The sequence below is a fragment of the Idiotropiscis lumnitzeri genome, chromosome 13, assembly GCF_059441095.1.
Source record: "Idiotropiscis lumnitzeri isolate Australia: NSW breed Sydney's pygmy pipehorse chromosome 13, RoL_Ilum_1.0, whole genome shotgun sequence".
Taxonomy (NCBI): domain Eukaryota; kingdom Metazoa; phylum Chordata; class Actinopteri; order Syngnathiformes; family Syngnathidae; genus Idiotropiscis; species Idiotropiscis lumnitzeri.
This window is the reverse complement of record NC_142403.1, coordinates 11,727,288-11,868,082: the sequence shown is the minus strand read 5'-3', so window position 1 is coordinate 11,868,082 and position 140,795 is coordinate 11,727,288. Positions and strand designations below refer to the sequence as shown.

General features: G+C 41.9%; 11 protein-coding genes across 19 annotated transcripts in view; 6 read left to right on the top strand and 5 right to left on the bottom strand.

Moving 5' to 3' along the window:
- matk (megakaryocyte-associated tyrosine kinase) overlaps nt 1-636 on the bottom strand; it is a 6,610-nt gene extending 5,974 nt beyond the window's left edge. For both annotated transcript variants that reach the window (XM_088312317.1, XM_088312318.1), the window contains exons 1-2: nt 498-636; nt 381-425 (exon numbers count right to left, since the gene is read on the bottom strand). In XM_088312317.1, coding sequence (XP_088168443.1) covers nt 381-389 — 9 coding nt within the window. In that variant the 5' untranslated portion in view covers nt 390-425; nt 498-636. The remainder of the gene's footprint in view (nt 1-380; nt 426-497) is intronic.
- A 61-nt stretch (nt 637-697) lies between these two features.
- On the bottom strand, nt 698-14,577 carry zfr2 (zinc finger RNA binding protein 2). Of its 2 annotated transcripts, none has more exons than XM_088312315.1 (19): nt 14,440-14,577; nt 13,395-13,650; nt 12,565-12,682; nt 11,708-11,935; nt 10,569-10,900; nt 9,680-9,868; nt 9,251-9,488; nt 8,790-8,950; nt 8,581-8,700; nt 8,369-8,505; nt 8,163-8,289; nt 7,857-8,053; nt 7,478-7,646; nt 6,490-6,664; nt 3,538-3,626; nt 3,355-3,450; nt 2,730-2,841; nt 1,916-2,013; nt 698-1,835 (listed from the first exon to the last, which is right to left on the bottom strand). In XM_088312315.1, exons 1-19 carry the CDS (start codon nt 14,490-14,492, stop codon nt 1,656-1,658), a joined length of 3,075 nt encoding a protein of 1,024 aa, XP_088168441.1. In that variant the 5' UTR covers nt 14,493-14,577; the 3' UTR covers nt 698-1,655. The 2 variants fall into 2 exon arrangements, with proteins under 2 accessions (XP_088168441.1, XP_088168442.1); XM_088312316.1 differs by having other exon boundaries at nt 12,565-12,679.
- A 652-nt stretch (nt 14,578-15,229) lies between these two features.
- Nucleotides 15,230-23,707, top strand: atcaya (ATCAY kinesin light chain interacting caytaxin a). Of its 2 annotated transcripts, XM_088312319.1 has the most exons (13): nt 15,230-15,842; nt 16,940-17,039; nt 19,523-19,581; nt 19,660-19,908; nt 20,521-20,694; nt 20,781-20,883; nt 20,960-21,091; nt 21,940-22,026; nt 22,243-22,341; nt 22,497-22,532; nt 22,611-22,670; nt 22,743-22,803; nt 23,148-23,707. In XM_088312319.1, exons 2-12 carry the CDS (start codon nt 16,963-16,965, stop codon nt 22,774-22,776), a joined length of 1,110 nt encoding a protein of 369 aa, XP_088168445.1. In that variant the 5' UTR covers nt 15,230-15,842; nt 16,940-16,962; the 3' UTR covers nt 22,777-22,803; nt 23,148-23,707. The 2 variants fall into 2 exon arrangements, with proteins under 2 accessions (XP_088168445.1, XP_088168446.1); XM_088312320.1 differs by lacking the exons at nt 15,230-15,842; nt 16,940-17,039 and adding an exon at nt 18,288-18,490.
- Nucleotides 23,708-25,854: 2,147 nt separating this feature from the next.
- Nucleotides 25,855-29,948, top strand: mibp (muscle-specific beta 1 integrin binding protein). The gene is made up of 8 exons (XM_088312968.1): nt 25,855-26,042; nt 27,289-27,379; nt 28,001-28,049; nt 28,217-28,391; nt 29,098-29,169; nt 29,259-29,365; nt 29,495-29,580; nt 29,713-29,948. Exons 1-7 carry the CDS (start codon nt 26,017-26,019, stop codon nt 29,578-29,580), a joined length of 606 nt encoding a protein of 201 aa, XP_088169094.1. The 5' UTR covers nt 25,855-26,016; the 3' UTR covers nt 29,713-29,948.
- A 3,447-nt stretch (nt 29,949-33,395) lies between these two features.
- loxl5a (lysyl oxidase-like 5a) lies at nt 33,396-38,333 on the top strand. The gene is made up of 7 exons (XM_088313147.1): nt 33,396-34,214; nt 35,157-35,265; nt 36,137-36,274; nt 37,505-37,661; nt 37,747-37,842; nt 37,909-38,024; nt 38,128-38,333. Exons 1-7 carry the CDS (start codon nt 33,449-33,451, stop codon nt 38,132-38,134), a joined length of 1,389 nt encoding a protein of 462 aa, XP_088169273.1. The 5' UTR covers nt 33,396-33,448; the 3' UTR covers nt 38,135-38,333.
- A 3,057-nt stretch (nt 38,334-41,390) lies between these two features.
- mydgf (myeloid-derived growth factor) lies at nt 41,391-49,545 on the top strand. Its single transcript, XM_088313031.1, has 6 exons — nt 41,391-41,649; nt 42,918-42,968; nt 43,277-43,338; nt 44,009-44,090; nt 47,405-47,480; nt 48,994-49,545. The coding sequence occupies exons 1-6, from the start codon at nt 41,494-41,496 to the stop codon at nt 49,071-49,073; spliced, it is 507 nt and encodes a 168-aa protein (XP_088169157.1). The 5' UTR covers nt 41,391-41,493; the 3' UTR covers nt 49,074-49,545.
- Nucleotides 47,013-63,876, bottom strand: LOC148324363 (uncharacterized). Of its 3 annotated transcripts, XM_088313029.1 has the most exons (5): nt 62,288-63,876; nt 56,006-56,856; nt 54,735-54,812; nt 50,001-50,140; nt 47,013-47,239 (listed from the first exon to the last, which is right to left on the bottom strand). In XM_088313029.1, exons 1-2 carry the CDS (start codon nt 63,341-63,343, stop codon nt 56,029-56,031), a joined length of 1,884 nt encoding a protein of 627 aa, XP_088169155.1. In that variant the 5' UTR covers nt 63,344-63,876; the 3' UTR covers nt 47,013-47,239; nt 50,001-50,140; nt 54,735-54,812; nt 56,006-56,028. The 3 variants fall into 3 exon arrangements, with proteins under 3 accessions (XP_088169155.1, XP_088169156.1, XP_088169154.1); XM_088313030.1 differs by lacking the exon at nt 47,013-47,239 and having other exon boundaries at nt 49,567-50,140; nt 54,735-54,823; XM_088313028.1 differs by lacking the exon at nt 47,013-47,239 and having other exon boundaries at nt 49,567-50,140.
- Nucleotides 63,877-77,977: 14,101 nt separating this feature from the next.
- tnfaip8l1 (tumor necrosis factor, alpha-induced protein 8-like 1) lies at nt 77,978-93,745 on the bottom strand. The gene is made up of 3 exons (XM_088314023.1): nt 93,182-93,745; nt 80,134-80,406; nt 77,978-78,481 (listed from the first exon to the last, which is right to left on the bottom strand). Exons 2-3 carry the CDS (start codon nt 80,403-80,405, stop codon nt 78,193-78,195), a joined length of 561 nt encoding a protein of 186 aa, XP_088170149.1. The 5' UTR covers nt 80,406; nt 93,182-93,745; the 3' UTR covers nt 77,978-78,192.
- Nucleotides 93,746-94,810: 1,065 nt separating this feature from the next.
- Nucleotides 94,811-99,450, top strand: cope (COPI coat complex subunit epsilon). Its single transcript, XM_088314159.1, has 10 exons — nt 94,811-94,980; nt 95,151-95,213; nt 95,304-95,404; nt 95,666-95,818; nt 96,081-96,134; nt 96,407-96,488; nt 96,606-96,761; nt 97,433-97,501; nt 98,190-98,264; nt 98,664-99,450. Exons 1-10 carry the CDS (start codon nt 94,879-94,881, stop codon nt 98,715-98,717), a joined length of 909 nt encoding a protein of 302 aa, XP_088170285.1. The 5' UTR covers nt 94,811-94,878; the 3' UTR covers nt 98,718-99,450.
- A 135-nt stretch (nt 99,451-99,585) lies between these two features.
- Nucleotides 99,586-128,079, top strand: cers1 (ceramide synthase 1). Its single transcript, XM_088313008.1, has 7 exons — nt 99,586-100,611; nt 118,645-118,804; nt 121,311-121,491; nt 121,567-121,728; nt 122,786-122,921; nt 123,298-123,458; nt 124,908-128,079. Exons 1-7 carry the CDS (start codon nt 100,378-100,380, stop codon nt 124,948-124,950), a joined length of 1,077 nt encoding a protein of 358 aa, XP_088169134.1. The 5' UTR covers nt 99,586-100,377; the 3' UTR covers nt 124,951-128,079.
- On the bottom strand, nt 128,068-135,638 carry ncln (nicalin). 4 transcript variants are annotated; one of them, XM_088313004.1, is made up of 15 exons: nt 135,353-135,638; nt 134,405-134,595; nt 133,425-133,569; nt 133,196-133,290; nt 133,038-133,118; nt 132,855-132,958; nt 131,980-132,068; nt 131,765-131,904; nt 131,422-131,648; nt 130,457-130,544; nt 130,343-130,381; nt 130,032-130,195; nt 129,539-129,592; nt 129,360-129,438; nt 128,068-129,290 (listed from the first exon to the last, which is right to left on the bottom strand). In XM_088313004.1, exons 1-15 carry the CDS (start codon nt 135,525-135,527, stop codon nt 129,228-129,230), a joined length of 1,734 nt encoding a protein of 577 aa, XP_088169130.1. In that variant the 5' UTR covers nt 135,528-135,638; the 3' UTR covers nt 128,068-129,227. The 4 variants fall into 4 exon arrangements, with proteins under 4 accessions (XP_088169130.1, XP_088169131.1, XP_088169132.1 ...); XM_088313005.1 differs by having other exon boundaries at nt 130,032-130,192; XM_088313006.1 differs by having other exon boundaries at nt 131,470-131,648.
- Nucleotides 135,639-140,795: the final 5,157 nt, after the last annotated feature.

The window sequence follows — 140,795 nt, the reverse complement described above, 5'->3', positions numbered from 1 at the left end:
TTACAGAGGCTAGTCGCACCATTAGGCGGATCTCGTGAATAAAGGGAGACACTTATTTGAGATGGTTCTCATGACGCACTTTTACTGGAAAACTTTAAGATTTTTAATTGGTCTCATGAAAGACTTTTGACACAGCTATTGTTTTGAATTACATTTCACAGGTGTAACTAATGAAATGTATTCAGTGCAAAGAAAAGAAATTTCAATTTTAAAAAAGCCGTTTAATTAAGCGTAGTTAGGTGGTCACACTAAATATGCAATTAAGTAGGCAACTCTCTGGTGTGAAAATTACAGGAGCTACAAATATTAATTTTTGAAATATATCGACAATTATGCCACGTTGTTTTGTCTATCGCAATTCAAAACAAAGACACACCTACCTTAGCCATGAGCAGTTCATAAAGTTTCAAAGTTGTGTTGAACACCTGGCAAACAAGAAAATCAATTAGCAGTAAGAGTTGGAGGGCTTTTTGAGGCTTTTATGTCCTAAATGTTACCTGATGCGGACAGACGGCTAGCTCAGGAATCAAATGTTTTGCAGCACTTCATCTCATTCTGTGGTGACATTTTCCATCACAAGTGAGGAGAGGAGAGGAGATGCCGACCAAAGATGCATTCCGGTGTCTGTCACAGCACTTCCTCAATTTCAATTTCTTTAAATATGCGTCTCCTGACATATGACGCAATCAGTCACATGGAGGTTCTGTTCCACAATTTCTTTTTTTTATTTACAGGGTTGTAAAACCAATAACAACACAAACAACGTGGCTAAAATTACACTCAAAAGAAAGAAAAAAGGGACAATAAAAAAACGACAACAGTAACTCCATTTCAACAAAAGTGACATAGTTTAAAAATGAAAACTGTTGCGACTAGCAACTTTGAACAAAATCACTCCTACGGGACTTTGAAACAAAACTATTGCGCAATCACCTCTTGACGCAGGATGTCATGTTTTCTTCTCCCGTATTCAGTGTAGTGCAGCCCGCACCATCATGCAGGCACAAAATCTCAGAACTGCAAAGTCATTACGCTGGCGATTTCAGTCATCTTTTCTGATAACTTAAAACTATTCCTGTTTACACACAATCACTTGCTCTGCAGACCACTGACAGTGCAACAAAGGAAACCTCAAAGACACTTTTGCTCTTCGGATGGACGTGAGCGTGTATTTCGGGTGATTTGAAGGTGGCCCCACCTGACCTTCTGTTGTTTCACAGAATAATAGTTTCCAGGAAGAGTTAGTCGTACTTTTTGAATTTATTATTATTATACTGGCATATTTTCACCAACCTGATTATGACCCCTTAAACATTTCATTTTCATGTTCATCCAACCTTTGTCAAGTGAGATTATTGGTTTAAAGAAAAAAGTTGACAGCTGTGGTGTGTCTATTGTGATTGATGATTGAAGGAATTCATAAAATGAAATGGAATGATGCAATCAGCCGCTTAAAATCTTTTTACTGTTTACACACTTCTAACATCTCTATACATATGTAAGTAATGATTATAAGGTGAAAAGGAGTTGCACTTCTTACACAGTTTTTCTTTTTCAAGAAGTCACCCTTTTCGACTCAATTCAGTTCTGTTTAGTTTTTTTTAAACGGTGACATTCAATCGGATCGTAAACTAGCAAGCTGCCCTTTGTGGATGTCAAGCACTCACGACTTCATCCTTCTTTTCCTTTTTGACTTCGCCTTCGCCCTCGCCCTCGCTCGTGTCGCTGAAATCCCGTTGGCGTTTGCGGATGCGAGCGCCGGCCTTAGTCACGGGTATGGCGTCCATGGCAAGGACCTGGTGGATCTGACGGAAGGCAAGCAGCCGTAGCGCGTGCTGGAATAAAACAAACGAGGTCATCACATTTGCTTGTCAACGATAAGCGTGCTGAAGGGACAAAAATGTTCCTAGTTTACTTGTGCGCTGGCGGTTACGTCCTCCCTGTCTTGAGACTTCATGCTCTGCAGTGCGTCTGTCGGCTGTTTCTCGCAGGGGTCCAACAACCCCGACCCACCTGAGAAAATGGGAGGAATCATCATGAGACATCTGAGCCAGGTGTCAACTTTGGACAACCAAAACTCATCAACACACATGATTAGTTGTACAGTGAACCGCTTTTCATCACAAACGATATGTAACAGACCAAGTCATTAGAAATCTGCGACTGACATTATTTCTGTGAGAAGCTGATGTATAAGCTCTGCAAAAAAAAAAAAAAAAAAAATTGCCCCCTCCTTTTTGCACTTGTATGTGTATTTACTTGGCACTTGTACCTGTATTTAGTAATATTAAAAGTTTCGACTGAAAGGTTGGATTTAATCTTTAATCAACTTAATATTTTGTTGCCATTTTGAAAAGTTGAAAAAAAATGTTACGATATTCGCTGATATGAAATACTTACATTGTGATAAATTTGTCAGCTCTTATCACCGAGTCTAATTTTCGAATTTAAAAGTCAACAGTTGAACCCGTATCATTTTGTACTAAAACTTGGGGGATGTTCAGTTTTAGTGTGCATGTTTGTTCATTTATTTCAAATTTGTTTGTCTTTTATTTTTAACTTAAATTCTGTATTGAAGGGGTGACTCTTCGGCCTTTTGTCAGAAACAAAAAATGACATGTCATTGGTTTGGAAAAAAAAGTGGTTTCTCATATCCAAAGTAAAGACCCATGACCAATCTCTTAAAAAAAATAAACTATCAACCGTTGTATAGCGCGGGAACACTGTACCTGGTAGCAGCATTCCTGTGGCCATACACTCCAGCACCCTGCGCAAGGCTTCTCCTGGGCTTAGCGGGCCCGTCGCACTGCTGATGACCTTCTCCACCAACAGCTCCAATGCCTAGGGTGACAGAATTTCAACTCCATTGGTAACAAAATAACAAAATTGGCTCTGGACTGAACCCAGTGAGGCACACTTGCCAGCCAGCGACGTGTAATCAATTCCAGAGCTGGGCACTTGACCCTTTTTTGCCGGTGAGTCCCCCGCTCTCCGGCCGCGATCTGAATAGGGTTCCGGCCTCGAACCTCCGGCCTTATTCATAAAAATTGGCGGCCCATTTCGCGACTAAGTTCATTACACGCACGAGGGCCGGACTAAAATCTACCTCCGGAACCTTTTTTTAAAATTTGTCACACCCCACCCCTAAAAACGTGACAATTTTGAACAATATAAAACGGGCATGTTGAAAATAACGCAAACTCGTAGAGAACTGCTTACAAACTGCAGGAATATTAAAAGAGGAGGATTCATTTTAAGTAATTAGCTCAGTATTGGACCGACTGACTTTCACTGGACTGTGTTCATTTTGTTCCAGTTAGATCAAGAAAATGGAAAACTAAAGCACCCACTTACCCAGCTTGGAATCTTTCCCCAGACGGGCACTCGCTGGCATAAATCTCTTAAGACTCGAATGATGATGACACAGGACTGCAGTCCATTGGCACGAGCCTTTAGAGGAAGCATGTATGATGAGAACAGAGACAGATGATGAATGTGAGTCAAAATGGCCCTCAAGATGCATGCAAAACTTTTTACCTGAAACCATTTGGCATGACGGAGAGCGGCTAAGTGTTCCAAACACGTTTTCTTATTCAGAAGATCGGCAGGGTCATCCTCAGCGACATCTGACGGAGAAAACGAACACGCTCAATGATCAGCGCCTTAAATTAAGACGTTTCCTCGATAAAGGTGTCGTGGAATCGTTTATCACGCATGACTAGATTTCCACTCGGCTCCTTTAAAATGTGCTTGCTTGCTTCATTTACTTGGTGGGGGAGGAGAAACAGAGGGAGTGTCAGAAAGTACGGACATTTCAGAGAAGCAGCTACCCTGTCTTTTGCATAATTTTCGAGGATAAAACAAAAATGAACAAAAAAAAGGTACATTCATAGAATAAAAAAATATGGAAAACTTCAAAGGACCAATGTGAAGGATTTAGTGGCATCTCGTAATGAAAATGCAGCGCATCACATATTCATAGACCTTCCTAATATTTGCAATGCCTTCTTTAGCTACAGGAGAGGGTCAAAATATTAGACGACGCTCAGCAGTTCAACACAACTACAGCTCTCTCTTTTATACTGGATGATGTCATTTGATGAGATTAGACACTATCACCTCAGAAATGTGGCCCTAATTATAGAGAAAAAAATCATTTTCCTCTGCAGGTAGTTCTGAACACTTCAACTAACCCCGCCCCCCTCCTCCCATAGAGCCCATAATATCATGACACTGGTCCTTTAAATGAAACTTGTGCACAATTCAAATTGTTTTCAGCCAAGTACGGCACATTCTGAAAGAGTCGAGCAAGCAGCAGATGCCTGGACTACAATCGATTGCATCACAGACATTTTCAAAGGACTTCTTATTTTGGGTTCCCTTGATTTTTTTTTGGGGGGGGAGTAATTTTCATCCGCTGCTTTACACAGGAAGCCTCAGCCAAACTCTTTCTGCCTCTGATGAAACATGAAACAATTGAAATGTGCACTTTATCATCTTCAAAACTTCAAAAGTGTGTTTGCAGACGGTAGTGTCTCCCCAGACAATCTTAAAACAAAGAAGGCACAGCGTCTGATGTCATGAGCAATTGGTGTCATTTTTTGTTAGGGGAAGAATCTCAGTGATGCTTTTTTTTTTGTTCTTCCAGTGCCTTCATTGCTTTTCATAAAGGAAGCTTCTTTCGCAAGGAAGCTTCCGTCCATTCATGACTTTTATGCAATATAAAAGTAAAATATCGGGGAACTCAATGAACATAACGTGAACACAAGTAGGATTAGTCAAGCACATTACACACTGCAGTTATTTAAACCAAAAAAAAAACAAAAACAAAAAAAACATGCTGAGTGTTTGTGATTTTTTGGGGGGGGAATAAATGTTGATGACAAATTTAAGGCACTTTAAAACGTGATTCCAAAAATGTGGTTGGCTGTGATGTAGCAACTTTTCATGCATTGGGTTTCTCACATGCTAAAAAAAATTATTTTTAAAAATTAATAGAATTTTGAAAAAGCCAGTCCTCGTGAAGTCTACCTCATCGTTGCACTTAGTAAGTAATAAACACCAAAATTTATTGAATATGGGCTGCTTGGTTTCATTTGATTCCCCATTCTTTGTGGTATGCGTGTGGCCTTCAGATGAGACATGATCATCGGATGACGGCAGCCGTAGAAAACATCACTACCGTGCTTTCCTCAAAGAAAAACGTGCAATGAAATGTTGAGGGCTTGGGAGTGTTTGCACCACAATGACTGTGGCAGTCACTCCAACAAAGGCCGAGAGGTCCTTCACTCACATACAAATGTCGTGAATGATTGAATACAGATAATTTGTGAGGGAGACACTCAAACTCCTCATGGCTGCGAATGCAACATTACGATAGCTGTGAGGAAAATGATTGCGCTGAAGAAGTCACTTCAAAGCACGCGGCATGGCTGACTTGTAATAAAGCAACAAAACTAAAAAAAAAGACGGCTAAAAATATGGACAGAAGTATTTGGACACGGTCAGGCGGTTTTAGAACACCAGATTAATATGGATTTGGTTGCCACTTTAGAGAGCTTTGATCAAATTTTGGAAAGTGTGTGAGGTTATTTTTGTCCATTTCTGAGGCCAGATCTCTGCTCTGATAGAGGAGAGGTCAGGGCTCGCAAGTTGTTTGAAAACAAACTCACAATGTAGTCCGAAAGTTGCGGAACAAGTCTGTGTCATTTGTCAAACTCTGGCATCTATCAGTTTTGTTGCTATACAAGCGATGGAACCCATTTCCACAGTTTCAGCAGGACAAATATTGAAGCCGCGACTCCATCTGCCATTGCAATGCACAGACGGCTTGCACGCAGCTGCGGTCATAAAGCACCCGTCGCACAATATTTGTCCTGATTAGCCAGACAGCACTTTTGACTTTCAGTGCATCACATTTTCTGACATTCTCTTAACAATCACCACTTGTGAGTTGATGGTGAACTATCAAATTCAGAAGTGTGGCCCAATACTTTAGTCCATATGACGGTAAATTCTCTTTTGTATTTCCTGCCCCCCACCCCCAACTGTGTGCATTTTCAGAACAGTGATCTTTAATCTGGTCTGTTTCTTGATCTCGTTTCATGGGAGTGTATGTGGGTGCTTAGATAACACAAATGTGGCACAGAAAGGTCGGAGAGCCCGGCTTTTGATTCTCATGTTAAGGAAATCAAATAAAAGATTTGGGGGGGGGGGGGGTACTTAGTGTGGCTGTAAGAAAAAGGAGAGATGGAAATATTGGGACAAATTAAGATGAGAATTAGCCCCTATTTCAGGGGGGGTTCACTAGTTAAAACAAAGCTTGATTGCAAATCAGTCCAAACCAGCAAAAATTTGGGCAACTAATGGGTGCAAATTATCAAGCCGTTGGTGGGTGGGTGGTTGGAAGGGGGGGTGGGGTGCTGTGAGTGTATTGGATACAGCGCCAACATGTGCTTCTCTGCTACTGAAAGCTTTGGCTTCTCTAACCTTTCTCAGCCGCTTTTCCTCCTGCCTGCTTGTCCTTCTCAGCGGCAGGGTCGTCCCTCATGAGCGGCGAGGTGAGAGAAATGGTCACCTGCATTATGGGCTCCTTGCTCGATAATATGACGACGCTGGCCTCCTCTGGGTGAGCCTGCACCTCATACTGATCTTCAGAAAATGTCTGCCGGTTAAAAGGACACTTGGAATTACTCACTACAGAGGAGGTGGGGTACAAGTGTGGGGGCAATGAGCCTTACAAGGCAAGGGCACAGGGCAATTCTTTTTCATTTTTTTTTTTTTTTAAGGCTACTGCAAATACACTTCAATGCAGTACAGTTCTCTTGACAATATATTTACAAAAATAATATTTAGGAGCGGAACATGAAAAGTTGATGAACCCCATATCTCACTCTGTAGGATTCAGGTGTCATAACCAGGCAGTGCATCTAAAGATCAGTGGATTAAACATTGCATATACAGCAGGAGGGGCAAGCTTATTTCAACATATCGTCGCCTTCCGACATTAAGGCAGAAATTGGCTCTCTCTCTTAAGCCCAGAGTGCTTATTTACTTCAATTGTTAAGTCATTCACGAACTGCCCAGTTAAAATGGATCGTAGACTTCTATAGCCGTCAATGGCAGTGAATGAAACATTAAATGCTTCCAGTGGACTAAACACCACTCTGGGATATGAGAGAAAGCCATTTTGAAAGAAGCAGGAAAGATAATCAAAACCTTCAGAACTCCTGCAATGTAAAAATTATTGTGATGACCCAGCTGCACCTGTAAAAGACGTTATATTCATTTTGAAATTCTATGGTATGTGACATCAGAGTTAAGTGAAAACTAAAAAAAAATTGTCACCCTGCAAAATCCTGGGGAACAAAAAAAATGGTTTTCTGATTTTTGTCAGAACTGACGTACATACGCGCAAACCTTTTGTCACGGAAAATATAAACACATAGTGATTGATGCATGGGTGAAATTTTCTTACCGCCAATTCCTTGGGCAACTGCTTAGCAATGTTCTGGAGTAAGGAGATGGTGGGTTTTTTAGAAGTGAGCAGGATGAGTTGAACATTAGTGTCGCCCCGAAGTAGCAGGCCTTTGGCTAAGATGCCCACCCGCATCACACCTCTTAACAGCCGGGTTGCACTCGTAGTACTATCAAGAGAAGGACATGGAAAACAGCTCAACAGATTAGCTGTCATAAGGATTTCTACCATTTTGTATACTTTTGTTTTGGTTGGGGACATTCCAAATCGCAAACAATTTACTTTTTGCCACCACTGCAGGAACGGAACTCTGTCATAAACTGAGAACGTTTATCAACGCCATCGGCGTGTGTACCTAAAACTGTGACCAAATTCCTACCTTTTAGGTTCCCCACTCTCAGCAGCAGCAGTAGCGAGGTTCTTCTCAAACTGATTTTCTGATACCATCTTCAGGGCTCGCTCAGAGTGGGAGACGATCCTCTGAACAGCCTGCAGCTCATCCTCCCCGGGGTAAATTGTGGCGTGTTTGGCCATCACAAGGCGGTCGTCGGGTGAGTCTGGCCGACGCACACACGACTTACACAAAAGGGCAAAAGCACACTGATCATTGATTGAACACAAGGGAGAAAAAGTCACAGGGCAGACATGGTGAAATGAAAGAAACTTCAGCAGTAGCCAAACTCACCAGCAGAGGGGGCACAGGCAAACCCGGGCGGCTCATGAGAGGAGGTGGCGCCATCCTGCGTCTCTGCTCCCCCCAATATAATTGCTCATCCTCCATTCTTCTCCAGTACATGCCCTCCTCATATCGCCTGCACAAGCGGGGAGTAATGTGAGTGGAGAAAAACTTTCATACTTTTCTCTCTCTCTGTTTCTAAGAACCATCCTGACCTCCTTTCCATGTGCCAGCGCTCCTCATCATCTTGCTGTCTCATTATCATGGTCTTCTGCTTCAGCTTGCTTTCCTGCAGCTTTCTGGCTCGGTTACTATGTTTGATCTCCACCGGGAGCTCCGGGTTCACTTTCCTCTGCGGGGAAAGAGCAATAGGAGCATAAAAGACATGCAAGGAAGTGAGTGGAAAACGCAGTTAGAATGTATCTACCTTATACTGCAGTCTGTGCCTTCTTCCCTTCAGGTGCATGTCTTTAGCGTTTGGGTCATTGAAGCTGCACTCACATAACTTACAGTGGAAGCGAATTACTTTGCCTTCACCGTTACGCACCTGAAAACATACCGCTGGTCATTTACTGCACAAAATAAATAGCAACCGTTTACATGCAAAGATGAGGTTGTTGGTTTTTTTTTGCCCACCTTCTCCACGTAGTCATGCCCAACTGGCTGGATATCCCCCTGGCCCACAACCTTGTTACAATCCTCCTCTGGCACTTCTGGCATGGTTTTCTCTACGTTCACTGCTACTGCCACAGGGGACGCTGCTGTCACTGCTACGGGAGTGCTGGCTGGCTTACTGGCTGTAAAACAGGTGAGAGAATAAGAAATGAAGCTTGTAATAACGCCCTTGATATTGACCAGTTTTAAAGTATTATTAGTATAGGCAGTGGCTTAACATTTATGTTGTGTTGGTTTTCTGGAACAGAAGGAAGGCACTGAGGCCAATATATCTAAAGTACATCTAATGTCAAGACTGAAACTAATGAAACTCAAATGTACAATTTTGTACATTGCTTGAAGTTGCTACGATGCAATTTCACCACACGAGTAACGGAAAAGAACAACATTGAATCATACTGACAAATGTCTTCACAACTTACAAATGAAAGCTGTTTTGGACGGAACTAGTTTCTTGACTGTTGTGACTGTTTTTGGCGCCGTGTTCACAGCTGGTTTGGGTGCAGCAGTAATAGCTGAAGTGATTGCGACTGAGGCCACATCTGTGGTGGAGGTGAGGTTTTTGGCAGCCACTGATGTGGTGACGACTGGCGCAGAGTTCACCAACACTGGCTCTGTCGAGGGGATAGGCTTGCCCAGCTTGGTGTGAAGTTTTACCACCTTTACAAAGACAAAAGTAGAGGATATTTACTCAAGGCGCAGATTAGCGTAGAGTGTCTGCCTCAAGGATATAGTCGCACAGATGGGAAAACCCGTGAATAAAACATAATGGTGAAGCGTGCTGACTGACTTTTTGCTAATCTAAATGAGCAACAAATATCCAAACGAAGAATTTGCGTAGCAGCGCTAACCTTCTGGTGTTTGGAGCCACGGATGTGCGCAGCGTAGGCATCCACTCCAGTACAAGACACGTCACACAACTCGCATCGTAAGTGAGTCTGGATTCCCCTGGGTACATTGCACGCCCCCGTCTGAGCGCCAGTCTTCAGAGCAGCTTCTTTTTTCTTATGTTTCTGGCCCTCTAGGTGCTCCCGGTATGTCTGATTCAAGAAGATCAGGTGGTCAAAAAAAAAGCACAAGACCGACAACTTAAATAAAAAAAATGCACAGTGAATACTCCAATCGTGGAGTGGGATACGTTGCAATCCAGACCGACCCACAATAGGTGAAATTTTCCCATAGAACATTCTAAAAAGTTTCACCACACCCACACATTTTAAATTATTAAAATACATTTTTTAAACACAGTTTTAACTTATTCGAACAAACAAAAAAAACATTTATGAGCATAAAATGTACAGAAACTAGTACTATACATATTGTATTTGTGTGTTAGTTATGTGCCTTTAAAAGACTGGCCTAGTGTGGGTCATGAGAAATCAAGGAGGAAAAGATGCTTGGCCATTTGCCTTCAATTCTGGCGAGTGTGTGTGTGCGTGAGCGTGAGCTGTGGCCAACAGCAGCTCGAGCGTGATTGTGTTCATTGTGTTTTTTGTTCACCCGCCGTTAAAGGAGCTCAAAAGCGCATTGACGAGTGTGGCTCTCCTTGCCCACATGCAAGGGCATTACGGACTTCTGCAATATAGTGCGCCGTTCGCTGAGAAGTAGCTACGTTCCAAAGAAAAATATGCGATGTGAGCAGTGATAAAATAGGGGAATATGCATAGGATGTTAAGAGAAACTCCCTGAACAATTAAAATACACTAAAATGAAGAAAGATGCGACATTTGAGCATCTCACCTGAGGACCCGCACAGCTTATTTTGCAAATGTCACAGTAATGAAGCTGGGGCTGCTTCACAGGCCCTCTGGGCTTCTGAAGTTTATTATGAAGAAATGCAGGCTTTTTGTAGGTGCTCCCCAGCGAGCTCGTCACCACGTTGCTGCCGGCATTGCTCCAGGAAGCATTTGTCAGTTGCTTAGGCGGCTGCGCTTTTTGTGGCTGATGGGTTGGGGGCGGCGGCTGCGACTGCAGCAGCTGCGGCTGGGACAAAGTCTGCGGGGCTGACTGGTAGTAGGTGGCGGCGGATGTGCTGGTGTAGCCAGTTGAATCATAGTTAGAGTAGCTGAGGCCTGAGAGGAAGCAAAAAGCACAATAATTAATTTCAACGGCCACAAGATGAACTTTCACTTCAACAGAAGCTTAAACCTAGCCAGGAGTAAGTCGGACAAAAAAAAAATGCTGCAGTGAACTGCCAATCACATTCACCTCTGAATTTAGCTGACTCGTACAAGACATGACCTCATTATTCCGCTCCACATACCAAATACAGAAGCAATTTTTGATACAGCTCTTGTATTATATATTTTTAGATCGTAAAGGAGTCGCTCGTGTCACTACTGCCACTATAACGGTATTTAACTCCAGTTTAGTTAATTTTTTTTTATATTGATTAATTGTACATACAAATAAAAAACTGAAAAGTTGTGTATACCAGGAATGGGCATAATACATTTATAAATGTAGAAATAAATGTAACTTAACAGAATATAAGACAAGTGAGGGGACTTTGCCTTCCGTTTAAACCTCTTCTTTTTTTTTTTTTTATGAAGATTAACCAAAAATTATCATTCAAATCTGATGCTATGTGCAGCCCACATTAAATGGGCAAAGCAAAAAAAAATTAATAATTAAAATAAAAAAACACACATTTTTCAAGGTGCGTTATTGAACGAGCGTTGCAGAAATTGTGTTCAGGACACCTAAATTCATAAGAATGAATTATGAATATTGTAACATTTCTCATTTTTATGATAGATTAAAAAAAAAAAAAAACTAAAATAATAGGATATCTTTACATTTTTTTATTGCCAATTAAAATGCAAAGAATGAGAAAAACACAGATGTGCAAACTTGTTAGTCTCATTGTTGTCTCTTACCTGAGTAGGAGGGGGCTGAAGCGGTCGAACTGAACGTGGAGCCGAGGGTGTAGGATGAAATTGATGTCTGTGGTTGCGGTGTACTGCTGGACACCGGGTAGATGTTGTAGCTGGTGGACACCGAGTTGCTCGGCGTCAGAGGCTTCAGCGTTGTTACCTGCCTCTGGGGAGGAGGCGGATGGCTGTACACAGTGGTGGGGGCTGGAGTGTAAGCGCTCTTCACTCCAACTGAAAGAGCAAAGTGGGAAGTGAGAAGGGCGATGGGACATAGGATACGGGCGACGAATCTTTCGGGACTTCCTGTCTTTTAATTGGTAGCATGAACAGTACACCGTGTATCATGTGACATAAAAATGCAAGTCGAGTGATGTGAATTCACAGTGACCTTCTCAGCAACAAGATAAGCAAAATATTTTAAACATTTCAGTTTGATGTAGCGCAGTCGTACACCACTGTAAACTACAACCACAATTATGAGCATATTGTTACATAGCGCTCTGATAGCATCTGTCAAAATCAATCATTATTGCCCACTGTGTTGAACTAATTCAAGTTAAAGTGAAGCCCTTTTTATCTCGGGGGTTATATGTTCCTCACCCACCAGCAATTGGTGAAATCCATGATATAGAGCCAATAATATAAAAACAGAATAAGGTCTAAACATCTCACACCTTGAAACACATTTAAAAGTATTAAAAGACACTTAATTTGAAACAAGCATATCTCACGATGTGTTATACACGGTGTATACAAGCGCTGTAGGAGGCGGGGCCTGATGAGATGGGTGAAAGGTTGCTGTGTTATTATGAAGGTTTGAAAAATCTAAATGAGCTTCTTCAAGTGTAGAAATGTCTCACCGGTCTGGTAGTAATTGTCAGTGGTGTTCCTCTGGGCTGAAGCGATACTTGTCTGGTAGTACTGTTTGTTGTTGTAGGTGGTCACAACAGCAGGACGGGCATAGTTGTAGCTGTCCTGTTATAAATAGCATGCTGTCAGTGCAACACATTAAAGCAAATGATGTACTTTAAGTTTTCTATGGTCGAATTCATGTACAATGTGTTCCAAAGAAATTGACATCTTTTGAATCTTATTTGAGTAACATGCAAATGAAATTAAATCCATGTCACACTTCACAAATGATCATTATGTGCAGGCCTGTGACAGGGCATGGCTTCTTTTTCAATTTGTTTGTGCCATGTCCAGATTTGGTTCCAGCTCACCTGTGACACTAACGAGAATATGCACAATTCAAAATGGCTGGATCGACGTCCAAATTTACATTGCAGTTGGTGTGTTTATTTATTGATCTCTTGTTTGGCTGTGTTTTTTCAATACTAGTGAATGTAATTCTTCAACCAGGTGGGAGCGAAGCGTAACATTAAACATAGACCTATTTGGGACACATTAGTTAAAATTTGAAGTAATTTGAGGGAGAATTGGGTATGTTATTAGACCTCGAAATTAGGCAAAATGTTTTAGAACACCCTCACAGAATTTGTTTTAGAACCAAGTGACTTCAGAAAGCTACTGGCTTCATAAATATCTGTAAATTAATCACCTTAAACAACTTCATACCAAGACTAAAGACTAAAGGGAAATTTTGGAAAGTATGAGATTTTTATTTGCATGTGATGCAAAGGAAAGCCACAAAGCAATGCATGAAACGGCACTGATGAAATGAGCTCACCGTGTCTGGGTACACCTGATAAGTTTGAGGTGTGGTGGTGGGATGTGGAGCTGCGGGGGGGTCCGGTGGCCTGTATGAGTAGTCCGGAGGGGGCTGGTGGCTCTGATAGCTAGCGTAAGTAGCACTAACAACAGGCTGGGCTGCCTGGACTGTGGCCGGAGAGTAAGAGGCGGTCACGGCATGTGGCACTGTGGGAGCCTGCTGGATGCTGTAGGTGGCCGTCGAGGGATGCGAGTAAACCGGGGGTGGCTGGGTACTGAGAGAAACAGATGGGTCAGAACATTTGGCACGAGCAACCTGAACATTTCGCCACACTTTTTATAGTCATTAATTCTCCACCCATCATTTTTCTAGAGTGCTTGTCCTCATTATGTTTGTGGGTCTGAATGCCCATCCCAAGAAGGACAGTGAGAGGACTTGGACATAAAGTGCCCATTTTAAAGGGGAGGTCAATTTATAATGAACCGATTGCATTTCAACAGCTATTCGTGTTCAGTTGGCTTGAATTAAAAAAACGAAAGGATTTTAAACCATAACAAGCACAGCAATCAGGGAAGAGCTCAGAACGAATCATGCAAAGCTCATCATCCATTGTTGGGACATTACATGACCGACTGAGCCGCACTGACCTCATGTTAATTACTTTTCATCAGAACGTACGTGGACAAACACAAATAACTTAAATCCACAGCAGTCGTATTGTATGGTAGTGTTCGACTCTCAGGTGAAACAGATCACATCCGGACCAATTTAGCCGCTAACCAACGTATTTTCCGTCAACCAGAGGCTTTATCAGCTTCAACATGCTGTTCTTCACATACAGTTTTTTCAATGCGAGATTTAATCAAGTCAGCATGCGACTGGGTGATTACAGGCACGCAGTATAAACTCGGCTAGCTAACGCAGTTTAGCTTAGGCGCCGAAGGTAGCTTGTGTCAACAGAGCGGCGTTCGTGGAAACTCCCACAAACAACTCGCACCACGACGACGACCTGTTATAATGACTCAAAAGTTAGGCTCGCGCGACCGTACGTCATTTGAATTACCTGTACTGGGGACCGGTGGCATGCGTGAAGCCAAAATAATTGCTTGCAGCCATCTTGACTTCTCCGGTACAGTACAGTGGTGCCAGTCGTCAGAGAGTCACTGGAAGGCATAAGGCAAGATAGTTCACCCCCTCCAACAGCAGCTAATCGTAACACCAAAACAATTTCTTTTTTAATATCGTATTTGATAAAAGTATTCCACATTTTGTTTTATTTACGTCATACACCTACTAGATCCACGCAACAATATAAACTAAAAATAATTATATCTGAAATATTTTCAGCGTAAGTCATAGATCTTGTGCCACCGTTTACTATTTAGGTTGCGAATGTAAAAAAAAAGTGTTAACGGTGGTCTCTAATGTCCCCTGAAAATGAGTAGTCAGCTCTGAAGTATTAATCGGGAGTGTTTTTAAGAGAACTCTATTGCTTCTAATCTTGTAAATAATTACTCTCAAATCAGACAAACAAACGAAAAACAAAGTTAGTAGGCTTTGGTTATTTGCTTATGTTGGCTGGCGGCCAATCCACAGTGTTTCTGGTCTCTTTCGCCCCCAAGTCAATTTTAAAAGGCTCCCGCTCACCCCCGTCCCTAATGAGAATAAATACGACAGGAATGGATGGATGGACAGAGGGATCTGCAGACGTCAACTGCGTTTGAACTGGAGCTGATCTGATTGGCTGAGAGCATTTGAAGTCAGGATCTTGAATAATGAATGTGTGCAGAGGGGATGTGAGAGTTGGAGTGGTGGGTGTGAAAGAGACATGGGAGGGAGGGGAGAAAGGGATGCTGTTGCCGGGGAACACTGGCGACATCGAGAATCACTGACAACACCAGCAGGATTATTTTAGAGATCAGTGCTTCATTTCTCCAAGTTGCTGCAGGATTAAAACATCTTCTGATATGGAAAAATATAGTTATAGTCAATAAAAGCAGGGTTAGGAAAAAGGTAAGAGGAGAGAGGAGAAATGACTAGATCATAACGCCACAGTAGATGCACTCTGACTGAAGAAATTCGATGCGGACATCAGGGCAAAGAGGCAGCCTGTCGTTTCGCTCTTCACAGCCAGACGTTTTCTCCAACAAAAGTGGACAGAAACGAGGGAAAGGAAACGAGGAGGGTGGGGGGTTCCAGCACAGAGGTGCCCCCTGTCTTCAGGCACCTGCTGCTGGCTAGCGACTGACTGACATTGAGGACACTGTTTGTGTGTCTGTGCACGAGTATGTGCATGTGAATTAGGGGAAAAGGAGGCATGTGCATTTGTGTCAGTTTGGAGGATCAACACAAATTTTTGCTCCTGTGAGTGAGGAGAAGAAAGGCCATACTGTGTCTACATAAACGCACACACGGACGGACAGAGAGACGATCTGAAGAATTTGAAGGAGATCTCCATCATCTCATGTGAGTATCGCTGTTGACATCATGCCAGATGCTGAGCTGACCTCATATGAGATTTGGGTCACCCTAGAAACGCAACGTTGTTAATGATTCGATTGGAGTTTCGGATTTTACTCCAATCCATATTATGTCATGCTTGTCAAAAACAGGCCAATAGTGTGGCTCGTCGTCTTTGGTTTTCAGAAATGTGAGCCTTCTTGCTCACACTGCAGATTCTCCCCCTGCCCTGGCTGCAAATCAGCACAGTAAAATAAATGCCTCTGCATCTTTCTCTTTGGCTATTTATGTCATGCATCCCCTTTGCACCTTGCAGACTTCTTCAGGTCTCGTTAATCTTGACTGTATTAATAACAACATGTATTTTTTGCCAATATTCTTACCTAATATGGTCTTGAGAGGCTTTTCATGTCAGTGTTTTGTTTTTTGTTGTCGTTTTAGATTGCAGCCTTGTGAGGAGTTTATAATATTTTGGTTACCTTATTTGGTGATGAAGCTTACACTATTACTGTGATAGATTGAGCATACCTTATGTTGTGTATCCAGCTATAAAATACAACATATATCTTAATCTTGACCCCCAAATCCAGCAACAAAAATACATCTTTCTTTTCCAGTTTAATGGGACACATTCATCCGTTTTCTATAGCGCTTGTCCTCATTAGGTTTGCGAGTGAGCGTTAGCGTAGCCTATGTCAGCTGACTTTGTGCGAGAGACAGGCTACACCCTGGACTGGTCGCTAATCAGTCAGAGACAAAAATTTCAAATTGCAGTGTGGAAGAAATATATCTGCATGTCATACTTAATAATGGCTTCTTGATTTTCACCCAGGAGAAAAAAAAAATACAATATCTGACTTGACCCAGAAAATGGGCTTGATCACATGCTTCTCACATGTGCTCCAGTGGGCAGGGGTAGAGAACAATGTGACCCAAAGTGCTTTCAACCCCTAAATGTCACCATCAGGAGTAAATTGAATCCAGCCACAAAAGCAAACTGTTTCTTTTTCCGTTTCCATATAACATGTCTTCGATGGAACTAATTGCTCACAGTTTTGCTCCACAGGCTGTTTTTCCTAACATGCGTCGCTTCTTCTTTTTAGGCCCCTGCTCACCTTGCTGAGTGATGGGCACCACAGAAGCGACTTTAAGAATGGAGAACATGGAAGTGAAAGACGAGTGGCAGGACGAAGACTTCCCCCGGTGAGATTCATCATATTGCTACTTTGCAGTGGTCGGAATCCGCTCCCTCCTTCTGTGTGACTTCATTTGCGTGTGGACGTGCATGTTGTATTCCTGTGCTGTTTGTCACTGGAAGGCTGTTTTGGCAATAAGTCAGAGTTTGAGTGCTTAGAAACAATAACATTGTGAGCATCTTTGTTACTATGTTTAAGACCATACAACACACCCTCAATGGCTTTTTCATTGGTTACACCAGCAAAAAAAATACAAATAAAAAATCGCTTTGCAATCCAGATATTTTCCATTTATGTCATAAAATTTAAAGATAAAGAAAACAGCAAAAGATCTGTAAATGTTCAAAGTTCACCGACATCATCCATGGCTTGACATCATTTCTTCTTTCCGGCGCTGGGCACTTGACCCTTTTTTGCCAGTCAATCCCCCGCCCTTCTGCCGCGATCTGGGTAGCCTTAGGGCCTCGACCCTCCGACCTTATTCATAAAATTGTCGCCCTCATCCACGTTTCACCCCGACCACTCCATTGTAAATGTCAAGGGGAAAATGTTAACCCTTTAATAGACGAGACGGGGCACACGCTGAGAATAAAGATACAATTGATTAAAAACTTGCCAGTTGCTCTAAGAAGCGTCTACTTCCTTCTTATAGGCAAAGTCAAGTACATGTGTTATGTACATGAACAGGCACTCATCCTCTGCCTCAGGCAGCTGGCGCCCCCCCAACCTCAGACGTCTTGTTTTGTCTCACAGCATTTCAGTGCGAGAGGAACACGGTCCGCTTTCTTATCATGGCAATAAATCACATGAAGTTAGAATAACAGAATACATTTTAAAAGCACAACAGTATTGTCAACAATGATGATGATAATTATTCAGGATCATTTTTGTGGATTGTTTACAAGAAATGCCCTTGGACAAATACTCAATCATCGGCTTCACAATTCATTTTTCAAAATATGCAGCAAAATCGGCACCAGATAAATAGGTGTATGTAAAAATAATACAGAATAATGACGTGTCATCCTAATCTTTACATTTTTGATGCAGCTCTTAATCGTGCAAATATATCATTATATTAAAAAATGTAAGGTCATGATGCAAAGCTCGGTGGGCTGTAAACGAGCGCTGCTCCTCCTCCTCCTCCTCCTCCTGCCTCCTCCTTCTCCTCCCTCTCAAGCAGAGAGCAGGTGCGATTCTCTTTGTGAATGGTCTGGGGATGGTCATGTGATGCAGCAGCAGTCACCGATCCAAAACACAACATCGCCATTGCTGAAGTGGTGTCACGTTTTAGTGGCGGAGAGAAAGAGAAGGCGGAATAAGCTGCCGCAGATGCGCTATTAAAGTGGCCTCCGAGAGATGAGCCGTGCAAAACTAATTAAGGGATGAATAGGAATACTGAACAAGATAAAGGCACGTGTAGCCCAAAAATACTGATTTGACCTCACTTTTTGTAAGGTAAGCATTGCTTCATATTCCTGTTGATAATTGAAATGTAGCTAGACCGGAACAAAAGGGATTTTCTTAGTTTTGAAAAAAAAAAAACCTCATTCTCTGTTCTAGTGCAATGTTATCCTCTAGTATGTATATATATATATATATATATATATATATATATATATATTAAAAAAAGGAGTGCTCGTTTTACAAAAGGGGAGGGAGAGACCCAGGTTGTTTATCAGTGGCTCAGAGGGGGGTGCTCGCCATTCTCCGGCAGAAGGGACTTGGAGAAGTGCTGAGACCACCTCAGCTGATAAAACACGCTGCACCACTTGCACTTTGCGTTTGGCTTCATATTTAGCATTGTGGACAAATGATGAAACAGTCCAACTGGTTCTGCGTATTCACAGCGCGCACACACACACACAGGAACAAAGCATTTTGGGCTGTAGCACATGTTTCATTCCCCTCACCCACATTTTCTGTCCTCCCTTTTCCTGCTCCAGCATGTTCCCCGGCAGCCTTGTAATCTTCATCCGTCCCCGGAGACAAGTTAATTATCATCGTCTTCTTCGCGCTCCCATTTTCATTGTTAAAATGGATTAGGTGCAAAAAAAAATGTTTTAAGTGGTGCAGTTGACATCATACTAATTGGAATAATGTAATATAATTTTGTGGAAGGTGACGCTCTTATGCAGTGGACAGCATGCCCATGTGGTATGCACTAGGGCTGAGTATCGCTTTAAATTTCCGAAATGGATTCGATTCGGGCTGATTCGATTCCATTTTCGATTGACTGATTGATTTTCGATTCAATCAAGGCTTTCACGCAGTACCAATTTGACTTTGTGGGTGTGTACAAAGCCTCAGAGTCAGCTGCGTCTTTTCGCAATATGGCTGAATTCCTTTCATTGATTTTTTTTATGAATATTTTGAAATCCACAAAACCCTGAAGCCGCGAAAAGTGAAGCGTGAATGGCGAGTGAATACTGTATACTTAATGTTACCGCACTCATCAAATACATGAATGCTCTGTATTTTGTCACTCAGACTTTTACCCGAGTACGGAGACATGGACTCCACGTGTGGCCTCACAGACAACAGAACCTGTAAGACGAGTCTTTGACGACCTCTTGATTGCTCATTTTTGGGAAGCGGTTGCGTCATGCCCCCTCTTCACTTCATAGCTCCTCCCACCTCCCTGAACGTGAGCCCACCTGGGGGATGCGCAGGCGTGTCATCCTCGCACCGCGCACGCCGTACGTTGGTTGCCCCGGAGATGAATCTGTCACTGGATAAAAGTGAGGGATCGCTGCTGTCCGACGACTTTCTGGACACACCCGACGACCTGGACATCAACGTGGATGACATTGACACGCCAGATGAGACGGACTCGCTGGAGTTCATCACCAACGGCAACGACCTGGAGTGGGAAGGTAGGAGGACCACTTGATGACTGTCTTGGAAATTATTGTTTCTGGGGTCGTCTGGCTCACAGTCTGGACGTCATGGGTGAATTCATTCGTGTGAATACATTTTGTTCTAAAAAATGTGTTAATGGGATTGTTGCGGATGATAAATGAAATATTCATCGGGAACTTCTAGAATGTTCAGATAAGTCCCGATAAGTTTAAAGGTCATAACCGACACGGAGCACTTCAAGCACCAATACTTTTGAGCATTTAAAAACTTTATAATGACGAAATTGTTAGTTAGTCATTTATCAGTCATTAGTGCCCAAAAAGATGGACAGCAATTTTGTTTAAAAAAGGAGTGAACTGATAAAAATTTGTTGTTGAATGTGATGCAGTGGAAAATCTGGATGCACCAAACATTTGTGCTGGTCCACACTAGAAAAAAAAGTTGGGCGCACCAGCGCAACGGATGCAGAAAAGTCTTAATTTGTGGAAAACCTTGGATTTAGTTTGTAAAGGCAAAACTTTGACATAGTTTCTCGACTAGATCTGTATGCAGATGTTCTTTATATAGTTTCCTCTTTGGGTGAAGCATTCTATTCATACGCACTACACCTGACTGCGTCATTCCAGATGACACTCCGGTGGCCTCGGCCAAAGCAGGTCCAGCTGGTGCCACGGCAGACTCGGACGAGGACGGAAACGCCAACAACGGGCGCCTGTGGAGGACGGTGATCATTGGAGAACAGGAGCATAGAATTGACATGCAGATCATCCGACCGTACCAGAGAGTCATCTCGCATGGAGGTTTGTGATCTGTGTCCTGTCAACCATCAGCTTCAAAATATTTTTGTTGCAAAATGAACACAATAAAATCCAAAGCTTCTTCTCAGGTTATTTTGGAGAGGGCCTGAATGCCATCATTGTATTCTCGGCATGCTACCTGCCTGACAGCAGCATCCCCGAATACCACTACATCATGGAAAACCTTTTCCTGTGAGTCCAAACTAAAAATTAAAAAAAATATTATGTTCTAATAGTCACAACTAAACATAGCAAGCTGCTCTTCCAGGTACGTAGTGAGCAGTCTGGAAATGCTCGTAGCTGAAGACTACCTGATCATCTACATGAATGGAGCCACGCCTAGGAGTAAGATGCCTGGAATTAGCTGGCTCAAGAAGTGCTACCAGATGATTGACAGAAGGTGGGAAAGGAACTTTGAAATGTTCAATGGTGTGGCAAATGAACGTCAACCAAAGAAAATAGTTGTTTGGATTGTCCTGTTGTTTTTTTTTTGTTTGTTTGTTTCTGTTTCCAGCTGTGCTCGTCAAAGCAACTTCATCGTCCGCGCATGTCTTGTCCAGGTGCTTCTCGTTATCTCATCATCACTTTGTTTGGATTTAGTAGTTCCTTGGTTTCTTTCTTGGTTGGTTGTTTGAAACTAAATTTGAGTAAGCAGGGAGGCAAGGCTGGAGTGCACTTGAAAAACAATTTAATTTCAAACGAAGAAACTCAAACAAGGTACTGGGAGGACTCAAAAAGTAAATGAACTAAGTCCAAAAATAAGATTCAAATCAGAAATGTGACTAAACTATAAAAGGAAACAATAAAATGTGACAGAAACAGAAAACAAAATCAACCAAAAAGACCCTGAAAAAAATGGTGGTAGAATGTACTCAATTTTACTTCAACACGTGGTTGCAAAAAGAAAACCGTTTTGTTTTTCAGTTCACTAAGAAAGATACAGGGAACTAAATACAAGACGAGGAACACCTGAACAAGACATGAGTGGCTGAGGGAGCTGATTGGAAGACGCAAGGGCCCGGGTGAATGAGCACAGGCGGAAACGAAAACCCTAATGAGCAGGACAAGAATTGAACCACAAAAAACAAGAAATGAGACAAAATCAAACATCCAATACACAGATCATGACGCTTATCCTGATGCAAACTCAACTAACTGCATTCAAAGAGCTTGAAGAACTGCATGCAATCTTCTTACCTTAGAAAAATATAATTTTTTTGTTTTGTTTTTTTGTGATTTTGAATGCAGGTTGAGGAAGAACTTGAAGTCTTTGGTCATTGCTCATCCTACTTGGTTCATTCGCACTGTCCTGGCTATATCCAGGCCCTTCATCAGGTGAGAACCCCAAACAAGCCAATACAGACCAAAAGTTAATTTAATACGACCATTTAGAAAGCTATTTTTGTACCGACACATTTAGTGAGCTTTCAGTAGTGTGCATGGGTCATGTTAAATGCAGCTCAAAATATATCGACAAAAAAAAAAAAAATCTTAGTACTTTCTATGCCATTCGTGTATTGACGGCATCCTTGCGTTGCTGCCATGTTACAGTGTGAAGTTCATGAATAAGATCCAGTACGTTCACAGCCTAGATGAACTGGGCTTACTGGTCCCGATGGAGCACGTCCACATACCAGAATGTGTTATGCAGTAAGTTCTTCTCACCACTACGCGGAGAAAAGGAAAGGCATTGTTCCGATTCCCAAAATTGCAAACAGTCACAACTGTATATGTTCTTTTTAATTATGTTGAAAATACCACCGTACAATTAACCGGGAGGATAAAACATTTTGTATTCATCGCAGGTTTGACGAGGAGAGGACTAAAGCCCGCAAAGAACGGTGAGCCTTTAATCGTGAATTCCGTGCCTTTCATTTTATTCCTTTCCGCAAACTTCAGATCGTATTCAATGTGTGCAGGATGGAGCAAGAGCAGAAGCAGCAGGTGGAGCAACAGTCGGGCGGCAAAAAGTCAGAGAGGTACTGAGCCCAAATCTTGTCGTGTGGCTGGAAAGTTTCAATGACTAACTTTGCAATTTCTTCCTTTTTCAGGCCAAAGTCAATGATTGTAGAGCAAGGATTATGAAAAGGGAAGAATTCTCCGATTAAATAGGTAATGACCCTTTGTTAGATATTACTTTTATTCACGCTGTTGGAATATGAAAATAAGAAATGTTCAAGTATCATGTCATTACATGGAAACAACAATTTGACTTAGAACTAGTTTGGAAATCGGAAGTTTGGTACCGATCGCCACCAATCATGGAAGTTGATGCACATGATTTGCTTTCTTGAGTTCAAAGTAAATGTTCCATCAGAGCAAAAGATTATTCCCAATGCAAAAATAGTGCTTGTACAAAATTGGTCGCTCATTCATGCTGTGTAAGTGCAGTCGGTAAAACTTTTTCTTTTCTTTGCGATTGTGTTTAATTCACTCACACCTTTTTTTTGCTGCAGTGTGCCATTTGGAGCATCAATTTATTCATCGCAACCTCAAAGGCTACATGTGCTTCCTTGTCCGCTCATCATCTTTATTTTTTTGGGGATCGATTGCAACATCCTATTTTTTTCTGCTTCTTGATGAGAGGGCTTGCAAAGGACCCTGTTGTTCCCTTGGACTTGGCCGATGAACTTTTGCACTTGAATGTTGGAACGCTCAACATTTGCCCTCTACGAGTCACTGGATTTTTTTTTTTTTCCTCTCTAGATGTAAACTGCACAAACGAAGGAAGTGGTTGTGTTTATCATAGCGCCTAAGCAGAAAATGCGCAAGTAAAACCAGATGGATGGAAGAGAGGCTGGATAGAAATGTAAATACTGCATTACAGTCGTTGATTTTGCACCATGCTGTTAAGTCATAAGGCATTTTCAAGCGCTCTGTTTTGCTCTACTGACCTGAGAATTGAGAATGTCCATGATGCACTGACAAGGTCATTCTCTCTGACCTCCATCTCTACTTTAACACCTTATCATGTGCCTCTGTTTCTTGAGTTGAAAATACAGAAATCTCAAAAGTATTTGCTCACGCTCATTCCTGTTTTTGTAATCAATTAGCCCCTTTTGGCCAAGAGCTACAAATAATGCAAACCAAGGCTGAATAATCAATTTGCATAATCCTGCTAAAATGCAAACAATCACTGAAAAAGAAAATACAAGCTCCCTGGTGGAGGTAATGAACACACATTTAGTATCACTGTCATTTTTTTTGTTGTTTTTTTTTACATATATTTTGCACTAATCGTCAAAGCACAATTACATTTCGTAGGTTTTTATTTTTTATAAACAAATTAAAACATTGTGAAAAGTAGATTCTATGAAGGGATGCACGTTTACACAAAGCCTACTTCTCATTTTTAGCTCAATTGATTCAACATAATTGTATTTTGTGAGCTCGACACAAGAATTACATTATTTTATACATTTATTTTATTTTTTTCTTCCATGAGTGCAACAGAAATGTTAGCAGCAAAAGCGAATACCTTAAATATTTTTTCTATTAAATCTGAATCATTGTATTGCTTTCAAAAATTTGGATTAGAGTTATTTGTTTAACATAGAGATGGCCTTCAATATATTTTTTTTTATTAGTAAGAACTTGTGCATGAGAGGCCATGGTATTTGAAGAAATAGGATAAAGGTCATTCAGTTCTTGATTTAATTTGATATTTTTGGTCCCTTCCTAAAACTCTAAAAGACCCCTTGAAATATTTCATCAAGCCTGATGGTCTCTATTATTTTTGTTTTGTTGAGTGCCTCATACTGAAGTCATTTATAAAAATGAAGAAATATGACAAATTAGTCATACAGACTTGTCATATGTAGCCAACCTCTGAGTGCTGTTATCTCTATGCTGTGTAGACTCATATGAACTTTCCAAAATGTTTTTCTTTTGACCATAAAAGCACAATGTAGTGACACATACGCTGGCTTTTCGCTATTTTATACAACAAATTGTTTTTGTTGCTCAGACATTGTTGGATGATTACCTCTGCTTTGTAAATAGAACAGAATAAATAGTCCCTCCCTAAAATCTCTTTGGTATTTTGCTTGTATTTCATTTTAACATGACTGTCCAGAGTGAAATTTCGGACTTTTTATATTTTGTCTGTGGCTCTTAGATAAGAGGCAGTCCCGTGACATGACGCGGTGACACGAGACACACATCACACCCTTCTCTCCAGTACACTTATGAGGGAGAGGCCCCAACAGCTGACCCCATGACCTTCGTGACTGTGACAGAATTCACACACAGACACAAATAGAAACATGCTTACAGTGAGGAAGCGAACGTATGTTCAGAGGTGAGAGCTAAGAAAATGGGAGAACAATCTGTAAAATGTTAGCCGTTGTCCCTTCTATTGTGGTCTATTTCTGTCAACTTTATGAATTAAGGACTTCAGCATTGCCTTTTGCTACTATAGCAATTACAAAGACTTTAATTTGAAGGATAAGAAACTGATGATGTACAAATAATTCAATTCATAGCTCTTGTATTTAAAATGTATTTTAACAAATCCATCCAGCCAACTACATTGAACTGAGTATCCTCATTAAGGTCATCATGGGTGAGTTGACTTTGAGTGAGAGGTGGTCACTAACCAATCACACATCACTTCTCCTTTGCCTAATAGTGTTATAATGAATATTTTCGGACAAGAAAAAAAAACGTTTTTTTTTTTTTTTACCAAACACATTAACCATCACACTACTTTATCGTACGTTCTTAATAATATTACATTTATTTAATGTGTTTGCTGTTACTTACATCATACACTCAACACCACTACCTTTTGGGAGATTTTTTTTTTTACTTATTTGAAAAAAATACAACTTTTTTGTTTGTTGTTTCGTAATTATTAAAATGTCGAGTTCATAGATAAGTGGGGCCCCCCCAATAAAAAATAAACAACAAAAATAAATAAATCTGTTATCAAAACTGCTATGATTTAACTGACGGGATTTTTCCACATTGATGACGTCGGCGGGAATATAGGGATCAGATGGTGAGGAATATTACAGAACGGATTGAGAATGACCGCTCCAAACAGGTGCAGACGAGAGCAAATGATGGAAAATTTGATGGATTGGATTGGCTAGCACTCCCGGCTCAGCGTCATCTGATTGGCCGACGAGTCGTTCTGACGCTCGGCACAAGTTCCTCGTACGTAGGCAGTGACGTCACACATCTTCAAGAACATATAAATCCAAGTGGCTCGTGCACATTTTCAAAGAACTAAGTTGTAAGACGACGCAACGTGCATTTGGTGGGTCGTTTGGAAATTGAAGGACTTCGTTCGTGTTTCTTCACTTGAGAAGAGACGAAAAGATGAAATACGTTATTGGAATCGGCGGGTAAGTCTTTGGAATTTTTACACGAGCCTTACATATTTGACTACTTACCAATTTAACATCGGACTCGCTTACATTTTAACAAAATGACACACAGTTAGTTACAAACTGTGCAGTGAGACCACACAAAACATTTTTTCGCACGACGTCACTGTTGAAGTGTTTCCCAATTCTCTTCATTTTGTGGTGTTGTACACCGGCAATGTAAACGTGCCGGGTTTTAATTCACGTCCGGCGACTGTTTGGTTCCATTGAAATGAGCGGGACTTTTCAAATGTTACCGCGAGACTTTAACCCAAAATGGAGGGAGATTCAAAACACAAGCTTTGACTGAACCGCTCACTCTTCAACACATTTCTCCTTTCAAATGGCTGACAACACTTATTCCTATTTTACATTTATTTCAAACGTGTGGTTTAAATGTTTTACGTGCTACCTTGTCTAGTAGTTGTAGTTCTACGATGCTGCGCCACACGTGGCGCCATGTTTACATCTCTCTGTCGTTTCTAAGTAAAGGTCTGTCGTTAAAAAAAAATAGAAACTCGTATATTATATGCTTATATCCAAAGGTGTGGGCCCTCTTTGAAATGTCCTTTCAAAAAATAAAAATGAAAAAAATAAAGATGATCACCTTTTCCCCCAATCATTAAAGATGTCAAATATCAAAGGGAAATGTTTTTTTAGAAGGCCAGATTCTTCCTAATTTCACTAACATTGGGCTAGTGAAATAAATTAGTTATTGTAAAAATATTTAACTGAAATGAGCTGCACCTGTAAACATTTCACCATGCATGGTGCAATGTTCTGCTACTACAGAACTGTCTAAAAACACACTGAAACTATAAATGATTGTACTTCATATGAAATATGAGTAAATGTCATCCTTTTTAAAACACTAATTTTATAAATGTACTGCTGTACACGGTTTTGGTTCAAGCTTCTTGGGATTTCCCTCCATTTTTGAGATGCTAGCATTGGTAACCTTTCAAATGGGCCCCCTCCAAATTTCCCACAATATTTCCATTAATTGCGGTGCGCCTAATTTAACATGCGTCTCGTTTCATCATTGTACATTTTATCTTTTATTCCCAAGAAATATTACGAATATCTTTGAGGATAAATGCCACATGGCTACCATAGGCTACTCCAAATCATATTAAATGCTTAAATTGTGTCTGTTAAAGACAAATTCACTGCATTAAAAAAAACTTCTGTTTTACATAGTTGCACCTTTTCTTCTGTTTTGCAGAGTCACTAATGGTGGCAAAACGACCTTGACTAATAAGTTGATCAAGACGTTGCCTAACTGCTGTGTAGTGCACCAGGATGACTTTTTCAAGGTGAGTTTTAGCAAGTAGAAGTTGAATTGGGGTTGTATGCCCCCCCCCCCGACCCTCCCCAATAATTTTTCATCATTCAAATATAGCCTGCATGCAAACAAAGTATCTCAAGTTCCTTCCACAACACTCCACCCCATGGGCATGCTCACATCTGCTTATCTTTCTAAGTGTTTCAATCATACTTCTACTGTTGGTTGTACAGTGAATCCCCGTTAATATACAATATAATAGGAATTTTGATTCATGTTTGTGTTTTCTAAAAGAAAACAAAATGACTTGGACTATTATTTTAAGAATAGGTTTCTCTGCTTTTTGGGAACAAAAAAAATCTTGAAATTAAAAATTGTGTTACTGTACATTATTCCTCCTTTTTTGGGGCAGGGGTTTCAAGTTTTGAACTGTACTAAAGCTCTTCTAGTGCTGCTCTGAACTGAATTTGACATTTGTCTGTAAAATGTATGATACGATGACCCGCGATATAGCGGGGGAACACTGTACTGAATTGACTTGATGAAATCAAAAGCATCTCCTTCATCTCTCTTGACACACTCCCCACCCTCTTCATGCGTTTAGATGCCTGTGAGGTTGCAGCAATGTTTTATTTGGTGACTGTTATTTCAGAAACCCGATCAGATAGAAGTCGGGGAGGACGGCTTTAAACAATGGGATGGTAAGACCTCACTGAAGACTGCCACCCCCTTTCGACTTTGTATCGTTAAACCTCCAAAAGAGGCCATTTATTAATTTGGACAATCCAAAAACGATTATCTTTACGATATAATTCTTTTTTTCTCTTTGCTAATGTACCGTTTCTGTTTCTCTAATGTTGTTCCGTAGTGATCACAGCTTTGGACATGGAGGCCATGACCAACACCGTCAAAGGCTGGATGGACAATCCGGTGAAGTTTGCCCGGTCGCACGGTGTCCCGTTGTCTTGTTCGTCCGACGTGGCCGACCCAGATGAGCAGATCCACGTTCTGATTGTGGAGGGCTTCCTGCTCTACAATGACCCGTAAGTACATTGAAGACGTGATTTATCCTCAAAGGGGAAATATAAATGTTGGAGCAGAACAGAGAAAAGTAGCATTCAAAAAGATTTGTTTTGAAAAGATAAATGGAACATTTTTTTTCTTTGATAAGATAAAGTGTGTGATATAGTAGCAGATTAAATCCGGACATTTGGGGTTGGGAATGGATTAAAGCGTTTCTTGTGAACCGATGCTTGCGACTTCACCCATTTGCTGAGGTTTTTTTTCCTATCCTCCTGTTATTTGCTTAAAAACAGATCTATTGATTTTTATTTTTTTCTCTGCTGTAAAGCCCCAGGTAATAAGTAGATAGACCAGGTTTTGGTGGCATCTTGTTGCCAAGCAACTACTGTGAAACCTCGGTTTATGAATTACCTCGTTGAAGAGACCTTTATTTTATGCACTAAATTTTCAAAGAAATATTACCTCGGTTAATAAAGTATTTTCAATTTCCAAACAGTTTGGGCATGAATGGGAATAGGGTTATTTTGGGTGTCTGGGGTCACATGATTGATTTGGAATCGGTCCGTGCACATCTAGTGCATAGTCTCCTGCAGCTGGAGATAAGAAGTTCAACTGAAAGGACCTTTCTGTGTTCAATATGAATACGCCGATAAGCAGTGCAGATAGACGTACGCTTGTAACATGTGTTCGTGTTTCTGATCACCTTTTCCCGTGTGCCCTCTGCAGAAAGCTGCTCGACATTTTCAACAAGTGCTATTACATTGCTATTCCTTATGACGAGTGCAAGAGGAGGAGAAGGTAACTTGTTTTGTTCACATTTCAACTTATTGAAGCAATTTCTGCAACTTATCCCCAAAAAAGTCATTTTTGTTTTGTTTTGTTTTCAGTACAAGACAATACACAGTCCCAGATCCTCCTGGCCTGTTTGATGGCCACGTTTGGCCAATGTACCTCAAGCATCGCAGAGAGATGGAAGACAGCTGCTTAGATATTGGTAAAGCTTGCAAGGATGATTTTTCCCTCTCCCTCCCCACCCACCACTAATGTGTCAACTCAATGTTGAAGTTCTGCTTTTTTTTTTCTTTCTTTTTATTTTTAATGGTTCGTTTTCTTTGTTTCACAGATTACCTGGATGGCTTGAAAAGCAAAGAAGAGATCTACAACCAGGTGTATGAGGACATTCAGAACAACCTGCTTAATCGTTTATAGGTGAGAGCACTACTACTTTTTTTCCCAAGCGTTCAAGTGCCACCCTTTAAGGAAGTCAATAGTTGGAAAGCATTTGAAAATGTATTTTACATGATTAAATGTTTAACCTTCTGCTTTTGTGCTTTCTTGCAGCATGAAGACAGCACTCCAGTGCTGTAAAGATATTTGTAAATAGACATGAGATTTTTTTTAATATCTGTTTTCATTATTTTTTTTTGTATAAATTCAATGAATTCCTTTTAACTTATCAGTGTTTTGTTTTTCCCCCTCTATTGTTGAACTGATTTTTATCTATTATTCCACCGGACTCTTTGGAAGCCAATCACATTCTTCTTGTGCCAATAAACATGTTATCATGTTTAAGATGACCAAGCATCCGAGTCATCTTTTTTGCTTATATAGCACGAATAATTATCACATGAACATTTTTTTTTTTTTACTTCCTGGAATAAATGATGGCTTAAAATGGTGGTTTTCAATTTTAGTTGCATACTGTAACTTGCAGCCTGGCTCTGCATCCTACATTACCAGAAGTTTATAATTTGCTCAACTCCATGAGGCAACAGATCAGGATACTGTCACTGACTTTTTTTCTTTTTTTTTTAACTCCGTGCCCTGTCTCATGGTTGGAGGAATCGGGGCCATTCCCGAATCCCAATAATAGCAAGACATGCATATCATGGATTTGCAGCAATTAAATTGTCTGTTTTCATTTGGTGCGCATTGACTTCTGGTATGTTTTGAGAGCTTCACGTTCTCCCTTAAACTGCTGGATCAGTCCTATTAATTCCAGTTCTGAAATATCACCCCCGTTTAACCCCCAGTGGCATGCCGGAATACGCCAGGATGAGTGAGCCTCAAGATTTAGTATATTAGCGCTGGATTCTCCACACGTGAGGTTACGAGGCCCATGTTGACATTGCCTACATAAAACTAGGTTACAATCACTTTGTGTGTCCCTTCTGAGAATCTCTTCATCTTCAGAGTATGAGCTATATATATTTTGACTGTGAGTCATTGCCAAGTGGAAAATAAAATTGAAAATTTAATTAATGAAACATATGGACAATATATTGAATATATATTCTAACATGGTAAGTGAATGTTAGTGTAAAAAAATAGGTAAAGTTTCACACCTTCCCATCGCTTTCGTCACATATGGCAGAATGCAGCAGCTCACCTCAAGTACGTGTCATTTCTGTTTATTATCGTCACTCGTTATTGAAACAGTATTCCTGACATCAACTGCGGCTTGGCGAAATGTGACACATGTCTGTCTTGTGGAAATGGAGTGACAAGGGGATTGTTTGTGACGCCCTAACAGATGGACGCGGTCGGAAAAGGCGCTGGCTTGGCTTCCCGGTGCTAAAAGTGACAGCAGAGTGAGTGAGTCAAACCGGCAGATGAGCACACGCTCCCAATTGAAATTCCCTCATCAAGTACACTCAAACAAGGAAAAGAGTCGTCAAGGTCGCAGCCTTCGCGTGTCAGTCATCTGCGTGTGCTCCTGCCAATGGAATGGACTCGTAAAATGAATGTGAAGTTGACAATTTTATGTCGTGAAAACAATGGCTACATTATCCCAAGATGCTTTACGAAGAAACCAAAAAAACATGACCTCAGTGCACTACAGTGAGTGTGTGAACTTTTTTGGACACCTAAACAGTCAACACGTACAAGCAACCATACAATCACACAAGAAGGCCGGAGTCCGTATTTGAACCTGCAACCTCAGAACTCAGCTGGATGTCCTAAACCAGGCGTAGGCAAACTACGGCCCGGGGGGGGCGTTCAACGTTTTAAATCGGCCCGCTGGACTTAAAAAATATATAATTAAACCTTGTTAATGTTTTGTTTTTTTAAATACTGTGGTTTTTCAAAGATATATCTTGTAATGCTCAAGAAAACATACAGGTCCTGGTCCGCCTAAAGTGGAAGTCAAAATGTTTCCTCACGATAATATATATATTTTGTGCTCCCACGAGTCTAAACGTGGGGCAGTCTGATTAAAAATGAAAACGTTCAGTCAACAGCAAAATGGCCACCCATGGAATGAATGCAAAGGTGTTGATGATTTTGCTGCTTAATTCATATTCCACGAACGCAATCTTATTCAGAATTCCACATGTGGACTGGTGAGGATGAATAGAACAAATTATTGCAAAGAATATTTTTGACTTTGACCCTAAAAATATGTATGTCAGTGAACAGCTTGATGACTCGGAGAAGATTTCGGAATTGATTTAGTTTCCCTTTGGCCCTTTGGTCTTTCCAAGTGTCACTCATTGATGGTCTCGTATTGGACGTGCCAAAAGACATCACGTCTGCCAGGAGCTTCCGACCTAAGTGTGAGTACAAGACGGAACGATGAGAAGCATCTCGCCATGACGGAGGAATCATGCTCATGAGGTTCCCCTGGCCTCGAGACCACCGCCTGTCTGGACCTTGTGATTCAACACAAGTACTCGCGTTGCTCACACTTTGCCCATTTATATTTACAGATTGTTGAGAAGCTCTGAGTGCTTGGCTCCACGTGTGTGGGTATATTTAGATCTGTGCTTTTGTAATGCTGGTGGAGGAACAGACCCTGGGGGTGTTACATACTATCCAGATTCCAGACCTCTTTTAGACCTCTCAAAGTTGCAAAGAATAATTACTAAGGTGGAATTGTGAACTTGAGGTGCAGTCATTTTGTAATTCGCCCCTCTTGTTGACTGGCAACTGTCCTCGGTGGTCCACCGCCTTTCTACTTTCGCTTACTACTTTCAGTTTACCTGCCACCCTGATAAGGACAAATGCGAAAGAAAAGGGATGAAATTAATTGTTCGTCCTGCTAATAACTACCTAAGTCATTAGACTATAAGAAAAATAGTCACAACGATGCAGTGAACCACAATACTAAACACAAAGACAATCATTGACACAGGCTTGTATTGGATAATGAGTATTTAACTGTCGCCGGCGGTGTTTGTTTTAGTGCGTGTCTACTGCCACCTTGTGGTTGAAAAAGCATCGTGGCCACTTGAGGGCACGCACAAACTAAAATCGGGCGGAATTTCAGCATTTTCGCTCCCTTGTAACCAAAGTCACCTAAAGCCCGATTTCCTGATGTGTCCAAAAAAATTAAAAATACAAAAATTCTTGAGCGAATAAATTACGGTGTGTTGTGTGTTAAGATTGATTTTTCATCTCGTCTTTCGACAGTAACTCCACAAGGGGACGCAAATTCCCCATATAAACGCTATTAAGTAATACCAGTCTAGATGACCCGCAGACGTGCTGGTGTTGATTGCAAAAGAGGCTGCATGATGTAATTTGCAAAAGCAATATTTATATTATAAACTGGCAAAAACAACAACAACATTATAAACTGGCCTGCACAATGTGTTGCATTCAAATAGATGAGTATTCCCAAAATGGTCAATTAAATATTTGTATTATTTATTCAACTTCTTTATGTAAATAATACAATACCATATTGATGAAAACATATTTTAAATGAGATAAGGGGGTATGAATAACTTAATTCTATATACAATTTAAAGTGCTCCTGTTTTTTATTATTTAAAAAAAACGATTTGAACCAGGCACAGCTGTCACTTTTAAAAAAGAGGCCCTTCGTTGAGCATAAGACCCCCCCCCCTCTCCGTTCTAAATCATTGAGCTTCCTTAGCGGAGGTCTGGGCTTGTTGACTGTGTGCTGTCAAGTGACTCATAATCGTCTCAAGACAAACATTTGCCCAAAATGTGTCACTGACCTGTGACAAAATGGCTTGTGTGTTTATAACAGGAGCCTCCTGCAACCCACTCCCACTTTCACTTGCACTGCACCGGACCAACTCAAAGTCCGAAGAAGAACAAGTCGAAGATGGAGAAACTGTCCTTCTTGCTGCTCTGCCTTTTGGATGTTGTGGTGCGCCTGAGTAGTGCGCAGCATCGTCATCCTGCGCGCGCACGACCGCACCCGTGGAAGCACAGGTTCGAGTGGGAGAACAACGGCCGGGTGTACAGCTTACTAAGCACGGGTACACAGTACCGAGCGCCGGCGCAGTCCAGAAGCCGGACACAGCTGCTGTTGACCACCATAAACCGAGCTCCACTCCCTCCTCCGTCGAGAAGAGCATCCGCCGATCCGGGTCGTGTGAACACTGCCGATCCTAATTTGGTTGCAAGGGACCAAGAGTGGTCACCCCGCAGAGCAGCTGCCTTCACCAACCAGGAGTTCTCCGGAGGAGGCCAAAGCTCCTCTTCGGACGGCACCGGGGCACCCACGCAACAGTCTCCGCGTTTTACGCGCAGACTTGAACTTGCGAACCCGACGCCTCGCTCCACACAGGCCAGTAATGAGGGAGGGGACGCGACACAAATTCCGAACTCGGAGCGCAGAACTGACCCAGAACCAACTGCCGCACGGGCGATACTGTCCCGAAACGTGGTCGAAGTGCATTATACTCAACAGAGGAGCGATCCGATCCGCGCGACCACCAACACGAGTGAGCCTCGACGCGATCCGCAAAGTGGTCAGGACAGGAACTCGGTTTTTTATAACGTTTATCCTCCGGACCAAAGGAACAGGGTCCCCTCGCGACCGGTTCCACCAGGACCGGGTCACGGCACCAGCTTCTTCCATAACGGTATGATGCACACTAGAAAGCCATTTGAACATTTAGATAATATCCCAACGTGCTCTCAACTGCAAAATTATTTGCTTCAAACTAGAACGCTTCTTTTGTTCTCACCAGAAAGTAAATTTGACGCAATATTACAAAACAAATCCGGTGTACTAGAAGAACAACTGAGATGCGGTAGTAGAAGTACTGACTATGCAGTCAAGTGTCCTATTAGTGACACATTTTTCACTAATGACATTTCTGCACTCTTGTCACATGACTTGGACACATGCAACTAAGTTGCACTAGTAGAACAACTAAGAGTGCACTAGTAGAATGTTTTATCCCACTACTGCTGTCTACTAGTGCATGTCATTTCTACTCACTAGTAGAATGACTAGAGTGTACTATAACACCTACTGTAAGTCTTACTACTGGCTCTTTTTCCAACTGTCCTCCACTAGTCTACAATATTGATGCTCATGAGACCTAGAACAAGTTAGTAGTGTTAGTAGAATGACTATGTCATACTAGTTTTACATTTTTCCCCACTATTGCCTTTCCTTTCTCTACATTATGACTGCACATGAGTCGTGCAACTACGGTGCACAAGCAGAATAATTTGGAGAGGGCACACCAACAGAACAAGTACATGGTAGTGGTGAGGTAAAAGTGTGCACTAGGTGAAGACTACATGCTACTAGTACTAATCATGAAATAAGAAATTCCTCCTTCAGATGTATTGTTCACACGCGTGTTTTAGAACATGACAAGAAGCTGGAGAACATGTAGGAAGAAATTCAAACTCCAAATCTCAGACTTGTGAGGCGGATGTGCTAACAATAATAGCAGTGATCACTTTTATCAAATCAGCACAAAGATGTCCGACCTCCGCCTCGGACATTTTCACACGTGACTGAACTGCCTCGACTGTACTTGACGCTGCTCATGTCTTGTCTTGCATAGGTCTCCCAGACTTAATTCCTGACCCGTACTACATCCAAGCCGCGTCATACATCCAACGAGTGCAGATGTTTGCACTCCGCTGTGCCGCCGAGGAGAACTGCCTGTCCAGGTGCCACCTCTTCGTGCATCACAGCATCATTTTCGACACTCATCATCCTCTTCTGCGTCCAGCTGCATTATTGAAAAAAAAAAATAGGCAAAGAAATACATTTTAAAACGTTTGATAACATGAATGTGACCTTTAACACCTGAATTGGATCTTTACAAAGTTTGTAAAAATAAGCAACCTCTTATAACTGTTGTTATAAGCTTTGTTGAGAAATCACATTCAACAAAATGGAAGTCAGCACACACGTGGCAACATTTAAAGGATGTCTGATAAACACAAAGTCAACTTCACCTATGCAAGCGGGATTTTCCTAAAATGTGTTTTCCTTTCTACCAGAAGCATGAACATTTTGCGCAAATGCTGACTGTTATTTGGAACTGGTCCTAATTCCCTCTGCCTTGACAAAAAATGCAGTTCCAGCTCAGGAACAAAAAACCCGAATACTATTCATAAATACAATACATGAAAATGCTTCTCTTTGGGTGATGAGCAGTGCATTGTTTGCGTCGAAACACACCTTTTGGGATTGTGGCCAAAAAGTTTAACCCTTCTCATGCTGCTGATGCATATAAATGTGAGGAAACCTGAGTTGCACCACAATATGATGTGTGCCAGCCCACTTGGAGGCACACGAGCTGGCACATGCCAAAGATCTCTTTGCCAAGTCAAACAAACCATTGCTGAGATGAATGCAGCAGGCAAAACCGCAAAAGCATATAATATTATGACTCGTACCTTGAACCATATTTGCCATTAAACCAATCAAATCTGTTAAATCAAACTTTCCATTTCGTCACAAGCTGAATTCCTTGCAACATGTGTATGATAGCACATGAGTCAAATGTATTTCCTAACTTGACATGATGTGCAGGTCTGCGTACAATCCGAGTGTGAGTGATCTGGATTACAGGGTTCTTTTCCGATTCCCCCAGCGTGTGAAGAATCAAGGAACAGTGGACTTCCTCCCAAAAAAGCCCAGACACAAGTGGGAATGGCACAGCTGTCATCAGTGAGTTCACAGCTCATTTGATCATTCCTGTTGTCTCAACTCAACTCAATTGTATTTTTGAAACACTTGTTGGAATTTATCTTTATATCAATGTTAGAATTTAACTTTAACCCAATGTAAACTCAAATAAGTAATCTGACTCCAATTTGCGACCTTACCCAACTCTCACACATCCAACAATATGCGCGCTCGTTCTGCAATAGAAAGGTATCAGGAAGCCGGCATTTTCACACACGAGTGGATTTATTCCTAACACACAAATCTACAACTTGAGTTTGGGTCCCTCTCAATACAGCTCTACACCTCTCATACCACCAGCGAATGTGTTCTACCCCCGAGTTGCCCAGTCCTGATTCATACTATACAACATGCAAAATGGCACAGACAAAGGCATCCTGGCATGATTCTATTGGCTATGTGTATTGCAGTTAACTTTAGCTCGCTCTCATTGGTCTTTCTCCTCCCGCCGAATCCCGTGGCTCCTCCTGCGTGCGATTCCCCCGATGGCCGCTCCTTCCCGGAGTCATCTCGTCTCGCTCAGCACCTTCTGTTTCTAAAACATTCCATTCTTGCACAACCCCCGCAACCAGTTTCTCGCCACCAGTCACACTCTCAGCATTTTACAATATCACATTTTCATACATTGGATGCACCAACATCTAATGAACTATGTTAAGCTCAAACTCTTATATTCCTTTAATAGTCAAAAGTATGAAATCCTTTAAGTGTAACTGAAGTTTAGACCATGCTAATGACCAGACATTCAGGAGAGGAATGCAGGAAGATTAGATCACAGCTGCACCACAGGAGGTGTGAACGAGACCCCTCTGAAACAATGGACTTCCATGCCAGGATCACAAAAGTGGCTCCGAGCCGTCTAACCTTTGTTCAGTTTTAAATTGACTGCCATTTACATTATCCTTTACACTTTAAAACAACCACCGCTGTATGAAAAGTGCTGTTCTTGGAGCAAATGGAAGTCATAAAAAATTTGTCTGGTTCAGTGGTATGTGTGTCTGGGGAAGCTGGCACCTGTTGCTAATGCTAACAGCTAGCTGCTAGCCAGTAGTAGCCACTAACGCCGAAGACCTGTGTGGTGTCATACAATGACAGTTTCATTAACTAATGTTTTGTTAGCGTCCTAATTTAGCGACTGGATATAATTTCTATCTTCCTGCCAACTGGTCTTTGGTTCCATCGAACTGTTGTGACTTTTTTGCTTTTCTGCAGGCACTACCACAGCATGGAGGCATTCAGCAATTATGACCTGCTGGATACGACCAATGGACGCAAAGTGGCCGAGGGCCACAAGGCCAGTTTCTGTCTCGAAGACACGTCGTGTGACCGTGGTATAAGGAGACGCTTTGCCTGCACTGCTCACACTCAGGTCGGCTTGCAGAGGAATTACAAACAAGTCAGACACGGTAATACACAAAAGCAAGCTGGACTTATATTTTTTTAACCACTCTTAGGGGCTTAGCCCTGGTTGCTTTGACACCTACCACGCCAACATCGACTGCCAATGGATTGACATCACCGACGTGCCACCGGGAAACTACACACTCCAGGTAACGCAAATACAACAAGACATAAAATTTAGTTTGCTCAGTGAAATTTTTCCACATATTTCTCAGGTAACGGTGAACCCGTATAAACTGGTCGAGGAGTCGGATTTCTCCAACAACGTGGCCAAGTGTGACATCCGATACACAGGGAGTTACGTGCAAGCATCAAACTGCAGGATCGAAAGGTAAGGGACCACCTATTTGAGTCATATTTGCCATCTGTTTACATGACCAAAAGTGTTTTGGAGCTTCAACAAAACAATTGAAAATGGATCTTTTGTTTGGCAGGAGCTGACCGGAGTGACAGCAAATTGTCTTGAAGCTGTTTATAAGTCTTGCTGCTGAAGTATTTCTTCAAATACTACAACACTCCGTGGAATTCTAAATTATTGTTATTATTATTATTTTTGTTCAATTTCTAAATCCGTGCTTTTTTGATGAAATGCGATGAAATAGCAAAGACTGAGAAAATACATTTTGTGATATAAATTTTTTTTTGCATATATTATTTAAAATGTACCCCCCTTTTTTTTTTTACCTTGACAAGCCTCTATTTATGAAAGTCCATTTTCATGTATGAACTGTAATTATTTCATAAAGAACTAAAACGAGTGTCTTTCTACTGTCTTGTTTTTATAAGTCCTGGCATAGCTGACATACTTGAAATAACTTCAACTCCGATTGCGCAATCCCTCACTAAGTGGGTTGAGCAGCCCGTTGGCAAGTCACATCTCCGATATAACGATTTCAGACACTTTTCGATGTTTCCATATTTAATATTCCATGTATTTAATGTCTTCGTTGTATGCAATATTTCATTTTGTTGATTGCATAGAAGCACTGGAGAAATAATAAAAACGATGTGATTGTTTCAATACTTGTGGGCCTTCAGATGTGGAAATGTGAATGTGAAAATCTGCGTCACAGCCTCCTCGTCCTCGTCCTCGTCGTCTTTCCGCCCTCAAGGGGCTGTTTGCTGAGGGTGGGTCGTAGTGTTCGGCCTGCTGGGTGTGCGGGACGGACTGAACTGCAACTGCCTGTCAGCATTCCTGCTCCATCCCGAATAGCAAGAGAGAGAGACATTTCACAGATCCGCAGGCCGTGAGGGAACGCGACGCCGCCAAATTTGGACGTCAGCATACTGTTCCAATGTTGACGTGTGTGCCCGGCTCGCAGTCAACAAGTGTTTGTGCCAACAGTGACGCAACAAGTCGGAAGTCTTCACTGACCGGCGGGGTCTTTTTGTTTGTATAGTTGATACTAATGCGCAACATGATATGAAACAAAGCCAATCATTTAAAGTCAAGACAAACTCAGAACTGGTGGGCCAGATTATACCAACTAGCACATGCTGAAATCTGGGGCCATCAATTATTTTATTTTTTTTAATGAAGGACACGCCTGTCCACTGAGAAAATAAAGTCATCGTGCCGTGTGGTTATTTTGTTTTTGTGCTTCAAACCCTCAGTCGTTGGGTTAGGATGGTAGTTTTCTTATGCATGTATTGAAAAATGTATCGTCGTAAATGAATTTCATGAACCGCATGTGTTTTACTTGCATTTTCTCCATATTTAAAAAGTGTTTTTTTGTTTTACATGAGGTTAGGAAAATTGCCGTCTTATGTGGCCCCACCCAGTAGCACTGATGAATAATTGTGGGCCGCTCCAGCATTTCAATTGCCCAGCCCTGATCATGATAACATTTACATATTATTCCCTCCCATATTTGTGCGGGTTTTCTCCAGATTCTTTGGCTTCCTCCCACATTGTAAACATTCTCAATTGCCAACAGATGTGAATTTAAGCAGGAATGGTTGTTTGTCTAAATCTGCCCCTCCAATTGGCTGACAACCAGTGCGGGGATGCGCCCCCAGTTAGGATAAGCGTATAAAAGATGAATGCTTGGCAAATTCAAAACTGTAAATGAGAAGTTTCCTTCCTCTGGCGCTGTTTACAACTATTTAAGTAGCTGAATGTATTTGTGCTGACACATAACCTCACAGACATGCTGACACTTCTTTCACATCCCCAGTGTGTGCTCAAAGTCTGGGAAATGAGCGTCATTAGTGAAAGGCTCCGTTGCACTGTCGGAAAGCACGGCATGTATTTGCCTACGCCGAAGAGTTTGTTTGCAGTTGTGAGAAGCAGTTAGTGTTCGTGTGAGTGTGGAGCGAATCAACAAATATATTTTTCTGCCTCTGACATCCTGCCGGAGGAAACCATTGACATGGACCACTTATTCATGTCAGTGAGGTGACTTGTTGTTCCCTGTTTAAAATAGAAGAATGTGTGCCCACTGACTGACCTTGGTGTTTTCTCCTCAAGCCAGTGTGAAAAAAATATTTAAGGGAATATACCCGAGGTCAGTGGCTCTATTTTGAGAGCAAAGCTTAACTTATAAAGACCAAAACAGTTCTGTACAATAAATGATTTTGCTTGTTGTTTTCTAGATTAATTTATTGCCCAAAAAAAACACCTTAAATTAAATCACAATTGCATAATTGAGCAGGAATTTTTTAAAATTATTTTTCACAATTGTCCAGCCCTATCAGAGATTGTGGCCCTCTTCAAAAAAAGAAACCTAAATCCCCCCCCCCAAAAAAAACAGGAGCTGAAACAAATTTGCGAAAAAAAAAAAAAACTCTAAATATTTTTAGATACGTACCAACTGTTAAGTTTGTGAACTTATTTCCTTCTATTTCATAAATTCCATTCGCCTTGCTGTTGGTCTTTGCTTGATCTGTTTTTCTTTTCTTTTTTTTGTGGCCATATTTTGGTCCTGTGAAATGTTTTAGGACACAGAGGCACCAGGTGAATATCTTCGGGCAGTAGGCGGGGAACACCCTGAACTGGTTGCCAGCCAATTGCAGAGACATTTTATTTAGATTTTTTTTTAAATGTTCCTGTCGTATTCACAGCTTTCACACATGTCTGCCAGACAATGTTGAGGTTTGTCCATTTGGGACAAACATATGTTCATCTATCACACTTTGCTTGGAAAATGCTTTATGGCTCCAAAGACATATGTGTAAGCATAGACACACATGCTGACATGCAGTAGTAGTGACGAGTCAGTGTTTATTTTTGTCTCTTGCTTTGCTTTACAGTGCAAAGATGGGGGTGCAGTATTAGTACAGCAAATATCGAAGTTGGCACATCTTACCGTCTTGTTTTGAGACAAATGTTGCTCACAGACAGTGACCGAGGGGCTAGCACGTCTGCCTCATATGTTTTGGGAGACAAAATTCCTGTGTTGAGTTTGGATGTTCTCTCTGTGCTGCGGGCGGTAGGGTTTCCACTTTTCATGACTCTACATAAGGTTGAGTCGGCACCGGAATGGTGCGAGACAAAGTAACATTTGAGAGAGGAAGTCACGGCGTAATTTTTCCCGATTTTGAAGCCTCAATTAATGTATTTTTAAATCATTCAAATAATGCAGGGGTGTTAACTAAATCTTTTAGTGGTGTCAATTTTGAAGGAACTGTAAAAAGACAATTGCAGTTCATATTAGAAATCAATAGGTGGCGACAATGCGCAGAAAAAACACTTTGCCACCCTCTAACGGGAAACAACAGAAGAAGAACACTCATAACATGGACAAATAAGTGTTTCAACCACCGCAGGAAACTTGGAATAAACACACACTCGCACCAGAATGGCAACGAAGACGAAGTTTGGTGTTCCACACACAGCCTGTCTTGTGTTTGTGGTGCTTCTCTCGCAGTATCCGGCTCAAGCTGTGGACACAACCAAAACGGCAGAGTTTGACGTAAAACCGGGAGGAACGTTGTACACTTTCACCGAGTCCATTGTATGTATGTATGTTCACGTCAGAACAACTTAATCGCACAGCTTGCATTCGCTTGAAAAAACGAATGTCGCTTATTGTTGAACTGTCCTTTTAAAACCACGTCAGTTGACTGTGTTGTCTCCGCCGCATGATAATAACCAGTCTTCTTTGCATTGTCTTGCTTAATATTCGAGGTAAATGCTGCTAGACAGAAAGACCGAACCGCATGTTCGTTATATTGATGTGCACACATTGGCTAGTTTTCAGCATGATGCTTTAATGTATCTTCTCATACTAAATAACGCGCACGTCAAGCGCTTAGTCACGTTTTATCTTCACTTTTACCTGGAACGCTTTAAAGTAGGCGTTTATTATTTCCCACTTGAATAGGGCATAGGACTACATTTTGTCGCTGTTTGATGACATCACAACACAAGAACGACTGACAGCCTGACACGTTGTTGGCTGCTACGAAGGCGCCATTCATTGGACAAAAAACTTCCTAATCAGCTGGATGTCAAAAAATGCATGAGCATAAATGCACAAAATACGCGCAGGCGTGCAAAATACGTGCTCTTAATATATTTTATTTTGGATGACACACTTTTCAATGCATGTTTTAAAGACCCATTATCCTAACCCAATAAATGTTTTGAAGGAAACCACAAAAGAACCACATACATTTTTTCCTAAAATTTTGTTTTTTTTTCCCCCGCACCCCACCATTCACCCTGTTTTCCATGGAAAACATAGTTAATGTTCATCAGCGAAGATGTTTTGGGGTCTGGTTCTAAAAAATGTTTAAAAGTTTTTGGGGAAAATAAACAAGGAGCCACTCGTGTGTGTGCAGCCTGTGGTCGGCCAATGTCCATCCCTGCTCGAAATTGCCCTTAACGTTTGTCTGTACAAGCCCTGCGATTGGCTATCTACCAGTTCAGTGGGCACACTGCCTCTCGCTCAGTCAGCTCAGCCCGAATGAGGATAAGCACATTATCGATTAGCTATTAATCTGTTGATCTACCTGTCTAATCTATGCGTCTTAACATCTATCTAATCTATCTCTATGTATCTCATGCGCTCACTCGACGATCAATCTTTTATATATTTTATAGGTTTTAAAATTGATGAGTTGACAAATAATCAGTGATCAAATTGATCTGCAACTATTCAAAAAATATCATCGCGCCCACTCACCAGTTAATTTTAAAACTGATCAAATCTGATTGTTAAGATGCAGTATATTTGATAAAATGTAACTAAAGGTCTGGCAACATTGTTTTTTTTTTCAGGGGGGTTACGAATGCTCGTTCTCATTCATAGCACAAGGAGGAACCAATGAGGTTAGTGTCACAAAACTTTCTCTCCCAACACAAGATTGCAGCTCTCGCCACGTTCTTTGCACTTAGACACACCCTGCTCAATTACAATCAATCAACACCTGCATTTGAAACTTTCTGTCACATTGCGGAATGTTGTTTTTGTTGTTGAATGCTGCGTCACAGAAGGGGCACCTCCATCGCAACATAAACCACAATGCAAATGTAGCTCTCTAAATGTGTCTAAGTGATGGATGGTTCGTTATCGTCAATTCCAGTCAAAAGATTCAGATTTATTTTGATAGTTCTGAGCTATGTTGTTCTGTCTCTAGCAATGGCAAATGCGAGTGGACATGAGTGAAGATGGCAAAATATTTTCCTGCTCCGTATGGAGGTGAGACCAACAAACACACTTGCATGCACACGACCCACTTTATTAGCACGATAATTGGAACAATGAAAAACAAGCAAGAGTATCATGCAATGTGTGTCCTGTAGGTGGCAGTAATGTCATTTGTCATTAGTAGTTTGCATGCTACTTATTGGTTAATGGAAGCAGAGGACCTGGGAAGTTGCAACTAACAAAGTTCCTGTGGAAAGTGAACACAAACCGTGGCAAAGTTATTGTCTAAGTTTCATTATAAAGATAATGAACTAGAAGCTGATAAGAAATCTTTTGGCTTTTTTGTGACGCCACCACAGAAGTGGAATGCCAGAAATGTAAATCGCTGCAACATGGCGACGTGAAAAGCCACAGGAGTAAGTTATTATTTTTTTTTTCTTCTGGTTTGACTCGGAGGCCAAAGCCACGCAAACTATAATAGCATGTAGAAATTGAAATGATTGAGGTCGTTGTGATGTCGGCATTAGCGACATCATGTCGTCGTACTTTAGTCCTGAAAATATGCATCAACAAGTAGTGCGCTCCATGATTAATCAGTACACACTTACACAAAGGCGACCAAATAACAATCAATTAATCAATTACAGTGTCCATTTTGAGTTACAGGACTGAATGCTTGCAAATTAATTCATATGCCTAATGATTTTTTTTTTCTGCAAAGGCCCACAGGGAAATCATACTTGTTTTTCACCGCGTTCAAAATGGAGATGAAGGGAACCAAAGTTGAATATGCAAATGCATCCGTAAGTATAAACAAAGCACTTTGTGTCATCAAAATTGCCTTTTCAATTTCACAAACAAAAACATTGGGTGTCACGAAAGGAATTTGAACTTGGCAGAAGTTAAAGCTGTTAGGTATTGCTAAACTGTACATCCAACAAAAGTAATGAATGGCTACCCGAACATACATTTTTGCAAATGGGAAAGATTGACATTAACTTGGTTGTGTTGTTTCACTCTTGACGGCTGGAAAGACACTCGAGAGACGCACCTAACTGTAAAAACAATGAAAGGTCAATTTTCCATTATTTTACTTTTATTGCGTTTGCAGGGCAGTTAAATTCAAAGGGGCCCTATTTTCAGATGATATTTTTGCACAGTCTCTGTTTCTTAATTTTCATTCTCATTTTCCATAATATGTCCTCCTGGAAGAAGTTTAACATAAATATGGAATTTTACTTCAAATGGTTCAGCATATTAATGCAGAACAAAAATGGAGTTAATTGGAGACCCCTTTTTACACTGCACTTTGCTTTTGTATCGTTGACCGCAGTCTGGCGCAAGCGTCTCATCTCCACATGTGGCTGATTGCTGAGCTACTGAGCAGGTAGTAGCCTGCTGCAGTTTCGTGCTGGTTTGGATGTTAGGTAGTTACAAACGGAAAGCCTTGATTTAAAAGCTCTTATGTTTTTTAAAACATTTAATGAGGAGGAGACTGTACCAGTGAAGTGTGTGTGACCATGCTGTATTTCGTTTCACGCTTCCATTTTTATTGTTGTGACTTGTAAGCAACCTGATGTATTCCACATGGTGGAGAGCTCCGTCTATCACTGTCACCTGTCTCACGTCACGGTACGTCATTCGTCGAGTGTTCCAAAGCTTTCCAACTGGAACACTTTATTTATTTTGCCCTCCAATTTCTCCACATCTTTACCGTCCCAACTCTGCCCAAATCTCTCGCTGTTGCTCTGAAATGACTTCAAATTACTCCACCTCTTCTTTTGGTTGCGCCATCTGTCATGCAAATTAAATTTTTTTAAAATTCAGGTGTGTTTGCCGTTGCAGCGCCATTTGCACCTTCCCACCACCTTTTTTCTGTGCACGGCTGCTGGATGGAGTACTGAGCTCCCCTAAGTGCAGCCTTAAAAAAAAAAGCAATAAGATGAGGTAGCAAAGAGCGCCACCACCTGGTGAGTTTCGGAGTTATATTTGCGCCTCCTCAGCGTTTCTCCTGACAACTGTGATCAGTTGTCCCGGCATTGGTGTTTGACAGCAAAAAGCTGTCACCAATTGAGCGCCATCGCAAAGACACAAGCCCCGGTGACAGTTTCCACTTGATATTACCTCGGATGTTCTCCGTATGCCCCCCCCACCCCCACTCCACTGCCCCCGCCATTGTGCTGATCAAAGTGCTTCCCAACACTCTGAGGAGGTTTGCAAAGTACAGAGTCGGCACAAATGTCACCTAATCAAACCAAAGCAGTACAGAGGACAAACCCTTTTTTTTCTTTTTTTTTTTTTTCTTCATGTAGTCCGTAAATAAGGCCGCCTCTAGCTTGGCAGTACAACAAGGCTCAGGATGTCTGCGCCCAACGCTTGCCTAAGTTCGCCTTTCATACAGCTGAGCTGACAATATCTTGAAAGAAATGACACGTACCCCCCCCCCCCCGTCCCAACCCCCGCACCACTTTTGACATGCACACTGCTTATTGGAAGCGCACAGACTCCCTGGCCGCATGTGCAAATAATAAGATGCAGTACAAGACAGTAACCTCAAAGATAGAACTAAATTATGATTGCGACATGGAAAACCGACTTTTCTATTACTGGTATACACATTTTGGTTGCGGGAGGCCTGTCTTGTCATCAAGTGCGGAATGACGCAAACAAATCCATGTTTTATGAGCTGCCTGTGAAATGAGATTAATTAACTCATTTGGAGTCGCTCCACCAATTACTTTATTATGACCTAACATGATTTTCTTGGAAGCAATTTTCGGACAACGCACGTCAGCTGCTTTGTTGTTGAATGCACACACTTGTGTTATTTGTAATGAGTTTGTGTGCTTGTGTGCGCGCGTGTTTTGATGTATAGTGTTGAAACGGAAGGATGCCTAGTCCTATTTGTTGTGATTAATTTTTTTTTCAACCCTCATGCTGTTCTCGAATTGGGTGTCATTTGATCAGTGATTCCCAACCATCGAAGGGTGGTGCGCTCTTTTTTTTTTTTTTTTTTACTGTAAATTATATTCCTTATTTGAGTAACGGGAGTGAGTTTTTAGCATGGAATTCATTCATGCTAATAGCATGTTGAGACGAAGTACTACAATTCAACCAAGATATATATAAAAATGAACAAAAAAAAAGAATAAAAAAAAAAAGCATCATTAGCTAATAGGATTTTGCTGAGATTTCAGCAGTTCCGTTTATTGTGCCTTTGCACATTTTTTTTCCGGCAGACACAAATGGCGCCAATTCGGTGGAATGGCCCTTATACTTATGTGACATTTTTGTTTGGTGGTCTGCTGTGAAATTTTACTCATAAAAAATATGTGCCTTGGTTCAATCAACGTTGGTAAAGAGCGCGGTCGACTGTGCAGTTGTAAATAATATTGCGGCCAGACCGTGTTTTTCATTTATTTATTTTTTATTTATTTAGCCAGTCATTTTCTGCTGTCTTTATGGTGGTCTGTAAAATAAGGAAAATAATACGCAGGTTAAGCAGATTCTATTGATAACCAGACATGCACTATTTGAAAGCCACATTGTATTTTTTTTGTCATTAATTTTTGAGCCGTGACAAGATTTAAGCCTCTAATGGGTTCCCTTTACATTGCTGAGCCAAATTGAATGACACACATCACCACCACCACTTTCTTTTTTCTTTTCTTTTTTTTTTTTCAGTCCTTTTGATTTATTGTTGCATTTTGCAATTTATCTTCTGCTACGTGTCTCCATGGAAACCTGTTTTATCTACCTCAGGCCGGAGCCACTATACATCCCAGACAAAAAATTGAAATCAGGCAAAGGAGAGAAGAGTGGGGAAAAAAAAGATTGAAACTTTATTTGGGTTCATTGGAGGGAAGGTTGTTCGGACTGTCTTCCTGAGCGATTGTTGTGGCCACGCCTCCTTCCACCATTAAGAACGTTCTCTTGGTGTTCCCTCCACCTGCTACACAGACAAACACCCCCCCCCCCCCCCACACACACACATGCATCACATAAATAAATCACAAAATGAGTACACAAACAACCCTGTGCAGCATCCCCTCGACCTTGATGTCATATCTTCAACCTATTCTTTCCTTCATATTTTTCTTTGTGTGTGTATTTCCAGTCGCAGGTGGCAATGGCAGCAGGGCAGCGTGATGTGGATCTTAATTCGGAGGAATACACCATCGGAGAGTCCACAGGTGAGCTTTAATCATCCCCCAATGCTTGTTATGTCTCGGTCACCCCCACCTCTCTTGTGGCCGGACTACATTAGAATTCACTTTAATCAACATTTTTGGCTTGTTTGCTGTCCAGAATGTCAATTAATTAAAACCAACAAGCATCCAGAGCCGAGAATGATCCAATTTTTGGTCTTTTGGGGGATGGCCACTACAGCAGACAATTCAATGCATCTAATGCTGTCATTCTCAACTGCTGGGTTGCGGAGAGGTTATAAATGAAAAAGAAAAAGAGAGGGGCTCTTTGATTTGGTCAGGATACTGACAGTTCCAAGGAGCAAATGTGTGGCAACTTGGCACAAGAAGGCACACACAATTATTGCCATATTTACTGATTTTCATAGGACTGGTTTTCTATTATTTTTTTTATACAAATATTATTGTATTTAGTGTTATGTGGAAGTGTGCCTTTGTAAACCGAAAACTGCTCGTACAGTGAAATAATCAAAATGCGTCCCGAGCCGGACATACCTTTTTATTTGGCAAATCAAATTAAAGTTACCCTCTATCTTCTATGCTCCTTCCCAATGTCAACTGGGTAAGACAAATGAGGCTGCACAAAATGAATAGATCATTAAAGATATTAAGTATGCCAAACTGGCCATCTCATTATTAAAAATACAGTAATACCTTTTAAATATTAAAAGTTGCTCAAGTTACAAATTAGCATTTTCAAATTGAACGCCTTCTATGAAATTAACTAGATCCTTCAGAAGGTTGCACTGTTCAGTCGCTCTTTGACTAAGTCGCCATATTTGTACGTTCTACAAGGATGGAAAGGTTCCTGTGCGTTTGCCAAAATGGAGAGCACGATGCCACGTTGCAACTGTGGCCAACGACGATAATATGCGTCCGTGCATCACTGTCATTTGCAAATTGAACACGACACGTGTAGCTCAAGCAATTGAAAGGATTTAAATCAGTAGTTCAATTCAAAACGGGAACTCGCTTGTGCACGTTCACTAAACACACAAAGTATTTAAAAAATGATGAGCGCTTACTGACGCATTAAAACCACTCAAGAAATGAAAATATTTTCAATTCCTGGAACTGGCCTTGTGGAAAGTATTCTCCTATGTGGTTAATAAATCTGCATATGAGTTTGAATTTTTCAAATTGAACTACTGAAATAAATGAACGACATGAAAATCTACATAAACCATAAATCGTTTTTTAATTAATATCGCATTTGTGCTATATGAGTTAAACTGCAAAATCCCGCCGTTTTTAACCTTTTTAGGGGGCGGCCATTTTGCCACTTGCTGTCAACTGACATTACAATGACATCACAGGGCTCATCTTGCAAATGTCACGTATTACCCGGAAATTATGTGGCTTGTGATTGGGTGTTACCTGAGGCCACCTGGCACCGTGATGTCATTTTCAAAATTGAGATGGATTAAAATGGCTCGATTTTGCTCCTTAAATGTGTCTCTCCTTGATAAAGTAATCTCGTGTCCATTGTGACCTTCAGTGACCCACACGGAAGGCAAGTTCAAGGCTCAACTGTCCAAGCTGATGGCATTCGGACGTACGGGACACCAAGAGCTGTGAGCGTTTGGCGTTGCAATGCCCGGTCGGGCGTTTTTCCTTGCCGGGTGAGCTTCTGACTTTTAGCTCATTCGTCAATGGGTCCGTTTTTGGAGAAAGGCTGAGTGACTGATTATGATAAGTGTCGGTGAAAAATACAGTCAACAAGATCCCTTTTTATTTCCACCGAATGATGCTTTTACATTTACAAGAACCATTCCTCTGTCACTTATTAACTTTTTGAGGCATAATATGTGCTGATCCATCGGGGCTATTCCATTTGGAATCATAAATGTGCAATTCTAATCATCCTTTTTTTTCCCCTCCATAATTTTAGAAGGAGCCTCCCAAGATTTTACTGAAAAAGCCCCCAGTAGTACAATAATCCTCAGTATCATCACATCAAAATCTCCAAAACATTTTCTTCAATATTACTTGCAGCGTATTTCACAAATCACGACTTGTGTGACTTTTTATGTTTGGCAGGGGTGGGAGTGGAGGGGGTTTGGGGAGGGTGTTTTTCGACTGGTAGCAACTTTTTCTGTCGTGGGACGCGGTGTCTTTTCGAGACATCTTTAATGTGAATTTAACATTCAATCCCCCCCCCCAAAAAAAACATTTTGCTGCTTTTCGGAAGCAAGATGACATCACTTAATCTGTCTAACCCATTTCCATAATTCCCAGTCCATTTCTGATGGGGGGGAAAAAAGGAAAAATTTCTTTCTGTATCTTTTTTTTTTCTTTTAACTAAAGCTTTAGAAAACTTTTTTTTCCCTCTACTCTTGAATATTTTTGGGTGCTGTTTATCCTGAAGCAATACGCCATTATTTTCCCAAGATCTGATGCTTCTCTGCCCCACAGGCAACATTTCCATAATTCTTGGTTCCTCTCTTCTCTGATGAATACAAATAAAATAAAATACAAAACAACACACAGTTGTGATGTTTATACCTTGTATGCTTTGCTGTGTCCTCTCTCGCTCTGGCGGCCGCCCGTGTAGGTTGAGGAAACGCTTTTTTCTAGGGATTTTTTTTCTTTGCCAGGCGTTGGTCGGTGGTGCCAACAGGATGTAAACCGCATCTCGGTGATGGCTGGCAAAAAAACAAGTAAAGATGTTGCTTTGTTTTGTACAAAGAGGCTTTTTTCCCGACTTGTGATTCCTTATTCCGAAAATGTGAGGTGTCACTGAAAATTCTCGTTTTTGGAGCTGGTGAACCTCGCACATTCATTGCTTGGTTGAATTCAATTATGCCAAATAATCCAAACCTTGACTTTTTCTCTCCTTCACTGCGCCCGCACAAAATGGATGAATAAAAAAAAAAAAAATCTTGCTATGATGAGTGTAGTTGCACGTTCGCATGCGCAAAAGTATTTTAGCGAATTTTTGATGTTTACACTTTGTTGTTTGCTGTTTTGAGCCCACAGACGGGGAGAAACGTCGTCTCGATTTGTTTTGACAGTCCACCACTATTTTGATATACTGCTACAACTCAGAGAGTTCATCTGCTTTGAAAAGTAAGCTTTTGATCCATTTCTCAGTCAACACGCGGAATATGTGGAGAATTTTGATGATGACTAGATCAGCGATTCCCAATCATGGTCTCGGCCTCTGTGGAGCCAAGGAACGTATTTTACATTTGTAAGCATCTCACGACATACCACCAAACCAAAAAAGTGGATAACCAGCTAATTGAAGAAAATTTGTATGTTCTGCTTGTCACTGGGAGAGGGAGATGAACAACGGTACATTATTTGGAGGAAATAAAATATTTACTGGCAAATTTATTGCAGCTCAACTTATGACTTTTGACGGAACACTAATTGTGTGATTGCAGTCGGTGGAGTGTGAGAGATCATCAGCCGGACAGAAAACGATCCAATTTCACTTAATTGGTCTAAATATTGTACGTACTACAAATTGCTCTTTGTTCATCTATCCATGCCAATGACAGTAGTGGCTAGCCAAAAATATAATTTCCGCATTTATGGTGTTGGTGACGTTTTGCCGTGAAATTTTCTTAATGTAAAATATGAGGTTGGGAAGTACTGAACTTGACTGTGGTTGAATTAACGTGAATGACATTTTTTTATGAAAATTGTGCCCGACAGTCAATCTTTTATGCGTATTTCCCACACAAATATTCTTAATTTAATTTAATCTGCGCTGAGATGCAACATCGTGAGACGGCTGCTCAGCAAACACGACTCCATTAAAATAAATGTTTCCAAATGTATTTGCCCCATTAGCATGCATCACCCTCCCCCCGCTAGATGAAGGGCTTTCATTGTTGCCTCGTCATTTCATGCGGGAAAATCTTTGCAGCGATGGACTCAATCCCGTGGTACATATGGGAATGTATATGACGCTGATCGTTGTGGTCCTACGCGTATACATTATGTATAAGCGTCGGGGAGGGATTAATTCATTTCATGTTAAGCCTCGAGAGAGCCGCTCAACTAGATTGCCCGCCAACCCCCAAACTGTTGAAATGCCGCATGTCACATTGACCTGCGAGACTTGACCAGTTGATGTTGACTCCAGTCATGACACCCACGAGGCATCGTCGCTGTAATAAAAGCATCAAAGCCTTCCGAGTGCTCCGTATCTCGATATCGCTTCACTCGTGTCCTCTTTATGACACTCCAGGCAGCCTTTATGTTGACATCACCACTCTTTTGCACTTCTAACGTTTCCCCCCCCGCTCCACCAACGGAATAAAAAAATCACTTTTTTGTTCTAAATACACTCGACGTTGGCAAGAAGCGAGGCAGATTGTGATGGCGTGCTATAAAAGTCCACTCATGATGTTGCTGCTGGGCAGACACGACTTTGTTTGCCAGCTGGTCCGCCTCTCTGCTGCTCCCTCCAAAATATCTCGGCGGCCATCTGATAAAGGCTGTCATGAGATGTCGTAAATACTTTTGTGTTCCACTTTTCATGAGCTCAACTTGACTTTGGAGTTTAGAGTCAAAGGTTGAAGCGGCAGATTGGCTGCACTTAAAAACCCCCCTCGAAAATAAAGATGTTCTGTTCTACTCGTTTGCCTCAAACAGTGGAGCGTTCCAAATCAAATGTCCCCAAGTGGTCCAATTTAGAGGTCGAATGAAACCGTCCGTGTGTGTGTGTGTTGGGGTGATGGAAGACCGAGTTGTGCTGCAAAAGGCAAAAATCTAAAAATTGTAATTTGCCTCCCCTTTAAAAGGGTTGATAATTGCTTCGAGATGAAAGAAGTTCGCAATGACCTGACTAAATTAAGATCCTCCTGCGCTTGCAAACCAGAGCACATAAACGGCAAATAGGTGAATTTTCCTGAACATGTGGAGGAGCACTGATTATACATACGGGTCGCCACATTTTTACTCGGCTTAAAACTTTGCATTTAATTCCCCAACCATTAATAAAAGTTGAATATGAATTCCTTAAACAATATACAAACTTACAAAGTCATCTAAAAGCTCAACATGAGTGCTTCTGTCGCTTGCCAATAGATATAATAATAACCGTAGTACCTATAACCTGCAGCTGGGTGACAGTATTGCTTTTCCCTGTTCCCTAATCTGCAAATGTCATCAATTTGAGGGTAAAATGAAATGTTTTCTTTGTGATTTATGGCCTGCGTGTGTACTCGCGTAATTATAATGTAATGTTATCATCGTGTAATTTTATTATCATATTTCCCCCCCTTTTAAAGTGTAGCCTGATAAAAAAAAATTTTTTTTTGGGGTGAATTTGAATTCAATGTGATTCATCCCTGGTTGGAATCTTGGCTCGGCACGTCCTGTGTGAAGTTTGCATGTCCTCCCTTTGCTTGTGTGTCATGTCTCCCACATTCCAAATACATATAACAAGACATGTTGCCTTCACTCAAGACTCAAAAGCGTCCATAGACGTGAATGTGAGTCCAAATGAGGACAAGTGTGATTAGAACATGAATGGATGGATTTGATTGTGTTGTATAAACATGCTGAGCCGCCTTCCGTCATTTTTCCTATGCCACGAAACTTTGAGTTTTTTTTTTTGTTTGTTTGTTTGCTTGCTATATCACTTGTTAATTTGAATGAACGCCCACAGCAGATGACAACCATTCATAATAGATGACTTCCATATACTTTAACTGTGAATTCACCCAATGTTTTTGTGATCATACCGTTGTTTTATTTTTATTTTCAGTTCATACTATAAAGCCCAGCTGGTGTTTTTGTCACTGGCAAAGCAACTTATTTTCTTCAGCATGACCAAAAAGGATTTTGGCTGAAGTCGCCAAGCAATCTTATCTTTAAAAAAAAAAAAAAACGAACCTACTCGAAATAAACTCCATAATCACCTCGGGTGTGAGCAATGAGCAACCTAAATGAATAAAACATGACTTTGCTGTGCTGTAATGACTCAGGACTGCATTTCACAGTCTCCTCTCACACACACCTGCCCTCCTACTTCTCCCCCTCTAGTTTGCATCTCCTGATATTTCAAAGGGAACAGATGGAGATTGTGGCCCGGGTCAGCCAAACCATAGGCAGCAAAGGCAATAGGATTTTTTGAACACCAGGGGTCCTTGAAGGACTCATCCAATGGCCAGCTGCCCCCTGTCGAGGGGACGCTGACCCTGTCAGCTCAGCGCCGTTAGATGCTGCCCGACTCTTATCTGGCCTGGATACGATTTATCACCCCCCCCCTTGCTGCATGTACTTTTGTGCACCATTGAGCCAAAGTAGTCTGAGCTGAAATTAGATCCCATTATATCCCGACGCCTGATAACGTTTATGGAACCCCCCCACACTAGGTCGTAATGCGCTCACAAGTTGTTGCTTGTCATTTTTGCAATAATTGGACTCTTTTTCTGTGCTCCTTTAAGTGCCTCATTTACTTAAAGCTTGCACGTGGAAACAATGGTGGGCTTTATTGAAAGTGGAACTACTAACCGGTTATACCCTGGACGGTACAGAAATAGCAGTGAGGAATTGTAATTTAGCAATGATGGAAGCGTGGGTAAAATAATGATGACCAACTGACGATGACAGATTTGGTCAGCTATGAAATGATGACGGACTGCGTTGCGATGACTGCAGTTACCGTGGCACGGAGGAGGCGTAGTCAAATTGAGAAATGGCGAAAAACAAAATATGGCGACATATCGACTATGCAGCAGCGCAGTTTTGGAACTGACCTGCAGCCAATCACAAGAAGGAGTCATTTCAACTCTGCATTTTGTTTTCTGGTTTGCTGTCCAAAGTTTTAAATGTAATGTTAGGCAGGAGAAGCATCTTGAATTCCCACGTGATCAAGATGAGTTAAATCAGTCAAAAAAATAATTGTGTATCTGTTTGTTTGCCTTTTCCATTGACACTTCCAATTCCATCACTTGAAACTTTTTTTTTGCACTTGCGGCGCTCTCTCAGGAGCGCGACCTTAAGCAAAAACCAGCTTTTACACCTCGTGCCAATTGTGCCACAATCTCAGTCGATCAAGAGTCACGGAATGAGCAAAAAAAGCCCTCAATCTGTTCGAGTGAACATGCAATTTAGCAACCACAATTTGGGATCATCAAGCCCAAAGAGTGCAATCTGTGGGTGCAAAGCGAGCATCTGCTACCAGAACATGAACACGGACAGATGTTACGATGTCCTGCGTGAGTTGAGTCGAAGGAGCAGGGAGATTTTGAGACAAGCTGTTCTTTCCTTACTCACCCCAAGTCGACATCGTCACCTTGGAAACCTGGTCTGTCTCTGCTCGTTGTGGCCCAGCCGTGAAACTTTTCCTGTTGGCTAGAAATAATCTACAAATAATGATTCATGCATTAATCTTCTCACATCTTGACTCCTGCAATTTGGTCAATTTTGTTTTTCATTAGACCGTCTCCAATCAGTGTTCACATCTATTGTATGCTAATTAGCATGAGCAAAAACGATGACATTACAGCACATTAGCTTAAGCTAGAGGGCTTTCGGCTACCAAATGTAGTTTTGGTTGAACATAAAAGAAATGGAAGATAAATTGTCGGTGTCAGCACAATGCATCATGGGGTAGATTTGATTTTCCAGTGAGCATCGTGTACTCCAAAATGTCGAACTCAATATATTGGCTACTATACAGTGGTAACTTGATAGTTGAGCTCTCTAACTTTTGGTTTATTCAATTTGAAAGCAATAACTAGCCGGACTTTATTTATTGTGCATTGTATCTGCAGCAAACTTTGCACGTAATTTTCTCACATTTAAACCACGAGATGGCAACTTCACGACATCAGGCCATCATCAGATCACTACGGTTACAACCAATGAAAGTAAGTTTTTTGTTTGTTTGTTTTTTTTTTTAGCTTGTATTTTGCATGTTTTGAATTTTGATGAATTTCTTTTTTCTAACCATGGGGCCTAAGAAAGTGAGAGAAGTGGAAGATACAGATTAAAAGCATGGAATAATAAAAACATGAGTGTAGCAAAAAAATAAATAAATAATGTGATTTAATTTTTACTGTTGTATTTGCATTTTATCAAGGTGAAATTTCTGTGGAGTATAATATTGTAGAATGTTTGTATATTACATTACAAAGAATGTATAAACACAAACGGTGAAGCAACACATGTATATGGATATAACAATACTCATCGGTAAATATAATTTATTGCCCGTTAAAAACGACTAATATTGCTAATATTATGGCTTACTGAGACGGTTGTGAAACCCGGCGTGTATATTTTCATTGAGTCCTTATTAAGATGCCCTCTGCTGGCCAAGGTGCACACACCAATGTGGGGGGCTGGAATAGCGGAATCGCATTTCCTTTCATTTCAATGGACTGATTGATTTGATATATGAGTACAGTATTTGAGTTATGAGCATCGTCACATAATGAATTGAGCTCATAAATCAAGGTATCACTGTATAGTGGATAGCGAGTATGTGAAGCATTTTACAAGTCCTCTCCGTGAAAAGTGCTACATAAATAAAAGTGACTTACTAGCTGTTGGAGGGGCCGCAGTCTCACACCGTGGTTGAGAGCAGTCTTCTTTTTTCAGGGTACGGAGGAGCTTGGCGGGGATCCTGCGTGGTTTTGGTGCAGTCTGAGAGTCTGTTGTGAGGGTACGGCGGAGGTTTGCGACCTCTGCGGCCTTGCCCCGATGGCGGTGGTTTGGCGCTCGCCGCCAGAGGTGGCCCCGCCGATGACGCCCGCCTCTCTCTGTCCGCGTGAGCCGGCGTCTCCCAATCTGTGGGTGGGCAGCTGGCGGAAGGGTGTCGAGTTTTGGCGGACGGACAGAAGCGCACGGTCGCTGGGTGGTCGCTTCGCGGCGGCTCGATAATGACAGATGGGCCGAGCGTGGCGGTCGGATGACACTTTGGGGCCACCGGCGAGATGGGGCTGATCATGACAGAGGACGAGGCTTCCGGGGAGGAGGGAGGCGACTTTGGGAGGTTGACTGTGAGCGGGGAGAGTCCGGGTGTGGGCGGCCGGACAGGCAGGGTCCTTTGTGGGGACGTGGGATGCGGCTGAGTGGCTGAATGGCAATTGTTGACCGACGTTAGCAGCCCCCCGCGTCGGGGAGAACTTCCCAACCGAAGAGCTCTTGCCAACTCTGTGCTCAGTTGGCATGGCAACTCAACTGGAGGCGACCGCCTCCTACTGGGATGGTCTCTTGTCAGAGTGAAAGTGGCTCCTCGGTGGTCTATTGCCGCCGACGGCCTCGGATGGGCGCTGATCACCGTCACCTCGTTGGAGCCGGACGAGGAGCAGCTCTCGTCTCCTGCGGCCTGGTGCTGCTCTTCTTCATCCAGCTCGACGCAGGAGGTCAGATAGTCGATCTGATGCACCACCTGGACAATTTACACACAGGTTTCAGTGAAGGCATCGTTGGAACGCTAGGCCTACAGTGACTTGTCAGTGGGATACTTTAAAAAAATAACATTGACATACTGTGCGTGGATTGGCATTGCACCCTGTTTACTTGTGTTGATGACGACTTTAGGGTTTTCACTCACTCCAAATTGTCAGTACAACATATGGGCAGAGCTGGGCACTTGACCCTTTTTTCCAAGTCAGTCCCCCCCACCCTCTGGCCGCAATCTCGATCACGTTCCGGCCTCGACCCTCCGGCCTTATTCATAAAAATTGTCGGTTCCAGCACCCCCGGCCCAAAAATGAAAAACCCAATTTGATCCTAATAGTGAGTCAAATGCACTTACATAAATCTTTATCTCCATCACGCGGTGCCTAACGGACTTTGCAAAGCCTCATATTCACAAAACCATCCATTCACTGAACTGCTTATCCTCACAAGGTAAAAACTACATTCTAAAAACTGCTGGTTCAAAGTCCAAAACGGACTGAGCCAATGCTGGGTTATTTATACGCACTGCATTGGGTGGAAGAATCGACCCAGCATATTGGGTCAAGAATTTCATCCAACAAAGATTAGAAACGATCCACGCTGATGAGTTCAAGATAGCTAGAAACGAGTTATCAAGTTCGCAGTGATTAATACAACTCCAATAATTATCACAATTCGTCATGTATATATTTTATGATAGACGTTAAACAAATGCGTGGCTCACATTCCTGCCTCTCAGTTTTCAGGTTCTTCGTTTGAATTTTAGCTCAGTCCCTCCTGTGTGCAGTTGGCATGATTGTCGGTTTCGGGTGCAAAATATCAATTTATTGCATCGCTTTCTGTGTCAAGGTCCAAAAAACAATTTGTTGGTGGAGCACATAAAAGTTTGGTTCAAATTGATGAACGTAAAATGTGTGTGTTTAGCAAACTTAATGCGTGGAACAGGTTGACCTGTCAACTTTTTGTTTTCCTTCGGTTGCGACACTTGAAATGTCAACATTTAAAGGCGCACAACATTCTATCGGAGGAAGTTTGGTGATTGACATTTACAAAGGACAAAGTCAATGTGCAATTATGAAAATGCATTGTGCTATTTATTTTTCTTCCAAATACAGAATTTTTAACGTAACGTTTTTATCTCATGTTGAACAAAACACATGAGGAGACTGTCATGTGAAGTTAATTTGTTTAGATTCTTATGGCGGTCAGTTTGTCCTGCAATCCCGGCAATGCATGAAGCACATACAGTACGCAGTAATGATTCCCGACCACTGTACCACGGCAAATTATACAAAATAACTTCATTGCTCCGAAAATGATTATTTATTTATGTCAAATAATGTCTTTGTATTTATTCCAGTGCTGAATATTGACAGACAAAAGTGAACGTGCTTCAACCAGATGGCAGAAGTTATAATTAACCTGTTACCATCCTGAGAAAAGTGTTGGTCATGGCAAACTAAATTTGGGATTTTTTTGAAACCAGAGCATCATTATTTGATATATTATTTATCGTACATCGACTTTGGTGACATTTTTTGAACGTAGAGAAGCACTGACGTAAAGACTTGACAATGTCTATGATAATGATTGCAAACCAGACCATGTACTTTTATGAAACATTGTCGTAGAGAGAATGATTTTGGTTGGCATGAACACACACACACACACACACACACGCGCACACACACGGGGTAAAGCAATGGCCGTTGCAATGATTGGAGAAAATTACTCTGGGGAAAATGTTTGACCTCTCCCTCCACCTGTGCGTGGATAAATCCTGAGCTGGAACAGAAAGAAGTATTATTATTATTATTTTTTTGTATGTTCCAAAAAACATCCTCGCTGATGTCAAAGGATGACCTGTATTTTTTTTCTCCCCTCATCTAGCTTTGTGGTGGAGGCTTTTGGTTTTACTTTGAAGTACAGAGTGCGTGTGGTGTGCGCGTGACGTTGAGCTCGCAGCTTGTTAGAATGTCAGGAATCACCAGAGATAAAAGAGCGCGGGACCCTGATTTACTGCTGCTGCTGCTGCTGCTGCTCCCAAGTGTGTTGATTATAAACAATCACGGTTCTTCAAGTAGTGCTGATGCATGCTCAGAGACATTGAAATTGTTTCTTGGGTTCAAATTGCACGGGTGGCCACTAATGATGTGCTTTTCATGATATTGCAGCAAGTTTGTTAGTTGTGGAGAATCCACTTATATGAAACATTTGAGAAAAGTGAACATTGAAGTGCATGAATATGAATAGTTGCGTGTGTGTGGGTGTGTGTGTGTGTGTGTGTGTGTGTAAGCAAGCTGCACGTCCTAACCAGTTGACATAACTTTCTCCTTCCAGCTCAGCTAGCCAAAGCGTCAGAGCCACTTTCAAGTCGGGATGTTATTGCAATATTTCTTTTTCACGCAATATCGTGATTACGATTTAATATGTGATTATTTTTTCAAGGTCCTCTTTGCATGTATTTTTAAGCAAACACAAGCAATAAATTAATCTGCATAAGAATAAACAATATATGATTTATTATGCATAAAAAGAGAAAAAAAAATACTGTTGAGGTCAATTTGTGTTCTCCAGAAGTAGTTATTTATATTTAATTTTTCATTTGTCAAATCAAATATGAATTCATATGAAATACACTTTTACCTACTTTTTACTCATCAAGTCAAAAACTTTTATAATCACACATTTACAACAACCTCCATCTTTATTTTAGTATAACTGTTGTCTTGCACTTGACAAGTATTACATACATATACAAAAATAAAGCTAATACTAAGACTAATAAAAACTAAACTAAAACTAATCACCCCCCAAAAAACAAACAAAAAAAAGATTTAAAAAACTAAATCTCAACTAACCGGAATGCAACTTCCCAAACTTTTATAATTTTGATGGACACGTCACTTGATTCTGGTCATCGCTTGAAAGTGGTTTTGGATCTCCTGTCAGTGTATCTTTGGCGCGTTCTTTTTTGTAACTTTGGGGCACAAGAGCTTGCTGACACATTTCGAGAAAGACAGCAAAAGAATGACCTGGTTGTTTCATTTTGCTCTTGATGGGCGCGTAGACACTCCAGAGAGCCAACTACTAGTTTTCAAAGCATTTAAAGGTACCAAATTTGGAATAATGATTTCCAATAACGCTGAAGTCTTGTCAGTCGACATGACTGTTATGCTAATGAGCAGACAGTAATCCGGTAAACGCCACAGCAAAACATTGTCTTTCTACTTTTTGCTCCTCTATTGTTAGCGGCTGTCAAATGGGTTTAACTTAAAAGCAGCTGCAGCATCATTAGAATTCCGCCAGTAATTGGTTTCTAAATCAAACTGAGGGAGCGGGTTCATGCAACAGAATGTTAGCACATCCCTTTGAAATCCACAAACGCGACAAAAAAAAAAAAAAGGCTTCTGTGCCTTGTCTGTCTTTGATGTGTTGACTCTTGTGAAAAGTGAAGATTTTTTATTTTTTTTCCCCCTCCACAAACATGTCAGCTTGTTGCTTAACTCCTGTCTCGGCGACAAGCGCTTTCATCAGTGATATATCAACACAAGCACGCGCCGACCGTTCCCCCCGCGACCCCGGATGACGAGGTTAATGCCTGAGATTTAGCGCTGACCCAACGGATGCGGATGAAATGCGGATAATGTGCAACACGATGGGCACGGCAATAAATGGGTAGTGAAAAGCGCTCCAGCTGAGCCTTGAACCGCATCTGTTCAGGAGAAAAGAAGAGTTGGGAGGAAAGCGATGATGATGATGAGGAGGATGAGGAAGAACATAGAGAAGCAGGTGGACGCTTCGCCTAATGTCACACCGCATCATCTCGGGAAGCCCGTGAACGCATGTGGCAAATGAGGCGTGACTCTTGTCTCATTCACTCCCATTAAAGAAAAAAAACTCCGCATGACTTGAGAGCAAACACTGCGCACATTGGAGACGAAGGACGGGAGTGGGAGCGAGAGCGGAGTTGCGGGAATAATTTGCAGACTATGTTGGATGCGCCCAGCCCAAATGCTGACTCTCTGATGCATATTTAATTCTGCTGAAGGCGTACAGTTTGCATATGCAAAGTCATTAATGTCTGAAGACACACTGAAGAATAAAAATCCTTTTGGTTCCGTTGGATTTACTTAATTCGGACATCGGTTGCTCATGATTCAAATGTGCTCAACTAACATATATAATTTGAATATTTCAAAGAGTAAAAAAATAAGTTTGTTTTAATCCACATTTTAATCATGCACATTTCCCCCCCCATGCAGTGGCGTTGTATGGCCATAAGAGTGCGCTGTTAAAATAAGGTGCTAAATTTGTATACCTTGCAAGGTCACTGGGTGGATTCATTGCGCAAGAGGGATCAGTTTTACATTGTAACATCACCATTCACCAGTAGAGGGCAGACCACTCAGTAGCACTTACAAAAAAGGAGAAGGAGAACAGAATGATGCTGTCAGCCACGACATTTTTGTGTCATTTCAGAATCACTCAAGGTATTGAAAACTCTCAAATTGGATAAGGAGCGATTCAAAGCAAACTCATCAAAGTCACGCTTTCATGACCAACTTTCGTTTCATGTGACAGACATGTTTAACAACTGTTCATCCTGAAAGCCAAAGAGTGGCTAAAAAGTAGCAAAGTGCAGACATAGCAGCCATTTTTCAAATGACAGTTCAGGGTCTTCTTCACAACTAATGTTTAATTTCTTTCAAATGCATTCTGTACAGCAGTGAGAACTTTCAAAAGGCATTCACATAAGCTTCACACTTAACATCGTGCTTAACAAACATTTACATGTTTATTTATGTACCTCGATAGTACTTATTTGGACCGGGGGTGGTCAATTTGGAACCCTGTTGGGGAAATCTAAAAAAAAAACCCTACAGGATATTTTTTCAGAGGCTGTAATTTTGTTCAACCCACTCTATCTTAACACTAACACATAATGGGAAATGATTGACATTCATGTGAAGACATGCACGCCATTTTTGTCCAACTCCACTATTCTTTTTTCAAACATATTGTAAGACATTTATGTCTGTGGTGTATTTTAGCAATCATTTACAACAATACAAGGCGTACAAATGAGGCGGAATCTGAGAGATCCGGTTATAAACCGTTAATAACTGATTTATTAGCTCCCGAACAGGAGTTTAAGCAGATTCCAGACTATGGATGAAACTCTAAAACATCCAGCCAGCCATCATCTATCGCACTTGGGTTGAGCAGTCCTAACGAAGTTCTGAAGGAGAATACAAGTACAACATAGGCGATTTTGAGTCTTTAACCAATCTAACGTACGTTTGTGGCATGTGGGAGGAAGCCGCAGTACTTGGAGACAACATGCAAACTCCACACAGGAATACCCGAGGGTCAAACCCCGAAGCGGTTCTTCCAAATGCAAAGAAACGATTTACCTCTTTCATTTCCTGTTGAACATCCCTCAGCGCAGTCAGAACCTGTTCCAGGTTCTCCACCACCCGCTTGAGCTGGCTCTGAACCATTTTCCGATTGCAGTCGGCCTTCCTGTGTGATTCCTCCTCACTCTTTGGTTTGTGCCGGCCCCACCTGGCCTGGTTGGCGGCCAATGCTGGAATGCGCTTGGCGTGTTTCCCCGGACCTCGCAGAGTGGTGGTGAAGCCCAAAGCTCTGTGAGGAACCTCGGCGGAAAGAACGACTCCATTGAGCGATGCGCCGCAGCCGTCCACAGGTGCTTCTCTGAGCGCGCTCAAGTCTCTTTGGCTTTGACAGTTCCTGCTGATGTAGCTGAAACTAGATCTGAAGCCCCGCCGTCCATCTTTTGTTGATCCCTGAGGGTTTGCGCTGAGCCAGACGGACGACTGCAGGTCTCTCTGATGAATAACGTGGCTGGCGTAGTCCCAAATGTCCTCCCGACTCTCCTCCATGCAGACGCCAATCTTGGAGTCTGAATCTTCAGTTAGGAGAGCAGGAGTACTAAGCGGGGGACTTTGCAGGAGTGGCCCGTATTTTGTGACCGGGGAGCCAGAAGTGGGAGGGTCACAGACGTTCGAGTGGCTAATAGGATCAAGTTCCACCTCTGAAGGCTGCTTGGACTTTGCGGGACTGCCTTCCTTGTGTTTTCCCAAGATGTGGTGTCCCCTCAGAACCACCGGCAGCATCCTGGCCATTCCCACGCCATTGCAACGCAGCTCGCTCTTCTTCGCCTTGTTCTTGCCCGCAATGGAGAAGATGCCGATCCCTTTGGTTCTCTCCAGAGGGGCCAGGTTGTCACGAAGCTCGGGATTGGATTTGTAAGGCCCGTTGAGCGGCAGGTCGGCGCTTTGCTGGGACTTGAGGCTGTTGCGTAGCCACGGGATGAAGTGAGGGCCATGAGGCTTGAAGGCTCGGTGTTCCTTGGCCGCCGGAGCCCGGCTGTCAGAGAACATGCTGACAGATGAAGCGCGGGGGGCACGTACTCCTGAGATGGCGACAGTTTGCTTCTCTTTTGCCATAAATCTCCTCCCACTTTTGCCATCAACTTGGGCAGTAGCTCCTCAATCTGTCTTCCTGCCTTTTTCTCCTCCGCAACTTTTATCCCATTTGCTCCCACTTGCAGCTCATTTTCAAAGCACCCGAGCCTCCCTCCCCGTTTCTGATGTTATCACCCAAACTGTAACCCCCCACCCCCCCTCCTGTCTCTGGAGCCTCTCAAGCCCTCTTTTAGACCTGCGTCTCCTCTTGCAGCCCTCCAGTGTCCGACTGGCTCACAACAGCAGAAGCTGCTCGTCTCTACAGCTCTCTCCCGCTCTCTCTCTCTCTCTTCCCTGCCCCCCCAAGCACCCCCCCCCGCTTTGCTCTGCAGCGCACTGCACTGCCTTCAATTCCCACTCTTTCTTCCTCCCACTCCCTCTCGCGATTCTAACTCACTGCCCTCATCTCTCCCTGTTTCTCTCTCTCTCCACTGTCAGTCCGTTATCGTCTCCTGTCATTGTAACTGTCTCGTTGGTCTCCCGCTTTCCTCTGCTTTTCGTCACTCCAGCCTCCCCTTCCCTCCCCGCCTCCCGCTCCAGGAGGGAGCGCATTTGAACTCCAATCAAGATGTCAGTGTTATTAATCCGCGGTTAGCCAGTATGCGTGCCCACGTGACTCCCCCTGCCTGCGTCCTCATCTGATTACTCTTCACCCCAGCTCAGCCCTCCTCAATTAAATGCTGCTTTGGCTACCAGAAGGGGGTTTAGGGGAGGGATGCAGGAAGTGGAAAAGGGGGGCAAATAATTGCAAGCTACAAGATCAGGCATCAGCAATTTGACAGAAACTCTAAGCAGCCCAGTTGCAAAGAGCAGTAAATAGTGTCCCGTTTGACGGTCCGTCCCACTTGGTTTTTTTTTTTTTTCCAGCAAAGCAACTTTCATTTGTTCCAATTATGCAAAGACAACTGCTATTTTTGACTTTCCTCGAGTAATAATTCTTGGCAATGTGGATGAGATTTCTTGTCTCTGACAAGCCCAGAGATGCCTTCCAGGTATACCCTCCTCACTATTCTGCTCGGGTCCTCTCGCATGAAAAGACGGCAGCACACCCCCTGACAGTTTTGCTGTCACTCAGCAACGAGCAACTCAAAGCGCGCGTCATTCGACGAGTCAGCTTTCCAATGTATTCCTTTGCCAATGCCCTGTTGATGTGTCGACATCCTGTGACATGTACAGGTACGTGTAAGGGGGCGGGGGGATAGCAACTCAGGAGGGGTGCCGTATAATCTGCAAGCTAAGAAGATTCCCGCCTACATGTAGACAGACTGCTGCCAGCCAGTAATGACCACTAGTCTGGATCAAAAAAACAATAAAGAGTAACAGAGCGGCTTCTCTTAATCCCGTGAAGCTTTCTTGCTCTGCACGGCATGCGGAGTGAGCACCAAAGTCTGCCTCTGTGTAATTATGAGGAAGCTCAACAGTAGATGAAAAGGGCAACAAAGAATGCATGTCCACTATGCCGTGCATTTATTTACACAGCGAGAGGTTCATTGACAGAACGATTTTACAGCAAGCACAAGTTCAGGCCTCAGTCGCTTGGAAAAGTAATACACTCACAGGCCACAAGATTAGGGATGCCTGCATAATCTCATCAGATGCAATACAGGAGTTGGATTAAAAAAAAATGCATTGACAATAGTAATGCGCAATTTCTATTAGTAGAGAACAAAAATGTTTTATGATTGTGATTGCAGTTTTTGATGGTGCAGTGTTGCAATGCATCCTATTGAGGACAATTTCAAACGTTTTTGGGATGAGAGAGAAACAAGAGATGACACGCAACGCTTAGTATGATGCAATACACAGCACATCAATAAACATGCACACTTCAATAAGATCAACAATTTCGCAATATAACAGAAACATCGGTAAGAGCGGCGCAAAGCAAAAACAATGTCAAACTACAAATGAAAAGTGTTTCGTCGATTGTGATTCATCTTTCACATCGCGTTTCTTTCTTCTTTTCTTTTTTAAAGGGACTCATTGTCCTGAAAATTGGCTCTTATGTAATAGGTCTGTATATAAGAATGATGTTAACACTAACGTTCGCGCAACCTTGAACAACTCAAAGGTGATTTTTTTTTTGGACGATTTGCAGCACAAGTTGTATTGCTCATAAAGAGTGGAGACAGCTTTTTTTTTTTTTTATATCTCAGCCTGACCACGTCATTGAAGGAAGGAGACAAGCATTGTAATATTGTCTCCAAGCAAACAGTTCATTCATAGGAGTAGACATTCGGTTTTCTTGTTTTTATTTTATTTATTATTTTGTTTGGCATTTGATGGTTCTATTTTCTTGGAGAATGGAAATTGGTATTGTTTAATTTAAAAAAAAATGAAAAAATTGTCTTCTTACTGAACAAAAATGGAGTTCCGCGTCCGCTGCCGCCCAGGCGGCTGAAGAGCTAAAGCGTCACGGATGCCCGCCGTTCATGCAGCTGTAGCGGGCGAATGCTAATTCTGTCGGGCGAGATGCATCTTATCGTCATCTTGCGACTTGGCTGTGACACACGCGGAGGTTATCTTGGCAAAATTTCAAAGTTGGACTTTATGATGAGCAGCGTAGACAAGGAATGTGGAAAAGGAGAGCCATAGTCATTAAATCACATAAACCTCACTAGCCTGTTCCTAATGAAGAGGCCAATCAATAGAAATCTCTCTCCAAAACTTGCAACTCTTTATTTTCTACAGTTGTTTTTGCTCCGAGCCTATCCCAGCTGACTTTTGGTGAGTGGCGTCACGCCGCCAACTTTTTGGACAATCTTGCTAATTGCATTAGTCATGCTATATGTCAAAATAACTCAAGTCAATAAAACAACAAAGCGTCTGATGACCAAAGACTTTTGCACAGTGCAGCTCTATTTATTGCCCTTTTAAAAACCTTGAATTTATGTCTGTTAAAAGGCTTCATTTTCCTCCAATCAGCCGGCCTCTTGGATGCGGTTCATAAATAACACGGCGGCGGACGACACAATCATGGGAATAATAGCTAGCTGTCTCACTTCAAGTAGGCTAAGCAGCCTCACTGCTCACGTTGCATCTCGTCCTTCCGTTAAGTTAATGTGGTCAATGTCTGTGACTGGGGAGGGGAGGGGGGGGGGTGATGACATGACACAGCTTTCACCTGAAAACCCAACATGGATTTTCTTTTTGGGTTTTCGGCGAGAAAAAGCAAACATTTGACCACAGGTGTCGAAAGGCATCTTTTGACCGAAGGACCCTTCCTTTCACTTGAGCGAAGGAACTTTCGGAGGAGCATTCCCAGTGACCGATTCACTTCATTTTGCGGTATTTCTCTAGGGTGCACCTCGTCTTGGACACTGATTTTTTTTTTCAGCCTCTTTTAGAAGTTCGACTATAATCCTTCTGAAAAATCAATAGTGCGCCTTAAGTTTGGATGTCAAATTGAAGTTTGCTACATTGATTTGTTTCCCTTAATGTGCAGGAATACGTCTTACCCATGGTGCCTTATAACCCGAGTGCCCTATTTATTTTAGCGGTCCAATGAAAAACACGTCCATTTTTTCCATTTAAATTTTTTATTTTTATTTTTACACAAATAGGATTTCTATGTCGCAGATATCTGATTAATGAGAACAGCTTAAAAAAAATACAAAATTGCAATTTTCAGTTTTTCACAGGACAGCGACGATATGGAAATTTCCCAAAATAGACCTGTTCATTGGGACTGCGCCTTATAGTCCGGAAAATACGGTAATTCAAAAAAATGCAACAAATGTTTTTTAAGGTCATCCGCCAAGAGAGGCTTTTTTCTCCTTGCAAACTTGTGCAAAGTCCTGCTGTGCTTTTACTACACCCGCCCCAATTGTTGTCCCCATAACGCACCTTTCACTTGCCAGCGGGAGCAGGAGCAACACTGGGGCCTTGTCACCTCGCCCACTTCCTCCTCGAGGCATCTGTGTTGCCGTGCAAGTGTGTTGGCTCAAATAAACCACCACTGCGGAGAGATACGTAGAGTCTTCCTCATCTCGCTGTGAGCGGAGTGAGAGGAAGACAAGACAAGGACACTGGCAAAAACCACGCTCATGCAAGGCTTTGAAGGGCAATGCTAGCATGCCTGACTACATTTGGTGCGCAAAATGCCTTTTTAGTCACAGTGTGAACACCTTGGAGAACTTGCTGTATGAGGCACTAGCAAAGTGGAAAGAAGTGAAAGGCAATGACACAAAGAGATCAGTGGTATTTGCTAAATAAATAACGCGGCATTGACCTTTTATGAAGCTGCATAACAGGAAAACTTCTCTTCCAAAGTGAAAAACTACACAGATGTGAAACAGTCTACATTGATACGGCGTAAAAATTTTAATGAGCTTGCAAGCACGGCTTCAAAGCCATTTTTTTTTTTCCTCCCTCATGCTCATGCTAATTCAGTGTGGCTTCTTGTTACTTGGATGAATTCACGGGACAGACGCATTTGTGGCCCAAATTTGAAAACTATGAATTACTCGACTGTTACCTTGACAACTTGGGGCTCCAGTTCCCTTCTAGCAAAGTTGGCATGAACAGAAAATCATTATTTTCTTCTGATCCTCCGCCCCGTGGTCCAAACTGATACTGGTTTTACAAGGACTGGTGCGCCACTGGTCCGCTGTTTCAGGGCCAGGACGAAAACCACATTGCTCCTCCTGAATTTGAGATACGACTTCCTGTTTGAGTCCTGAATAGTGCATTCAGAAACCCTACGTAGACCTCACCATGATGTCGGAGGACTGTGGTGTGTTTTTAGTTGGCGCCTCAGTCTGCTAGTCCCGAGACGGTCGCCCAGACACACAAAGCACACACTTTTCCCTGACCCACTTGCCAGATTGGGTTACTTCTACCCAAGGTTGGGTTCAATATTTTGACCCAGCAGATTGGTTTCAATTTCGGCCAGATGTTTTGACTGACTGTGAAACAAATTTGATGGAACATTCTTTGAGGAAAGTGTCTGGATGGCTCAGTGAGTAACACGGGTGACTTTGGCCCGTGCACACTCACCGCTGAAAGTTTGCAGGCAACACAAAGTTTTGCTGCATTAAAAATGGAACTGAACAGATGCTGTCTTCCCCCAAGTGTCCGGTGTGGCATTGTTGATAATCCTCCTCGGCTCGGTGTTCTGTGTGTAAGCGCACCGCACCCACAAAGACGCTACGCACACATAGGAAAAGTGTCTCTTTGCTGTCCCCTCGTATATTTTTCTTTTGTTTGCTTTCGGGAACAACCCCCCCCTCCCTCGCCCCCAAACCCACCCACTCTGCCACCCCATCCCCGTTGAGCTTTTCATCTTTGAACACGTCAGTCAGGTTCTCTCTAAGGACTCACTGGAGAGAGCCAAAGCGAGAGTTGTGCATGGGGGACACAAAAAAGAGAGAGAGGGAGAGCGAGAGCATGGAGGAAGAGAGCTTAAAAAAAATAGACAGAAAAAAAAAAAAAGCTGAGTTTTGAAAGACTTTTAAGTTGCAAGCAGATTGCCGTCGCTGCGCTTGCCAGAGGGGAGAGCACCTTTAAGCATACAGGATGAGAAATGATGTGGAGGGCCTACAAAAGCAAAGTAATACATAAATAAGCAGCGCTCACGTTTGCTCTGCAGGGGCAGCTCACCTCCTCCGGGTCGCTGTTGAGGAACATTCGCAAAGCGCTCAGAAGGTCAGCGCCGAACTGCCTGTTAAAAGAATTTTTGGCTGCACCGATTGAGATGTCAGCCTTGACATTGGGATTTGCATAGAAATGAGGAACAGACAAGGGGGGAAAAAAAATCGAGCCGTGAGCGAATGACATCAAATTGCAACAAAATGTTCTTCATGTCAAAAAACTTCAGAGTTTCTGCATGTGTGTGTGGGGGTGTGTGTGTGTGTATCTGTTAGGGGGGCATTCCAGCCCCCCCCCATCCCAGCAATAGGTCAAAATATGCAATATGAAGAGACTACATATGTAAGATTATTACGCAAGCAAAAATGAAATTTTTAATTAATTAATCCCCAAAAAATTCTGTAATTGCGATGAATCACATTTTTCAACTACTCTCTTTTCTGAAGCTTGTAACGTGTATTTACTCTAATAATATATTGTAATTAATGTAAAATCACCAAATATTTAGTGTATTCTGAGTCAAAGACTGTTCGAATAGCTTTCTATGATCGTTGAATACGATCTTTACGGGCATTTCTTTTTTCTAATATGGTACAGTATTTGAATTTGGCTTTGCAAGATATGCAAATTATTTTGAAGGAAATGCAACTGAGTTAACTTAGTGAAAATATTTAACTGCATTAAAAAAAAAAATTAATCTTGACTTTACACTTTAATTTTGACAGCCCTAATTAAAACATAAAAAGTGTTTGTGTGTTAGAAGTGTACCTTTAAGAGGCGGGGCCAAGTGAGGAGGTGCGTGACACTGGGGAGTCTTTGTACGAGTGTCAAAGTGTGAGTTGTAGCCCACTGTCGCCATTGTGTTTATTGCATTCAATAAACGGCTGAGTGCATCGGCAACTGTGGCTCTCCTTTGCCACATAAAAGGGGACCTTACAATGAGCAGGTCGACTGTAAAAACTTAGCGACATAGCGGACACACACTATTATGTGATTAAGCAATGAATACCTTTACAGGGGACCTTTGGCCTGCTAATACAGAAAATGTGCATATAAATGACGCCCATTTAAATGCACATCGAGAAAAAAAAACATTCCAAAAACAATTTTCTATGTGGAAAAACAAGGGTGAGAATGAAAACTAAATACGTGAATAGGCGTATGAAAAGAGCTCAAAAAGTATCACACTGAAAACTGACATCTTGTCATTTTTCATTAAGGACAATTTTTTTTTTTAAATGTACCTTGAAACAATTGCTTCAAAATTATTGTGGCAGTCATAGGGAGAAGAATATTTATTTGCCGTTGCCATAGCAACCACCACTATTTTAGTGGTGCGTGAATTGAATTGAATTGCATACCTTCACTAATTCCAAACTTTGAGTTGTTGATATTTGATCCGCTACAGATGAATTTGCATCAGCATTCAGCATCAATTGGGACAAAACAGCCACTAAACTACTCGATTTGAATGAGGAACACATAATCGCTTGAACCAATAAATAAACATGCTGATGAGTATGAAAATCACTACATCATAAAAAAAAAAATAATAAATCTGTGGTTTCTAATTCCGTTTTAAGAATAAATATGAGCTGCTTGAAAATCATTCTGGTGGTGTACTGGAGAAGGATGTCTCTTTTACTACCATGGCAACCCCACATTACCCACTTTAGTGCTCAACAATAATGATGGACCAGCCAGGACGTCTCTCATTTTGACTTTGCTGTTCAGAGTTGAGCTCATTGCGCTAACAAACAAATTATTTGACAACACGAGTGTGTTTTGTTACTCAAATGTATTTTGGCCTCTTTTAGATTCTCCCCATGCCTTCATCACTGCCATTTCCTTCAGCGTGACGATATCGGACAGAAAGCAGTTCATTCATGATTAAAACACTAATATGCAATTGAAGCGCTATTATCTCCATCGGGAGTGTCAGAATAGAATTTGATTGTAAATTGGATCTAATAGTCCACAGGGCTTCATCTTCATTCTTCTGCACTTCTCAGCAAGTTCGACAGTTCAAGCATTAAAGTTCACCTTGGGCAGCTTTGAGAAAAAAAAAAAAAAAAAAAAAAAGAAGCTTACTGCTGTCCATTTCAATTTGGAGTAAATGGCACCTCACGATTGCAGGAGGAGCCCCGGAGAAAAAGAAGAGAAATGAAATCATTCCCTGCTGTGTCATTTTCAGTCATTGTACCGAAAGGGAATTGTAATTGGTGAGAAAAGACAATCAACAAGTACAACTGCGGAAGCATGTGAGTGCAGAGCACAGTGCACGCGGTTGTAAAGCGTCGGTCCCTGCACCCGTGGGGGTCCCTGAGTCATCGCTTGGGGGTCTGCAAAATAATTTGCATTATTATATCGTATCAGTGAAAAGGAAGCGCGTAAAGGAGCGGCAATAAAACAAATAGAATAAAGCATTTATGAATAGCTACTTTAACTTTGGGCCAATTAAAAGCGCTGAGATGACTAAGAGATGCATTCATACTTAATAAGTCAATTTTCCCAAGAACAAAAGGTGTCATTTATTTCAAGCTTTGTATTAATTTCTTTTTTAGATCAGTGATTCTCAAACTGTGATATGAGGAGAGGGAAAAAAAACCCTGTTAGTTGTCCCTGTCGCATAAAAGTCTGGTTTCCAACACAATGTCCTCTATTTTTTTTTTTGCACCACCCAGAACTCAAACATGAAGCTTTTTGTGACGCTCTGACATTGCTGCGATACGCCAAAATCAACTCTCCGGGATGCAGTGTGAAAATCCCACACCAGCCGTTCTGTTTTTGTGTGTGCAACCAAACAAGTACACGGGACGTCATCTTTGTTCGTGCAGAGAAGCGTGATTTGCAAAATGTTTTGTTCAGGTAAGGAATTCAGAAGTGAATAAGGTGCTCTGGTTACGCAGGCAGGGATGCTAATGGTTTCTCCGCAGGCCTCGTCTTTATCGGCGTCGTCTTTCCGGGGATGCGGGCCAGCTCCTCTGCAAGTCACTTCATTATGGAGAATGATAATTACGCCCCACTGGAGGTTTGTTACCCCCGCAGCTACTCTTCCTTCTGTCCTGCTGCTTATCAAGTCAGGAATGTCGAGTCAAGTTTTTTTCTGGTTTTCAATCATCACTGCTGTTATATCAGCCAAGGTTTGGTTGATGTTTGGATTTGGCTAAAACTTCACAAATGTCGCTGTACAAAACAATGAATGTTGAGTACAAGACTTTTGTTCAGGCTAAGCCGCAGGTAGCTAAATATCTCGACATGGATATCGCCGGCGTCGGTCCAAAATCTTGTACCTCGAAAAATGGCAAGTTGTACTGTGAAAGAGAGCAAGACATTTTCAACACTTTTGATCGGGCAATAATTTTGAAAAATAACATCCGTGCATGCGTGTGGACAAGCTGACTAATAGTAGCCCTAAATATTTTGGAAGAATACAAAATTTAGCAAAATGTGACTTAGGAGGTTTTGGCCCAATGCCAGCGACAAGCAGTCAACATTTAACCAAATCATTAGCAGTAAGCTAGCAACCGGTGTTAGCAAACCTACCTTCAAAATTGCAGAGGTACAGTGAGACGTAAATTTTGAAACCCTTTTCAAGTATACGCTCAGGAGTTGCCCTGCAGTGCCAGGTCATTCTTTGTACGTCACTCACACTTGATAACTTTGTCATTGTGCGTTTATCTTCTGAGCGGATGGTCACGTACCAATGCATACTAGCTTTTCAAGATACAAGCTGACCTTTGACACATTTTTTATTTTCTGTCAAACTTTAGGTATCAGTGTTTATTCCCATTTGAATCAAACTCAACTTAAAACAAAGTACACGGTGTAGATTTAAAACAACCGTATAGCTTAGCCTTTAAGTTTGCTAGCTTAATGCTAATGCTAACACAACACAGAATAAAAGCCAAGAGTGAGACAAAAAAATTAAATTTCTTTAGTTTAGATTCATGTCATTTGATTCTATTACTAAAAAACATCTTATAGAGCGCTACTTTTTGTCATTAAAACACACGTGACAAAAATTTCTATTAAGTTTGAGCAGCATTATTACGTCGTCACGCGTCACAAGAAGGCACATTTGCTTACTGCCGATCTTGCTGTTTTACGTTTTTCATGCAAATATTTACTGGAATTATAAATATACTACTCGGTTATCGATATTCAGACTTATTAAAATTTGGGCTCATATGAGTGCTGGAGCCGCTCTTTTAAGCACTCGACTTGATTTTGTGTGACAATGACCCGCCATATCCAGCAGATGGCACTGCAGTGCAAAAAAAAAAAGTTTGTCATTTGAATCAGCGCCAACTACAGGACTGGGGCAGCAAAGGCATGTTCCAATTCTAATGCATTTTAGCATTTGTCCACATATGAAGAAAATGTTTCATGGCCCCCAAAAAATACTTTTTTTGAGATCATCTCAATGTAAAGGTGTTCAATGACTGCATTCAGATTTGTTTTGATATTTTCAAGGCTTGTCTCATTTTTACAAAATGGAGTCAGTGTTGTACGGGGGTAGAGGTGAGCTGCGATACCCTCCAGCTTCGAATGGCGATGTGTGGTATGGAAATGAGATGGAAGTATTGTTTTACCAACTTTAGATCATCCACAGCTCTACTCTCATCCCTTTTCCAGAAATGACATTCTTCCGGATGTTGCTTGGCTAAGATGACCCCGTGTTAGGTTCTCCTGCCACCTTTTCCCTTGACATAGACTTAACAAGCTGTGAAGGCCATTTGACCCCTGTGATGGACTCGGCCACAGTTCCCTCTCCCTCACCTGGCCCCGCCCACTTGCCGACCTGCAATCACACAGTCCTTCACGTTTTGGGGCTTTGACCCATTTTGGTAAGCCATCACTTGCTCACCAGCACTCAACACTGCAGTCTGTTTGTTTATTTATTTAGCATTAATAACTAATGAGAAGAGCACACAATACGCTCTACGTGTGGTGATTAATGAGCCCAAGTGCAGGTCATGTGACGGATCACAGCGAGGAGGATTCTTTTTTTCTTTTTTAAGTTAATCTTTCTTTTTATTGTGCAAGGTGAATGGGCAACCTCAGAACTGTCATTCAGCGAACAACTTTATTTTCAAGTCATGCTCTATTATGCAAGGTGCCAGTTAACAAGAATAACTGGCAAGGTCTCATCGCATTACAGTAATTATGCAGGATGACACTTGGACTTTATCGATGTAGACCGATCGAGCACACTTCAAAATTCCAATTGGCCATCTCATTTTAGTTTGTTTGCTAAAGCATGTCTCTTGCTAAATGGATTTCTTGTTTTAATTTGGCAGAAAATGTGTGCTGATATCGCAAATTTTCTTCACTTGAAGCAGTTTTACATTTTGGTTCACCAATCGTTCTAGATAAATGAGACTATAGTATACTCAAATATTTGCTTTTGATTTCCAATTCAATTTGATTTTTGAAATATACAGTATAGGATCAATCAAATACAGGGAATTTATGGAAATGTAATAATGCTGATTCATTTGAAAGGTTTCACAATTCTAAGCGCTGACTAGAGCTATCAATCGGGCAGTAGCTGTGTTTCTAATTGTTACTGCAATCACAACAACTGCACTTGATGATTCTTCTAAAGTAAACACGGTTACAATGGCTTACAAGAACAAAAACTCTGAATCCGTTTTGATGAACACTTCCGTATTTTAGTGTTGGTCATTATGGAGGACTTTGCACAGTGTGAAAAGGTTTGAGATGCACTAAACCGCTTGTATGGATGACGCTTTGGGAGACGGACTGCTTGGCAGGTCACCATTTTAAATGAAACCTTGGTCGCATTTTTTACCTGGTTTAACAAAATGAAGTGAGATTATTATACATTTATAAGTCTGAAAAAGTTTTATCTGATATTCAGTCAGGGAAACGATAACGTGGCCTGTGAGTTGGACACCTTGGCCTTGTGTGAATGTCTTTCAGAATTTTGCTTGTTCGTTATGAAGTTTTTGTTTGTTGGTTTGTTTAATACAGTGGTCATGAAAATGCGCTTGAAAAAGAAATACTGATGTACGGACGGCCACAGCCAGAAAGCATATTGGCAAACAAATCCCAAAAGCACTTGTCGCCTTTCGGATTACTAAAAAAAAAAAAAAAGCAAGCGTCATGATTGTTTAGCTTTCTTTTAGTGTCCCCATTTGGTTTGAAAAAAATAAATAAAATGAAACAAAGTACACAGAGAACCGAGACGTGACGGAGGCAAAGCTCCCTCAAGTCAGTTGCCGGCCAACAGAAGTCACAAAAGGCTCAAGCACAGATAATGACCATTAGAGGATATTTGGGCGTTGGGACCAGCCGAAAGTCTTTCAAACGTGTCACCGGGACCATCTTCAGACACGCTGCGGCCCAAATTATGTCTCCGTAGTCCAAGCTGTGTCATTGACAGATTAAAGTTCACACTAAACGCAGTTGAAGTGATTAATTTCACTAAATATCGGTGAAACAGAAGCAAGTCTTTGGCTGACTAATTTCCTACGCTTGCCATTGACTGCTGCGTGGGCTCTGAAGGAAGTGGAAAGAAATGACCTCAACTTGAATTGCTTGTGAGTCAGATGGCTTTGTGTTTATTTTCATGGCGTCCTCACAATGCTGAGAGTGGGAGGGGCGGCGAGGGGAAGTGGAGGGGTTGGGGGGGGGGGTCATTTCAGTGACTAAATCCAGGTCAGACTGTCCGATTAGCGCCTCGGAAACGTTCCAACATACTAAATGAGAGATAACGTTGATTAACGGCACGGTGGCCTAGTGGTCAGCACAGCCGCTTCACAGTTCGAAGGTCAGGGTTTGAATCTGGGCTCTGGGATTTGCATGTTATGATTAATGTAAGAAAGACTAGAAAAGTCATCTTTAAGAAAAGTAAGAAGCTGTATTTGCTGTGTAGGAACACACACGCACCAAAAAAAATCGTATGTACATACAATGGAAACCATTTCAGAATGGCAGTAGAAATGCATCAAGGAGCGTATGAAACGTAAAATAAGTCATTGCAGTCCATTTCTATCCTGGTTTGATAAACAGAAAGAGAACCCTGAGCTGGCCTCCTCAAAAAAAAAAAGAAAGCTGAAAATCCCAGCCTCACACGTCTTCTTCATTGAGTGTTATGATAATCAAGTGCATACTGTTTTGTGAACGCTTCCCCAGGAAGAGGCGACGTGCTGAGGAACAGCAGCTCTCCTCCTCCTCCTCCTCCTCCTCTTTGGCACAGCGGCTGAGTTAGAGGAAGTTAAAGTTTCTGCAATCCTATCTGGGAAACGTACAGCGCTTATTACACGGCTCAATTTCCAATTCTGTCACAGGTACGCACACACTCACTCGCGGAATACAAAATTAGGCCGAGGCGCAGAGCAATCTCACGGACGGACTAGGGTGATGGAAAAACAAAGACGGCCATTATGGAATCGCCCTAGCTCCTTTGCGCAAGACAAACTACAAACGTTTGACTGCATTAAGTGACGTGCAGAGTTTGAGGTGAGGCCGCCGTGTGTAGCAAATGGAGCGTCTGCGACTGAAAACATTCCAACAAGCCCAGCCAAAGTGCTGAGCTGGAACCACAATTGAAACAGTCCGATCAGGTGCGGTGTTGTGAGGCTAAATCTTTACATGCGGCCTTTCCCGCCTCACTTTTTTTTTTTTTTTCTTAACAAGCCAGCCTTTTAATCTTTTTAGCTCGTTCTTTTAGAATCACGGCCAAATGAAGCCGATCCGATTCCGCAGGTCCACGATGACCATTAGGCTGCACGCGTGCCAGCTTGGCATCAGCTCTCGTGTCGTGCTGCAGTTCTGTTCTCGGAACTGCCGTGACGATGTGCGGCAGACCACGACCACGACGATTTCTTCGACCTGAATTCACAAACTCAGACTCGGGATCAAAAATCTGTCAGAGATTGTATTGGCTTGCGAACATTGTAAGCCTTTTTGCTGATTATCAAGCATGCTAAAAATTTCTAGGTTTGTTGTGCGTCTTATTTCAAGCTTCTGGAAATATGTGATACGTGACAAAAAAAAAAAATTAAAGGGGTGGAAAATGACCGAAACCCACAAGAAAATAATCATGAAATTTAAGTGAGCGTATCCTGCCTAAACTTGTTTTTTTTTTTCCTGCCACTTTTGTTAGTACGTTCCCAGAAATGTGTTCTAAACTTGCTGAGCAAACCGGGCCACTAGCAAGTCTCTTCGCTCAGTTGAGGTGTTTTCTGCGACAGATAGACTACGTTGTGATTTTTTGCGTTTTAGTCACTTTTTGTCATAATCACACACAACTGATTTTTTTTTAATTTTTTTTTTTGGTGTTTGTTTTACCATCACGCCTCAACTAACAAACAGAAAAATGTGGTTAGCAAATCTTAGGAGAAAAAATCATCTATTTAGAATCTTTCATAATAAATTAATCAGACTTTTTTTACCTTTGTTATTATTGCGATATGCCATCAACGAACGCAGGCAGTAGACGTGAAATCATCGTCACAGACTCGATTACAGTCACAACGTTGACTCACCGAGAGACATCTGAGTCAGCGCTGAGACGACAACACACAGCACCGACGCTTTCAGATTCCCAGTCCCCTACGACCCAAATATTTCATCTTTGTTATGCTGGCTAACAACCAAACTGTTTAAAAAAAATAAAAAATAAAAAAATAAAAAGTAGAAGCGGCTTTATTGATGACTTTGGAACAAAAAGCCCAACCTCGCTACGAAGTTAAGATGTTTAGAGATTTGAAATTCAGGCCAAGCAGGATTAATCTGCTCTGGTTCACATAGTTGCATTAATGCAGGAAAAAGTACAGTGCAGCGCTTATTCGGGAGTGAGTGCAATAGTCGTTTAAAAATATATTTAAAAAAAAAAAAAGGGGGCTTTAGGTCTTGGGATCTTTGGAAACGTTCGACATTTCTGTCCTCTCCAAGCCATTGTTTACAGCGCTAAAACTTCAGGAATTCACTTCTCAACTGAGTGAGATGGCGAGCTTTGTGGCAAGAATAGAAAGCTGTTGAAGGCGGTTTACATTCATTGGGATGGATTTTGTTTACTTTGAGACAGAAGACAATTTAAAAAAAAATTAAATAAAAAAAACCTTCAGTGTTTAAGAGAATGTTTGAGAGGCACGCACAAAGCAACCAATAAAAAAAAAAAAAAAGTTCACGATTGTCACCTTCAACGCAAAATATCCATGAAGATGGGAGTGAGGGGGGGGGTGACGAGAAGGTGCCTCAAGCAGAGGTCAGAGGTTGCCCTCGTCGAGCATCTTGTTGACGCCGTTGCAGATCCTCTGCAGGTGAGCGCGATAAACCTCGGACGGCCCGTAGAGCGCGGCCAGGAAGTCGCAGTCGGCGAAGTGATTGAAAACGTGATTGACGCGCGAGTGGCTCTTGGCCGTCAGGTGCCGTTTGATGGCCTGGTGCAGAAGTTCGCGGCAGTCGTTCAAGAGGGCGCTCATGACGCGACGGTCGAAGGTGAAGTCGATTTGGTGGAAGCTGACCGCCGTCATGGCCAGCGTGTGGACTTTCTTCCTGCGAGACAAAAAAGCGCAGACGGGCTGTCAGCTTCCAGTCTTGACACGGTCGCCTGCGTCACTTTCTTTTAAATAGAAACTGCTGACTTGGTCTTTTTGTCGTCACACTTTGACCACCATGAACGGTGGAAGCGTCAATGCAACAAAACGATTGTCTTTGTCTCCTTTTGCCAAAATTGTCATCCCTCGCAGACAGAATTAAGCTTCGACATTCCAGATGATGGCAAATTTGACATCCATTGATGGAAAACGGATACAATCATGGCTTCAGTTCTACAAATTTAGCACTTCAACTTTTTATGTTTCATGAAACAATGAACATGTGGACTGCACTGAACCGCTCGAGACATAATGTACAAAAATAAAATAATATTTTTCACCTCTGGCAGCTGGCAAAAAAGGGAAGCTTTTTTTTTTTTTTAAACACAGCAGGACTTTGAAACTGTATTGCACGCTTTTATCACAAATCTGCTGGATTATTGTAATTCCCTTTTCTTTCGAATCCTCCCTCAAATGTCTCCCATTGGTTAAAAGTGTTGCCAAGTCGCCTCTAACCTGCAACACTTAAAGCACATAACGTCTGGTCTGCGCACTTTCAAGTTCAATTCAAGATTCTGCTTTTTGTTTTCAAATGTCTCTGAGCGGCATTGAGATTTTTCTGTTGCTGGTCCCAAACTGTGGAATGAGCACAACAGCAGCTTCTGCGTCAAAAGGTTTATGTTTTATTGCTCTCAGTGCAGACATTGGTGGTTCGATTCCAGTTCTGGCCTTTCTGTGTGGCGTTTGCATGTCCCCCCCCCCCCCCCCACCAAGTGCCTGAGTGGCTTTTCTCCGGGTACTCCAGTTTCCTCCCACATTCCAAAACACTTGCATGGTAGATTGATTGAACACAGTAAATTGTCCTGAGGTGTGAATTTGAGTGGTTGTTTGTCTTTGTGTGCCCTGTGATTGGCTAGCAATTAGTTGAAGGTGTGACCCCGCCCACTGCCCGAAAACAGCTGGGAGAGGCTCCAGCACACCCGCGACACTCGTGAGGAGAAGCGGGACAGAAAATGGTTTTTCCATTAATGGCTGAAAAGTGAGAGCGTGGGAAGGGCATTTATGTAAATTAATGTAAAGTGTTCTTTATGAACCTTGCCCCAAAAAAATCGCGAACAGTGAACCCCGGTATAGCGGAGGAGCAATATTCTCACGTGATTAAGTATCCTGACTTGCTGGATAACGACTGCACAAACAGTTGAGTATGTTTTGGAGAGGCTCATTTTTCCTGCTTGTTTTAAATTAGAGGGCGATGAAGTCATCAGCTCGGCTGAAGAGGAAAACAATAGCAGCCCGATAGCGCGCAGTTCGTGTTTAGTGAAGATAGTAGACGGGGCATGACTGACATCCTTACACACAAAAGACAAGCGCAGACGTAATCTGTGCACAACTATTGCGTAAAATGATTTTGCTTCTTGTGAGAATGTTAAATTGTCGTTGAACTGATCCAGGTCAATTCGTGGAACTCCAACATCCATTCATCAACATTTAAGGCTGAGCAGTTATGAAAGAAATAATTGTCACTATTATCCTGATTGATTTTGCACTCGGCATTTGGAAACATGATTATAAATCGCTTTATTTGATTTCTAAAGTGCTTTGTGCGCCCACCTGAAGTTCTCCACGAGGTTCAGCTCCTCGCCGCTGAACTGGTTGTTCCTGTAGAGCACTCCCAACTTCACCACCATCTTGATCAGGTTCTTGATGATCTTCTGGGACTCTTTGCGGTTGCGAGTGTACTCCTTAGTGACCCGGTAGAGCTCGTCCAACACTTCGCTGCTGGTGTCGTCGATGAAGAGGTTAGCCATGCTCTTGGTGGCCATCTTGCTCATCAGCTTCTTCTGCGCCTGCAGGGCCAAACTCTTTGTGCTGAAAGAGTCCATGCTTGGGAGAGGAGAGAAAGTTTGCATAAGCGACTGCACGCAAGCGAGACGTGAATGGAGAGCGAGCAGCAAGTTGTCCTGAAATACGAGTGCAACACGAAACTGTTGGGTATGTGCATTGAAAAGCGTTGAGAAGGTCAAAAGAAAGTTGGAATGCATTTGAAGTTGATCTTGACGTTTGATTTGAAATCCAAATAACTTTGTTGTGAGTGGTGTGCATTCAAGGGCACGAGAGAGCGCGAGAGCGAGTCAACAGTTCATCATCGCTTGCTTGAAATAATTGCCGACAGCCTTGGATAAAATGAATGTAATGTTTTCAGGAGGTGATTGATTGGCAATGAAAAGTGAATCAAGTCTGACTGACACACAATCGGCTGCTTCAAGTAGCTATTAAACTATCGCTAACGCTGATTTCACCGGAAAATGTCAAGTTAATGCTTTGTGATATCGAAGTCGCTAGAAGATTTGAGGCTCTCCATCATCACATGCCGACTCCACTGAAACATTTCAAAACATATATCCATGGCTATATAAAAACTAAATTAATTTCTGGTGCTAAAAGCTGACGAACAGTTTGTGGTGGAATTGCTTTATTGCAGTTGAAAATAAAAATAATTAGCGTTGTGAGTACACCGAGCTCCAAAGTGACGTTTTACCCCAAACGGAAGCTAAAAAGCGAAAGTTGAAATATTTTGGGACAATTCCCCAATTTATGACAGGGAAGAGTTTGAGTTAATTGTTAAGAATTTGATTATTGTTCTCCTACCATGAATAGGCACAATTGAGTTCATTATTTGCTGCAGCTGGCAAACGTGCTTCTGATTCAAGGGTAGGTCAAGTCATAAATGTTCTTGATGACTCCGTAGTGTAAAAAGAACGCCATTTGGATTAAGATTGCCTTTGTGGAGGCAGCAAAATGCGCACGTCCCGTCAAGCGCAGTGGGGGCGGCCATTTTGCTACTTGCTGTCAAAATGAAATGACATCACAGTGGCTCAGGAAACGGCCAATCACAACTCATCTGTTTTGAGTTTGGTCATGTGACGTTGCCAGCGTAGCCCGTTTAAGTTTCCACAAGTTTTACTTATCAACTACACTATTTCGATTGGGATGAAATAGGGCCGCACCATTTTGAGAAGAACATGCGATATCGATTTAACATGTATCTCAAGAAATTTTATTTTTATTATCTAATGAAAGAAGTAAACTTTTTCATCATGCAAAATCAGTGTTCCAGGAATCGGCGTTCCCTACCCGTGCCCTCAACACTGTTCAACTAGTAGGTGGTGATGCGCATTCAAGTTTGAGGAAAACCATAGCACGCCTTTGTGATATGCATATTGTGTAGGCCGTCATCGTGACGTCGATGTTTTTTTTTTTTAGATATAAAATGCAGCTCTAGCATAGAATATTACTATTGCAATATGGATTTGTGGGAAATGCGCTGTTTAGTGCCGTCTGAAATGAATTATTCATTTTCCTCCTAGTTGTTCAAAGAAATGTCGTCAAATTGCCGTCCCTAAAGAGAACTGTGCTGAGCGTTCGAAATGGATCTTGAGACTTGCAGCGTGTGAGGCTGATGCAAATAACATAAAGCGCCGGGCCCAAATCTTTCGTCCTTATAAGATAATGAGCGGTGACAGCTTTCAAATGAGACCCCGCCACCTTCTGGAGCGTAGCCTACAAGCGAGTTAGAGAAGAAGGAAGCGTAATGCGTGTGGACATCTCATCTCCTCAACACACTCGGAGGCGTGTTGGTGCGACGGCAACGTAGCGGGAGACACAAGCGTCACTCATCGTCTCTCGCTTGATTTATGTATGACTCCGCACACGATGGCGGCTGGAAAATAGCGAGGCTCGCAAATTGCGAGCATCACAGTTCCCCTCCTCGCCATCTCCCAAATTAAATGAGTCTGCAGGCCTCATCATCCCTGCAGCTGTGACTCAAAAGTCTTCCTTCAGGTTTGTGAAAAATAAAATCAATCTGTTTTCCTGTGAACTCCCGCACAGATCTCCGAGGATAGTACACGAAAATAAATAGGCAACCAAAAGCCTTTTTTCCCCGAAGGGCTTTTCAATGTCAGCACAAAGAGAATGAATAAAAAGGTGTGGGGATGATGGAAGTCTACAGCTGACTTCAAATGGCCACAAAAAAAAATAAAAAATCAAGAGAAACACTCCATTTCGTTTGCGGGGATGGACACGATGACAACCGGGGACTTTACAACGTCAGTAAACTCCCAACGAAGTCAACATCAGTGTCCGCATGATGATACAACGCTTCCAGGTTATGAACTGCTTGAGTTTTTGTAATTGTCTTTACAAATTGTAATTTATTTTCCAAAGCGCTTCTCCTCACGAGATTAACGGGCATGCTGGTTCCTATCCCAGTCCTCTCCGGGCGTGAGGCGGGGTACACCCTGAACAGGTCGCCGGCAAATCGCAGGCAAAACAACCACTCATGTTCACAAGCACACCTACGGACAAGTTGGAGTAGAAACTGGAATACCCCGAGAAAAGCCGCGCAGACACCTCGGGGAAAAAAATGTACAGGCAGGAAAACCGGAGCCCGGATTTGAACCTTCGCCCTCTGCACTGTGCGGCCGACATGCAAAGCAGGTGTCCATCGTAATTTCAATATCAATCCAAAAAAAAAAGTTTTCAGCCGTAGCTTGCTCAATTTCTCATTTTTATGTTGTGGGCCAAAATCGGGAGATATCCGCAAAGTGGCGTAGCGGCAGCAACATCTGTATTCACAATCTCGCTCACAATTTGAGATAAACTGAGTTACAAGCGCCGTCATGGATCAAATTCAAGTCATAATTCAAGGCACGGGTGGAAAAGCACTTTAGCTAACAGCACCGTCGACAATTTTGCTATCCGTTTTGGTCTCTCATCAGAGGAGCGCGATCTTGACAGGGAACCTTTCGGAAGCAACGCGTCGAGCAAAGTGTTCATATGCAGCGTCGCGTGCAACGCCAAAGACGAGCAGCAAAGGCAAAGAAGTCAAAGAAACATCCTCGGCTTCCCTGGGGCCGAAAATGGAGAACATGCTTACACCCGGAAGCCGCAAGCATTCCTTCTGTTAATATAGGAATCATACACGACTCCATCACGTGGATGTCATTCGAAAGCCTCAATATTTGTCACCGTGCATCAGTTGAGACCAATATTACAGACAAAATGATTGGATTCGATTTTTTTTTTTTAACTCACGTAGTTCATACTAGAAAGTAATGCTTGAGTGTGACTTTTCATCCTTCTCTCTCACTGCAATGCCTCTCCAAGAATATCAATAGGACTCCTTGGAGAATGTCAGCAGGATGCTTCCCAGGGAGGAAGACACGAAAGGGAGGAGGAGGGGAGGAGGGGGTGGTTAGCTAGAGAGAAGGGCTTGAATGTTACCGGTGGGCGAGTCAGGTGCGACATATTAATTCTCAGCCAGCAAGGGGGAGAGAGTGGGGGGGGGGGGGTGAGATTCTGAATGAGGGGTCGTTTCTATACAGTCTCCCGCTGCATCTACTTTCAAATCTCTCCGCTCTCTTTGCATACGCTGGTCGAAGATCATCTCGCGCCTCAGCATCAGACGCCACTTGCTACCGGATATCCTGCACTGATGCAATGTGTGTGAAACAGATAACAAGGAGGAAGCTAATGATCCGACAAACAACAAAAACACGACATTTGCTTTCATTCGGCGCGATATGCCGCCGTCCCATTTCGTTAATCACAAAAAAGTGGAGTCACTTTTTTTTGGCACGCCAAGTACGAATCTTATCGCCGCAGCCTTCCTGACGGATGAATCACCGTGTCAGAAAGCGGGATAATGGATCATGTTTGCACAACCTCGCCTCTTAACATTCACAATTGCTCCCTCCGTTGACGGCGCCCTCGCCAGGGAGTGCTGTCATGGAAGCTGTCAAGTGAGCGCAGCTTGTTGATGAGCAAAAGGTAGAAGGATGACGGAAGGAAGACTTTCAGAGGCACAAATACAAACACTTACAACCGAAGAGTGGTAGATGTCAGCTTCCATCTTGAGGGGGAGAGCGGGGGGGGTGGAATAAGATCCAATATGGCTTTTGCTTGCCTTCATCTCTCACCCTATGGCGAGAAAAATGAGGACTTCATGGGAAGGGGGGTATTGTGGTGGTGGTGGGGGCAGCGCTCGGAATGATGAAAAGACTTTGCATGGCGGATGTTTCCTTGTGACTTCCTGCAGCAGCATGATTGTGTTTAAGGCCAAATTCACACATCTGTCGTCTGACAATGTGTGTGAACTTGGCACACCGTCCATGATGCCCCCCAAAGCGTGTCAACAGCGTCCCCACGAGAGCGTTGCTGTCGTGGCATCATCACAATGGCTCAACAGAGTCTCCACTTTGTCCCCGCAAGATGCGGATAGCATCTCTGCAGTGTCCCCACAACGTCCCGACAGTGCTCCCGTCATGTCCCAATAGCGTCTCTTCTTTGTATTTTCACGTTTTCTTAACACATCGCGCCACTGTGACGAAACAAGACGCGGCGGATATGCAATGAAGACACCGTCGCCGTGATTTCCACACACTCCGGCCTCTTGGTCAAATGTCCCGATCAAATTTCCTCTCAGCCGTTGTGGACAACATCATCAAGTCAAGCGACAAAACAATACTTCCGTTTGGACATAGGAAAATCAGCACTGTTTAAAATTAAATCGAGTCCACGTCTTTTTTGTCCCGCTCCCAAGTTTCATCCCTGCAAGTTTCGATCGGAATTTGATAAGATTGGGTTTACACGGCTGTTTTTTTTTTTTTGTGTGTGCATACGTATACTTACTTGAGTAATACAATTATTGGAGGTATTTATGCTGATGTTCAGTAAAAGTGTATTCTTAATATGTCCAGTTAAATAAACGGTTGTGTATTATTTCGATATTGAAATATACACAGCAGATATATTTATTTTTGTTCAACCGCTGCAGTATCTTGTCTGTAAAATTTTCAAAGAGGTTTTATGGGCAAACAGCCTTTTGTAAAAAGTTACTCACAAATAACGTACGTTAAATGTGATCTAAAAAGTTTCATTGACGCGGCTTACGCATTTTTAGAAATGAAGAACCTTAGCTTTCCGTACATCCGAGTCATCTTGCTCTGATAGGAGAAGACAGTTACTGTGTCTCTACGTCCTTAAAATGTCCCCGCTACATGCCTCCCGTGTCTCCAAAATTTCTTCACTCAACATTTTGCCGCTAACGTCTCATTTGTCACCATAAGGCGACGCAATGTCCGTCCTCTCAGTGGCTCCAATATGTCGGACCTCAGTTGGGGCGTCTGTAGTGGCAACACAATTACACGACAAGGTGGCAAAGACACTATGTAGTCACGTCCTTGTGTGATCATCACATTCCACACTGTTCAAAAATGTCATGGAAAGTCGCCCGCAGATGTAGTAATGTAAACATTTGAAGATTAGCTCCGAAAAACATGATTCATGGATACTTGAGCTCCTCCCACGCGAAAATGGATTACTTGTGCGAGTGAAGCAAACCGGGTCGCAGCTACACACTCACACCCTCATGCAGGTGCAGACAGCTTGCTCAAGGCTGGAAGAAAAGCCGGCCGGGATTACCGGTCAAGTGAGGCAAGAAAGGGAAGGAGAAAAGAAAAAAAAAAACAGGGAGCTGTGCCAAAATGAACATGGCTTGTGAAGAGGAAAAATAACACTCTTGGCTGCTCATATTTTGGGATGAATGGATGTGAGCAGGAAACAAATATGAACCACAAAGTCCAACAAGCATCTTCTGTTTGCATCAGGCGCACTTGCTTGTCAGTCAGACATCTGAAGAGTTGTGAAAGGTGACAAAAGGGCAGAACGTCTCGAGACGACGAAATGGACGCCCACAACCAACCAGCATGAGGACAAAATCTAAAACTTTTTCCCTCCACTACAAACACCCGGCGAGGTTTTTGAAGGACTTTCCATGACGATTCGGTTGATTGCAGCAGAAAATGTCACGACTTGCAAGCTCTTAGGAGAACTCGGGGTTAAGTCTCGTCACGTGGACCAGGGCACTGTGACCCTGAAAGAGACATCAGTCCTTGAAGCGCCGAAATGGTGTTTGGGGTGGGGGGGATTTACTGCGAGCTGCGACACACTTAAGAGTCATAAATCATTTCTGAATTATGCACTCCCTAAATACAAACACGCCAATAACCGGCTGCCGACAGCAACCGGCTTTTTCTGCTAACCGATGAATTCGGTATATTAAAGGTCAGCTGAAATCTTTTTGTTTTCTTTTCAACACCCCCGGTGTATCAAAATAAAATCCCTCTTCCTTTGTTCAGCATTTTTCCAAAAACATGAAGAAACATTGCCGCGAACAAACAGCCTGGTAAATACAAAATAGAAAAATGTCAAGAAGCTCAAGAGTCGCGCAATCGCAATCAGCCGAGAGCTTCGCTTTTGTGAAGGCACCGACACACAAAATTATTTCCATGCCGATTGTTGTCAAAACCTCTTTTGTGTCCTTGCATTATTACAATAATAGCTTTTATTTTTTTAATGGTAGAATGGCATTTTCTGTCATGTTTGTACATTGTGAAGAAAATTGCAAATGAAATTGAAATGTCAGAAAAATCGCAATATAATTCTTTCCTGAAATCGTTCAGCCCTATCAAAGCTGCCGTTGATTCACTTTCAACTCATTTGCTGTCTCAACGCTATCGGAGGCTGAGCGACATCCACGACAGCACTCGGCCCAATACTGAACTGAAAACAGAAAAAGAGATTCGCATCGCGATCTCATTTAAATCAATTGCATGAAGATTGATTGGTCATTTTGCCCACAAGTAAATTTCGCCCGCGACTAGAAAGTTGGGCAAGCATTGTTTCAAGATAGTAAAGAATCTAATTAGGGGAGGCTTTTGGGTTACATCTTGAGCTGCAAAATGGACATTTTGGATGTATTGAATGAAGAGCAACTTTGAATTCAAATTGATGGATTACTCGGAGGATAAGCACAATGATTAGGAGCGCTGAGAGTGAGCCCGCATGTTTGATCGTGATTAAAGTTCAACTGAGAAATCCTGAATGAGAAAACTCCCATCCACAAGCTTCTGCGTGACATAATCCCCCCCCCCCCCTCTTCCCCTCCACCCCCACTCGGGGCGAAACAATACACAATCGTGCTCGTTATATAAAAGGTGCATCCGTGCTTTGTGTTCACAAGCGAGCGCTCAAACGTGCGTCGCCAACAGCAGGACATGAAGATGAAGCCGAACAGAAGCATCATCTCGTCGACTTTTTTTTGTCACATGCTTCTCTAAAGAAGTTGCGTTTTGCCCATTGCATAAACCAGCGTGACATGGCGGCGCACACGCGTGCACCATCCGTGCAATTACTCGAAAAGCGCTCACGTGTGGGCACAGTTCAACATGCGTGACTTGATTGCAGCATGCCGCTTTCTCATCTTCCCACGCCGACTCGTCAAGTCTTGACAGTCACTCAATCAGACGCCGTTTGCCTTTTTTCATGATCTGCCACGTTCCCGTGAACGATTAATAATTAAAACAAAGGCATAGAATGGCTCACTGATTAATAATTCAGCGGTGCGATTTGGACCAAAATAGAGCCAAGGGCAAGTTAGGGCGCTCTGCTTGCAACAGGTTGATGCAAACATGCGAGGTCCGGCGAACAGTGCGTGACGGTGGCCGCGAGTCGCCCCATGGCCTTCTTGTGGGAACAGACGTCAGTAATACGCACGGATAATAATCCGCAATAGCCGAGGGTCAAAACAACATTCGCTGACATTTGCTCTTGCGTTAAAATGCACACTCTGGGCTGCTTTGCTCCAACACGGAACATTCTCCGTTCTTTGACTGCCAAGGCCAAATCTGAATTGCACATTATTGACATTATCCGAAGCAACAGTAGCAGCCCGACAATGACTTGAAGTCATAGTGGTGCTGGAGTCATGATTGATGTCTGGGCCAATGACATTTTAATTAAGGCCACCGCTGAAGCCAGTCACACAATGACTAATTTAATTTTACCTCCCCTGCAGCCCACACAGCCTCATTTGTTCAGTTGGTTAATGGACGAGCAAGGAGTGCTTTTACACGAGCAGGACAGAAAGGTCACACTGCTGTTATGCATCGCCAGTCGCCACATGTATAAATTAGCGACTGGCATGACTAATCATGTCTGAATTTCTGACGGCGCGGATTTGGCGCCATTTGACTTGAAAGGCGTGCGAACTTGCACGGTGCCCAAAACTTCAGTTACCAACTTTTTTGCACTGCTGCACCGTGCGTAGTTTACCAAAACGAGAATTATTATGCTGCCATTTCTTCCTGTTAACGTTGGCTTTTAAATTTTAACATATCGGCTCGAAGCTCATGCCCGCGGGCTACGCTGCTTTTATGAGCAACACTATTTTTCATCGGTTTAAATAAGGCAGTAAATGTTTATTTGTTCAGATGGCTGTTGGAATATCATTTCTTCTTGGAAGAAATATCTCATTGTGGGGAAAAAAAACAACAAAAAACAGCAATTTGTTAGCTATGCAAAGCCTTCTGAATTTATTATTACAAAAGAGATTTACTGATAATCACTTCTCGGATAATCCATTTAGGAAACTTGTCCTCAATTGCCCTAATATAAAACCAACAAGACAGCTGGATTTGCGATAACACAGCCATGAAATGGTGCAAATATTACTCGTCAACGCTTCAAGCTAATGACTATCCCGGTTCACATCCTTAATGAAGATAGCAGCCGCTCTGATTGCGCGGAAAACAAATCCCTTCAAAGAGATTAGTGTGGATGTTGCTTCGCAGACGTTTTATCAAAATTGAACAATTATAATAAAAGATGCAAAGAACAACACTGAAGGCTAATCTTGTTGGAAAATACATTTTCACTCACAAGAATCAATGTCATTTTTTTTTTTTAAGAGTTGTTTCCATTGGCTTTGACTATCAAATATATTGACTTCGCCTCTGTTACCACATCTGCTATTGTGTGAATGGGGACAAGCAGAACCAGTTGGAGCAGCTCATGAAGAAAAAAAAAAAAAAAAATACTGTTGAGAAAAGTCTGTTGCAAGCAGCTCAGCTTGAAAACGAGCCGGGTTGACATTTGTCAAACGAAGCACCGGCCGCCATCTCTCGCGCGTTCTCTTCCGGACAATGCGGCGGCCGTTTTGCGAGGGAGTGTTTTGGGTTTCCGGGGAAACCGGAGGCCAGCTCTGCTGAACTTTGCAAGCTTGTAAAAGCGGGTCAAACACCTCCACTCGCCGGGTCAATAAGTTACACCTTAGACTGCGCTCGGCTCGAACAACAATATCTCAAGTGTTACTACCGCAGCACTTTCCCGCTTTGCTTTTAATGATAATAACGGCACCACATGGGGACGGTACGGCGGTGTGACTTTATTGTCCTGTTCGTAAAGACGCTCCGAAGGGAGCAACTTCGATGATCCTGAGGAGAGCCACCAAGCGGCTTCTGTTTCGACTTAATGGCTCATTATTGCGCGTCATTATTTATTGTCTTGCAGAATGATGATGCGCCTGAACTACGAGGAAGCTCCAGCGCATATCTAAGATTGATATTGCTAAAGAAAAAAAAAAAAAAAAAAAGCTCATTAAAAGCGTCCATGGATGAAATCTAAAATAAACAAATGAATTGAACTTCTGCTGAACTGTACTCCAATTTTAGCATTTGAAAGTGAGTAATGGGGAAATCTTTTATTAATTAATTATAGCATGGTCATTTAAATTAAGTCACAACTTCATTTTATGTAAAGTAAATAATTAAAATCCTCCCCGTTTTGTCAAAAGTTTAGCCGAAAGCCCATTCACTTTGATCATTTTCATTCTTACGTGAACGTGATCTACAGTTTTTGCAAACAAACGTGTGATGACAATGTCATCAAATGTGCTCGGTCGATAATGAGGGAAATCAATTAATTGATTCATTTTGGAATAGAATTGAAGAATCTCCAAGCTTTCTGATGTCATGTTTTTCTTTTCGCGGCAAACGAGTTGAGATTGAAACAACAGCGCCTCTACTGGTTGCGAGTTAAAAGTGCATTCTATTTAGCTTCAATTCAACAAGCTAGCACAAAAAAACCAGACAGATAAATGTTCCAATGCATAGTCAATCAATAATTAATTCAAAACAATCCATTGATTGGTTATCATGTCCATCTATATGCTAAATGAACTGTCTTGAAAAAAAAAGTCTCTTAAATGTGTAACGCTCGGGGGTCTGGGACTTTTTTTTGCATTTGTTCCTCAGTGACTGCTTTAAAATTGACTCACATTTTGGTGATTATTTTCAGATGTTGAAGTGAGTTTCTCTAACTCTCTTGACATTTTGTTCCACCTTGTGGCTTTTTTTCTTACCATTATAACAAACTAGGTAAAAAACAAAGCTTGGGAAATTGCAAGAGAGGTAGTGAAACTCTTCACTATTGAAACCTCTGACGCCAGTAATACGAGAAGTGTAAAGCCACAATCCCAAGTCATCGTTCATCAGACCGAGCTGTGCAAGATGAGGTGGGCCGCAAGTGGCCCAGACCCCTCGGGCTTCACACTGAAGCCATTCATCCACACTTGAGCCGTGTTCTGGAGCGAAGCTTTACATTGTAAACACCGCAGCGTGTCACAAAACATATCAGTGTTTTCAAAACACGTCGCAGCCTTTTCGTCTTAAACCTCGTTCACATTTGCGAGCGTTAAAAAACTGTTGGCGAACGTCTTTGGACCGCTCGCAACCTTTAAGAAACTCTGACAGAAAAAAGGAATAAATAAATAAACCTTCACACCTTAAGGCTTTAGTTTACATAAAATGAGCTGCCCCACGACTGCAACAAGGCTTATTCGAAACAAAACTTTTTTTCTGCATTTCCTCCACTTCCTGTGAGCTCGTCGCAACGTCTAATGTGAAACATAACGAATGCTCTTGTGCAACGCAAAATACGCATCCTCTCTCTGTGCCATCCAGTCCAGACAGTCTGACTCATCTATTGTCTGAAATGTTGAGCCCCAAGCCTGTACATCCTAAATATGAAATATGGAAAACAATTTGACAATGACATGCTGTTTCATTTTGGTGAAAACAACGAACACAAAAAAGGTGGGCTGATCATCAAGCCAACATCCTCAAAGTCAACATAAAAGCATAAATAGTCATCGGCATTTTCTCCTCCACCCGCTCCTTCATTTCCCAATGATACAAAAATAAATGACATTTGCTACCAGCGCACTTTATCAAGACTGTCACACTTATTACGGCGTTCACATTCAAACAGAGCTACGGAAATAACCAAATCTTACTATCTCCCCTAGGATATGCAATTCCTTTAGAAATTGCATGCAAATGCTGAAAAATGAGCAGCCTAAAGAAAAAATAAATTATGGAATTGGGGCTTACAAGATATCAGAGTAGTTCCATATATCAGGCAAATATGCCTCCAGCCACAAGAGAGCATCTTGATGAGCCACAAGAGAGCATCTTGATGATGATTCCTCATTTGACCACTTTGAGAGATCATGCAAACACTTTCTCTTTGAGGTCTCTGAAATCATGTGTAATGATGCCCCACAACCATTATCCCAAAAAAGTCCTGAGTCACACAGTAAGGACTGGACGTGATGTAAATGCTTAATCAAAGCACTCACCTAAAAATAGTTTGATAGAAAAAAAATGATGCGAATGTGACTATTTGCATTGACTCTGTAAGGAACGAAATTGTCACGAGAAAGGTTTATGGGCTGATATTTGTGCCACTAGAAACTGAATATTTGAATTGAAGACTGAATATTTGAATTGAAGACTGGATATTTGAATAATTAATAATTAAATAATTCAGTTTTCAATTCAATAATTAATTATTCAAATATCCAGTCTTCAATTCAAATATTCAGTCTTCAATTCAAATATCCAGTCTTCAATTCAAATATTCAGTCTTCAATTCAAATATTCAGTCTTCAATTCAAATATCCAGTCTTCAATTCAAATATTCAGTCTTCAATTCAAATATTCAGTCTTCAATTCAAATATCCAGTCTTCAATTCAAATATTCAGTCTTCAATTCAAATATTCAGTCTTCAATTCAAATATCCAGTCTTCAATTCAAATATTCAGTTTCTAGTGGCACAAATATCAGCCCATAAAGGTTTTTCACCGCACAACAGCAGCATCTTGGACTCATGTTTGACTGTCAGCCTTCACACGGGAAGTTTTTTGACTCAATCGCAACCACACGGACGTGTAAACTTGACTCAATCCAAGTTTTTGCCACACTAAAGCAACCGATGTTTATGATTTCCACACATCACTGAAAAGAATCTTGGACTCTCAGCATTGCAAAACATTTTCACACACTTCCGAGTATGAAAACGAATGCAAACAAACTTGTGTGGCTCTCTCACCATTTACTTTTTAACCTCACGGGAGTTTTTGGCGTCTAACTAATGTCGCTTGCCTCTCAGCATTCAAACGAGTATGAAATTGCGTCTGGAATGTCGCAAAAGACGATCGAGAGTCAGCTTCGGTGACACTTTGCTTTCATGTCCTGGTCCAGATGCTTTCAAACTCCCGTTAACGGTTAAAACAAACTGTCAGAACACGCAACGACGCCCCCGTTTAAATCGCTCGACCGCGTCAAGCGTGGCTTTCATTTGACAGCGTTTGACTTTTGACGACCTCGAGCAACACATGCAAACCATTTCAGTCTGTGGATGAAATGTTTCATTAAAAGCCGCTCGACTATGAAACGTTGCAGACGAGGGGCTCACCTTGCTCTCTCTCTTTTTCTGTCTCGGTCTCTCTCTCGCTCCCTCTCCCCTCGCGGAAGCGGCCAGAGGGACGCAAATCAAACTTATCGCAACTTTATCTAGCTGGTGGTCTTCATCCCTCTCGGCGAGGTGAGACACGGTGTTTCACAGCATGTTCGCCCGCCTTCGGCTTGTTGTGATCACGGGTGCTGCTTTTCCTCTTCTCTCGAACCGTGTTCCAGGCACAGATGTTTGAATTATTCAACGAGTGTTTTCTTCCCTCGGCCGCCAGTGAGCTCGGTTGCCAGAAGTCGTTTAGTTGTAACCCGATTCCTGCTTATTTAAAAAAAAAGTTTCAAACTTGAGGGGAGTCCTGGAGGTGGGCAGATTGATGTGGTTTTGAGCCAATGGAGGCGCAACAGGAGCGCCTGAACGGCCCAATGAAAAGAGCATGCTCGCATTGACGGTCAAGCGGATTCCCTGCCCCCATGGAGGTTTCCAGCAATTATCCAGGTCCGGGTCCGGGTCCGGGTCCCAAGGCTGGAAATTTCCCAGAGGAAACGGGACGAAAGGAACAATGAGCTGGAACGGAGAGAAGGGGCTTTTCCCTTCATGTCGGAAAACCAGAATGACTCGTTTGGCACCCTTTTTATGCAACATTTTTTTTACATTTTGTGTCTCTCTAGGTCAGCTGACTCTAAAAGTGTGATACTTTACAAACAATAAAATGCAATAATAATAATAATTAGTAGTATGCCAAATTAGTAATAATACAAACAATTTTAATAAAACGTTATTTTTTTCATAAAATAGAGCTCTTTAAAAACATGAAACAGCGGCAGCGCCTCCGTTCCCTTGAGACCAAGAATCTCCAATTTATGGCCCAGGGGCCATTTGTGGCCGGGAGAATATTTTTTGCGGCCCCCTACTTCATAGCTCATGTGAATGGCAGCTTCCATCCATCCAGCCACAATGAAACAATAATTTTAAAGAAACACCAAGTGGAAGGAAAATTGTGCCAGTTGAGTATTTTTCAAAACATGCCACAAAGACAAAGGTTGCCAAAAAGAATCAATTTGACAATTTGAAGAAACACGTGAATGCAGAGGGAACGTTGCGATGTTCTAGACATCAGACGACGTGACTTTGCTACACACACTGACGAGGATGCAAAGTATCAGGGAGATGAGAGAGAAGGCCGTTGTTATTTACATAACATGTTTTCGCTGCAGTCTTTCACCTTCTATTTCGCCGAAACATGTCAGCTAAAGAACAACGTAAAAAATCTGTCTGAAATAAAGCCAACAAGTTCAATCATTAATAAGAGACAGAATGAACATTATTCAGGTTTTGAGATTGGCAACGTAAGATGGCCGCCAGTGGCTTCACTACACACGACGGCGAATAAGCGGCATTTCAGTCAATTCTATAGAGCACGGTGATGCATACAGGTGTTAAAATTGATTTGGCTCGCCCTCTACTGGTCAGTCACATTAGTGAAAAAGTGATCGAGAGAACATAAGGAACTATTTTTTGTTGCGAAAGTTGGTATTTATTTTTTTTCTTTGGTTACCATAATCAAAATTGTGTTCAAAGTTGTTAACATGTACAGAGAAGATGCTTTTAATTAATCGAATTGCAACCCACACGAGCGTGCCTCTCACATTCAGGAAGTGACGTAGTTGCGCTACGTGTCCAGAAGCAGCATTGTATTCAACATGGCGTCCCAGCAGAATGATGTTGACGAGCTTTTCGATGTGAAAAATGCCTTTTACATCGGCAGTTATCAACAATGTATCAACGAATCTCAGAAGTTGAAGGTACGTCACGTTTTGTGAAGGCTTAAACAGCTTTAAGTTCGATCGTTTGCTCATTAGGAATCCTCTATGGCTAACACAATAGAATCGAATGTTTTCAACTCCAAAACGGCATAAAGTTCTGTTGTTATTCAGCTAAATTGATTTGCTTCTTTTATTTTTTTCTTCTAAAGAATTCGACACCAGAAAAGGAGACTGAAAGGGACACGTTCTTGTACAGAGCATACATTGCCCAGGTGAGCTACGCGCTTGTCGTGTGACAGTCAATATCGATAAGCAGAATTAAAAACCTTGCTCCTATTCACCTGTCATGTTGTGCATTATAGAAAAAGTATGCTGTCGTCATGGATGACATCAAGGCCAACAATGCACCCGAGCTTCAAGCTGTCAGGATGTTTGCAGAGTATCTGTCAAGTGAAAGCAAACGGTAAACAATAAGGCAAACAAGTTTGTTCAACGAGAGGGGTTATATGCTCGTAGTTTGGGGGGAAAGGGGCTCTATTATTCAGTACGTGTCATTTTATTCGTCAATCTACTGTCAACTGAACTGAAATGTTTTCTGCAAAAGTGTCATGAAAAGAAAATGCACTGGTCACAGATAGAATACACTGACAGATGCAGAAATAATTCAGTGCTAGGGCGTCTTGAAAAATGAATTACCGGTCTCTACTGCTATTTTCATACATAGGGATGCCATTGTAGATGATCTTGACAAGAAAATGGCAAAGAGTGTGGATGCTGCCAACACCACGTTCCTCCTCATGGCCGCGTCCATCTACCACCATGCGACGAACACTGATGCTGCTCTCAGGACTCTGCATCAAGGAGAAAGCTTGGAGTGGTAAGCAGATCTTCTTAATGCATTCTCTTTGCAAGATATAGTTTGACTGACACATGTGATGCAATCAAGTTATAATATATGTGATACAAAGCAGTTTAAGGCCCACAGACACTTAACACATTCAATGTGTTGCAGGCCTAAAACCCAGGCTTTTTTGGACATTTTGTAAATGCGATGCTTTTTTGTGAGTGTCCCTTTTCATGCTGCGAGTTTCAACAAAAAATGTCAAACTGATCTAATGTAACTTGTTTGTTTTTCCCAGCATGGCCATGACAATTCAGGTGCTGCTGAGTTTGGATCGTGTTGACTTAGCGAGGTAAGAAGCGATAGAGATGCCTAAAAAGAGCGATGATGGATGGCCAATTTGCAAGCAAAATGTCACTTTTGATTTGTAGATGTCCTGCAATGAAATCCACCTGCCTTTAAAAGGAATCCCGTACCGTCTTTGTCAAATGTAATACCATATCCAGTGGAACCTTTAATGTTCAAAACTATTTGTTGTTGATGTCTTGTAAAATAAGATGTCATCTTGTATGATGCACAAGCATGTTTTAGTTGCCTTTAATCATAACGTACATTTTCTGGCAGGAAGGAGCTGAAGAAGATGCAAGAGCAAGATGAGGATGCGACGCTAACCCAGCTCGCCACAGCTTGGGTTAATTTGGCTGTGGTGAGCAGATTAATACCACAATGCTCAGTTTGAACAGATTATTGTCTTCATCCGCTTGAATGCTTTTCCCCCTGTTTCTTTTGCGCACTGCTGATGGCCCTCTGCGTGTGCTTCCAGGGTGGAGAGAAACTGCAAGACGCCTACTACATTTTCCAGGAGATGTCAGACAAGTACTCCTCGACGCTGCTGCTCCTCAATGGGCAGGCAGCCTGTTACATGGCTCAGAACAAGTGGGAGGAGGCCGAGGGAGTGCTACAGGAAGCACTCGACAAGGTGCGATGGTTTGGTAGACTTTTTCCTTTCCCAATGTCTTGCTCAAACAGTCTCAACTTAGCCAAATTGGCTCACTTTCTATAATCCTCAATGAATGCGCCACAGGTGCTGTATGATATAGAGTTGAAGCCACGTAGCACTTTATTTGTATTTGTCTTTTGAACAAAAAAAAAAAAATACTTTTTTATTTTTTTTTTTTTTACAATTTATAACGCTTCCCTCGTGTCTCAATGAAAGGTCGCTGGCATTCCTTCTCCAAAATTCACTCTATTATTAACTAAACATCTATCAGTCAGCAGAGGGCGCCAAAACGTTTGCCATAAACTCCTTTGGGTGGGCAGCTTGACGAATGGCCATCGTTGAAGATGCACATTAGTGGTTGGAATTTCATGTCAGGTTAACTTTGATCGTAAAGCCCAGATAAGACCTTTGCTAATGGGCTCATGTACTAACTGGCCTCTATTGAAATAAATAAGACTCCAGGTTTATGATGTCATCATGATTGGCTGCTGCTGGCGTTGGTGAAGTTATAACCTCTGTGGTTAACCTTTTGCAATATTATATTGCACTAAACAGGCTAAAATACAGCACAACGATTTTCCTGGTGGAATCCAAAGCTCACACTGTGGCATGTTTCATTCTTTCTTTTCTTCCTTAATCCTCATTTACAGGACAGCAGCCACCCTGAGACGTTGATCAACCTGGTCGTGCTGACTCAGCACCTCGGAAAAGCCCCTGAGGTTAGACTTTGGCCCTTAAGCTGTGCGCCCGGCCACGCATTTTGTCACTTCCTCTTGATGAACACACTCTCACCAACACTAACTGCAGTCACTCCATTTTAGTTCCTTCATGATGTCGTTGTCACCCAAAGGCATTTAGCCGGGCAAATTCTCATTATTGCATATTCTCCCTACCATGTAAAGCGTCGTCTAATCATATCTTTGCGTTTAGTGCTGTGTCCGTGCTTTGCACTCTTACAAACGTTCATAAGATAAAGACTTGATAGTAATGCAGCGGAGTGCTGAACATTGACTCTGAGCCATCACTACACCGAGATAACTACTGATTACATCTTTTTCAAGGTTAACACTTTGTGCAACACTGACCGGACACTTTATTAGGTACACTTGCACAATCCTTTGAGGGCCATTGTTGAGTTGTTTGTGGCTTCAGGTGTCTAGAAAGTGCTATATAAATTAAATATATTATTATTATTATTATAATTATTATTATTGTCTTTCTGTGCTAAATGGAACCTCCAAAGTCCAGCCCATTTTGTTTCGTTAGCTGCCAGGTTGTTCTCATTTCAAAACAAATGTTTAAAATTCACACACACACACATCAGTATACACCTCATTTAAAGTGTTTTCCACGTTGCTTGTCGTTTTTGTTCCATTTCGTCTTCAACATTCTCAAATTTGTCTACAGGTGACAAATCGGTACCTCTCTCAACTCAAAGATGCACACCGGGCACATCCATTCCTCAAAGACTATTTTTCCAAGGTGACCTACTTGTCTTACTTGTGGTGCTCTTCGTTATCTTTTCATGACTCATTTGTGTGATTACTTGCTTGTAAATTTGTACATCATTACTCCCTTGGATTATCAGATCGCAGATTGCAAAAGTGGGGTTCAAACGTAATGATTTTTGACATACAAACTGATTTTTAAAATGTGGTAAACACCAGAAATGGGGGTGGGGGGGATTGTCAACCCTAACCCTTTCATGCTTAAATCTAAAAAAAAAAGTTCAGCATGTTCGATCATGGGCCTTTGTCACACATATATTTGCACAATGGCACAGATGTACATAAACAATACACACTACCAAACAATTCATGCTATGCTCAGCTGTTGCTTAACTTTCTTTTTTTTTTTTTTCTTGTCCCCCCCCCCCTGCAGGAGAATGAATTTGATCGACTAGCAATGCAGTACGCTCCCACCGCCACAGCATAATGGCCTTCAAGTCAACCTTCTACTTTTCCCACTTTCCGTCTTTCATGCGCAAACCTTATTTTGATGTCTTTATTTGATGAGAAAGTTTTGAAACAAAACCTATGTCACCAGACAAATGGAAGTCCCTGTATTTATTCTAGTGGTTGGTCAGCAAATGTGTGTGAAATTCCTCCAAAGATAACAATGGGTCACCGTCAATCAGGTATACTTTAATAATGTTTATTTTTGTGGTTGTATTTTGCAATGAGGAGGGAGAAAAATCACTTTGGGCCCTCCCCATCAAGAAGCGAATTGTAAAATACAACTTTCTTCTCCTTTATTGAGCCAAGGCAAATATTTTATATTCTAAAAATTGCACAAACACTAGCAAACAAAAAAATGCCACCAAAAGTGGTTGATCTCTAGTGGAAGATTATTTAAAGTTTTCTGCCTGTCACTGCACATAGCTCATATATATATGTATATATATATATATATATATATATATATATAATTTTGGAAAGTGCTTTCATAAAGCAGCTGTACTGTTCGACACCACAAAACCACAACCACGTCAATAAGCATCGTTAACTTCGCAAAAAGTGAGCTGCAAAAATGTCTCATTTGTGGAAACCATTAGATCACGACGCTGTCCATTTTCTGGCCACTTGCGTAAACATTAACATTTGTCATGTTTGTAATTAAATTCACTTTGATGTAACATTCCTTAGATCAAATAAAAGCTCAACACGTACTTGGGTGTGTGCGTTTCTTTTTTTTTTTTTTTTTTTTTTTAAACATGTAAGGCTGCACTTGGCTTCCTTATTTCTTCACTTACTAGCGAGGACGTGTTGTCGTAGCGGTCGACGTCACGAGTCTCTGCCGCCCCCTTGGGAGGTTTTATCCGTTTTTTTTTTTTTTTTTAAACAACGTAGCTATCGCGCATCAGCCGTGGACACTTCACATTTAAGATCGACCGTCGACGGTTATTTTTTTCAAGCCGGGCTTCCCCCTCTGCCTCGTCGCTCGTGTGCCTTTGTCTTTTAAACTTAAAAGTCCATTATATAATCGGTGTAACGGTCCAGGGATGAGACGTGACGTAGCTGCGTCGTAACGGCACAACAGTCGCGTGCTCTCTGTCGACCACATCGCTGCCAATTTGTAATGTATTTGGCCTTTGTTACAGCGACTTAGCCACCGCCAATTCCCGTTTCTTCTCCCTTGGAGCAAGACCGCTAACCAGCAACACGCCGGGCTTGTGCCGGTGAATTGGCGGCGTGCGCAGCGGAATGATGATGATGATGATGATGATGATGAGGGTGAGAGGAAACCTGCCCGCCGTGATCCATGGCTCCCGTTAATTGCCTTTTACATGATCACATTTTGGCTATGATTATCGCTGCTGTGTCTGCGGAGAGCCGACAAGAAATCATGAGCGGGCCCATGCCGTAAGAATATGGACAACAAAGAATAAGGCGACCCGAGCGAGACAGCGGGGTGTCACATCAAGCTTTTTTGTGTGTGTTTAAATCGGCTAGCAAGCTTGTTAGCGGATTAGCCACACGGCCTGGACTCGAGTCGAGAGGCATCTCTTCGTCTCTCATTCGGAGTATTCCCCCCGTTTCCCAGCGCTTTTTTTTTTTGGCTCTCATTTTTCGTTTTTCCGAAGCGCCGCGCAACGATGGGCGCTCCGATCGGGGATGTGGAACCCATGCCGGGATACTTGGAGCTCATCAGCCGAGCATCCAGCGTCATGCTGAAAGCGTGGAGAGACTGTCGCCAGTGCGGGCTGGAGCTCACAACACGGACTCTCCTGGATCACGCATACATCACCTGGACCGAAATTGCTCTGTTCTTCTTTTGCGCCTTTTTGTGGACGCAGATCAGGCGGGGGCTGACTGAAAGTCTGTTCAAGGTGGGTGAGACACACATGCACATCCACGACTCCGCTTCCTCCTCCAGACACCCATTCCTAAGCATCCATAATTGTGGCATTAATTGCTCCCCATGGGCTCTACAGACACAACAGGTGTGAGAAAGTGTGGGCAAGAAATACAGAAAAAGGGATGTGCCTTACACAACTACTGTGTCTCACTAACTGTCACAAGATGAAGATAGGAAGTGTGCTCATCAAACCCCGAAAGCAGGCCTTGCAAAATACACGGACACTTTTTTAAGTGTGCATTTTTCATTCATATTCACACTGTCTGACACAGGGTGATAAAGTGGTTTCACATCTGCGGCTTAGTTATGAAGTTGAGGTTACAATCTTGGCTGCGGCCCCCTGAGGAAAAGCGATAGATGGCTGCGTAGATAAACTTCATGAGAAACATCAGAGTGAGTGTACCTGGGTGTACGCTGCCCATCGCTCGGTCAACTGGTACAGGCTTCAAATCGTTCATCAGAACAAGCACTATAGAAAGTGGATGTATGGATTGTGTAAGTGTACCTAATGAAGTGTCCGCTGAGTGTGTGTGCATGATCAGAGGCATCAAAGATTTGCTTTATGCTTTCTGCTCAAGTGAATTTGTCTTTTTGTAAATCATGGATCCTCGCTCAGGAGAATTTTTTCAGTTGTGAATTTTAGATGGACTTGCGCTTGCAGCTCAGACGTTAAATTGATCAATAGATATTGCACGTTTCTCTTACGATGATATTTTAAAGAGACAGCAACTGGAATAATTTACGTTTGTATTCAGCCTTGGCTTGTCATGTAGGCATGTTGGGGTTTTTTACCCTTTGCAGTTTTCTTCTTCATTGTTTTTATTTGTAAAAACAGGACAAAATACAATTTTGTGATCCTTGGGAGACCAAGCAAGAGGCGCGGAGATCAGCACCTTTCACAATGGAAAGGCTCATGGATTAGTTTGATCATTGTTAAGTTGTCAATTAGTCAATCAATTGTTGCAACTGCTTGGTCGGGACCCAAAAGAACTGAAAGTTTGAAAATAGAATATTGTCAGCGGCTACATTTAATGAAAAAATAATAAATAAAAACTTTGAAAAGCCTGAACTGACGATCGCAATTTTCTTTTTTCCCAGAATCAAGAGCATCTGTCTTCAGTGCTCCAATTTCGTTTTATTGTAAAACATTGAACGGTGCTTGTTAAAGAAGACATCAGAAGTCATCTCATAGCAGAGGACAAAGGCCGATTTTTGCAGACCTCTGCGATCGTTTTTATTTTAAGGGATCGGCCGAGCACCAAAAATGAAGATGAACACAATGAAAAGTGAGCAAAAATGAAGACTTTCTCTGTTCCAAGATTAAGACGAATTCAAGCGAAGCATGCAACTGTTTTTTGCTGAGCGAGCTAATATAAGAGTCGAGATTTTAGTGACTATCTGTCACTAATCTGGGCCTGTTTAATCGAATTTCTGTTGCACAATTAACAACAGGTGGATGCACAGGTTAATTGTACAGTCTAGAGCAGGGGTGGGCAAACTTTTTGATTGGTGGGCCACAAAGGGTTCCGAAATTTGACAGAGGGGCCGGACCAGTAGCAGATGGATGGAGTGTTTTGGTAACCTCACCTCATCGGAGGAAAAAAAATACATTTAATTTTAAATGAAAATTAACAAAATTATTAAAACTAAATATATGTCTAAAACACACCACAGTATTTAGAAAATAAAACATTGACATGGTTTATTCATTGAATTTTTTTCAAGTTTGACGGGCCGTATTAAAATGTTCAACGGGCCGCATATGGCCCCCGGGCCGTAGTTTGCCCACGCCTGGTCTAGAGAAAGTCATTTTTCGGCTTGTCGCTATACATTGCTGGCGTAGATGAATCAGCAAAGATCTTTAGTTGTCACTTTTGGACCAATTGAGTAATGGTTGGCAACACGTGTGTGTCCGCCACTTGAGCTCATACTTTGCATAGCACTTGTGTCTAAATCATGTCGTTGCCAACTCGGATCTTTTTAATTCCCGATGTAACAAAATCACTGTTGACGACGCCTTTAATTGGGGATGGTCCTCTTGACACCAAATGGACGAAAGTATTTGGTCAGCTCACGTGTCTCGGTGTTATTTTTGCAAATCATCGACCAATCTAAAGTGGTGAAAATGGTTTGTTGTCTTTGATGAAAGTGACAAAGTTAAAAGTTGAACAAACCTGAAAAGTGATGATTTTCCAGGTACGAGGATTTCGCTCGAGACAGCGAAATGTGAAGATTTCATACATAGAATATTTTTGTGCGCCACTGTTGCAGCTGTGCGTGTGCTTTTAAATCCTCTATATATAGATACATAAATAACGTTTGTTGATATTGTTACATATTCTCCTTAAGAGCACCCTCAATTTTGAAATCGATTATCTGCAAACCAATGAAAATGAATTCCCACTAGGCAATGATGTTGCATTAGAATCAAGAACATCGTCAATTTCGCAATTTCTCTCACACATACTTACGATTTCTTCCGGACTGCTTTTAAGCTTTTCGCCACAGAGTAGGTGCTTAAGGAGATGCTCTTAGAGCAAATGGTTTCAAAGCAACCGCTTCTCTTTTGCTTCCTTAAGCCATCCCGTCCTGAGTGCCTCCATTCTCCATCCTGTTGCTTTCACCGTGCAGTGAAGCCCTTCTCATTGCGCCCACTGGCCTGTTGTCCTGCCGTCCATATGAATCGGATGCGGAGTGTACACACATGTTCGACGCCATAGCAATGATGCTATACTCTCGCCCGGGGCTTCATGCAGATGTGACCAGAGAATGAGGCCTGCTTTACATTTTCTGTGTCTTCATGGACAGAGAACAATGTCCCTCGGAATCAGTCATTGTGCTTTTGATTACTTAAGTCGTGCCTGCTTGGCTAATGCCGCAAAAGTATTGCTGCTCCATTTTTTAAAATTCTGCGATGATGCCAACCGCACTTAGTCGAGCCCGGGCTGAACAAACAAGGTTCTCGTTGCTTTTGAATGCTTATTAATTGACGGTGCTTTTATTCACGTCAGTAATGATTAAATATGCGGCTTACACCGGGAAAAGTACACAATCTCCTCGCGCAATGATTCAAAGAGATCAAGGCGAGCTGTCTTTTGGTCCGAATTAATGACATCAAATGCAGTCCGTGTGCAAACACACTAATTGGGGTTAAAAGTGCGGACAAAGCCGGTAATACATTTACCGTGTGCAAAATTAAATGTGCAGTTGTCATCTTATAAAGACTTCGCTAATGGGATGTCAAAGAGCGGCAGCGCTCTCGCGTTTCGCTGAGGGAGTGGCTGTGACTGGATTTCCTTGATTCACTGGGGAAAAATAAAGTCACTTGATGAACTGTTTAAATACATTTGTGAAGACAGATAACATGCATCGAGGCATCTTATCTTACTTTGTCCTTTATTGGCCAGCAAACAAGTTGAGATGAAATCAACGAGGCCCGTCCAGGTGCATCCAAGTAGTGCACGTCATTTTGCATCAATCGCTTCAAGATATCTTTAATCAATAAATAGATTACTGTGCCATGCAGAATTTCTATGTAATTCATCATTTGTTAGTTAGAATGTATTTTCTATGAAAGAATCCAGAAAAAATAGTTTTGTTTCTGAATCCCGTTTGCTTTCGAGAGAGCCACTTCCTCACAAACTGACAAATGCTTTGGACAAAAGAACCAAGACGCTTTGGCGGGGCCATCTGCCTCAACTGGTTGATTAGATTAATAAACAGAAGTTAGGGGGATAAGCTAACAGCCAAAATGGAATAGCATTTAGCATGTATGCAGATTGCCTGTTGCACCACTAAGAGGCGGTATATGTACTCACACTTTGTAGAAACCGAAATACTTCCGTACATATTGAACTCCTTCAAGATCAGTAGAATGAAAAAAAACTGAATCTGGAATGTACTTGTAAGGTCTAATCAGGGGTGCTGGAAAGGATTGTCCCCAAATCAAAGGAGGTCAAATCTTGGATTCAGGAGGAGCAATATGGTTTTCGTCACGGCCGTGGAGCAGCTCTACACCATTGGCGCGGAGTTCTGAGCCGAAAAACGAAGCTCTCAATTTCTCCTCAGCTATGGTCGCAAACTGTGGTACGTGCAGAGAAGTACAAGATTCCGGACACAAGCAGCCGAAATGAGTTTCCTCGGCAGGATGTCCGGGCTCTCCCTTAGAGATAGGTGAGAACATCGGTCATCCGAGAGGAACTCCGAGTCGAGTCGCTGCTGCTCCACATTGAGAGGAGCCATATGAGGTGGCTCGGGCATCTGATTAGGTTGCCTCCTGGACGCCTCCCACACACCTCCTAGGTGAGGTGCTCTGGGCACCAGAAGGAGGCCCCGTTGACGACCCAGGACACGATGGAGAGACTGTCTTCCCGCTTTCCTGGGAAGGCCTTGAGATCCCTTCGGAAGAGTTGGAAGAAGTGGTTTGGGAGAAGGAAGTCTGAGCTTCCTTGCTGAAAGCTGCTGCCTCCGCGACCCGACCCCGGATAAGCAGCAGATAAATGAGAGATGGATGGATTGTATTTATACTTTGTCCAGAAAATTGTTTTACGTCAGATATTTTTCAGTGCTCTTTTTACTTTCGAATCTGTACGCTGAACCCTATCTTGCACCTGCTGCTAACCAATAAAATAAAATTGTTGCTGTCATGCATGTGGGTACACTGTGATATTTTTTTTACCATGAGAAAAAGAACGGATACAGGACAAAGCAAATAATTGGGATGAGAAATAAAATAATGTCCTTTATCTATGTAGTGTACGTGTAAAAATGTGGCATGGTTTGACCGCTATCCTCAGTAAATTGTATCCCGAAGACAGAAGGGCCGATGTGGTACCGGTACCACCCTACAGGCAAATTGTCCTTCTTATGGCTTCTACTACCAATGAAATATTAATAGATGTAAATCGATAAATGATTTAGTATTACTGTAAGCACACTCCCTCGATCCCAAATGTGGACAGCCCGAAAGCTTTTGAGTTTTATGGATGATTTGCTCTTTGTTTTACGAGACTCTAAGCAAACAGAAAGTCGGGAACCGATACCGATAGTTTGCTATATTGTGTTGTGCGATTTCTACTGTCCATACATTATCTTTACTAATGAGACACTTTTTCATCCAAAAGCCCATCAGGAATCACGAGAAGCTCTATAAGAAAGTACGCCACGTGTAAAAGTGTTGGGAGTCTATATACTGTGGCTGTGAAAAGTCAACATCCCGGCTCGAGTTGTCTTTACCTGATTTTTTAGTTTTTTTTTGTTTTGCTTTTTTTTCCTGCTGTGACACTGTTTAATATTTGGAACTGTTCATATTTTTTTTCACCTTGTCTAAGTTTCTCATTTCAGATGAACAAATATGATGATGTCCACACTCGTGCTGTCAATAGGGAATACTTTTAGAATCGATTATTGTATTGATTATTCCATCAATTAATTGAATAATCAGATAAAATTTACTTTTCCATTAGAATGTGTTTTACAAAACCATCCCACCTCCTGATTACTATTTATTACCTAATTATTGTTGTTTATTTTATATTGTTTAGTGATTGAAATATGAATATTGTTTTCGTAATTACGTAAATACATAATTAGTAGAGAATAATTACTGTTGATTTGGACAATTTCAAGTTAAATGATTTCTTGATTTTTAAAGTTGATGCATTTGATAATTATTAGTTGTCAATGCATGGATTCATTTTGGTGCCTCTTGTCACCACCATGCCTTACTTTAGGTTTTTTTTTTTTTTTTTTTTTTTTTTTTTTTTTTTTGGTAATGAGCAGTGTTTTATTTGAATTCTGGCCACAAATTTCCACTTTTGTTTCAATGGCCCATAACAAAATCTCCCAAATATACGTGGCAAATTGTGTTACAAATGACCAAGTGAAACCAAAGTTGAAGTTGTTTGGCCATAATTCCAAAAGATTTCTTATTTAAAGTAGAAAAAGTTGTAAAATGATGAATCTTTTTCTCATTTTATTTCTATCACAAAAACGTGACATTTGAACGGGGGTGTGTCGACTTTTTATAACGACTGTATGCGCAGTCAGTCACTTCCTACTCTCGTGTGAATGGAAATGTTTGTTTTTAAAAATGTAGAACATGAGAGAGGAGGCTTGTTGATTACATGGAAGCGCGGCCAAAGAGGGAACGGGGAGTAAAAGAGCGGAAGGAACAGAGACCAGAAGTAAGGCCTGCTGAGTCAGCGTGCGGCGACCAATCATTAACACAATAGTGCGCATATGCAGGCAACGCACATATGTTGGTGCTCCGCGAATCACTTAAGCGCCGTGCAACTTGCATTGTGGCCGCCAAAGCATGTATGGCTGAAAATGTGTCGGCAGCAGCACGACAGCAGTTTCTAACCGCTCTCATAAATATCACCCGAGAACCTCACGCGCACACGTGTTGTTGCACGCTGACTGTGAGAGCTGCCGGCGTCGCAGAGCTTATCTCCCCGAGCAGAGCCGAGGCAAAGCGAGGAGCAACGAATCCGCCTCTGCCGACCTAAAAGTGAAAGCGGCCTCAGGTTGAACAAGTTCCCCCGACCGCAGGATACGCGATCACCTTCCACCGCCGGCTCATTGTGATTCCATTCGAGCCGCAAGGAGAAACCCGACACTTGAATTGCGGTCAGGGAAAGTGGCTGTCATGTGGGCCAAAAGTACTCACTCAGGTGGATGTCTTGGAATTCCGAGCCCTGAGTGAAGTACGGCTATTGTTAGTTGCATGTATCGCTTGTGATACTGTCATCTAATTCCATCACGTAAACGGCACGTGGCATGTGATCCTTGTCGGACGGCATCTGCGCCATCGGGCTCATCTTGGTCTCGTCTCTTTGAATTGTCTGAAGCAAGCATAGGATGGATTAGAAAAGGATGAAGGCACATATATTGATGTAGTATATTAGCCATCAAAGGTTAAGATAAGGCAACATGGTGCTATTGCGGATTGGGATGTTGATTTGAATTTGATCAATTGTTCAGCCTGAGTTAATAAAACACAAGGGCTGAACGATATATCGTTTTGGGACCAAAATCGCGATCTCAGTCATCGCGATTTCAAGATCGTCAAAGCTGCTGTTTGTGCCAGACCGGAACACAGAAATGGCTGACGTCATGATGACGAAGAGGTTCGACGTCAACATATATTAAATATTTATATTCTCATCAATAATAATTTGCACCCCAGAGTTTTGAGATTTTCCCAATAATAGGTCTCCAAATTATAAATTGTAAATAATTTAGTTTTGGTAAAGGACAATGATTTTATTGACATATAATCTGACATTTATGGACAAAGAAAATGTAAATTAGCACGGAATGAAAAACATTTTTTAAAAAAATGCATTTTAATATACACAATTACACATTAATACAAAATGATACTTGACAGAAAGTAGTTTTCAAAAACTTGAGAAAAAACCTCCCCCCTCACAAAACCTCTTTAATGTCCTTGCATTATTACATTATTGTTTTAATGTTATAATGGCATTTTATGTCATGTTTTTACACGGTGAAGAAAATTGCATATGAAATCGTAATCTTTCATAAAAATCTCAAGATTTTTTTCCCGATTATCGTTTAGCCTGTTTTTTTCCGATTATCGTTCAGCCTTGCCTCGTGTCAACTCCATCGACCATTCCTTGAAAAAAAATTCCCCTTGCGCTAATAGTGGCTGCATTGTCACTCTGGCTTGCAATGCACGTCCACATACAACAAACAGCTCATGCCAAAGAAAAAAAAGCTCCTGCAGCCCACTTAGTGAGCAGCACCTACTCAGCACTTAACAGCAAACAGTGAGCAAGCGAGCAGCTGCTGGCTCAAGTGTTGCCTCGTTTGGGAGGAAGATGGAAAAATATTGCAGACGGCTGGCTCCAAACACGAATGACAAGCTTTTGTGTCTTCCGCATATTGTCCGACATGTGCTTTGTTATTTTGCCGATCCAATTCGGTCAGCAGGTGTGACTGGAGATTTTATTAGCGGCAACGCTTGCACTCTTTCTGGCGCGCTGAGTCATATTTTCGTATCATGGATCACCATTGTTTGCAGGCTGTGATGGTCCTTCGTGCTCTCGTCCGGGCAGCTGTAATGTGCCGTGCGGCCTTGACCACTCCAGAGTTCCTGTGGCCAGCCACTAACTGATTTTCCTCTTCGGTTGGCCTTATTTAACACACACATTGAGGGGAGCCGGCTTTTCCAATTGGGCCACTCTATTCCTGCGTATTAGGCTGCAGTCATCAGTGGAAACTCAACTTGATTGTGCCATGTTTCATGTGTGTGCGACACGTACGTCTTTTCCACTGAAACGTACCAAGAATTACTGATGAAGATCTTAGAAGAATTGAATGAGTGAAATTGGATGAAGTTCTTTCCTCCTATACACGTCCTCCATTTATCATTTTACAGATCTGCGGTGATATTTTGGTGGTGGCTCTAGACAGACCCTATTTGTGCACATAGTTGTGCACATTCAGTATTTCGTCTTGGCCAAATGGTTAAGCATAATCACCATTTTTGACTTTTGGGAAAATTAGCAACCTATCGAGTCTTTTTTATTTATTTATTTTTTTTTTAAATGTACACGTTATTTTATATAGAAGACAATATAAAGGAGTGCATCATTTTGCCACGTATAATTATTTAATATTAACAATTTTTTCCAACAATTTCTAGTTGAGCATTAAATGCCATGTAGTAAATAGATGATGTTCAGCGAGCAAATTATGAAGCCAGAATCAACACTTCACTATTTTTTTCCATCACTTCAATTTTACTCCACCAACTGATTGGCATAACCATCCCTAGCCATGCATGATTTAATATCTGTTATCGTACACGATGCCAGAAAATAGTCACATTGATTGATAACGACACAGAAAAATTTCTTACAACTTTATTGTTGCAAAAAAAAGGCTTCACACAGCCCGAACAAGACAAGAAAATGGACTCGTTGCAAAACCGAGTACAATACATACCAATGAAAGTCTAGCAAAGCCAAACTTCCCATGAAAATTGTTCCTGGCGCACCAAGTTCAAGAAATGGAAAAGTTGACTTTTGAAAGAGCTTGTACAGTTCCACCGTTTGCACTCAGTGACTTTGAAGACATTTTTTTTAATGGCTTCTTACAGTATGCAGCCAAGTCTGAATTTAGAGTTGTACTGCAGCTTGCCGAGCAGCACTGATGCTGAATAAATTCTAAGCAGGAAGACGAGGCAGAGAAGGTCCCCAACCATGCTTTAATAATCATCCTTGTTCCCACACAATAGCGAGCATAGCTACGGTGTCGACTAAATTCCACACTTTGGTCGCACATGTTGGTGTTACGCAACAAGTTGCAAATTGTTTTATGGCTCCGTTTGACAGGGCACTTCAACTGGGACTGACAAAGAAACCATTTGAAGCCAGAATACTACCTATTATTTGGTGAGCAGTGAATTGTATTGTTATAGAGCAAGCGCAGTTGCTAATGGATACTAAAGCTAAAATTGAAATTGAAATTCAGTTGTCCACACTCACAGCAGCTTGGCATTCACTTTTTTCCCCACTTGCCTTTGGAGCACCTCTTTGAATTGATACACTAATGTGAAAGTAAAGCAGCGTGACAGCGGCCTGGCAGGGCAACTTGGACCAATCGCTGTGTCGGGGGGGGCTTTCGACTGTCTTCATTGTCACCGCTACTTCATAATCATCAGCCTGCGTAAATCTTCTCCAGCTGATAGAAACGAGTCAGGCCTGTTGGAGTCGCGCACGTGACTCGCAGACACACTTTAGCACACAGCTGTAATGAGTGTCATGTGACCTTCTCTCTAAGCAGTGTTAATAGCATTAGCACTCACCAGGGACTCAACCTGCTCGCTGGCCTTTTAAATTCTCGCATGAATGGCTTTTATCTGTTTGGAAGAGGCCGTCAAGTGTTTCATGGCTGTCACTCACTACTGAACATACAATGCAGAACAAAACATTTTCATTGGTAATAAACGCTTCCGTTTTGTAGTGTGGAACTACTGAGTTAAGATACACTTGAAGTCAAGAAATTCTGAGTTTGCGATGAAATACAAGGTTCGCCCTTAGCACGGCCGCGCTACATCACGGATGATTTTTGTGAAATGTATTTTTGTGTCTGTCGCACAATTGTGTAATGCAAAAGGACAGCCACTTTGGCCGATGTTGTCGAGTGGCGGGCAAACAGTAAAAGTCAAACACAATACGCATACTCGCACAGGAGCTGTTGTCGACCACTGCTCACGCCCAGATTCACCTTAGCTTAGCTTCGTTTGAGCCAACCGGACAACTTTGTTCTAGGTCACCATATCACAAGATATCCCACAAATATCTGGTTGGGCTGCTCGATTATGAAAAAAATATTAATCGCCATTATTTTAGTAACAATTGAAATCACGATTATTCAAACGATTATTTTTGGGCACAAAATAAAAAAATATTTAAATGGGAGTGATATTTAGAAAAGTCAAATGTATTTTATCTTATAATAATAATGAAAAAATGTGCAAATGGATAAATATGGGGATAGTTTTCTTGCCTTTGAGTTTACTTGCTATACACTTAAAAATTGTCACAGAATTGTTGCAACATCTCAATTTCAAGAGAACGCTCAAATTTTTAACTCTGTATACACACGATAGTGTATGTCTTGCTCTTATGTTACGATGATGATAATTTTCTAATTGTCGAGCGTAAAAATCGTCATTGTCATTGAATTTCGATTAATTGGACAGTCCAAACACAAAAATCTGAAATATGTGACAGACATCCTAACCGCTCGCCATGCTGTCATCCGTTGACCCAAGTTTTTTTTTTTTCAAAATGTACAGTAAATTTGACCCACTTTCAAGTTTGCTCTTAAGAAAGCTTTGTTGTTCACGATGGCGAGCTCTTGAACGACCCCATTGCCTGTTGGAGACACACAAACACACACTGTATCTTTTTCTGTCCATGCTATCCGTGGCACAACCACTACATTATGAATTGCAGCCATATGGCGCCTCATGAGACGGAGTCGTTTAAAAATGAGTCGAGAACGAAGCCTCTTTGATGGTGCTTGAAGTAAGGCTTTCAATTGCATTACAGTGAACAGTTTATTCCTTCCTCATGCGTCATACCAATTAAGAGAAAATTTTCAAATTTGAGATCAAATTAATAAAGTGCACATGATTGTAAAAGGATCTTAAAAGCTGGCACTTCTTAAGCCGTGAACTTATCCGGAATATGGTTGGAATGAGTTCTCAAATAAATCGAGCGCCTCAATTCCTAAAAATGCTTGAGGAATTGTTTTCCGCCTCGGGTGGCCATTTATTTGGTGTGCACTCCGTCGTACGTGGCGGTGCACTGCCAAGCCAGCCGTAGCAAAACGTGTTCAAGCTATGCTGGACAGAAACAGGTGAGAAGGCCAAATTCAAAATAATAATTAAAAAAAAAATCATGAATAACCTAGGTTGCATTTAAAGTCGCAATACTTGTTTATTCAATAGAATTCAAATATTCGATTTTATTTTTCTTCCAAACTTGAACATTTGCGATTTGAATATTGCATTCGACTACTATGTGCTGTTGATTTGAAGTTGATGAATTGTTCGACCCAACTCCAGTATTTGTATTCTTGCAATTCAAACGCTGATGGCATCGTGCTCTCTTGGAAATTTGATTATCTGAAGATTGCTTTTTAGGCCTACATGATTTTAGGGAAAAAAATGTATTGCGATTTTTCTCACAGAAATTGCGATTTCCATTTAATATGCGTTTGACATCAAGGTCTTCCAAATGATGACGTCCGCCGTTTTCCGTGTTCCGGTCTGAGAGCATCTGCTAAATCACTAACGTAGCCGTCGTCTTATTTTGGGTCTTTCCCGACTCAGTATTTCACTTTGGCACCATTCGCGACTCCTCGTTTAAAAGGCATCTTGTTAGAGGGGTCGTTTATTTCTCACCACGGAGGCCATGATGCGCATCACGCAGCTCGTTGCTGCGTTGTCCAGCTGTGTCAGAATGTTTTGAAAACGAGCTTGTGCTTGAAGATCAGTTTTGTGGTCACGTTCGACTGGCCCCTCTGAGAAAAAGGACTTTTCTTGGGAGGACGGCAACCCGTTTGCTGAGGCGTTAGGCCAGCTTCATTCAGACGGCCTCATTTCTTTGTGAATGAGGGATGGCTTTCTTGCTGTTTGACCGAATGGAAAGTGTCTGTCCACTTTTTTGGGCTTCCCCGCAAACAAGTGCACGTTTCGACCGACTGAGCTGTGCGTTCAAATGAAAGCACATGTAACATTTGTGCACCTCATGTTGCCTCTTCTGTTATTACCTCTGCATTTTTCACCAACATGCTCATCACTGTGAGGTCATTCACGCAGGTCCAATTGTTTTTCATTTAGTCTTATAAAAAAAAAAAAAATTGGCAGCTGGCCCCTCTCTGGAAGCTCTGTGGAGTGCTGCAACTGGCTCCAGTGAGCATACAAGATGTGGATGATTGAACTTAAATGACCCAGAGAGCGTCGTGTGTCTGAGTGGGTGCGATTGAGGGCAGAGCAGCAAAAGGATCACCACGCTGATTTACCATAGTCACATTTTTTTATTTTTTATTCTTCTTTGTTATTATTATTTTTTTTCAGATTTGCCTTTTTCTTCTTGCACTCTGATGAGGAAGGTGAAGCCGGGGTTTAATGGTGCTGACCTTTCATTATTCTTGTTATAATTATTATGGTCCTGCGCAGGAACGGTGCCAGCCTCCCTTTCTCCAGTCGTTATCCGTCCATCCATTCTGTTAAATGCTTTTTCGCTGATGCATCCTGCAAGCAGCGCCCATCTGTCACTTCATTGCCATGACGTGTTTTAACGACGCTGGATTTTCTTCTTAAGTGGAGAGGTAGTACGTCTTGACTCATTTCCTGTTCCTGTTGACAGACAAGCGATGTTTTCAAATGCAAAACTTCCATTGGGTGCCACAACTGTCCTTCAAAGTGTGCATTTTTGCTACAGACCACAACTCCTCCCATTAATTTAAAAAAAAAAAAAAAAAAAAAAAACGAAAAGGAAAAAGGGCACTCATTTTAACTGTCAACCAAATCTGGGCTTTTTAATTATGCTTATTTCAATTACAAATACCAAATGATCACTTTAATGTTTTTTTTAGCTTGCGCCCAATAGTTATAAAGTGTCATGCAAAAGAATGCTGTCTTCTGTAGCTTTTTTTTTAAAAAATAACCCTTAAATAGTCAAATATCTGTCCATTTTCTGTTGCTTTTGTGCTCATCCGGCTCACGGTTGAGCTGGAACCTATTAAGGGATGGGTGAGACCAAAAAAAAAAAGCATGCGCTTAAAGTCTAAATAGAAAATGAAGACAGATTCTCCAAAAAAAAAAAAAAAAACTACTTCCAATTTCCACTCAACCTTTTTGGAGGGATAGTGCGTGATTTTATGATTTACTTCACTTCAGTGGCACAAGCCAATCGCTGTGTCGTCCTGCTTTCTTCCAAAGTCATCTGAGGTACTGCAGGCTTGCGCTCCTCGTGACCCTGAGCAGGATAATTGGAATAGAAAATGGATGGATGGAACAATTCGCCATCCGCAATCAGCATTGCGTCACATTTTCTGCTCGTCACTCCCGTGAATAAGAATGTATCATGCTAACTAAGAAACAGTTGGATGAAGTATTTTCAAAAACCTATAAAATTATATCCAGTTAAAACAATTTATAGATGCCATCTCTGAACATGTTCAACAAAGGTTAATACTCTAAAGAATGCCATGGCATTTTTTTAAAGACGTATTAATGTGATCTGAATAGAATTGTTGGAGAACAAACTAAACGTGTTCAAATAAATTGCTTGTGAAAACCTAATTATGACATGCTCGTTCAAGCGACAGGAACTTACTGCGGTTTATATGCAGTTTCAATGTCATAATACCGTGCCTTTCATCACTTTGTTATTTGCTAATCTTTGTTTGACTTTTTGGACGCGTGTTGACAGCCAAGGGCAAATTCAGGTCAAAGCTTTTGATTGCAACCCACCGAGAAACCAAAACGGAAACAAATAACCGGAAACGTCCAGCGACCCAAAATACAGTTTTGTGATCACTTCTTTCTAAATTCCAAGTTAGTGAATATCGTTTGTGTGCGCGTGTAAACGGAGCTACTGAAGTGGACAGAATCCAGCTGGAAGAATGGAAAAGGATGAAAGTGGACCATTTCGAGCAGAAGGACATGAGCCGGCGTCCTGACTTACTGGCCCAGTTTATACAACAGGCCAATGGAGTCCATTCACCCTCTATCGTTTCTCATCACGTACTTCCTGGAAAGGGGGCGCAGGGGGAGAACTTTACAACATGGACGCTTCAGTAATTAGAGCAGCTGCATGTCAGCAGGGAATCAAAGGAAATGACAAAGAAGAATGAGGAAGAAGTGGCTGAGCCAGCCAAGGGAACCACTTGTCATTTGGTCTCCTTCACACAAACTCACATTTCTTTTGTAAAAGCCCAGATGGGAGTAAAGTAAAACTAATTATATTTTCATACTTACCTATGTAAATCTATGTTTTGTCCATTAATTTATTATTTTGTTAATTAAATGCATAATCAACAACTAGCTCAGCTAATGTTTGACCAGCTATCAGTGAGATAAGATATGAACGCTAATTAAGCTAACTCACCTGCTTGTAGTTGTGTTTTTTATCGTTATGCTGCAGATGTTGCATGTTACCATTCCCGGTCTGGTTAAATGAAAACTGTGATTGGCTGTCAGCTAGCGAATCAGTGCACTGGACAGGAACCGGGGAGTTAAAGCGGTGAAAATTTTCTCAGCTATTTCTTAATAACTAAATAAACTCTGCTCATTTTCACATCTCCTCTAAGGACGTATGGGATAGAAGTGCGTGACGAAATTATCACCGTCAAAGGCTACACAGTGACTATCGCCCCCTAATGGCTTGGAGGGGTGCTACTTCTCACGCATCTACAGAATGTCCGGAGAAATTGACTTTTGTGATGTGCGCGTCCGTTATTTTCTGGACTTTGATGCCAACATCGGATGAGTAGAGGCCTTGAGACGTGTCTAGTCAAGTCGTGTCTCACGAATAGCAAGTCAAAATCAAGTCTAGCCTTTGGCAAACTTTCACCAAGCTTGTTGTAAAATTGCTGCCTCAAGTCTGACTTGAGTCAAGTCATGTGACTTGAGAGCTTGAGGAATGAAATCAGATGGCGAAGGAGAGTTGAATGGTGAAAGGCGAGGTCACGGCCACGGCCACTTATCTGCCACAGGTCCAGTGGATTATCTCAGTGTCCTTCATCCACCGTCGTAAATGGGAGATTGGACTTTGGCCAAACTTACGCTCTGTGACTATTGGAAATCGAAATCTCACATGCTACTTGTTTTACTAAGCACACGCTACTTTTTGCCGTCTTATTATCTTTGTCGACTTCATCGCAGGCCTGTTGATGACTCCGCAAAAGAGTTGTTTCGCCGTTTACGCCCAAGCTACGTATTTCGCAGATCTTGCCGTAATTTGACTTTGTTCCTGTTTAAAGTTGTTATTTGGGCAAAAACACTTGCATACAATATCAATTTTCGATACATTTGGTGCTTGCGTTTTTTTGTGCTTCCAATCTTATCGTACATTTTCACTTTATTCTTAAAGATGACAGGCAGGTTGTAAATTTGCAGTCTTTCAGGCTTTGGAGGGTGCGCGTTGGTCTTGTGTTTCGTGTCAGTCGGCTGGGGGTGGAGGGGGTCACAAGACTGGGGGGGGGGGGGTCACACTGACAGCTGGCTTCTATAAATAAATGTCGCAGGCAGGAGGCGGGCTGAGAGAGAAGCACTCGAGATGAGAGTGAAGGAGGGGGCTGACAGATGTGCTCGAGCGTACAACACAATGTGTGTACCGAGTCCGCCGTCCGTCTGGTTCTGAGCACGCTTGCCAATGCTCTCAGCTGTTTTTTTTTTTTTTGGTTCGTTTTGTTTTTTTCACTCACATTTGGCACGACAGCACAGCCCTAAGAATGTCGCAGTTGTGTGACCTCGATGCACGTGGGCACATCAACTTCCTTTCTTGCCTTACTTCACACTTGAGTGTCACACAATCACCGAGTGTGCTGCCATTTTCAGAAAATGTGTACAGACGCTACGTTAATTATAAATGAATACTGTCCGTTCATTTCAATAGTTCAATTCAAAATCCAATTATCCAAATTCATTAAACAGATTTTCAAAAGGCAGTCTCTGAGCTTAATTTGTATGTTCTAAATCATATTTACGGGAATTGTTTGTAATGTAACATTCTCATTCCTTGAGATTTAAATAATGTGCGTGTTTCTTTTTTTCTAAAGTTTTAATAATCAAATCATATAACATGTAGATTCTTTCAATATATTAATATATTACACAATGTATATCACAATCCCATATTTCATACAAATATTCTAGTTAGAGTGTAACAGTAAAATATTTGGACCTTGACCTTCCCTCTCATAATTTGAGAAAGCGTGTCCGCACACGTTACCTGTATGATGTTCTTATTGTGATTGTTTTATACAATAGGGTCAAGGATTAATGAGTTGACATTGAAAACACCGCCACAGTGTTTATTTGAGAACTTTAACCACAATACATGCATGATATCAGATGTCAATGACAGCCATTTTCATACTGCGACTTTAAATGAAAACGCGTCAAAACACGCACCTGGGATTGAATTGCTAAATTCTTCAAAGACATCGCTGGGCATGAATGGGTTAAATATTTGATTTGATGTGAGGCGTTTATTTGAAGATTGCCCCAAATTGTGCTCGGAGCCAAAAGTACTTTTTGGAAATTACATTTTCGACTTGACAACAAACACGCTAATCCCTCCATTCGGTGCCGCTTTATATCCATTAGAGCTGTAGTTTAATCTAATTTAATGTGATGTTAATAAAGGAATGCTTTGTTTGGGGCCTTGAGAGTACGCATGCTTTGCACGATTAGCCCTAGCAACACTTCCCGCATCAAGTTGTGGTGTAATCAGAGCCTGAGAGTATCATGTTTGCAAGCAACTGACTGTGAAGAGCTGCGGCATCAGGCAGACATCTTTCGCTTTCTTTTTGTACACTTTGAATCCCAAAGTGTCGCTTTTGTGTGTGACTGTTATTTTATGAGGTTGTCACAAAGCTGGGTTTGAATTGAATCGCTAAATAAACACTCCGGCTGTCTTTTGGTGCTCCCCTTACAAGTCGAAGCGAGCTTTAACAGACTGAAACAGAAAGCTAGTGTAGTTGCAGAGGAAGATGTGATGTTGGTCAGAAGCAACATCCAGGATAGGCCCTCGAGGTCCGAAGTTCGACACCCGTGTCCGAAAGCAGTCATTTCAAACCGCCGGACTGCGGTCCACTTTGGATCGGGCCGTGGCCGTCTTGTGGCGCCTTAGCACCAAAGAACGATGTTGAAATGACAACCTGTTGAGTGAAAGGGGAAAAAAAAATGCGGATTATCACTCTGCGTACACGTGCAATTTCAAGTGCAATTTTTAAAAATCTGTAATGCATTAGGCTTTAATATGAATTGAAATTCTATTTAAGTGTTTTGGGATCATTTGCTTGTTGCTATTCAAGGCAGGGCTTGGTGCCGATCCCTCGCGAATAGCGCGGGATTACTGTACTTGAAAGCCTCGTGCACTCTATCTGCCATCATATAAACAACATTCCGACACAATCGGCATCAGAAATTGGCATTTATGTACTTGCGTAACACATTGCAGTCTTGTGTTTGACAGTGTGTTCTCAAATGGGAGGTCTAAACAAACCAAAAGAAATTGTTTGAAATAAGAATAACTTGGGAGTGAAATGGTCTCCAAAAGCAGGTTGTGTCGGATTTTTATCAAACACATTCCACGCCATTACATGCACGTGCGCAATCTAATAACACGGGTGTGGTATGTAGTAACACATGCAAAAGCGATAACATGATGTCTCGATGTTGCCATTTTTGTACCTGTCTCACTCTTGTGTCTCTTGTGTCTTGCAGCCTCTGGCACTGTGGTGTAGGTTGCTGCCCAAAGATGGCGCCAAGATGCCGGAGAGCGCGTGGAAGCTGGTCTTCTACACCATGTCGTGGTGCTACAGCACCTACCTGCTCTTTTTCACCGCCTACCCATTTTTCCACAACCCACCCTCTGTCTTCTACAGTAAGTCGGTGCACCTGCACAATTTAACGAGAGCAACATTTGGATGTTTAAGAGAGGCCTTTTTTTTTTTTTTTTTTTTTTTTTGCTCAAACATCGGATCTCCTTTCTACGCAGTATTTTCTTTTTATTGATTCAGTGCAAGTCAAAGGACATACCATTTCATGAGCTGACCTTATAACTGCAAATTGGGCACAACTTTTTGAACAACTTTTATGTCGGCTGCATCTCGACAGGTTATGGGTTCCAAAAAGTCCGGTTCAGTTCACTGAACTTGTGCTAGCCTGCTAATCTAATAAGGACGAGCGCTAGAAAATGGATGGATGGAGCATTTACGGAACGTATAATTGGTTGATCCCCAGTGGGATATTTTGCGGTGGTGGAACACTATACCAGGGACTGGTTGTCAATCAGCCGCAGGCTGTTTATAACTCGTGCATTTGTACAATTGAAGGTTGCGCCTCTTCCTGCTTGTATCCGCTTATGGCCCAAAATCAGTTGCGGTGCACGACAGCTCACCTGGGAAATGACGATGGGTGCGAACGAAAATGGCTACCTGGAACTTCTATGGTAATACAGTGGACCCTCGATGAAACAGGGTCGTCCATTAGAACCGCTTTGGCCGTCACATCAAAGTACTTTTCTTTGTGGCCTCAAAACATCCAATACAGTACAAAATTTAAAAAAAGCTCAACACTTTTTTGTCCAAATATAGTTTGTTGGTGCTTGTGGGGAAAATAATTACATGCATCTGGTCACATTCATGAGCATGATGGTAGTGCATCTGTTTTTTTTCTCCTCCATTACGATAAGATGCCTCAGATAAGGACATTGAAAAAAAGCAAATGTGTACTGTACTCCCCCCAAAAATGATATCCGAGAGATGTGACTAGCACCCGTGTAAAAAACATCCAAAGATATGAATAGGTAGCTGCAACACGCACCTTTAAAATGGCGGCTAACAATGATGCTAAGCTAATGTCTACGGTTTTCATTACCTTTGATGGGAACATGGCCCCTGCCAACATGGCCGCCACATTGAGTGCATACTTTAGCCTATTCTAGTCTACCGTGAGTCTATTTGTGACCAGTCTCTGTCTGTTGATGGCATCACAGCGCCTTTGAGTGACCGTGTGCGGAATCGTGAGCAATTCTTTAACTAACAGACTTCAACATCTGCTTTCAAAGGCATGTTTCGAGTGGGTTGGGTCCGATGTTCCATTTAATCCGTCCTCCATTGGTCCGTTAAATGGAGGTTCCAATATATTTACGTTTCTTGCAGAAAAATGTGAATTGAATTGACTGACCGGATTGTTCTCAGAGCTCTTGTAATAGATTTCGAAGGTGTACCTAGTCAAGAGTCAAATTCAGTTTAGAGTTGCACAGAGAAAATGCATATTTAATGGCGATGTTACCGAGCCCGTCCGTCTCTTACGTAACTGCTCCAGGTAGAGAAGTCAAGACAGTCCTGCAGTATTTGATCGGCATGAAAAAATAGAGAAGCTTGTGTATCCGATCTGCAGCGGCATTATTCTATATTTACCCGTAAGCAGTTTTGGTCGGCCGCATAACCGATGCAGAAGAGGCTTGTGGGCGGCCAGCCAGCCGTCTGCCCCCGACAGGTTGCAGAGATAAGAAGCTGCAGTCGTCGGCGTGTATGAAACAGCAGCAAGTGGCCTGGCCCTTTGCCACTCTGTGTGCTGCCTTCTCAGACAAATTGCCCCATTTTGGCTGGACATTATTGAATTAGGGCTGCGCAGTAGACGAGTGCTTGTGTGAGTTTTTCAGGTACTTTGCCCTCCTCCAACGTCCAAAAACAAAAACTTGCATGTTCCACAAATATAAATTGCCCATTGGAGTCAGTGTGAAAGTTGTTTGCTCAAAATATCCTTATTTTTGTGCCTCATGTGTACTCGTACGTCATTTCCTGTGCGCCCTCTGAAGTTGTGCTGGTTTTTCGGAAATGTGGTTGATCGTATTAGCGCTCCTTGTGTCGAATGTAGTTGGCAGATGTTGGGCTGGTGTGACAACTGCCACCGCAGTGTTCACAGGGGGCAGAGCTGCTTGACGGGATTGCACCTAAATCCCTTTTGATCACGTGGGTGTGAATGAAATCACTCTCTTGGCGCAGAGATTACATGAGAGTAGTACAGACGAACACACACAAAGTCCGCACCATCCATTGTCCTTCCAGTCACAGGTGAACTGGACGCTGATTTCAGGAGAGAGACGGGATACCTCCTTGACTGGTCGGCAGCCAATCACAGGGCATCTAGAGACACACAACTCATCCACTTTTGCATAGTTGAATAAAATGTATCTTAAGTTATGTTGGTTGTAAAGCAATTTTATCTTTAGATGGAATTAATATAAACGTGGATTTTTTTTATTCCAAACAGCCACTTCACATCTGCTGTCACCGAATGCCGGCATTCAGTTCCTCTGCCAAGTTAATGCCATGTGCATCCCGTGTGTTTCACACACTGACGTGTCTTCTTCTTTTCTGCAGATTGGAAGAGTGGAATGCCAGTGCCTATAGACATCGCCATCGCCTACCTGATCCAGGGCAGCTTCTACGGTCACTCCATCTATGCCACCGTCTACATGGACGCCTGGAGGAAGGACTCTGCTGTCATGGTGGTGCATCACATCATCACCCTGGCACTTATCTGCTTCTCCTACGCATTCAGGTAGTTTTTTTTTTTTTTTGCTATTCCTATCAAACACGTTGGCGCGCACTTACACGATCTTGTGACACTTGGCAGATACCACAACGTGGGCATCCTGGTGTTGTTCCTCCACGACATCAATGACATCCAGCTGGAGTTCACCAAGCTCAACGTCTACCTGAAGTCCAGAGGAGGAGGCAACTACCTGCTTAATGACGTGCTCGCCAACATGGGCTCGGTCAGCTTCAGCATCACCTGGTATGTAAATGAAAGAATGAAAAAAGGGAATCAGAGATCTAATGTAATGATAATATGGAGTTATGTCCAACCTACTCCTGCATTCAGTAACACGTAAAATGATAAAACAATGAAATTCTCCCATGCTTCCAAGTTACCATACAGCAACTTTGTAACCTGAGTAACAAAAGCGGGCAAGCTAGATGATCAAATACCAACAGACATTAATATTAAGTTAGCTGTGTGCCTGATTTGCAAACTAAAAATGATTTGACATCACAGCCTTTTGTCAAGTACTAATGCAAATCAGCAATTATAAAATGCAACGATGCCTGCATTTGCTATGCTAACATATATCACAAAAGCGACCTGAGTAGCAAATATGCTAAGGCAGATTCATAATGAAGTCTTTTACAACATGCCCTGTAGTCACGTACTATTTCAAATGTTAACATGCATGCAGTCGCTGCAACATTGTCGTGTGAGTAATAAAAAAAGCACCAAGTGAGATTGAGAAGGACTGGACATCTTTGGCTATATTTAGATACTAATATTAATGGGACTCGAAAAAATGCTAACATGCTAGCAGGTATTATGCTAACTTACAGTGGGATAGCAACCTGAATAATAGATAGATAGTGATGGCTCTCATTGCTGAAGAAGATTGATGATGAATTTTGAGTTGTGCTGTAATCACTCGTCAAGTCACCGGAACCGATCCACAACAAAGCTTTGAATATATTTGGCTTGTTAGCAAAAGACGTTATGAGAGTCAAAGCAAGTCGTTCAATTTTTAAGGGTCATTTTGTAAGATGAATTTCAAAATATATTAAACAGACATTATGATGACCTTGAGCAAAAATTGTGCAATGTCATGATATTAAAATCATAGCTCTAAAATTCCATTTTATGACATTTTTGGAGAAATATATTTTTAATTATTATATTATTTTTTTTATTTTTTTACAATAAAAAAATCAATACAACGGGAGGCGCGCAACTCCTGTTAGTACCATCACAGAAAAATTGAGCTGGATTTCATCATGGCACTTGTTCTTGTGGTCTCTCTGTTCCTCAGGTTCTGGTTCCGTCTATACTGGTTTCCGCTAAAAGTGCTGTATGCCACCTGCGTGTCAGTCCCCAACATTCCATTCTACTTCTTCTTCAACACTCTGCTCCTCCTCCTGTTGCTCATGAACATCTACTGGTTCTTGGTAAGAGAACAGGCAAATAATGTGCACCGACCCGCTACGTTGCTGATTAGTTTGTTGAGTTTACATATTTGCGTGTAGATAATGGACATCTGCGGTAGTCATAACGATGAGGTTTTACAGTCTACTTCCTTTCTATCAAATATCCTCGCCTGTACACTCACACTGGAGCTGCTGTTGGCCACAGCTCACGACTAAACACTCACATGCACTCGAGGCACATTTCAAAAACAAAGAGACTGCAATAAAGTTTCGGCACATTTTTTGCTTCAAATACCGTTTACAATGTGTTTGGGGTTAAAAAATTTTTTTTTTCAATATGCTCACCATTGCAAAATGTTCACCATGGCTGTGGAAATATTTGATTTTGTCGCACCAGTTCATCGTCATGTTCGTGGTGAAAGTGCTGAAGGTGAAGGAGGTGAATGACGTCAGGGAGTACGAGGAGGAGGAGGGCGCCAAGGCAGCAGCGGGCCTGCTCCGAAATCACCCCGATCATGACGATGATGATGATGCTGGACATCACAACTCTGACCAGGGGTGAGCAGATACCGACACTTGATCTCATCTCAGCGGTTCGTGTCGACATCCGCTTCATATCTTTTCAATGAGGGCAGAACATGCAAGCCCGTTCCGACATTAGAAACTGCAAACTGGCGTCTGTGAGACGGACATGCTAAACACTGCATACATTTTTTTGGGGGACAATTTAAGCCAATGGTGGGCAAAGGATGGCCCGAGGGCCAGAACTGTTCTACCAATCAATATCCCCGAAATGTATTTGTACTCAGTAGACGCTCCATTGGCTGTCTAATGGCACAAACATGGCAGTGCGTCCTATTGGAAGTTGATTACCTATTTAGCGACGTGAAAGGGACACAATAATTTTCAACAACCAAATTTGGACCAGTCCCGTCGCCGGCCAGTGACAGAGGATATGTAGACAAATCACCATTCACACCTACGGATAATTTGGAGTCAAAACACCCATCCAAGCCCAAGAAGAACTTGCAGACCTGACATAGGAAGATCCAAGATTTGAACCCAGAATAGTGAACCTTCCCCGACTGGACGAACCCGTCGCTCTTACCTTGAAGCCAAATAATCAATTGTCACATCGTAAAGACGCATGTGTGTGGTGTCATGGAATCTGTACATGATAACTTGGTGAGCTTTAAACGATAAAGCGCAAAGTCGACTCAAATCCAAGCACATGTGTTTGTGCGTATGTTCCGTTATCTGAAGTCATGGATTCATCATACCTTGACTCCATATTATCGGCTACTTTTGATCTTTGCACTTGAAAGAAAATGCATCGTGAGCTGTTTCTGCCATCCAATGACAGTGCGCGTTTGAGTCACTTTCAAAAGAAGTTCCTTAAGTAAGGCAGCAATTCTCAACGACTCTGTCTGGACCCAAAATGTTTGTGCAGTGGCGCTGTGCTTGTGTTTTTCATTTGTTTTATTTTAATGGCCTTGAAATTCATCGATATGTTTGCTGTAACTACAAACGTACTTTGTACAGTTTTTTTTTTATGAAAATAGGCAGCAGAAAGGGTCTCGTTTCATTATTAAGGTGTAATAAAAAAAAATAAAAAAACTTCCATAAAAAATCTACCGTGACATTTCTGATGCTTAATGTTGAATGCGTATGTGCGAGAGAGATAATTAGAGAGCGAGCTCTTTTGCATGCTTTGATATTGTCGCTCTGAACACAAATGGAATATTCTCAAAACATTTCTTGAAAGGCACCCCCTCGGCACTGACACCGACTTTGAAACCAAACGTACCGATGAAAGTGTATGTTTGCAAAATATTTATTTCTTCTCCAAAATTGGGATCTTGCAAATAGGAAACGCCTGTCCCTTGAAGCCGCACTGAGTCTTAATTGTCCGATTGCCTGATGAGGTGGCGCTCCTTTTGTGTGGCGAGCTTTGAATGTGTCTGATGTCGTCTCACGCTAACAGTTTCCTCGTCTTTGTGCTGGCAGGAAGCACGTGCAGAACGGCATCACCAAGGAGAAGCATCTATGAATGGATTTGCGGCGCCCCCGCCAGGCAGGAGGCCGCCAGAGCAGAGGAAGGATCCCCCTGGCCCCAACACACACACGCGCACACACACACACGCACACAAACATTTGGAAGTATTCTATGTCGTTTTTATTCAAGCACTGTGAATGTTATCTCATTGAAGCAGTGACAAACAGAGACTGCCGGGTGCGAAGTGTCACATGTTCTTTTTTTCCCCCCAATCATCCAATCGCTTTGATTGAGTTGACTGTCATCACACGGGTCCGCTGCGGCCAGCTGCCTCCATTAGCAACATTAGTGTGTGTGAGTGTTGAATGGTGAATGGATGCCGCCGACCGAGTGAGTGGATGCAGCATGTTCTTTTTACAACACTTCACCTCAATTTTACTTGTTAACCCCTCCACTCCCTCTCCTCATTAGTGTGGGTGTGGGGGTGTGTGTGTGTTTGTGTGGGCTGCACTGACATGAAAGCCAACAAGCTGACTGCTGCTTTAATGACAGCAACGAGCTGGAAATGATTAACTTGGGTTTTTAAATGGTTTCATTATTATAATTTTTTTTTTTGGTGTGTGAAAGGACCCAACAGAAGAACTTGCAAAGCATCTGAATCAACGATTTCAAAATCAACGTAAAAACAATTATGCACACGTATTGAAGAACGCATGACATTGGAATGAGTTTGGGAACATGCTACGGATTTTTGTAACAAACAAACCAACGCGAGGAGCTCTCGCTATGTAATCGATGTTTTTCTTTTGGAAAGGAGCGAAGGCTCCTTCGGACGCATGCGATTTGCACACAAATACAAAGTAGGAAAGAAAGCGTCGGGTGCCTCGGTACCTGCGACCTTGTCGATCAACTTCAGGCTCTTGTTTTGAAAACTCAGCATGCTTGTGGTGCTGGAGCGGGGCAAGCACTTTGTCGTCTGTTTACCTTGTCGTCTCCATCATTCCCACGTGCGCCACTCACCAAAATTAGGAGGAAATTTTGGCTCTCAGGTCAAATTTCAGCAAGAACCCTAAATGCACCGCCAGCGTTAAATGCAAATGAAATGAACCTGGAAAAGTTTCTCATGCATTTTTGGTTCAACCCCAAATTTCACCTGAAAGAAGAAAATCCCCCAATTTTTTTGCGAGTAGTGTATGTCATTTGTTTTAGTTCAGGGGTCTTGTTTATTTGTATTGGAACTGCTGCTGTTTAATTTCTCTCCTTTTTTCTCTGAGCACACTGTTCTTATTCTTTTATTTGATTTGATTTTATTGTATTTTATTATTCTCTCCTGTCTTGTGTCGGACAGTCTGATCTAATCAGACACAAAGAGGGACCATGGAGAGTGGACGTATTCGAGTCGCTCTCTCACGCACACACGCGCACACGCAAATCGAGCATCACGTCATCTCTTCCTTTTGGTCAGGGATGCCGAAGCCTGTCAAACGTTGCTTCACGGACTGACTCTGCTGCAAGATGTGAGATTCCAGTTTAAAGCCGCACAGACACGCAGTGCTGTCTAAGCATGTACGATGGATAGAGCAAGTGGACACACCACTGACATAACAAAAGAAAAAGGAAATGTTTTTCTCTTATATATACATAGCCACACACATTGAAATGCATGGGGGAGGCTTGTTTTTTTTTTAAAACCCCCAAATTTGTCCAGAAAAGTTGCTAAACAATTGGCAATGGGGGGAGGGGAAATATCTACAAATATAAATATTAATTTGAACTCAAAGCGTAATTTGGGTGTTAAAATTTAAACCTTAACCATAAAGCTGTCTTGAAATTAATTTCCGTTTACAAAATAATTTATCTTGTAATTTTTTTGAAATTGTAAAAAAAAAAAAGCGATATTTGAATCATGTTGACTTTCTCTATCCACTGTCTCAATCCAAGCACCATGTCACCTCATCCTTTTTATCAAGTTGACGCAACTGTGTTACGTTTTTATTCTGTGGCTGGCACGTTGTCAGCATTTATCAGGCTGCTGTGTTGGAAATCAGTGAGGCATCTTGTGGCAGTTTTTTTTTTTTTCTTTTGTTTTGTGCATGTTGTTATTCAACTAGTTTAGTAAATCACAGTTAACTACTACTTTGAGGAATTGGCCCAGGAAGTGACATAACTACTTGAAATGATAGAAACAAGAGGATTCCAGGATTTAAAAAAAACCCATTATTTTATTATTTTCTTGTTTGGGTGGCGTTTAGAATACTATAGTCCCAGTCAATCAAGTCACATGAAAGACAACATGAACGTCCAAAAGTGGTTCTGGATTTTCATTTTGAATGGTCGAATATACTGCTTGTCTGAAATGAAAGTGTGTCATGCATGTGGCACCAAAAGAATGGCTGGTTGGAAGGAGAAGGCGAGCGAAAGAATTTGGTAACCACGTGGCGGTGATTTTTCCACTTTTTTTTTGTTCGAATCCAACTGATTGAAATGAAAGCTTTGATTGTGCCAAAATGTCCACTGGTGATGTCTAATCATGACTTGGAAAGGCCGAAAGCCGTGCTAGGTCTTTGTTGTGTTTTTACTAAAAAAAAAAAAAAATAATTGCACTGTAATTTATTAGCCTTTTAAATATTCTTTAGTTAGATCAATTCTAAAAAAGGGAACGGGGACTTAGGGGTATTATTAAGAGCTTTTTGGGTGTGTTGATGATATGAATCATTCATTTTTTTTGGACGACTGATACATGGCCCTGTAAAACTTAATTGCCCACAATTAAACTACGTATGTACTCTTTTATAGAATATTCCGATTTCTTTTTGGTTTTGCCCCTAAAATAAAAAGGTGTCAAGTAAGAAAAAAAAAAACAACAAACGTGTGAGTTATTTTGTAAGTTGATTATTCGGGTGATCATAATCAAGAAATGATTATGATTATGCTGGAAGAGGTGGAGGCTAGGACCCAGGAGAATTTTCTTAGCTCTTGTCTTGGTTCTTGAAGTGTGCAAGTACTCAAGAGTGGGTAGGGGGGGTACCGATGATTTTTTTTTTTATACAATCACGGTGTCATCGAAAAACTAAAATGATCACATGACAGCAAACTGAATAGAATACTGGCAAATAATGAAACAAAAGAAGAAATGAGAAAAGAAAAAATATGACTGACACAAAGCATGCATAAAAAAGCAAAACATTTCATCATTTATTTTTTTAATCACTGTTTTTTTACAAAGGTCATTATTCAAGTTCCACCAATGTTCAATAAATTAACTGTCATGAAAGTGTGGCTTTTGATTTGGGAAAGAAGAAAAAGTCATGCGGTAAAACACACACACAAAAAAAAAACATCTCACCTGCAGGTCACAGTTTAAAAAAAAATATCTTATTCCCAAAATGTTGCCTTTCATCAGTCGCCTGTAGACTTTTAAGACTAAACCGCAGCCCCCCCCTCAGCCGTGCTTTGTGTGGTTGTGCCCACTTTACACAAGGTGTGAACTTACACGTTAGTCACAATCAGCAAAAGGTCATGGCAACGCACAGTGATAACAAAAAAAAGTCATTTATCAAGTTGCAGATGCACTCTTACAAGCTGTGATTAGACAAGAAAATGGACTTGTGCATTTTACCTTTTGCTGCGTTCAACCACGGGACATTGGGAAGGTCAGGATAAGACACTTTAAGTCACATACAATTTGAATCACTTTTAAGTTCATAATGACGAAGCTCTACCTATATTTTATTTCTTAGAAGGGGGGCAAACTTGTGAATATTTTCATTTAACATGAAAGGTTACCTACATACTACTTCACATTAACGTTATTGATTAACAATATTTCGGTTATACGGCTCATTTTGACTCAAGATTCGAGATTTGGTTGGTGCCAACTAATTTGTGTGGAGTTTTCAAACTAACATTTTCCCATTCTGGTCTTCAAGGTGTCGGACTACAAGCCAAATACTGTCGTTGGGATGAGGTGGATGAATTAAAAACTTTCACCCTATTAAAAGTAGTTTCACTCAAAAGACTGCTTGTTATTTTAAAGAAGTTCCAAACAATAAAAAAAAAAAATGAAATTCCTTATACAGTAAGACAGATTTGCGTCTCTCCAGCCGCCAGTGACAACAGTGCATTGGTGAGAGCGGGTGGGGGGGCGAGTGTCAAACTACTTCTGGCAGCATGCAGATTTCAAGTTGGCAGCGAGGACAGGAAGTGACATCATAGGCGTGTAGCAGAGGATGATGGGAATGACTGGGGCGGCTTTGAAAAGCCCCCTGAGAGTGTGTCAAAAAGAAGAAACAGAAAAAAGTTTGTGGGCTTGGAAGGTGTCACTGCTGCCTTTAGTGGGCCTTCACTTTGAGTTGGGTGACTCGACGCGCCACGCTGTATAACACTCCAAAGTTCTGTTGGGAGGGAAACACAATTTTATCACTCGTCACCGATTTTCGAAATTTCAAGAGGATGTGGCTTACTTGAATGGCAAGATACATGGCGCCAAGATAGGCAGCGATGCAGACGGCAAGCAGCAGGTCAAAAATGGCGGGCTTGACTCTGGTCGGGAACACCAAATAATGTCATTCAATGACAGGATAAAGTTTGAAAGTGCATTCAATTGCGTGCTTCCAATTATTTTTTTTGTTGGTTTGGTCACCTGTAAGCATTCATGGTCTGCTTGAGCTGGTCATAGAAGACAAACTCGGGATCCCTGCAACACACACAAATGCAAAGTTCACTCACTTCAGCGTGCTGCAGATGCACAACAGTCAAGTTTGACAAGTTACATTTTTTCCTCACACACTTGCGCGTCTCAATTCATTAGAAGAGTTCATTTAGTGAAGTAGTTCAAACGAAAATGTAAAACTCAAATAGGGCCAATAAACAACGGAAAATCTTTTTTGAAAACATTAATTTCTAGATAAAATATATTTTTTGTTGTTTCCTACCTAATATTGAATTTTCTATGTGAATTTGGAGTTATTCACTGTCAACTACAATCGTGAAAAAAAAATCCAATTTTCCAAAGCTATTTCTGCACAACGATGAACAGTTTAACAACAACAGCAAACAAAATAAAAACATTAGTGGTCATATTCAACCTGGACTGAAAATGTGTGCGATTTAGATTTAGCGGTATTCCTCCTTACCGCTTGTCTGCTTTGACGTAATGTTTCTTGACGTCTTTGAGGTAGCGTCCCAGGTGGTACTCCAAGGTGGACACCACGCTGCTGTCCTTGTCCACGAGCTGGGCGGCTCGCGGCTGTGCTGAGAGCCAGTCCACCATGGCGGACAGGTGCTCCTCTTGTACCTGCTGGACCGAATCAACACATCAGATACATCCACAACACAAAGACTACAAACGTCACGCATGCCAAGTATTAAAAAAAAACTAACTAACAACTAATGGGAGAAGCTAGCATAGCATATAGGCTAGCATGCAGAGTCATGAGCTTCTCACCATTTGTTGAGTGAAGATGTGCAGGTCGCTCGGAGCTCCCTGAGAGAACATAAGAAGGCACTTGTGACTTGACGGGCGCCAAACACATTCAGACACGTAACGGGCGAATCGCACCTTTTCTGTGAGGTTGTAGACGACTCGGGCGAGTGCCTCTGCCACTACCTTTGTGTTCCTGCTCAGCTTCTCAATGTCTACGTGTGGCCTGGAACACACAACACAAATACAGTAAGACCGCAATGCGAGAGGGGGAGAAAAAATTGAGGCAATGGGCAAATCTTATGTACGGCGACTGCTTTATGTGAGAATACACGGCTCAGTCACTGTCATTTTTCATTTGATTGTTTGCTATTCATTGCCGGCAAATGTTTTTCATACAAATATTGACTGTAATTAGTCATTAAGTTTTAACTACAGCACGATCTGACTTGCTCACAAAATTTGTGTTACCTCGTTAAATGAGGACCATCTGTACAGATGCTCTATAACTGAATTCAAACACCAATAACACAATTTAAGTGTCGTTTCAGACTTTTACAGAAGCTCATGGCTGTGATCTATCACACATTTATACAGCGAAGTTCACATACAAAATTATTACGACACACAAGAAATACTGTGCACTAATGTTAGTTTCAAAGTTTAAAGCCAACCAACTTTTTTAGCTGACTTTTTTTTTTCCATGTGGTAGAAGGACATGCAATGATACACATAACGCAACAAAAATGTGAGTGTTATGGGCAAACCTAACCTGAAAAACTAAAATGTATATATTAGAAATATTTAAAAATATAGGAAAATGAACAATCACCGTTCATCCCATCACTGATTACAATTTGGGAGTGAAAAAAAAGTTGCTGAATTTTGTTGAACAGAAGCCATGGCGCAATTATTTGTCAGGAGAAAAGCTTGCTGACTCAAATATACTCCAAAATGTCTTTCAACAAACTAAATAAAATAAAAAGCTAATTATCTACAACATTCACAAGACTACTTTTACAGAAATCTGGAAGAGGAATACTCGACTTTAGCCACAAGCAGACCTGAAAGAAATGCAACATATTGTGCAGTAGTGAACCCACCCAGCAGGGGGCTCTCCTGCTCCGTAGCGAGGGGAGGGGGAAACTGACCGCACGTCCATGATGCTGGAGCGCTGAGCCAGGCGGTGCGAGGGCAGATGCGAGAGCGTGAAGGCCGGCAGGCGGCGGATCCCGAAGCGTTCGTGCTCCCACGCCAGCATGTCGTCGGCCAGGTTGATTTTCTTGTGGACCATGGAGAACTTCATCCCCGGGTACTGGCTGGCCGCCACCTGCGAGGAGAGGCGGGTCGCCACAATATTAGGAACACCTCCCAGTATGGTGCGCCACGATAGTCGACGTGCAGTGACGCTTTGATTCCGACGAGACAAAGTGAGCGACGTCTCACCGACTCTAGCTCTCTGAGCAAAGCATACTGAGGCGTTCCCTCTTTGGGAGGTTTGGACACGTGCAGGTGCAGAGCGTCTCCGTTGCCCAAAGTGTCGAGACACAGCACGAAGGCAACGTTGTCCTGGAGAAGACTCGAGTCTACAGAGAGAACGTTGAAACTTGAGCTGCAATCGAATGGCGACACAAACTAACAAGATGGGAGAAGTTGCTTACCTGTGTGGTCCAGATTGTCTTCAAGCCAACGTTTGGTGCCCTGGTAGTTGAACTTCCCCCCACCAGAAACAAAGAACAGCAGGTTGTATCTGAACACACAAGAACATTCTTCAATTCTCCAACTCTTGGTGGACTTGTATTGTGCAACATTTTGATTTGTACAAAATTTTCTTCAAAGGTTTCAAAGAGGAGACTGAAGGGAGAAACAACCAGAAACAAACAGGAAGTGAAAGAGGCTGCAACAAATGCCTGGAAAAGCATTTCAAATGCAAGAATGCAACATTGAGGTAACGTCAATGTGTCGCAGACTCGCAAGCTTGATTGAGGCAGTTATTGCACGTAAGGCTTACGCCACCTAACCTAAAATGTTATTCACTTGAATTTAATTTAATGTCTGTTTCAATAGTTTAGCTTAACTTGAAAAGTTGGGTGGCTTCAAACAAAAAAGTGCTCTGTCCTGAGTTGTTTAGCACATCACAGATAAAAACGTCTGTCTCATATTCATCTTTTGATCTGAAAACCAAACAAAATGAAGTGAGCTTGCGGTCACAATAAATTGAGTAATGCGATGACTCACGTCTGAATTGTGCCACTTGGGTCACTTGAACCATGCAGTGTAAATCCAGCCCAATAGATTTGATAACATGTACAGTGCTTCTATACTACGCAGCAAAAATATTAGATACACCTGCGCAATGAGCCAAAGTGACAATGAGAGGTATCAATATAGTTTCAAAGTGGCCGATTTAAAACTAGACTGCATCACACTACTCAAAAGAGTGACAAAAAGTCATCAAAATCTTTTAAAAAAGTATGAGAAACACAAGATGTGTCCATAATAAAGTGTCCTTGAAGTCCATTTGACGAGTGCTCACCCAGCATGTGTCCTCTTATAGGTGTAGAGTTTGGAAAAGAGCCGGGCCAGCTCCACCAACATGGACACTCCGCTTGCATTTGAGTCGGCGCCGTACGACAGCCACTGCACACACGATACAAAATCCACACGTTGGACTCATATCCCATCACAAAATGACATGATTCCAAAATGGCGGCTATACCGGAGCAACTCCAAAAGAGTCGTAATGAGCCACCACCACGATTGTGGGTAGGTCCTCTCCTCCGACACCGGTCAGGCGGCCCTGTTAAATCATAACGCATCTCATTAACTGGTGACCAATGAGAAACGAGGCAGACTATGACCAGTTGAGTCGCTCACCTCCAGACTGGTGATGGCCCAGTCACTCATTGCTTTGCTTTGAGCACCACTCGTGACCATTTGGAAGCCATTGGCTGTGGCTGTATGCAGCAATACTACAAAAGTACATCAACAACAAGAGAAAGGACTTCTTAGCATTTTGAATTGACTGCAGTGTCATTTTTATGAGCACGAGGAGAGTCGAGCCAAAAAAAAATTGTTTCTGTCAATGCAAAAATGTTCATTTTACCTTCAGCTGCAGATAAGGCTCCCTGGGACGAGGAGGAGGTCAAGGTTTGCGTGTAAATGGACAGCAGCTCGTCATCCTCCATGGCAAAGTAGACGGGGACGACGGTCTCTGTGGACAACATCTCCGGCTCCAGCTCCATGAATTGCTGCACACGCATCAAGATTGGCAAAACCGTTTTGCACATTACTAACAAAACAAAATGTTGCTTTCAAGAGAGACAAATGAAGACACTCAAAGTGCAATCTTAACGAGTGCATCATTCTTTACGACGATAATTTGGAATGAGTGAAGAAAGAATTCTTTGTAAAATACTTCAGAGTGAAAAAGGCCTCCAAATAGAGCGGTCAGATGATATGACACAAGCAGCGTTGTGAAAAGCTCTTGAGCGTCACAATCGATGATAAGCCCATGCTTGACATTTTAAACCCCTTTTTCACCTCCCATAAAAAAAAATTTTTTTAAAAAACGGCATTTTTCCCAATCATCTAACGTATTGCTCGTTCTGTAGAAAGCAAATGGTGGAATGAAGCAAACTTCTTTATTTTTGTCTTGAGAAGGAAAACCACATCTGGAACTAAAGTGGACAAATATCTGTTTATGAAAATTAATGAAGTCCAACAAGACACTGGTGCTGATGCTGGCAAAAATGTTTTTTCACTGTGTGGTGGGACAATTTCGAGATGAGTACTGGCAGCGTGAAAGAAAAAAAAGGGGCAAGGAATCACTAAATTAAAAACAATCTAAAATACTAATTATCTGATTGTGGGATGCTGTGTCACGGGGAGGAACCAACACCATCCCCCTTCGCTGGGTTCTGTGTAAAATTTAGGTAGCGGCTCAATTATACCAGAGCATCGAGGGTGTATTACAATTAATAAAACTGTTCATTGAAGCTGAGGAGTGGAGTTAGGGGGGGGAGCATATTTGCAAACCTACTAACAATTGGGATGTAAAACAAAATGTATACAGTAAGTGAGTACCTGCACTATGTCCTGGGGCATCGTGGACATGTTTTGGGGTAGAATGATGACCACGGCCCCCGCCGACTGCCGCAAGGCTTTCTGATACTTGTCGTAGGAGAAGTCTGCGAGTCGCATGATGACACAGCGGCGACTTAGCACCTCCGCCTCCACAGTACGAGCCTCAGTATTCAGTATGGCGTTTCTGGTACCTGAGGCAAAAATAACCACAGACAAGTTTAGTTGGTACAGTCCAGTCTTAAATGATGGCAGCAAGATGGACGCGTGTCTGCTTCACAGTCAGGGTTCATATTTCAGCTTCTGCTTTCCTGTGTGGCGTTTGTGTGTTCATACATGTTCTCCGGTGTCTACTCACATTGACATAATGTAAGACTCCTGAGTAAATTATCCACTGAATTTGAATGGCTGTTTGTCGACATGTGTATGAGCCAGTCCATGGGTACACTTCGCATCTGAAGTCAGCAGACCTGAAGGAGGACCAGTTCCACACTGTCATCCATAGCACTTGTCTTGTGCTTGATATAACACCGAGCACTGGTGTGAATATGCAAACTCCACAAAGGAAAGCCAGAGCCAAGATTCGAACCCTCAACCTTAAAACTGTGAGGCAGACGTGGCAACCACTAGCGCACCTGCACTCCCCAAATAGGCATTCGATGTAAATAATGAACAAGCTTTATCTATGTTCATATCAATTGGTTATGTGGACGGCAGATTCTATTCAACACTATAATTTTGAAAACGTTGCGATCAACTAGCCTGTTAGCATCGCAAGCTACATGAGCCACAAGCTAACGCATGCGAACCCACAACATGCCGTCATTTTAAAGCTAAATTGCTAAGAGACACGACCTTAGCTAAATGTCACATTTAGCTCCAGCACGGTTTACTTTTTGTATCGAAAACAAAAAATGACATTTTCAAGCCTAAAAATCGTTACGGGCTTACCGTAGGGCTGACCCTGTAGGTCATATTGCTGCATGCGATATACGGTGAACTCATGTGCGGCTTCGGCCGGGAGCGGCGACACCAGAATGAGCACCGCCGGGATGAATACGATGAAGGTGAGGGGAAAGGAGGATTTAAACATGTTATCGAACACTTCGCTTGCCTCTTCGAACATTTTGGCAACTGCAATCGGTCCACGCACGAGAATGAAATGGAGTTGTTGTCTGACAGCTCGCCTCGCAGCCGATCCAGTCAGTCAGTCGGACAATTTTAATCAGGCAAAGAGTGTTGAATTTATTTCATAACACAATCAAAATCTTATACACTAAATTCGCATCTATGAATATTCTTATAAAAATACACGTAGATAATAATGGGGTTCAAATAAAAAAGGAATTATAATAATGGTCCTTCAGGCATATTCAAAACAGCCCAAGCCTCCGTGCTGTTACCAATAATGTCCACTTGGAGGTGCTAGTGCACTGCAACAATGACACATTAAGCCAGTACTTTAATTTAGTAGTTTAATTCGTTATATGGCAACGCTCGTAATTCCGTTTACTCATATATCAATTCAATTACCCCAGTAAAATTAATTAATTAATTAATGCCCTTTCCGCTTTCCAGCCCCTTAAAACATCTTCATTTTTAACGTGTGTGTAATAAAGAGGAATGGCATGCTGTATTATAGGATAATAAAACATTTTAAAAATGCAAGGAAATAAACTGGTTTTAATAAAGTGTAATTACATTTCATACTGCAATATTCTTTTGTTGATGTGTGCCATTAAGGGGTGTGGCCTCGTGAGTGACATCAGGAGCTGGAGCGGGTTAGTCTGCGAGTGAGCGAGCATCTGCAGCTGCTTGTGAGTGATCTCATTTTGGATTGACACTTTATCCAGTCAAATAAAAAGATGAACGGTAATAACAACAACAACTGTTTTGTGATGGTTCAGTCTTATTTCTTCACCCAGCTTTTCTGAAACTATAATTAAACATTGTAACTGCAAAAATAAATCAATAAATTATTATTCATCGCTATTCAATCGCTATTCTTATTCAGACAAATACATCCGTTACAATGGAAAATTCCATTGGGAAGGTCATCTGTTCATACGAAGGCTTTGTTTTTTTGGCCGGCCAGTCCATTTGTTTCAGCCAGACTACAGAGACAGGCTGTTTTGTACAAGATAATGTTGCAATGTTATTGTTTGTGGAACTGTGAGAACACGGAAACAAGGAAACTTCCACATCTGTCTGGTCATATTCTTGTTGTTGTCTTGATGTTGCCAGTTTGGCCTGGTGGTGCATTAAATGTCAGATATAATGTATCTGTAGACAAAGAATCCTCTTTTATTCCCTGCAAAAGAAAACAAATTCTCTGATTGCCTGCTGGCCTTAAAGGCAGAGATTGTCAGTTTATCCAATCAAATGAAATCACTTGATGGCAATTGTAGGGGGGAAAGTAGAAACGGTGATACATGCCGCTTGGTGCGCAGAGTGCAGGCAATCCGGCTTGATCTTGATCACAGTTCATGGGAACACCAAAGTGAATTTGTTCGTGACCTGCCGAGACCTTCCCATGTTTTATAGCCTAGTGAGAAAGTCATAAAAGTCAAAAGCCCGAGTCCGGTTGGGAAGAGCTGAGAATCACATTTTCTCCTTCGCCGTCGTTCTGTCTGTCCTCAGGCTGCTCTGCTAAGTGGAAGATTAATGCTGATATGATGTCCTTCCATCCCACTTAATGGAGCTTGGCGTCATGCTTTCCTGTTATATGAGTAATCCATGCAGGTTGGTGAGAGGGGAGGCGGCAAACAAAGCACAAAGACAACTGGGGGGCACGTTGAAACCCTAAATTGTAAATCCCGCAAAATTGAGAAATGCTTCTCATGATAAAGACAAGTACATACAAGCATAAGTAGAGAAAAGATCAGGAGCTACGACTTGTACTACTGATAATAATGACGACAACAATTAATCGTGATCCTAGGACAGTAGTTGTGACATCTGCCTCACACGTACATATTTCAGAATTCAAATGTTTTTTTTTTCTTGAAGACTCAAAGTGTGAATGTGAGCGTGAAAGGTTGTTTGTCTTGATGTTCCCCATGATTGATTGTTGACCAGTCAAGGCTGTACATCGCCTCGCGCCCAAAGTCAAGTGGGATAGCTTTCGGCTCACCTGTGACCCCTCATTAGGACAAACGTCAAAGAAAATGAATGAACAATCACCGTTCTGGCTCAATGGTTTGACTTCCACATTATATTTGTTAAAAAAAAAAATCCCAATTGGAAATCATATAAAATGAACTTTAGTTGAAACTACTGGCATTTTATTTATTTATTTATTTATTTTAACATAATTGTTATACAAAAAAAATACATGAGAACAACTCAATAAAATTAAAATAAAGGAAAAGTGCTCAACATTGTGAAGACATTGCAAAATTTTTTTTTAGTCGTATCGTTATCATGACACAAATCGTCTTTGCAATCACTCTTCTGCGTGACGCCACAATACATCACAAATAAGATAAAGAAAATGCCGGTGGTGGAGCGTTAGGATGCTACTCGTACTTTGACCCTAAAAAAAATGCTTTGATACTACCCACCGTTAATGCCGACTGCAAATGATCCTCTGTAAAATGGATAATAATCTCCGCTGGCGCGGCGAAGGAGGTCGCTGCCCCGTAAATTACGACAGTGAGCCGTCTGGCAAGTTTCTCGAGCCCCATCACCCGCGCCATTAAAATGTCAGTAATGAAAGTGTTATATTTGAGTGAAACTTACTGTATGACGTGTAGAAGAAAAGATTGTTTTGAGTCTTTGATACATTTTCATCTCAATTGCGAGACGCAATGACATCTTCAAGTATCACTAATGTATCAGTCGGCATTACTATTTGTAAAACGTTTGAGAGATTTCTGTGATGAAAGGCTATAAAACATAAAGAGGACTTCACTTGGTAAATGCGCGAATGTACGCACATGAATTTGTACTCCGTGTGAAAAAAATAACATTAATTAGTTGCAAACAGAGCGGAAGTCTGATTCTTTTCAGTTTTTTAAATTTCCATAGGCATGAGTGTAAGTGTGAATGATCGTGTGTCTCTCTCTCTGTGTGTGCCCCGCAATTTACTACTGAGCAGTCCAGAGCAGGTACACGGTGGCCCAAAATCCGGCCCGGGAATTTGCAATGATGAAACGTCCGGTGCACGTGGCCGAACATTTTTTCTTTATTTTTTCTTACTGATTTGTTTGCCGTGCATGTGGACTTACCAATAGGTTGTCTTCTAATTGTTATACTGTAGAATGTCGTTAGGTTTTGTCCAAAGATGGCTGTTTGTCTTGGGAATATTTTACAATACAATGAATCTTTATTTAAATAGCATTTTAACAACAGCTGCAGCTAGAAATTAGGGCCTATTAAAAAAAAAAATTGCTGGACTGGCCGTTCGGGCATCATCCCCAATTGCCACCATGCCCCGTTTTCCAGAGCACTCCTGCTCAGTCCAAAGTCAGCTAAAAAGGCTCCAACACATCCCAACCTCAATGAGGGCCAGCGCCACAGAAATTGGAAGGATATTTTTCTTTTTTTGGGGGGGGGTTCACAAAATGTATAGTGTAGTCGGTGTGGGGTAAATTTGCTGCAAATTAACATTTTCTCCAGTGGCACTCCTGTTCAGGTATCACCACTCTCTTTTTTTCTTAAACACACACACACCTTTTAAATTCTCTAAGCATGTTGTTATTTTATCACCACTGTGGCTGGTTGCCTAAATACGTCATGTCACACGATGCTGAAGCTGTAATGCAAGAAGCAACACAGTCGTACTCTATTTAATGGCATTGTTGATGAGCAGATAGCTGCAACAACAACATGTTTTTCTTCATGGACAAATGTGTGACATTCGTTCGCCATTGCAATTTTATTGCCCCAATTGTCGACAACCACAATGCATCCCACTGGACAGATTCTGGCTTTCTTGATGGAGAAATTGTTAAATTCAATCATCGATTTCATCAACACTTTCATCTACTCTTGTCAGGAATTTGTCCGAACAGAAGGATAGTCTTATTGTGTGACACATATATTATAAGTTATTAAAAAACAAACAAACAAAAAAAAAACAGTCAATGTTCCAGCGGATTTCTGGAAACGCACTACAATGGTTTTCACTTTTCAAAATCTGTCTTTTTTTTTTTTTAAAAACATTACTCTGATACGTGTCCTGGAGGGTCTGCCATTACGTAAAGCAGCCAATTGATTTAGCGATTCATTATAGTATTGCCGGTGGAAATAAGACAAGGAGAAAAATAGAATATAGCCTATGACGGACCGAAAGGCTATCTGGTTGCACGGGGCAACGGTCCCATAATGGATGGCAAAGCCAGTCCTTCCATTAAGTTTTGTTAATACGCTCAGAGGAGGTTGGTGGTGTGCCTCGTCTGCCTTCATCTTCACTTCCAGAGACATTCGCTCATTATGGCCAGTGCTTTTCCACATGTAGCTCTCTCTCTCTCTCTCTCTGTCTCTCTCTCTCTCTCTCTCTCTCTATCTCTCTCTCTCTCTCTCTCTCTCTCTCTCTCTCTCTCTCTCTCTCTCTCTCTCTCTCTCTCTCTCTCTCTCCCTCTCTCTCTCTCGCTTCCGAGAGGGAACTTATGAAAGAGTCGCACACGTAATGCCTGACTGTCAGGATCGTGTCGTGAACTGCACATTTAGTGGGTGGAACATAGAGGAAATTCATGAATGGGGACATGTATGTACATATGTGCATACGTAAGTGTGTTTGTTTCGTAAACGTGGAGCAACGGCATGACAGGAAGCCAAAAGTGAGGCAGTGAAGTTAAATATCGATAAAGTAGAATAAGAAGTGTCAGGTTCTTATCTTGGTTGATTTTCGAATTGACTTTCATGTTTTCCTTGCGTCTTTGATCTGTTTGCTTTGTTACGTCATTGGCTCCACCCACCAAAAAAGGACCAAAATACTGAAGTAACGTGTAGTCTAAGAGTTTTCTGTGACTATTAAAACATATATTTGTATTATACTGCCCCCAGGTGGCCAAGGAAGAGCAGTACATTGTCCATCAGCACAATGTCCATTGAATTGAGGTAACATATTTGGCAAAGTCTTTTTATTTTTTAATTCGGCCAAGTCATTATCGTATATTCTTATAAAGTACAATATCTTAGAATGCCATTTTGAACACATTACAAATATTTTGGGGAGGCTGGAATGGATTAATGGCACTTCCATACATTTCAATGTGCAATGATGATTTGATAGGATTCTTTTGCAAATTAAAAAAAAAATCACTCATTTATCAAGGCTCCACTGTATATGTAAACAAAAACAAAACAAACATATTGATATTCCAACAAGAAGAAACTAAATCTCCAAATACTGCCGTGACCTTTCTTGCACCCGACAGCATAAGAACAA

Bases quoted from the DNA above. Each gene is read 5' to 3' on its own strand.
- mydgf (XM_088313031.1), top strand. From the start codon at position 41,494: ATGGCAACGAAGACGAAGTTTGGTGTTCCACACACAGCCTGTCTTGTG. The intron at 41,650-42,917 runs GTATGTATGTAT...TTTTTTTTTCAG, and splicing joins ACACTTTCACCGAGTCCATT to GGGGGTTACGAATGCTCGTT. The intron at 44,091-47,404 runs GTAAGTATAAAC...GTGTATTTCCAG, and splicing joins TTGAATATGCAAATGCATCC to TCGCAGGTGGCAATGGCAGC.
- LOC148324363 (XM_088313029.1), bottom strand. From the start codon at position 63,343: ATGGCAAAAGAGAAGCAAACTGTCGCCATCTCAGGAGTACGTGCCCCC. The intron at 56,857-62,287 runs GTAAATCGTTTC...TAAATTGTCCAG, and splicing joins TTCAACAGGAAATGAAAGAG to GTGGTGCATCAGATCGACTA.
- zfr2 (XM_088312315.1), bottom strand. From the start codon at position 14,492: ATGGCTGCAAGCAATTATTTTGGCTTCACGCATGCCACCGGTCCCCAG. The intron at 13,651-14,439 runs GTAATTCAAATG...TGTTTCTCTCAG, and splicing joins GCCACCGGTCCCCAGTACAG to TACCCAGCCACCCCCGGTTT. The intron at 10,901-11,707 runs GTAAGAGACAAC...GCTTCCTCTCAG, and splicing joins TTCAGCCCCCTCCTACTCAG to GCCTCAGCTACTCTAACTAT.
- tnfaip8l1 (XM_088314023.1), bottom strand. From the start codon at position 80,405: ATGGACTCTTTCAGCACAAAGAGTTTGGCCCTGCAGGCGCAGAAGAAG. The intron at 78,482-80,133 runs GTGGGCGCACAA...TTTGTCTCGCAG, and splicing joins AACCTCGTGGAGAACTTCAG to GAAGAAAGTCCACACGCTGG.
- cope (XM_088314159.1), top strand. From the start codon at position 94,879: ATGGCGTCCCAGCAGAATGATGTTGACGAGCTTTTCGATGTGAAAAAT. The intron at 95,819-96,080 runs GTAAGCAGATCT...TGTTTTTCCCAG, and splicing joins CAAGGAGAAAGCTTGGAGTG to CATGGCCATGACAATTCAGG. The intron at 96,489-96,605 runs GTGAGCAGATTA...GTGTGCTTCCAG, and splicing joins CTTGGGTTAATTTGGCTGTG to GGTGGAGAGAAACTGCAAGA.
- cers1 (XM_088313008.1), top strand. From the start codon at position 100,378: ATGGGCGCTCCGATCGGGGATGTGGAACCCATGCCGGGATACTTGGAG. The intron at 121,729-122,785 runs GTATGTAAATGA...TCTGTTCCTCAG, and splicing joins GTCAGCTTCAGCATCACCTG to GTTCTGGTTCCGTCTATACT. The intron at 122,922-123,297 runs GTAAGAGAACAG...TTGTCGCACCAG, and splicing joins TGAACATCTACTGGTTCTTG to TTCATCGTCATGTTCGTGGT.
- loxl5a (XM_088313147.1), top strand. From the start codon at position 33,449: ATGGAGAAACTGTCCTTCTTGCTGCTCTGCCTTTTGGATGTTGTGGTG. The intron at 34,215-35,156 runs GTATGATGCACA...TGTCTTGCATAG, and splicing joins CACCAGCTTCTTCCATAACG to GTCTCCCAGACTTAATTCCT. The intron at 36,275-37,504 runs GTGAGTTCACAG...GCTTTTCTGCAG, and splicing joins GAATGGCACAGCTGTCATCA to GCACTACCACAGCATGGAGG.
- atcaya (XM_088312319.1), top strand. From the start codon at position 16,963: ATGGGCACCACAGAAGCGACTTTAAGAATGGAGAACATGGAAGTGAAA. The intron at 20,884-20,959 runs GTGAGTCCAAAC...CTGCTCTTCCAG, and splicing joins ATCATGGAAAACCTTTTCCT to GTACGTAGTGAGCAGTCTGG. The intron at 22,027-22,242 runs GTGAGAACCCCA...GCCATGTTACAG, and splicing joins ATATCCAGGCCCTTCATCAG to TGTGAAGTTCATGAATAAGA.
- mibp (XM_088312968.1), top strand. From the start codon at position 26,017: ATGAAATACGTTATTGGAATCGGCGG. The intron at 28,392-29,097 runs GTAAGTACATTG...TGCCCTCTGCAG, and splicing joins TTCCTGCTCTACAATGACCC to AAAGCTGCTCGACATTTTCA. The intron at 29,170-29,258 runs GTAACTTGTTTT...TTTTGTTTTCAG, and splicing joins GAGTGCAAGAGGAGGAGAAG to TACAAGACAATACACAGTCC.
- ncln (XM_088313004.1), bottom strand. From the start codon at position 135,527: ATGTTCGAAGAGGCAAGCGAAGTGTTCGATAACATGTTTAAATCCTCC. The intron at 130,545-131,421 runs GTGGGTTCACTA...TGTGTGTTCCAG, and splicing joins GCAGGAGAGCCCCCTGCTGG to GCCACACGTAGACATTGAGA. The intron at 129,593-130,031 runs GTAAGGAGGAAT...TGTGTGTTGCAG, and splicing joins TACGTCAAAGCAGACAAGCG to GGATCCCGAGTTTGTCTTCT.